At 39.8% G+C, this 144,179-nt stretch overlaps 2 protein-coding genes across 4 annotated transcripts; one reads left to right on the top strand and one right to left on the bottom strand.

The window, feature by feature from the left end:
* Positions 1–77,073: 77,073 nt before the first annotated feature.
* Positions 77,074–104,130, top strand: RASGEF1A (RasGEF domain family member 1A). Of its 3 annotated transcripts, none has more exons than XM_053949074.1 (13): positions 77,074–77,157; positions 79,518–79,697; positions 85,984–86,112; positions 91,543–91,680; positions 94,989–95,210; positions 95,491–95,565; positions 95,807–95,899; positions 97,567–97,669; positions 97,957–98,036; positions 98,678–98,869; positions 99,992–100,115; positions 100,381–100,453; positions 101,472–104,130. In XM_053949074.1, exons 1-13 carry the CDS (start codon positions 77,152–77,154, stop codon positions 101,494–101,496), a joined length of 1,440 nt encoding a protein of 479 aa, XP_053805049.1. In that variant the 5' UTR covers positions 77,074–77,151; the 3' UTR covers positions 101,497–104,130. The 3 variants fall into 3 exon arrangements, with proteins under 3 accessions (XP_053805049.1, XP_053805048.1, XP_053805050.1); XM_053949073.1 differs by lacking the exon at positions 77,074–77,157 and adding an exon at positions 77,455–77,558; XM_053949075.1 differs by lacking the exon at positions 77,074–77,157 and adding an exon at positions 77,622–77,678.
* Positions 104,131–111,520: 7,390 nt separating this feature from the next.
* Positions 111,521–143,795, bottom strand: CSGALNACT2 (chondroitin sulfate N-acetylgalactosaminyltransferase 2). Its single transcript, XM_053949545.1, has 8 exons — positions 143,568–143,795; positions 127,191–128,440; positions 119,916–120,132; positions 119,282–119,383; positions 117,536–117,714; positions 115,840–115,934; positions 114,700–114,781; positions 111,521–113,529 (listed from the first exon to the last, which is right to left on the bottom strand). The coding sequence occupies exons 2-8, from the start codon at positions 127,852–127,854 to the stop codon at positions 113,237–113,239; spliced, it is 1,632 nt and encodes a 543-aa protein (XP_053805520.1). The 5' UTR covers positions 127,855–128,440; positions 143,568–143,795; the 3' UTR covers positions 111,521–113,236.
* Positions 143,796–144,179: the final 384 nt, after the last annotated feature.

Here is a 144,179-nt window from a genome sequence, read left to right as displayed (position 1 = left end):
ATGCAGCAGCCTACAGGCTGAGTCCCCAGCAGTCCTGCTGCAAATCCTGCACAAGGAGCTCATTTAAAGGCAACACGGATCAGGCAGCCCAGTTCAGCCATGTGACCAAGCTACCGACCATGATTAAGGGGCTGTGCCAGTGCTTTTCAGAGGAAAAGAGCAACCACAGGAAGTCAGATACAATCTGGTTGCTTTCGCTCCAGCAACCAGCACTTTCTTGCAATTTCTCTGCTCTGGAATGGATAAATCTAGTGAAAATGAGTGCTGGTGAACTTGGAACACTAAGTCAGGATCTGTGTTACACCCAGTAACTAATGTCACACGGGTACTGCACACATACATGTGCACATCCCATATTTTCACCAAAGGAAATTCTCCACTGTGGAAAATCCATTAAGTGATGACAGTTCAGCACTGAATTTCAGCATGCAGGTAGAAAGGATACCACAGCAGCAGCAAGCTGAAAATGTGGCTCCTGACAGAGACGCACAGGGGAGAAAATGGCAGTGAGAGCAGAATACCAGAATGTCATCACTGTCGTGATGGGGGGACACAGAGGCAGAGGAAACTTCTTGTCTCTTCTGTAACAGGACAAGCTCTGCAAGTTATTCCAAGATGTCCATCACATAAATGTAACACCTTGGAATAGCAAGGTTTACCACAAAAAAATAAAAACATTATTTGGAAGAGACTGCTGGTGGTCATCAAATCCAACCTCCTGGTCAGTTTGGGGCTGTAGATGACAACAGCCACAGCTCTGAGGCTTGCATACTTCCAGGGATGAGAGTCCAGAGCCTCAGCAGCCTCTTCTCGTGCTGAGCCATCCATCCAGGGAAGAAACACATCTCCTGTTAAAGCCTTGCAGGAAGGGGACATGCTGGGGTTGAACCAGACTTACAAAAATGACAGCCCTGGTATCCTATTGCTTGTCTCCAGAGACACTGATTTTCCTTTATTTGATACAATGCTGTTATTATATAATCCTTTATAGCTGGTGAATTAAAAAGGTTGACTTACGAAAAATCTCTCACTTGACAGCAATACTTCTAGAAACTGACACTATTTGTTATGATTGAGGTATTTAAGAATATCCCTGAAATTGGCTTAATTTCCAGTTAGACTGAAGAGAGTTTTATTTTCATCTCTTAGTCACCTTTTCCTACAAATATGTTGAGTCTGAAGATGAATTCTGATGATATAGAACTCAAACATGCATTTCTGTAAGATGAAAATGTATTTGCATTTTGAAACAAGCCAGGCAAAATCAGTTCCTTATAAATCATGTTTTTAGGCACACAAAAGTGAAAGCCTGTGGGTTTAAGTTGTGAAATTCTGCACATTTGGACGTGCATGTCACACAGTAAAATAACCCTGCAGAGCAGCATTTTTGATTTGAAAGCATTCATCCACTGTTCTTAACACCTAGGTGAAAAAGGGAGAGAGAGGAATGATAAAGTTACCACTCAATGGTCAGTGCTTCAAAGACAGCACTTGTTTCATTCCTGAGCATGAGAGAAACAGAATAAAGAAATAAAGTACTACACAGATTTCCCTGCATTGATCTTCATTGATCTTCACCTTCAGACTTGCATTCTTTTTGTCCGTGTGTGACTCCATTCAGCAAGGCATCAACTCAATATTTTCACAGACTCATTCCCTGAGAGCTACAAAATTATTACAGTGCCCTAGAAATCATCCATAAGCAACACAGGGCTCACACAGTCTGTGAGGAATTGCATTCCTATCTTTCAAACCCAAGACTAGCAGACCTCTACAGATACCTTCAAATAAAAGTCCACTCCATGAAGATCTAACCAATCATCCATGTTACACCCTTGTCCACCAAAAAAAAAAAAAAAAAAAAAAAGGAAAACTGTAGCAATTTTTAAAATAATAACAATATTTAGACTCTGTATAAGTTAAATACATGTGGAACCCAGAAAATCCATGGGTTTGGGGCCTACTTTTGGGCTTTTTGGGGGTTGGGAGTTTTTTTCCCCTTAAGAGGAATCATGGCACTATAGGAGAAAAAACTGCAGATTTTCCCAGGAGGTTAGAATCATGAGTACAGAAGATTGTGTGGAAAGATAATTACTTCCCATAGACAAAAGCCCTTGCATGACTTCCCTAAAATGTGGTGTGGTAAGCACTTAACAGCTATTAGATGCACTTCACTTCTACCAGAAACCTAATACCTACAACTGCTCTTCTTAACCACTAATTAGCCTGACAAAAGGCACTGCTGCCCCAGCCTTGCTACTCCATATTCCAGTGATTTGTCACACAAGATGCTAATATCCAACATCTACTTCCCATATTAATGTCTCCACCTGACACCTATAACAACTACATGGAAAATGTCCTCTTTCCCAGGTACAATAGATTTCCTGACAGCATTACTTGCCAACTCCTCTCTTTTCACAGACTTTCCACTGGGGTTATTAAAAATATGTGGCAATACCACCAGGCTCAAATCCATTCCAAGGGATTGGTTTAACAAATCTGAACTGTGTCCAAAGAACAGCAATGAAGTGTGAAGGATCTAGAGGACAAAACTTAAGAGGAGCAGCTAAAGAAAGTACAAAGTTTAGTCTGGAGGAAAGGAGGCTCAGGAGGATCTTCTCGCTCTCTACAACTACCTGAAAGGAGGTGGTGGTGAGGGCGGGGGGTCATTGGTCTCTTCTCCCAAGTAGCCAGCAACAGGACAGCAGTTGCATCAGAAGAGGTTTAGGTTGTATACCAGGAAAAACTTCTCATTGGAAAGATTTCTCAATAATTGGAACAGGCTGCCCAGGGAAGTGGTTGAGCCACCAAGTGTAGCTGTGACCCTCAGGGACACGGTTTAGTGGTGGACTTGGCTGTGCTGGGTTAACGACTGGCCTCCGTGATCCCAAAGGTCTTTTCCAAGCTAAAGGATTCTGTGTCATCAACAACACCACATTCATCCTCAAATCAGGGGACACATTCCAGCTGAGGACATTGCCATCCCAAGCCCACCAGTCTTCAGTCTAGTGAGCTTCCAACACAGGCAGCAGCTTCTACTTCCAGACCTGACTAAATGACTAAAATAAAAGGGCCTGTGGCTGTTGTACACTCATGAGATATAAAGAATACTTGCTAATTTCCTAATCATTTCCCAAATAATTTTCACAAAGAAATTCTTCCTCCCACAACTTCAACATCTCTCAGCATTCACCACCAGTAGCCTGTTCTGGGTTTTGAGCCTCCTCCCTGGAGCAAGCCTGCAGTCAGTTTTCACCCTGTTCTGCAAGAATCCCCACCTCAACTCTGTCATCAGTCTATTCTACTGCCAACAGCATCTTTAGTGTTTTCAAGGTAATCCACACAAGAGAAAAGTAATTTTCCATGCACACTGACTGACATTTAGCTCTCACCACACAGGCAACAAAATCATCAAGGCAAAAACATGTCTGATGTAGAACAGATAAAATAAGAAGAATAAATTGTATGCCAAAATGTTGAGAAAGACAGACATGTTTTATCTTTCGAAGACATCTGCAAAGGAAACCTGGTATCATCTGAATCAAACTGCCTAGATTAGGACATAATAAGGAAATGAACTTATATATAGCACAGTGCTCTCCATGTACCAGAATTGTCCATGTGCTAAACAAGCCTAGAAAGCCTCATTTGCTTTTTTTGCTACCACACAGAGCTAGAAGTCTGAAAGGAATAATAGAAGAAAGCTCTCCTCCAGAGACTGCTTTGCAGATTAATTTGCATTTAGTATTTACCTAATAAAAGAGGTGTGCCAGTTAGTAACATGACCAATGGTTTATCTATAAGAAATAACTTCCAGAATGGAATTGTCTCTTTCAGGACTGTATTGTTTGCTCTGACAGGAAAGACCTTTCCTCAGAAGTACAGAGGCTTGTTTCAATACATCTTGACAACTTTTGTTTGTGTTATTCCAGGAATTTGTTGGCAAATTAATAATTTAAAAAATTACTATTTTACTTAGCGAGAAATAACAAACTATTTTCCCCACATAACACAAACAGCACAGGGGGAAATAGGACGAGTACCCTCTTCCAGAAGGAATTGCAAACCCCTATTAGTAGTGACTGCATCATACAAACAGATTGCCAAATGTGTTTGGGGATTCACCAATCTGCAATGAATCACTTGAGAGCTAGTGAAAGTAGGAGCAAGGGCCACTTTTGCTCGGCAAGTGTGAGACAGCCCCTCTTTCAAAGAGCAAGCAGTGGGTAGGGAAATAGATTATGAGTCCAAGAAAACGATTATGTGCTATAAATCTTAAAAATGAAAGCAAACATCTGTCTTCTTAAATAAGTCTACCTTGAAAAAAGTGAATTAAAACTAACCTAGAGTTTATAAGGCCTTTTAAAACCTACAGAGCAGTAACATTTTAAATCCTACTAATCTGGTATTTTTACTAGTATAAATAGCTTCCACATCCCTGTTCATGCACAGGCATGATTCATTTTACTTCTTGTACTCCCCTTCCTTTTTCCTCTCCCTGCAGGCATCTACTCTATTTCTAAGTGTAAGTGTAAAGGAATGAGAAAAAAGCCTGAGAAAATTTAGAACTAAAATACTAGTTATGCAACAGAAAATGCAAACAAAAGGTGGAAAAATCCCAGGACAAGAATAAAACTGTAGGCTTTGACCTAGGTTAGAATTCAATCCTTCAACAGTATTGCAAAGGCTGAGGACTATAAAAATATAGTACTTTACCTACAGGATTGGCAAATCCACATGTTCTACTCAATTTCTTAAAGCATGAGTTCTGCAAAGCACCTGAACATGTAATTAACATTAAGTGTATGCTTAGGTCTCACTGATTTTAAAGCAGTTTAGACAGTGAGTATTTGTAGAATCAGAGGTGTCAGAGCCTGTCAGCTGCCTGCACTGCTTCAAGTGAGGCACTACATACTTCAGATGGAGATCTGCATTTCAGAGAGAGAGAAAGAGAGAGAGAAAGAGCAAACAATTAACTGGATTTCTGCTAGTGTTACAGCTGAAGAGATTTATTACAGGAAATAGAGAATAAGAGACAAATCATACCCTTGCAAATTTGGTAGGGAAATCACTCCAGTCACAGAACTTAGAGAAAGGGTGAAAAAGAACCAGAATACATGGGGAAAATATTTTTCAAGTCTCTTACACCAGGACAAACTGTACCTGAAATAAACCTCTAGAAGTTGCCAATCTTGCCAAACATTTGCTCCCAGGCATCTCATTAGCTTTCAAGACACACTGTCAGTACCCTTGCTGAGAGCACTATCAGTGGAGGCTGCAATGCCAAGCCAAGGCTCTGGGTTAAGTGGCTGTTAAAGGGAAGGTATTAATAGAGCACTCATTCTGTATATTATCGCTGCCATATCAATTACATCACTTGGATGTCACAAAAAGCAGGCAAGCTGACATATCCTAACCTGAACCAAGTCCAGAATCTGCCCCTACTTTTATCACTTCAGAGACATCATGCTGAATACTGAGCTTCCCCAGCTGTGCCACACATTTGAAACATCTTTGCAGAGAGGATCAATTTACATCCGAAAAGCAAAAATGTGCTGCCTTTAATACTTGGGGTTTCTGCATGGCATTACAGTTGTCAGCATTACTGCAGCACAAAAACCGAGGAAAGGCTTCCTTACTCCTGAAGAAATGCTGCAGAGTTAATCCGTGATGAAATGAAAGCCCCCAGCCAGCCAGGGGAATTGCTGTGTCCTGGAAGAGCCTGAGGAGCAAGGACAATCTCCCCTTGCATAGCCCAGGAAGAAGGGATGGTGATGCAGCAGGGAGGTGCTGCAGGGATTTGGACAGCTCTGGCTTCAGGCACTCAGGAGATGGCGATTTTCCAACAGAGGCCGCTGCAGCCTGTGGCACAGCCCGGAAAATCGGAGGTGGACGGGCAAAACCTGGGGATGTCTGTGTGGGGCTCACCACAGTGTGTTCCCAGGAACAGCAGCTGTGCCACCTGGGTTTTCTGAACCAAGCATACCTCACTAGTCAGGGACTCCAAGAGGAAATTCAAGGTTTCTCAGTCTCTGCAGAGGACTGCCTCAATGCAGCTATTTCCCTGCATGACAACCTTGCACTGTCCTCTGCCATCTATATGGCAATATTGACTAAATATGCCATGTGTGCTACATTTATCCTCTTTTTTTTCTTTTAGATATATTTGCTCCTTAACTTTCCAGGCAATGTGGATTTTTACTGATGTGTAAAGCTCTTATATGTTCATCATCATCCAGAAAGGTAATTTTAAATCCTACTATATTAGTAGTCACTCCCAGGTGAGTAATCATGACTAAACGTGAACATTCAGAAACATTTTTGATGACTGCTGCAAAAAGTAAATCCACACAAATGCAGCTAATATGTTCACAGCCAAATACACATCACTAATAGAAAAACAAGAGACAATTTTGTAAAATGCAGATCAGTGAACAGAATAGCCACATATATTCACTCTTTTTAGTCACATTGAAGCTCATTTTGTCATAGCAAGTGGCCCATCCTTCTCATTTAGTCAAAGCTATAGCTGTGTTTTGTGATCCAATGGTTGTGTAGAGCAGAGTTCTGCTCTTTTCAGCATAACAGAAACTTCTGTGGGGTTGATACCGACTTAACTGAGGTTGTCCCCAGTGGAAATGCAATAAAACTGGATTTTAACTGAAAATGCAGGAAAGGACTTCTACATAAGAGCCTTCATAATCAGTGAAGACATTCCCTAAATACAATGGGTGGAAATCCTTGCTTCCCTTGCTCCCCAGTATCTGAGCACAGATGTGGCTGCTCGGGAGGGCGAGCACAACCGAGGCCCCGTTTCCTCTCCACATGTTCCTTCCTCCAAAGGACAATGACAGGCATATCAGCAAGCCAGGTTATACTGGCAGAGCACGCAGAAAACCCATTCCCTCAAGCAGGGTTGGGAAGAACATCCCAAAAGAGCCTCAGCCCAGCTGCAGCCAGGCTTCCACAGAGCTCGTCTGGGTGTGAGCCAGCACTGCCACAGGGGCTCGGAGAAAAACAGCTACATGGAGGTCTCTTCACATATTTTACAGTAAACAACACTGATTTGAGAGAAAGCCAGTAAGGATATGCTCTTTTCTGGGTTCCCCCCTACTGTTTTCATCGTGCAAAGGAATTATTTTGGTGCAGAATACTGCAGGTTATCTTAGTGCAGTGTTTTGGGGCCTGGGATGAGGGGGGGAAATATATTTTGATTAATATTAACTATCTCACTAAACACTCTAATTTCAAGGAATACGTGAAATGAGATTAAAGTGCGCTCCACACAGAAATTTTCTCTAAGCTTTTTTTGACTTTTTGTTCAACAATTTACACCAAATTAAAACTCCTTTGAATGGTAATGGTGATACTAAACAACAGTGAGACTAAAGTGAACCGAAACAACACAGTCAGCATCCTAAAACTGAATCTTATATGCCCTTACAACAAAACTTCAAAACACAGTCCAAGTGTATTAAAACATTGTTAAATCCATCTTTTGCACTTGAAAATATCACTTGCTAATAACACTTGGAAAATGAGAAATGGACACCGTATTTTGAATCTTATTCATCAGTCAGTATGTGCAAACTCTAAGATATGAACCTGGAATCACCAATGGTGATTGAACATTTTTCCTTAGCCTGATTGCAGAGAATTCATAGGGAGAAACATCCATAACTTTGACAGTCCCACTCTTGCCTTGTAGGACAAAGCTAGAAATGAAATTGGAGAAAAAATGGAATAAACTGGGAAATGAGCAAACCTATTTGTCAAGTTTGTGATACACACACAGAATGTGCAATAAAAATACTTCTACTCTTGCCTCTTTCATGAAAGCATGCATATTTAGATGTTTTTCTAAAGCTTCATTGATGGATCATTAACAGTTTTATTAATGGACAGCTAAATCATGCCCAGAAGGACTTCATTTGCTTGCCTGATCATGGCCTTTTTTTCACCTACTCACAGAAGGGTATATTATACTAGGGCCTGCAATCTCAAAAGAGTGGGGTTGGTCTATGTCAACTATTTCAACTAAAAAAACATTTTAGAGAACAATTGGAGTTGTTTAGAGTTGGATTGAGTAGCAATTTCTAATATAGGCGATGGGGTAGAATCTGAAGAATAGCATAGAGAGGCCAGGATCTGAAGGAGAATGTCTGAAGGCACACCAGCTACCCCCTGCATTCTGTTCTTCTAATTTTTTGTTACTAAAGGACAAACTTTTAAATTCTAAATAAGAGAAACCCTATCTTTCAACAATTTATCAATATATATTGAAAGCTTAGACTGTACTGTTATCTGGGTCATTTTGTTAGAAATATTTTAAAACACCCATTTTTCCCCTGACTGAGGTTAAAAAGACAAGTTTTCAGGAAATGAAGTTACATGCTGACTGTTCTTGGCACCATAACTCTGTCAGTGTTTCCAAGGGGTTAAGTTTGAAAATGAGTGATTATGAAACTAAATGTATGTCTTGCACATGAAAACATTAATTATGATTTCTCAGATGAATACAGAAAAAGCCACACATCTTTTAAAGAACCATATGCTTCTGCTTTTATAATGAAAACAAATTAAAATATCCACAGGAGCTTTTATAGTGATTAAAATCTGCCTACCAACAGAGCTAACTAAGTTAATTAGCACCAAAGAAGCCTCAAGTGATCTGCCGTTTTACTCACAATTCCTTTGTCTTAAATTTAGATGACTAAGGTTACTTTGTACATGGAAAAGATTTATGTAGCATGGTACAAAAGACAAAGAGCAAACTTGGAATGATTTTCAACTAATTTCTTTTCTACCAAATTTCCTGTGCTTGTCTGGAGCACAGAGCTATCAGATAATAGCAGCCATTTTACAATCATCACTTTCCCAAATGCAAATGCCCACGATGTTACCATGTAATCAAAGTCAAAAGGAAAGATCTGATAGAGTTAAATTCCCAATCATAGACAAATTTTAAATGAACACAAAAAAAAGCCCTTTTTGGTACCTTTTGGGCCTCAAACTGTTTGAAGCTCTTAATATAATTTAAAACTATCTTCTGAAATAGTTAGTATTGCAACTTTTCCCCAGAAAACTAGCAAGCTTTACTGAAAATAAACCCCTGACATTTGCTAGGTGCTCTCTGGCAGTGACCAAGAGCATAGGCACAACATCCATTGCACCCAGTCATAATATCACAAACAAGGAAAATAATTTTTATTTTACTACTGCAAATAGGTCTGCAAAAAATACTGAAAACAATTTCCTATGAATACTAGTAGAAATTTTAAATTAATCTCCATTGTATGTATGAGCATCTGTGTTTATTTTCCCTGAATAGTCTATTTACTGGTAGAATTTCTAAATTAATAAAGTTACTGGCAGTACAATTCACATAAACAGAATTCACTTCTTGCAAGCATTCAGACCAAACCAAATTGAGCAAGGAGCTCTTCCAGCAAAGTAACAAAAATAATAAATGCAAAGGAATAAACCTTATTGGAAGTTAGTGAAACACCTCCTGTGTGAAAACAGGATCTAGGACCATGCATCTGGGACAGAACATTTAGCCAGTTTTCCTATCCCAAATATTCATAATTCCTCATTAACGATCTGATTAAATTATTGGATAAATTCTCTGTGAAATACATTTGGGAAAAATATCATCCATCAGTGATAGTTTGAAGACATGAAAAAAAAAAGAGAATAAATTAGTCAAATAATTACTACCACATTACAAATAGAGAATGAATTTAGACAAGTACTTCAAATGACCAGTGGGCACAAATAAAGAACATTAATAACAGTGGTAGAAATGCAGTTTCTGTGCATTCTACAGGTACAGAGAACCAAACACTTTCTTTGCACACAGATCTTGATTTCTTCTTGTAATTCAGGAAAAAAAGTCTTTTCATGTATACCTTCCACCCACCAAAGAAACAGGGGTGAAAGTGCCACTGCAGCCCAGTGCCCTCAGAGCTGTCTGAGAGCTGAAGCAGGTGAGGATGGAGCCATCAACCTGCCAGGCAAGGCAGGAGGTGCTCAAGGTGTCTTACTTAATACCAGGTTCTGCAGGCTGATATTCTCATCTCACACAAGAATCAAAATACTCTGGGAAACTGTCATGTAACATTTCAAAAATTTTTGTCATTTTTCCTGCCTCCAAAATTCATCAACAACCTCCTTCAACACCCTGACACAAACCCCCTTTTGCTTAACAAAATGGTATTTTGCCATCACACCCCAATTGGTAGAACAAGCTGTTTTTTCACTCACATTACTCTAACACCATGAGGGAAGAACATATTTCTAATTTTACCAGTATCATTAAACTCCTTTTGCAGGGTTGCTTTTGCATTTATACAAGATTGCCTTCTCCTTTATTGCAAGTCAAGTGTTCCCTGAGCAGTGTAACACCTCATAGTTCAGATGAAAGATCAAAGATAAGAGCAAGATTCATGATTATAAACCCAGTCAGGAGAATTGCAGTCTCACAATTATGTCATTAAATCTGTGGGGGAATGTGCCAAACTGACTGCTTGACTAACTCCTAGCCATTACTGATGGCACATTTGCTTTCAGCAAGAAAGCCTCAACAGCCCTTTGTGAGAAAGGCTTCGTCTTCACTATCTGTGATCTAAAGCTGGGGAGCCCTAAAACTCTTCCACAATCCTTAGTGTGTTGCAAACTGGGTGAGTCTTGCACTTTTCATGGGCTACTATGAATATTATTTACTGGAAAAATCTGAGCCATATAATTATGGAAGCACAGAGCATGGAAGAAAGGGCAGAGCAAATGCAGAGTCTTCTTTTCCTAAACCAAGCCCGAGATGTTGGCTCTGAGAGAGGCACCTCCCTGTGAGAGTGTGCCAAGTCCTCTAACCCCTGAGAATTAGGGATTTTAGTGTGGTTATCCACAAAAGGAAATGATAATGCATTTGGAAAACCTGACTGTAATGGGAGTTTCCTTCATCTCAGTGAGATTAGGGTAAAGTAAACAGTCTGCTACTGTACTAGAAGTCATTAGTGTGTTTACAACTGACAAAATTCAGGTTGGTGCAATAAGTAAAAAGCTCTATTGATGAATGGTTGTCTCATTTAATTTTTCCCCCCAGCATATAGTTTGTGCAAAGAAATTATTCATTTATTTTAAATTAGACCACCTGATATTTCTTGAGAAAACAGAAAAGTTTTGTGAAGCAGTAACTTTAAGTACCAGCTGCATTTAATTATACTTTTAGTTTTACTTGATTTTGTCAAACCACTGATTTGATTAAGAGTAGGGAGAAACACAGGGATATAGCATTTGCAACCTACTACATTTGATGCTTTCTTGAACAGGTTACAGCAGGGCAGACAAAGCTTTCTCAAGCACAGCAAAACCTTGTAAAGACAAAGTTCTAGCTTATGCATTACTAGTAAATTCAAAAGAAAATATTCATGGGCGTTAATTTGCAGTACCATTCTAGAAAATACTGCTGTACTTTCAGGTCTCAAAATAACCCTTTACAACCACCTGTGAATCACACACATCTAAACTATTGTCCTGTATTGCCTTCAGCCATCAACATGAGCTAACCAGCAAAAACATTCCTATTAGATTCCAAATTAACAGGCATTGATGGAATTTTTCTGCTAATAACTAAGACTTTTGCTGACATTGGGTACAATAGACAAAAGAAAGGGGTCCTTATGCATCCTCTCCCAAAATGAGTGTCACATATATTTTTTTAAATTTTCCTTCATAAATATGCCTCACTTTTCTAATTAAGTAGATCATACCTTTGTGCTGCAATATGTCTGTGCTGCAAAGGTTTAAATCTTAAGCAGACGCAATCCTGTGTACCAAACTCTAAATTTAATAGAAAATATAAAACAAGTTGCAGGTATATTTAGTTAACAGTTGGAGTAAGGTCCATCTGCAAGAATATATAATAATGAGAGGATAGAAAACTAGAGTTGCTAACGAGAGGGTAACATCATTAAAGTTTACTGAAATTAATAATTTTTCTGAACTGTCACTGTAAATTATCAAAAAACACTGTTGTCTACACGTTTCATTTTTGGATGCCACAAACTTTCACTACTTTATTCCTCTGTTCTGGTCCAAATTCAAGAACTGACACCCAATAAAGACCTATAGCTATATATATAATTTTACGATAAATTCCATCCATCCATTCCCAAAGCCAAGAAATTATTTTTTCTTTATTTTGTGTTATTGGGCACTGCATACTCTTTTAGCAGATTTTTCAGTTGCAAATGCTTTTTCAGTAGAAAAAGTGAGGAGTAATTAATCTTGACTAACACTTTGAGTTTCTTTAGTATTCACAAGACATTGGCAAGTAACTTGGTCCTTTACAAGATTGACTTCCCAAGGACTTTTTGCTATAATTTAATTGCCAAAAAACAAAATCAAATGCTGTGTGTCAAGTAGAAGAGCAATCCAAACTGCAATGTCAGGTACCTTCTTTTGGACACATGGAAGAGAGCCATTCCTATCAGAATGAATAATGCAGTGAATTTCTTGTAAAGATCACAGAAATGTAGCGAGGCACAGCTGGAAGGGAAGGGTGAAGAGAGGATCTAAGTTAACTGCTGCTTTGAATTAGTATCCTTGCAGATATCCATCTAATCCATTTTTAAACACTTCCAAGGAAAGTTATTTTGCAGTCTCCTAAGGAGACAGCAATATAGTTTACTTCTTGATCTACAAAACTTGCATTCTTAATTTGTTGCTTAAATCTCCCTTGCTGCAATTAAGCAACTTAGCTTTTGTCCTGCCCGTGGTAAGAATACTTCTCTCCTTATGACAATATTTTTCAGATTTTTGAAACTCTGCTCTTGTCTCTAAATTCAATCAAACAGCTCCTCAAACCTGCATAAATCACATTTTCTAAACATTTCTATACTTCTCTCACCATTCTTGGACTCTTTCTTCTTGTTCTGCATTCCCTCACAGGCAGTGCCCATAGTCAGGCCAGCCTTGCCAACTGCACACCCTGGCAGACCAGAGGGAGATGATTGCTGCCCGTGATTTACACACTGACCTTGCTAATTCCATATTCTTTTCTTCTGCATTGCTGTCTAGCCAGTTGCTCTTTTTTTTTTTTTTTTTTTTTTAATTCTGGTTTTTAGTCATACTGCAGGACTTTGCTGTTGCCTTCCTCGGTGTCATCTTGGCCCGAGGCCACCTCATCAGATACCAAACTCTGGTCTCCACCCTGCCAGCTCCCCTCCCTGAGCTAGGTATCACCTTCAGGGTTTTTCTAACCCCTCTTAAAATGACTGAAATTTATGGGGAGTACAAACTGACGTGTAAACCTGTTAATTCCTTCTGGGAAAACAGATAATATTTTCTTGCCTTTGATGAATTTTCTTGGTAACTATTTTGAAATACTTCACAACCATTTGTTAACTCCCTTCATGCCAAGTTTGTTGATCCTATTGCTCTTCAAACTACAGACCATTATCCTGAATAACATAATAAACCACTTTCTGCCCAGCCACAAGTAATTCCACTTAAAGTATATGAGATGAAGCTCAGGAAGAATCACAGTTAGACAAGAGACAAGTAGAGCTCTGGTTTACTTTTTCTGCTGCACTTGCACTCTGGTTGGTTGGGGTGCCCTCCCCCATCTGCAACAGAAATGGTCACCAACATTCAGCAATACTGTCATAGTTCTTTATATGATCTGGAATTTACTAACTCAGAAGGCTTTCATTGCATAACACCAGTGATTGTTTTATTTATTGCTCTTTTTAATGGGCTACTTGCAATGTGTTGTCTCCCCCACTATCCCCAGTACACGCAGTACCTGATCACTTTTTTAGTAGAAAGAAGAAGCCATTAGATGTTTCAGCCTCAGAAAGCACAATGAGACTGAGCTGAGCTTTCTCAAAGACAGACGTGGAAAAAGGATTTGTGAGATTTTTAACAATTCTTCAGACTTAAGTTGCTTCTACATATTAACCTTAACCATCTAGACCAAGTCTAAAATCTGCAAATCAAATTTAAAAGCAGGTTTTATCTTATTATTTTAATCTGGTTTTTGTTCTTAAAACATTCAATCCCAAATACTCATTATTGTAATAGTCTACATTTTCCCCGAAAGGTTCAATTTTATAGAGAAGATAATAACATCCATTCACAAGCACACCTCAAGCTGAGATTTTTAAAGTTTCCTACTATAGAAAGACATATTTGTATTTAACATTTGTCAAAAAATTCATTTCTTCGGAGAGAGACCCCAAGGAAACCACACACAGTGTTATGCTTTAATTTTAATCTGAAATTATATCAGAGCATAATATTGAACAATTTTGGCAGAGCTGTGTCATGGCTGAGTTATTTATTGCAAACAATCCAGCAAATACAGACCTGTTTCCCTGTCTGCCCTCCATTCACACTGAAGATGTGGTTATATGATAATGGGAGCAGAGGAGGAACATGACCAACATGACAATAAGTTATTTAACTGCTATCTTTGTGGTGCTCTAAGCCTTCCCCAAACAATAAATAATGAACAAGAAAATGTTAGAACATATATAACAGTAACTCAAATATTTAGCTATTTTAAATGCTGAAATCAGAATTAGGGTTCAAGTATCAGCTTTTTCATAAATCCTACTGAAGTGTTGCATTTTATTCAGGTAATTTTATTTCAAATGTGCTTTTTACTAGATCAATCAGATTTTACTTTTGGTTCATAGAAGAGAGCATTGTGAGAGAGTTTGTGCTTTTTTTGCTGTGCTCATATTTTGCTTTAGGATTTTTTCTTACTCATTCCAAAAATTATGAACATACTGAGGATGAAAAGCAAGATACAAACACAGACAATATTATTTTAGAATGTGTCTTTGCACATGCAGTCACTGCCATAAGCACCAATTTGATAGGTATCATTAATGATAAGGAAAAGACACTTCTAGCAAATATTTTGTCCCAGATACCACCCTTTGCAAAAGACTATAGTTTTGTGTAGGCACTTAGCCAGAAACTAATTGGATTGTACTTGTTGTATTCAAAATAAATGCTATAAGCAAGGCAGTCTGTGTCACTCCACTAAACGAGTTGACTGAAATGCAGTAAGGTGGAAGGCATTGGAATTAATTTCTTTGCCCAGCCAGGCTGTAGATCATTGCAGTGAGTGGCAAATGATGGTTTCACTGTGGGGTACAACAGAAGGAGGCAGAAACCCATGTGCTCTGCATATCTCATGGAAGAGACTGCTCCAAATCAGAAATTAGTTCTCTGCAATTCATCTGTTAAATTTGTAGCGAAGAAGAATTTTCCTTGTGGAAAACCAAAAGCAATGAAAGCGGAAGCATAGCTGTGATAGAATATTTGCTCCTGTAAGTATCTTCTTTTGGTAGATACTTCTGGAATTTAGTAACAGAATCAAAATTGCTTCTGGGCAAATGCAGAAAGCAAATTCTAATAAGGGAACTGAATCTACAGCTCTTAAATTTTACACAATCCTAATCACTCATGTGGACAAATAAGGCCTATACCTCACCATTAACAGTCTATTGACTGATAGAAAGGTTCAGTTTTTGTTCAGGGGGTTAATCTCTGTTTAGAAGTGAATGCTTTAGATAGGAAATCAGAAATACAGCTTTGGAAATGGCATTTTGAGTGGCAGAGAAGAAAACAAAACAGCAGAATCAATCATGACTAGTAGCAGGGAAATCTGCACTATCCAGCCTAGGGCTTTCCATCATTAGCGTCTCACACTGGAGGGTGGCACATTTCAAACACAGCATGCATACAGAATTAGAGAGACACCAGAGAAAGAGTCAGAAACTCTTGCATGAGCCTTGGTCTATACCATAAAAGAAAACACACAAATGCACAATAGATAACATAATTTGATAAAACTCAGCATGCTCCAAAATAATTATTTTTTCAGTAATATATTTATGAAACAAAGATAACAGATTCTGAGGAAAAGAATGGAGTGACAATATCAAGCTCTAAAAAGAATGGACTGAAAATGTAGATGGAGTGCACTAGAGTTGAAAATGAACTTCCTTACTTTTCCTCAGTAGCAAAGCACCTAATATGCTCCATTAACTGACACATCTAATGGTGTCACCATGTCACCAAAAACACATCCCAAAGTTATCATCACTTTAGCAGATCTAAGAACTCTAAACCAAGAACTTCAAAGTACTTCCCATGCTGCTTTGGATCTCACTATCATACAAAAACATTGAAGCATGTTTATATCTGGGAATTTGAGTTTGTCTGTCTTCCCACCAACCAGAACCTATTTGGAGAGGTTCTGACCATGACTCATTTCTCAAATGTACATGATGGGTCAGTTTGAGCTAAGAGCTGGGGCATCCTGTTTCTGATTACAAAAATAAAGGGACCAATTTAAGTCCCTCCCCTTTTTTTTTTTTCTTTCTTTAAAGTGATTGCTGTACAAGTGAAAGATGTCTAAATAATGGCTCCATAAGATAAACTTCACCATTAATCACAGGGTGGAAACAGTTCAGCACAAAAGTCAGCAGAGCAGCCTACAGAAGCAGCTGTGGTAGTTCATTTGCTACTGTTCAGCCACTGCATCCGAGCCAGCAGTAATTCCCCAAGCAATTGCTTTCCTTGCTTTGTCTTCTCAGCTGATATTCCAGCACATGCAAGCTGTGGTTGGGTTTGGTTGTTAGTTATTTTGCTTTGTTTCCCAAAGGTGGAAAGGCATTTCAGTAATGCAAATATATTGTAGCCTCAAAATGATAAGCCATTTTATGTAGCTTAATCAGATAACAACCCACGTTATTTGCTTGATTTTGCAGTAAAATCCTTATTGCACACCTATTTTCAGCTCTTGAACTGATTTCAAGGCAGTGTTTCTAGGGTAGTGTGCCAAACCAGCTTGCAATCAGGAATGGATTCATAAACTAAACTTTAACAATGCTCATGTTATTAAAATGGGTTTGTGATGGAAAGAGGAGTTTGCTGAATTATTCACCTTTCATGGATTTCTCTGTAACAAATTAGCATTGAAATTTCAACCTACTTTTTAGCATCCCAACTGACAGAAGCTTGGAGAGCTACTGAAGGAGTCAGAGCTCAGAAAGAAGTCTTGTGATCTGATAACAGAGAGAAAACCTACAACTAAATGGGATGCAAAACAGCAATAATTCTGCTGGAGAAAATATATGAAGCAAAATGTTAAATCACAATCCATAGCAAATTTGTCTAAATGATGAGCAGTTCCAGACCAATAGCCTTAGGCTTCAAAATTCTTTCTGCTCAAAAAAATTGAAAAGAGACAAACAAAAATTGAAAGAAAGAAAAGCTGCAAAAATGGAAAGGAACATATAATTAAAAGCATCTGAGTGTTAATGCCTTTTAATGCCTCCTAAAAACAGAATGTCTAGAAAACTAGATAGATTATATTAATGAAGAATCATGACAGAGGAGCTGAAAAGCAATAGAACTTCTCTGTCTGGACCCAATAGTTACCCTAAACAAAAAATCTGCTTTCCCTGAATTGGAAAGTGTTTGCAAATCTTTGGTCAGATCCCCAGGTGGAAGTATTAATTCCTTAATATTAGAATAGAGAAACACAGAAACCTAAAGTAACTTGCCTGATGCCCAAAGTACAAGACATTGGATGATGTTATTTAGATTTCAAGAAAGACAGCACCATGTCTTTGTTTTAAACTCAAATCACAGGCAGGTGGGATACAGGAGCTGCTTATTTGTGATGTGGGAGCTGTCAAGACCAGTGAGAGAGGCAGTCAGAGCTCACCAGAGAGGGCAGCTCCTAACAGTGCAGAGAGCTGGGACCTCGGGCACACAGGGTCAACAGGGCTTGGAGGGCAGGGCATTCAGAATTGCAACACACCTGCAAAGGGGCTCAGCCTGCAGAAGGACCAGAGGTTTGTAACATTCCCCAAGAACACAGCAGCAATAACAATAATTTAGCTGAACTTCACTGGTCTGTTCAAATGATGCCCTAACAATATTGCCTGTTCATCTGCTTTCCCTCACCATCTAAAAGGCACCTTGCCCACCCGAACATAGAAAGGGGGAGTTTCAGCCAGACTTGCTCTCCTCTACAGACAAAGGGATCCCTGCCAGCATTAGCCCCAGCTCCTCTTTCATACTCTCCCATGCCTCTTACAAATCATGCCACCGTGTCTTGTCTACTCACTTTTCATTTTTACCAAATAACAGCTGCATTTCAAGGATGCTTCACAAATACATTCTTGGCCTGTAAAGCCCTTTGAACAAAATTCCCTGTATAGATGTACAATATGCCAAAATTATTGTCAAGGCAACACAGGTTCAGAGAAACACAGCTGTTGCTAGGAAACACCAGAGCAAAGAGAAATGGGGAGTTGTTTACTGACACACATTTGAAACATTAATTATTGTTATTTGGGGTTTTGAATCTCAAACGATATCTATCTGTTTCTAGTTAATAATTCTCATTTGAATTCTGTTACTGAAAGGATCCACGGGTATCTCAGCATCGCTGAATTACATTCCCCTAAGCTCTAAGAGCTTAAACAGACTAAAAATCTTGGACTTGTGTAGAATCTGTGGAACATTTTTTAGGAGACAGGACTCTACCATGCTTGTCACAGATCACCACCATCCCAGAAAATTGACTAAGCTGCAGGAATTTATTTCCATTTTTCATGGGCTCCAGCAGAATTTTTATCAAGCCATTGGAGACAGATGTTTAAAAACAACACAAAAAAACTTTTCATTTACTTTCAGGCAGGGAAATTATTTGCATAGTTGTTTAAACAAAGCACATAGAGGAAATCAACATTCCTGAAACTTTTGGAAGCAATAAGCAGCACAAAAAATAAGCCATACAGTATTATGTAAGCTAGTCAGGTTAACAAAAAAATGTCAGAGAGAACATTTTCATTCTCTGAATTTATTGCAAAATGGAAAGAATGTCCTCAACATAACTGAGACAAACAGTAAAGGAGATTTTAGTGGCCACAACAGAAAAAAAGAAGAAAGAAATACAAATTTTTATAAGTGCAGTCATTCAGTCATACATTATAGGCAACAACAGGAAAAAGCATGTTAGAAAAACTTTGCTAAGGTTGCCAAGTCAAACAGTAGGAAGGTGGAACATTACAGAAAACAAAACAAAATCCTACAGCCTTTCCATCTAATTTTTTTAGTACACATATACCATGATAATATCTGCATGGGATAATGACTGAGGAAACTCGTTTTTCCAAGAGAGCATTCAACACCTTAAGACATTGCATTTCTTCATTAGTTTCTTTCTCCTAAAAGGTAACAATCCAAAATTTCAGTCATGCTCACAAAGGAGAACTATCCTGCACTTAAATGAATCAATGAACCCAGAGAAAAAAGGGCTACAGTAACTAGAAAGTATTAACAATATACATGTAAAAGAAACGGAAGTTGTAAAAGCTATTAAGTTATTAAAGTAACATTAAAATGGAAGGTCTCAATTTATCAATGCTTGACACTGCAAATATAATAATATGTATAATACAGCCTTCACACTTGGAACAAACAGAAAAAGCCCCAGAAATTTTAACATGTCACACTATACTGAAATCAGTGGCAGCAGCAGTGAACTAGTTTGTTAAAAATTTTGATAACTTGCGGTGTAAAACTCCATAGAAACAAATCAATTTCAACAACCTCACATTCAATACAAAAAAAAAAAAAAAAAAAGAAAATCCACAGGAGGCATTTCAGCAAGAAGAAATTTCTTTCTCCAAAGTTCACTTTTAGACTGCAATTTGTATTGAAGAAAGCAAACACCCAACTGTGAATAAACCTTTTGGGTTTTGATTAAGAACAGAGCATTTTGTCTGACAAAGGCAGCTGTAGCTGCTGTCATTCTTTCTAGGGGATAAAAATATCACTTAGCTGGACTCATAGATGGCCCCGAATAGGTTGGAATAGTGTAAGGCTCATTTGGAGTTTCACAAGCCCAACACACATTTATTTTCCCCATTCCAGAGCCTCGGGGTTTCCTGGGCTCACCGAGCACAGGGTGGGAAGCCCAGGCACCTGTACTTCCACCTGGAAAATCCTCCAGAAATAGAAAGTCAACCTTCTTCTAACCACAATATGGAGGCCTGCTACAAAGTGCACTGACACCACTCTAGGAAACAGCCACTTGAATGTATTATCACCAGAGAGATCCTGTATTTCTGCTACTGAATTTCTTATCAGAAATAGCTGAAATTAAAACAAAACTGTGTACAAATATATCCATAACAATCCTCACAAGCTGAGAAATTGTCCATCAGTAAGTATACAGAGAACCAATTTAAAAAACCCTTCTTGCCAAGTTTTGAGTTTTTGATGTCATCATGAGGAGAATTACATTAAGAGAATTGTCAAGAACACAATTATTATTCCAATCCATGTTCATTTTCAACAGCAAATTAAAATGAAAAAAATACAAATTTTCCATCATCCATTTTTTATAGACTTGATTCTTCTCATTATTTTGTGATTATCTGTGTATAGAAATTGTACACTGAAAATGTTGCTTTTAGTATGACTGGTCAGAAAAGTGCGTACAAATAATAGGATCCTAAATAGCAGTAGAGAGATTAATTATATCTGTTGGGGACAGATAAGCATTCATGAACAGACTTGTAAAGTGCAGATGAGTTCCAAGGAGCATGATCTGTCAGTCTCCCTGGTGGTTTGGGAGACAAGTCTGCTGAATCATCCAAACAACTAGTTTTAAAAAGTAAGTGCTCTTAATCCAGCAGTGCTCTATTGGAGCTCATAGGGTAAAACCAGGATAATTTTAATGCCCCACAAGGGTCTAGAAAGGAAAAATAAAAATAGAGATCTATAAAATTTACTTCTTTCTCTTATAGTCATTACCCAGACAAAAAACTGGCACATCAGCTAAGAACAAATGTGTCCTACTGTGAACCAATTCAGATTTCGACACCAGAGCATAAGCCAAACTTGGGGAAAAAAATGAGTGATTTTGGTCTGCTCTCAAATAGCAAAAGTTCCTGCTCAAGGCAGGAACATGGAGAGGCTTCTAGTCAAGAATGCAGCTGAAAGCCTAGTGTAAAGCTTAGGAAAGAACCTGCATTTTGGAAATCTTACCCAAATAAATGTGCATACTTATTAAAAAATTTGAACACCTGAGAATTTTCATCATTACTTGCCTTCTTAGAAAAAGGATGTAAATCAAGGAGATTTCAGAGTTTAAAATGTGCCAAGGAGGTAACAGCTTTTAGAGATCAACTTTCTCCTTTTCCTCAGAAGTGATTTGTAACAATTCTAGTAGTCTTGATTTGAATCTTAAACTCCATAGGAATATGGTATGTTTTCTTCAGAGACTGAAAATAGGACATTGACATAATTTATGAGAGTATGATGGGCAGTAGGTGGGAAATAAAACACACCAATAGAAAACTAATGATTAAATACAGGAGGAACTGAACTCTTGAGCTATGCATTACAGAACGTTGTACTCCAGAAGTTAAGGTGACATGCTATTCAAAGACCACTTACTGATACCTAACAATATACAAGCAGAAATATTTTTTCCCTTTTGTGTATTTATCTTTGTATCACCCAGCAAAAGCAAATATACCAAGATAGATGGTACAGCAGCTGTCAGTTTAGTGACAACTGCTTCAAAAATATGAATCTTTCAGTGTCCAATATTATCTCCCTAGCAACTTTGTTTCAGCTATAATTTACTGATAGGAGCTATATGGAAGCAATATATTATCATGTCTCCAACAGTGGTGTAGCTTTAAAAATATTTCCTTCCTGAGATCATCTAGAGGATTTCAGCTTCCCCCAAACATTTCACAGCAGGCAGAGCTATAAAATGTGTACTATATATCACCTGCAATTTGATCATCTGATCATTTTTGTCAGCCAGCATCAACTCTACTCCAGTTCTCACTCCTGCAATGCAGCTCCTGTCTGTGCTGCAGCTGCCTGAGGTGGCCAGGATTGATGGAGATCCCCCAGGAATTCATTGCATAATAACTGCCCTACAGGTCAGAGAGCTGATAAACAAGTCAATGAAACCCATGGCTGCTCACAGATCACCTGTGGGTTCCTTACAAGTTCAACATTCATTACAACCTTACCAGAGCTCAGCATTTCTCAAGTCAGATAAAAATATCTTAAGCAAATGTAAAAATGTCAATAGCAAGGCTAGATCAGAAATGCAAACTTCACAGACAGAATATGTGCTTTGTTTTTATGAATATTATGTTTGAGCTCTTAACTGCTACAGTTCTTGAACTGAAATCATCATTGGAATTGTGATGGACCACTTGAGTCAGAATTCTGATTTTGCCAGGAACTGCAGTCATTGCCATGCAGGCTTACAGAAATTGTTTCCAGCCACTCAGCTAATTGTTTGTGCCAAATATGGTTTATATAGATGAACAATAGTGTGCATATTTAAAGAAATATTGCTTATCTTGGCTCTCACAAGGATTCATAGAGTTGCCCACCATTCAGATTATGCATTTGGTACTCTTATATTAGTGCTCTGTTGAAACAGGTAGCAAGCACAGAAAATCTGAGCTGGCTACCTGAAACCAGACTAAAATTCTAGCAAAGCAAAAAAAAAAATAAAACAAGTGCACAGAAGGGAAGACTATATGGTTATCTGAGGTTCCTTTTATCATAAGTATACTACAATCATTCATTCCTTCTGCCATCTGTACTTTTCCTGTGCACAACACCATTATAGGAAATCTAACTGCCAATTTCTGAAAAAATCCAAATACTGAGCCCTACAGTCACATACTGTATTGGGCTAATACTGAATTAAAATCTCAAAATTAGAACAAAATTTCAGAGATTAGCTTCAATGGTTACACTTCCTGCCCTTATATTTCATGGCAGTCACCTTTCCTGGCATGGTTTTCTTCTATCTCACTGCAGCACTAACTTAGGCTACTCGAGGCCAAAGCTTGCTAACTCACAAAGGTAAAAAAATCCCAACAAACAAATGATATCTGCAGAGGGATTTGCTGAAAAGAATATGCAGAAAAAGATGATTTGTTATTTCCATTTTGTAAATGAGCTAATTCTGAGAGCAAGTGGCATTGAAGCATCAGCCTCTTCCAGGTCTGACAAGTCCACAACAAAGAGCATCTACCACACTCTGTTCTGCTAGCAAGTGATTCTCATTCTTTTCCTCATTAAGGCTCTTCAAATAAAATAATCCCTGGCTTCTTAAACTCACAGTGGTCAGAATGAACATAATGTCTGTCACCAATCTTGGCTTTCAGGCTTTATTAGTCACACGTTTAATCTGCTGTCCAAGGCTTCAGCTAGTGACTTTGTTTTATGGGTCAGACATGATATGTAGCTACAAAGAATGATTACTGTAGCTATTTTTCAGGAGGCTCTTTACTTAATATGCAACTAAATTTTCAGTTCAACATCTAAACGAGGTGTATGTTTGCAGGATGAACTAACAGCTCAGGAAGGAGCATTATGCACTACTACACAAATAAATTCATGCTCCAAGTCATCTGTTTACCTATTCAAAATATTGAGGCATTTCAGGTCAATTCAGTATAACCATGCCCTAAAACATTTTGAGAAGACAAACATTTTGAGAAGAAAACCCATCTTGGTAAAATAACCAACTTCTTAGCAAAATCCTAACAAAGATGAAATATAAAATCTTTCTTAAGTAGACCAAGCTAAAGCCCTAAGATGTGCAAACACCACATGCATTTTAAGTTCTGTTTCACTTACACAGTGAGCAATTCCTTGTACATTTAGTATCTTGAGCTGCTACTCAGGGGCAGGAAGGGCAGGAAGTGTTTGCAGAACAGCTGTGGGGGAACAATCAGAGGAAGAAGTGGCGTGCGGGTGTCAACCCTGCGGGACATCCCTATTGTGTCACACCTTCCTTGGGGTCCAAAGGACATGGGAGGAGGCGAGGGAAGGACTCTGAATGCAAGGACAAGTTGTGCATTCCTTCAAAGATCATCATGCCTTACAGACTTGGGCAAATGAGCAGTGGGTCTCCACCCTGGCCTTTGCCTGAGCCCATTCTGAACCTGCATGTAAAAGGTTTCAGATGTGAACAGAGCAGATTTGTCTCCTAGGGAGGGAGGAGGAAATACAGCAAATAGATTGAACCAGCTTGTTTGAGGGCTTGTATTGGCCTAAGCCTTCTGTCAGCTCAGGGCAAAAGTTTCCTGCAGTGTGTACTGCTGTTGCCTCCAAGTCTATTGGAGGCAATTTTCTGTCATGCTCAGAAACAGGCCCTTTTCCATGCAGATGACCAGTACAGATACATGGGACAGTGTGAGCAGTGGAAGTTTTAGACAACAAGAAGCTTTGCTTATCACAATAAGCAGAGAGGGATCAGAACCTGCACAGCACTATCTTAACTACCAAAAAGCAATATTATACAAACAGGTATTTTCATCTGTGGCCTTCAGAATGTTTTATAATATTTTTAGCCATCATGATTCCTAGGTGACAGATGCTTAAACAATCTTAGAGATGTTACCTTTGCAGATAGCTGCCATGCCTTTAGCATTGCTTTCATATGCATTTTGGAGGCACCCATTAAATAGAAATTGGGGTGAGATGCAGTTAAGTAAGCTGTTTGATGACATCCTCACACATTTTACTTTATGGTAGCGATATTCAAGCAAAAAGGCAGCTCTTCACTTATTTTAGCAGCTGATGACTTCTTAGATCCTAAAATTGTTCTTGATGGAAATACAAATGATAGTGCAAAGACAGGAAATGTTTTAGACATAAGTGCAGACAGCCACAGAAATCACTGAAGAGTAAAAATTGATTCCATTTGCTAAGAAAAAGCAAACACTTCGAAAAGATTAGACTGGGTTATTCTATTAGAACGCTGATGAAGTTTGAAGCTCTGCAGTGGCATTCAGATTAGGCCTATGAAGAGCTCATTCTGACAGAAACATGCTGACTAAGAAAAATCCCCTTCTATATTTAAAAATTGTAGCAGATGGTGCTAGCAGTAGGATGCTGCATCAAGTCGCTGTGACTGTGGGCACTGTCATCTATCACTGAAAGTCTCAAAATGCCATCACTCTACTGCAGGTCTCAACCTGAACTCTGCAAAATGCTGCAAGCACTAATATGATTTATTTGGTACCAGTGCTCCCGGGTCAGGCTTCTCTGGAAAAGCTTCAAAACTTATATTCATATGGCTTAGGAGGACTTGGGATGCTTTTAAAATAGTCAGGATATTTGAGATCTGTACCCTGAATTCAAAACAAGGTATTCAAATACCTTAAGCAAGAATGTTGTCCCAGTTCCAGCATAAATCCCAGAGTTTTCGAAAATCTTGTGTATTTGTACACAGCATAACACAGGGATATTCAGGCCAGAAGGGGGGTGAGTTGGAACCTGGCAGAGAGGGGACAGCTCATGCCTGTAAAAGATGGTGACTGAGAAGTGGCATCTTCAGCCTTCCTGGAAGCCACCAGCTCAGGGATCCTTCTCTGAATAGGAGGCTGTCAAAAAAACTCATTCTCAAGCTGAAAAACGTGCTGCCCCCATCTTTCCTCCTCCTCCATGCAGAGGAGGCACAGGGGAGCAGCCGCCCTCTCCTCCCACGGCTCTCCCACTGCTGGAGCAGCACTGCTCCATCCCAGCTGCCTGCATGGCCAGGGGAGCAGCCTCTGCTCTCCTGAAGGTCTCAACATGCTCAGACCCATGGCAAAGCCAAAAATCAACCATCATCAACTACCCCCTCACCAATGGGGGTCACCAATGCCCCTTGGCAGCATGTGCAACCAGCTGAACAGGACGAGGCAGAGAAGTGGAGAAATTCCCTCGCAGCCTTCTGAAAAATCCACAGTATTTTTTATGAGTTATTAAGCACACAGCCCTGCTGAGCGATGATTTTGGAATTATAAAGGTATTCGCTACAGGAATTTTTTATTCTTTTTCTCTCTTGCCATGGCAACCAGGGTATGGAAGTACTTCAGAGGAAGACAGCGCCTCACAGTATACAATGTGTTTGCAGCACTTCTTTATGCTTATAAGTTAAGCATTTTTAAAGCTGCCTTGGAAAAATTGGTTGAACAAAACAAAAGCTACCCAGCACGATATTTTCCTGCCTGCCTTAATAAAAGGATGTGGATATAGTCTGCACTTCACAGAATTGGGAGTCCAGAATTCTAACAAATGGCAAGGGCTGCTAAAGGGGACCTAGTTTATTTCTTTAGAAGGCACATCTAAAAGAACTGACAAAAATACCGGGGGGCAGGGGTGGGGAGCAAAAGCAATTTGTCTTTTAAAGACTGATCTGTAGGGATTTGTGGAAATGCATTAATCTAGATTTTTTTTTCTTTGTCAGTTCTCAAAATTCAGGATCCTGCTTCTGCATATCTTATATGCATGTCAGTAGCTGATGTCTTTTGTCAGTTGTAAAAGACAGCAAAGATATAGAGGGGAAAATTAACATAACTAAAATAATACATGTTTATAGAGGGAAGGAATTGATAGCTGAAGAACTCCTTTATCCCAAGACAGTAGTATTTATCCCAATCACAATGAGGCAGCATATTTTCTCATTCCTAAAATAGTTAGAATTATTACTGTGCCACTAGGAATTTGATATGCCTTTTGGGATCATGACACAATCAGTAGACATGCAATAGTAGTGATGAACTTCAATTAAACAACAATTCTTTAAAAGAGTTGTCAGAAACCAGACTGACTTCCATGTAAAAACAGCACTTCATTAGCAAGAACTGTCTTGCCTTCCTCTTGTTATCCTTTTTGAGGCAACCAGAATTGTTTCCCTAATAGTTATTCAAACACAGATAAATTACTTGCCTTAGGTAATATCCAATGACAGCAATTTCAGCCTGTTAGCTAGAGCAACAAACTTACGTATGTATACTGGATTTTTTAGCCATTTATTCTCATTCAGTAGAGCATAGAAAACAGGAAGAATCAAACATCTTTCCTCACTTTCTGAAGTCCAAAACCCACTGCAGTCAACAAACAAACTGCCAAGTGTCTTCAGCAAACAGGAGAATAACATTGAGTACATCTCTGCTCTCATCCTTCTTTCAGTATTCTTAACATGAAAAAAAAAGGACAGTGAAACAAATAAAACTCTTAAGAACTGTCTGAAAACAGCTTTTAGGCTTTCTAAGCAGTGTGATAGAAATTCAGGGAAAGAATTTTATTCTCAGATATTAGTAAATGGAATTCCCAAAAATAAAAAATAATGAATGCTTCCACTAATGAACACTTCCCAAACACTTGTATTGATTCTGGTATCCATTTACTGAAGAACAACAGCCATCTACTTTTACCCAAATTAAAAATCAGAAGGAAGAAAACAAATATCTCAACTGCACAAATTATTACAGATTTTTTAGCTACCATTAGTTACTTATTATTTAGTTGGTGTGTAATATCCAAAAGTTATTATATTATCCTATTGGAAAACATATACACAATTGAAATCTGGGGGCAGGGGGGAAGTCCCACTCTTTTTCAAAGTATTGAAGATTTCTAGGACACTGACTTTATGAAAAAAACTACAATGTTCCAAACTCAGATTCTACCTGTCTTCACCAAATGAGTTTTGGAAAGTGTTCAAAGGCATCTCGTGATTCTGTTATTGCCCATTGTAGAAGAAATGCACTTTTGCAATCCAGCCCCAATATCTTATTTCAATATTCTAAAAACCATTTATTATTGCCTACTGCTCAAGTAAGCTTATTTACCTTTTCTTTTCTTTTTTTTTTATATATTTTATTAGTAGTCCATAATGCACAATAGGAAGGAGGCTCATTTCTTCTGAAGAACAGTATTTCCATGGCAATACACATCACGCACAGCAACAATGTCTTATCTTTTCCCAACACCTACGACTGCTGGAGCTTAGCTTAATGTTATATAATAAAACAGTACAAAGAATACAATCTCAGTGGAGACTTTAGCGCTTCCCTCATGTATTTTAGATATTCTTGGTTTTAAAAGAGCCTTTAGGTCATAATGTTCCTTAAGCAACTAGAAGCTCTAATTAGAGGCAGGTGCACACAATTTTGGCTCACATTTCCCAAGACAAACTCACCTGGATAGACTCTTAATGAAGTAAGAGAGTGGATGACAACAGCTACAAGACCAGATGTTCGCTCTTGCTTCTTTTGCAAAAAATTCTGATGCAAAAATTTTACTGTTGCAAAACCATTAAAATTACTGGATTTGATTTTTTGCTCTGTTTGAGGCAGCGGGGGGTTGTTTTTTGTTTTGATTTTCAGTGGGGCTTTTTTTTAAATTCACAGTGGTTGCAAATTAAAGGCACATTGTGGGACATACAGTAGCACTATTTGCTGGTACCTTTATAAATGTTATTACGTCAGTATAGATAATGTCAATAAACCCATCTTGAATCTGACATACCAAGCAGACTTGCTGATCTGTCTCCAAAACATGCAACTGTCCAAGTCAATTAAACCTATTGCATCTGAGCATCCAAAGTTAACACTGAAATAATAATTCTGGTCAAACTCCATAGATGCAGATGAGAAGAAGGTATAGATGGTTCACATGTGAATGTTACTCTGAAAAACTGAAGATAAATAGGAATGGAGTATTTACATCATGATTAGTCTCTGTTTTAGTGGGGTGTGCTTAAAATTTTTACCAATGCAAACCTTTCAGCCTTAATACCAGCACAGCAGCCATAGCTGGCAATATTTGTTCTAATTCCCCAGTCCACAAGGGAAAAAAGACCAATTGCTAGGGAAGGGTTGAAGTTTGTTCATTGTGCTGTTGCTGTTAAACCCAGAGCCAGTTTTCACTGTACTAGAAAGACAGCATGACTGACATAAAAATGAAGATATTTTGACATGCAAACTGATTATTTTATTTCTAACCCTCACTGATAATTATCCAACTTTCAATCTGATCCAGCTAAGTGGGAACACAAAAGCCTATTATAAACTCAAGCATATGGCACTGATCAAAGGAATTCAACTTTCTTTTCCAGGCTAAAATTATTGTCTTTAGTAAACCCAAAAACCAACATTGATCTGCTGCTTTCTTCTTCATGTTTCACTTCAGCAAGATAACAGGAACTCAACTGCATTGTCAACAATGGACATTATCTTCAAGAGGAGTGACTTCAGTCCTGCTACTCATTTAATAACAATACCGTTCCTTTAGTAGGAAGAAGGCTGGATGATTGCTTATGTGCAAGCAACAATTAAATCTGAGAAAAAGACTGCTTTTGTAATAATAATCTGGAAAGGCATTATATCATTCCCTGAAAAATGAGTAGTTAATGGATAGAGTGCCTCAAGAAAGGGTTGGCATCGACAAGACTAGAATTTAAATTGGGTAAAGTGAAACTAAAATTCCAATTCACTCTAAATAACATCTCCTACAAAAGAAACATCTGGTACAAAGGAAAATTCAGTGATCTGGCATTGCAGTACTGCATTAAATGTTGATACTGTTGTTGAAATGACCGTGCTGCCTAATACAAGAACATCGTGTGTTGGGACCATTCTCAATGGCACCACACTGAAAAGTGGCTTGGCCTTGCTGCTGAATTGTCATTTCAAGCCTTGCAGTGGCTTTCAGGAACAGTCATGGCTCCAAGTGAAGCCTTGCTGAGAAAATATGGCAACTGTTTAGTGAGTGAGGAATGGGAGGAAAGGATATAGATTCAGTCTAAATCAGGCAGCAATAACCACTTTATGCAATACCATTCTGCACATACTGATCAGCACTAGTGGAGAGATTTCTCAACTTCCTTGCATAAATACATGACTATACATCAAATACTTCATGCTGCTTCCACATCAGTGGTAACTGTAGCTTTTAATATATTCATAGATCTTCAAGTCTTTTGATCTGGAAAATATTCTGACTGCAACACTACATAGTAAGAGCTAGAAACTTTTCTAATCTTTTTCTTCACTCTGGATTTTTCAAGAGCGTAACACACTATTTTCCTGTCCTTTCTTAAAAGAAGCTTCTTTGCAGTGGTGTTTGTCAACAGCCCAACAGCAGTAGCCAGTGAAGAAAGGTTGCAAGTGCATTGTGCATTTACCTCCTCTCATATGTTTGCTTGGTTCCACACAGAATGCAGAGCTAAGAGGAGAAATATAAATTCATTGCAGCACATTGCAGCTCCAAAGAAAGACTCATCTATTATTTCTCCCCAGAAAAATTACCTTTTCAGAGCATCATGCAAGCAAATGAGTCCCTTTACTCCTACACAACTGCATCTGAAATAATTTCCTGCTATTGATCAATAAAAAACTCCAATCCAGGTATCAGAAATTAAAGGAAATAGAAAGGCTAAGCTCACAATCTTAAAACTTACAATGCTTTAGCATAACAGCAACCCAGTCTTCAAGCTGTTCAGAGAGCTGTTTCCATAGCAGATTTTGTGCAGCATTTGGTTTAGTGTTAGAAGCCTCTATGTTAAATTGCTGGAAGAGAAGCACTGCATCACTAAGGAGGGTTATCATGCATTTCTATTTTTTTGTGGACAATGCCAAACAAAATAAACCATTAAACAAACTGCAGCATTGGGGAAGATAAAGACATCACACAGACTGATGGTGCATGCCAAAAACTCTCCTCCCCTGAAAAATGTGAGGAATTTGCATTGATAGCTTCAAGAGTTTGCATATGGTTCAGTGATATTTTTAATTCCATAGTGATCAAAAACTGTTGGGTGGAGGGGAAGAAGAGAGAAGGGAAAAGACAAATAGCAAAATAGAAAAAAACCAAAATAATAAATATTAAGGAGGTAATTTTTTTGATAACTTATGTATGCAAGCACTTTCATGAATCAAAGAAAAAAACAAAATATATACAAATAGTTTGAGTCTTCTATTCGTGTACTGTGGGTCATGGTTCCCAGATTGTTTATTTTTTTCTCATTTAATTAGACTGAGGAATCTGAACAAACTGCTACTGAGCAAAAACCCATATCTTCCTGCGTGAAGAGGGGATAAAATATAAAATCATAATTAAATGAGTATGCTAAAGAGAAGGCTGCAAAAGGATTGTAGCAATAATTGCACATACAAGTAAAGCATTCCAAAGCTAGGGAAGGCCATGATTAGAGAGGTCTATATAATCTTGACTTCACCCTCTGTAGTGTTTTGCTCCAGCCTGAAAGTGACATAAATCACATGATGCTCACTACGTGTCCACAACAGGCAGTGCTCAGTGAACCAGACAGCAACAAAAAATTTGGTTTAATCTCTCTGTTCAGGGCAAACTACCACGGGCTGGCCAAAGACATAATGACAAATCAGATACTAACCAAAAACCGCTTTAGGACAGGTCTGTCTGCCAAAACTTCCCCTCAATGCCAAGTGCTTCACTCAGAGTCTTTACTACACATCTTACAGAGGAGGAACTACTGTCTCCTCTCCGCAGCTCCCGAGTTTCTTAATCAGCATTGAACTTTGGAGTGCAACTTCAAGATCCAACGTAGAAAATCTCTTAAGCCCATTTCCATTAGACCAGTAGCAACCACCTAAAACACCTTCAAAACAAAAAGTATGTTTCTAGTTGGAACTGTCTTGTTCCAAAGCCAGGCAGCTTCATCCCCAACTTTTTAAAGCGCCCTCGGAGAATCAGAGACATTGAAGCAAATCTGAACTTGCATGACGCAAAAAAAGCCTCTGATTCTGTCAAAATCCTCTTCAGACATTTTCTTCAAAGCTGGTCTTTTCTCTTACTGGGCTGGAGTCAAAAGGTTTCTCTTAATTTCCCCATAGGTTTTGACCACCTTTTATTCTCTCCTATTCTGAAAGTTTTGGTGATATTCATCTATTTTCCACACTGCTTTTAATTCCGTGAGAATCAAGGGAAAAAGAGAAGACATTGGGCCATTCAGTAAGCTTCTGAAGGCACTATTTAAAATTCCTTATTTTGCCAAATATTTCAATTAAATGGTTTTGACTTATTTTTTAAATAGAAATAACTTCTCCCTGTGACCAAATGGGAAAAAAAAATTACAAGCATTCCTAGATTAAAGAAACTGAATTTGAACTGCATAAGATGAATATCCTAGCCTTTTTACAAAACTAAATTGTGTGGCCCCAAACATTGAAATAACTGCTGAGAGATTAAGCAGAATGCAACAGCTCACTCAGAAGTTAGGGTCAGTTATAGGGAAGATGCAGGGATTCTTACTCAGAACACCTTTTTTTCAGTGTTTTGTTACAGAAACTTTGGAACGGTTTTTATAAAAAGAAAAAGAACAAGGAATATCTTTATAAAAAAGAGAAAGGTAGCATCCTTGAGAAACACAAAACTCCCTCTTATGACATCTATCCTTGCTTTTCAAGGACAAAAAATGTGCCTTAGCTTCTCTAAGAGATTAAAATAACTACAAAAAAATAACTTGCATATGTAGTCATGTATTTTTAAAAGAAAAAAGGTCATATATTCATGTGAATAGTAGAAAAAATAATTTTAAACAGGTTTTTATCCAAATCTGTATTTCTCAGTGAGAAAATATTTGGGCAGGACTCTTCTAGAAACTTAGTCTGATTCTTTTTCAATTATGAGGTAGGGCTGCTATATTTTTAACCAGATGACTAGTTCAAATAATTATGTTTTAATACTGCATAGTAACCAGGCCATTTAGCTGACATGGCTACTTGAATTGTAGCATTGGCTTCTCTTTGTTTAGTACACATTATAGCAGCTTAATTTGGATGTGTCTGTCTTGAACTCAAGACAACATCAGCAGGCTGTTTTCCTAAACCAGGTTTTCTCAGATCTTGAAGGAACTCCTGCAAATGTAGACTTCTCTCTTAGGGATGACTGGATACATTAAGAGGCATATTTCTCTGGCATGCACTGACTAGAAAGAGAATAAAATCAGATTAGCACAGCAAAAGTACCTGTAATGTGAAGGGGGAAACCAAGCATCTAAATAAGCAGTTAAGACACAAACTGAGAGTCTGAGCCCTCAGACTGGAACGATTCTTTGGAGGTCTCAGTCCAGGCCTACAATGCTTCCATTGCTCTTGAAGGCAGCACCTTTTACATCTCTCCTTGTTACAATCACAGAACTTCTTTAGAAACATTTAGATATTGGAAGCTAAGGGAAGATATGTTTACATAGCTGAAGCTGTGGAAGGATAGGGATTTCTCTGGTGTAAAATGATCTGAGATGTTATTCCTTAGCCATTAGGAAATGCCATTATTCCTTAGGCAGGAAACACTGTTACACTAATCTAAGGCAAATCATGGTTCACTAACGGAGACAGACACTGAAGAGGACAAACCAAAACAGTATAACACAAAAGTCACTGAGGCTGAGATACTTGACCATGTAACTTTTGGGCAACATGGTATTTTTCAAGGAAAAGAAAGCAACAAGATTACACCCATTTTAGGACCAATTTTCATAGTGATTTAAGCAGCAAATTTAATCAAGTGGTTGGCTGCTAATGAACACATTCACCTCGGCAATACCTTATAAACCTCCAAAAATTTTGAAAACCTATTAGCCCTTTTTCCCTGCAATTCCAATGAAACAGAAGATGTGTACATTAGAAATTAAGAAATGAAAGAGAAAATAAAGAAGGACATCTGCTTGTACATTTGCTACTTATAAATCAATTTCCTAAAGAAAGCAAAAGGTCAGACATACTTGAGCAGCAACTAAGATACATACAAGGTACTTTGTTAAACAAACGTGGCTGAGCTTAAATGGATCCACTTTGCAAAGGAGGACAGAACTCGGTTTCAAGGTCAATATAATCCTTGCCTCCTCCACTTAATCCCACGATAAAGATGATGGTTTTGGCAACCTGTGGAACTCCTGGCCTTTCAAACAGAGTTGCAGCAAGCATGGACATACTTTACAGCACTAAGACTTTGCTGTTTTTATACTTGGCCTACAAGCAAGTGCTGTGCACATGGAAAAACGTCATTCCTCAGCCACAACTGGCTCTTCACAGCAACCTGGCTGACCTCGTATTCACTTGTATCTTTGCCTTGAATACCAACAGAGAGAGCTGCATTTGTTTTACCACACAGCTTAAAACTGACCACTTCAGGGTTAGCTCTTAAAAGTGGTTTCTGATGGAAGACTAGCATGGACAACTAGATGCATCTTTAATGTCTGAATTTTCCCAAGGATAATTGGGATGTGGAGAGCACCACAAAAGTAAGGCCACTGGATTAAAGGAGAGAATACTGGGTTTTTTTAATCGTGGAGGAGGAGAACTTGTCAGCCTACACTGCAGCACTGCTGAAAACCACCAGAGTGCTGATATGAATCATAGTTGAGTCAATTATGTAACACTGCAGAAAAAATAAAAGTGATCCTGGTGGGTAATGACAGGAATACTACATGCAAGATTGGAGAGGCAATCAGCCCTTTCCTGTCAATGCATTCAAAGGGGATACTGGGCTCAAGCTGTAGTTCTTCATGGCAGAAAGGACACAGACCACACACAGTGCCCAGGAGAGAGAAGCAGAAATTAAAATCCTATTTTTTCTGGGAAATGTACATAGATGACTTAATTTAAAGAGCTCCAAATTTTATTTTCCAATATGGAAAACATTGCTGAAAAAGGACAACATGAGTTGTTCTGAATGGCCACAGGTATGTTGAGGGTCAGGAAGGGAGGGGAAAAGGAGGCTGCAAAGAAAATATCTCTTTTGCAGTAAGAAGAACTAATATTATTATATTGTTAAAGTGTTGACTTGTTCTTGAATTGATGTAGCCTTGGTCTGACAAAACAATGCTAACTTTGCAAAATACAGAGGTGAATTCACCAGTGGACATTAAAAAGCAGAAAAGGGCTACAGAAGGGGAAGAGGCTCCTTACAGAAAATACACACTAGTTACATGACAATGGTAGACAAATTTCTTAGAAGAGTTCTTTCTTTATATTTGTTAAAAAAAAAAAAAAAAAAAAAAAAAAAAAAAAAAAGAAAAAAAAGAAAAAGAAAAAACCACCAACAACAAAAAAAAAGGCACCAGAAAACATTGCAGGCAAATTTGATGTTCCTTGGTATTGGGTGCTAAACTAATTAATATGTTGAGAAGAAAGAAGCCTTCCTTCCTATTATTCTATTATTAGATGCAATGAGAAAAATAATTTTTGAGAGTAAATTATAGGATCTACAGCACAGCTTTATCTGAGATTATTAGGAAGAGAGTAATGAGGCTCAATTTCTAATGAAACTTTCTGTAAGATAGACACCTTAATGGAGCTTTAAATTGGTTTGTTTTCTTCTGAAATATAATTTAATGTATTTCAGTGATAAGACATTAAAGCTGCAACTATAGTCAATATATATGCCTTTTCATATGATCTAAGCTTTACTCCTTACCTTGAACAAAAATGATCAGCTAAAGATTTTAAACCAAAAGGAAGAAAATTTATTAGCTCAGTCTGGGCTTGAAGGAAAATGTAGGGTGCTTCCAAATTCCCAATAATTTCTTAGTACAGAAATATTGAAAGATGTCAATTAAGTTGTTTTCCAGTAGGTGTGTTTCCTAAGGACTGCCTTATGCTGTGCAGCATTTCAGAGCCACTGCAATCAAATCCCATTATAATTGTTACAGTAATGCATTGCCTGTAAGCCAGACCTTATCACCTTACCAAAGTGCTGGACAGTATTTCAGTGTTCCTTGATGTCTTCCTGTCTAACATCTTTAGGAGCTTGGACAACTGGAGAAGCAGAGCACTTGCTTGTGGCTACTAATGCATGTTGCTTGTTTCACTTTCTAATGAACTGGTTACGCCTCTGATACTTTACAATGTCTCTACAGTGTGAATCTGGAAGTGGTGCCACCCTTCATTTCCTGTGCAGGAACCCTAGGTGGTAAATTAGCTATCACTGTCTCTCATATCTTCCTGAGATGGTTCTTTATCATTCCAATGAATGAATGGATGGCATCCCTTTTATTTTTCTGGAATGGATGGCATCCCTTTTATTATTTTTCTGAAAAACACTTTTGCAATGATTTGATGAAGCTCTGAGATGAGTAAGTGTGCCAGGAATAATGCTACTGTTTGATTTACCTGAGAGTATCTATTATGTGCAGTCTTGTGGAACTTTCAGCAACTCACCACTGATGAGCTGCTCAACATTGTTCTGTGGGTGTTTGAAATAGTTTTCTAATACACTCTGACACTCAAAAGCTATAACAACTGCACATAACACTGTCAGCTCTCTCACCATATCTTTTAGAACATGAAGTTTCAAGCACTGTGTGCTATTGTACATATTATACTCTGCAGTAGCTATTTTAAACAGATCATAGCAGAAAGTTTCTGTGAGCATGCTTTCAAGCTTTAATATAGTTACTTGGAGAAAGAGTATTAGATTTGAGACCTTTTACACCTTTCCATTTTGGTTTTCTTTTCAAAAGAATGAACTACATGAGAAACAACAAGAGAAGCCTGAAATATAGGCACAGGGGTTTTTATGTATATATTTAGCTGCTGTTTATGCTTTTGAGACCTATGATTTCCACACTATCTCTGATTTCCAATTACATCTGTGTGTGCAACTTGCACAGTCCTTGTTATGCTTTATCACTGCCATATGGTTCCGAGTTCAATGAATTAATCTATAAGGTCCCCAGTCAAAGCACTGGTGTTGGGAATAACAGGGAAGATTCAGTTATAGAATTTTAAGAATCTCCCACATCGCATTAATTCACATAACCTTTATTTACCACAGAGTGCCCTGCATGTAGATGTGAAATGCTTTGTGGGGAAAAAGCATTTACAAGTCCACAGCAAATTCGTGTCATTAGAGAGGCATTTATAAGGGGATTTGACTTAATGGAGATGGAGGCCTACAGACACCGCGTTAATGCTTTACAGCAGTAAGCTTGTAGCAAGCTTTTAGCACAACATAATGATTCACCAGGCTAAAATTATACACTGAGCAGTGCTTGGTTGAACCAGCACATTATGTTTTCAGTACATACTCACACAACTTGGCAAAACACAGTTCCTTCAAATTGCAAACATGATTTATAATAATTGGCACTATCTCCCAGTTGTGCTCACACTAAAAGTTCTGGAAGAGAAAAGGGTTAAACTTTCCACACACCATCACTGGCCAACTAGTTTTATGGCTCCCTTCACAGAGCTTAATATTAAAACCCTTGGTACTGTTGTTTATGGGAAATTCATAATGAATAAAAGCAAAGTATAATGTTGTTTTCAGCAAGAGACTTTACAAATAGGTTCTTATCAGCCATGTACAAAATCCTTTTATATGACCTTGTGGAATGCCTTTGCAGAGCACTGAACACCAAAAATTATCATAAGATTTTTGGCAGAGTTTACTCTGCATTAGCTAGAAATTTTCATTAAATGCAGTACATAAAATTATCCAAAGGGTACTATGATATATTAGATGTTCTTACATTTTTCTTTTTCACCTATGGGTTTTTCCAGAGCTGAAAAGAGCAGCTCTTTATTTATATTTCAAGGTGAATTTTAATATGTATGAGGAGCAAGAAAGTGATGGCTACTGTGAAAAAAGCCATGTGTTTATCCAAAATGATAGACATGTCACAGGCGTTCTGAGGACAAGCTTCCCCTAACACATGCTGCCCTCCTGCTGATCTGAACCTTTGGAAGGGTATCCTACTCTACACAGAATTACTCCTTCGCCTCTCTGCTAAGACTATGAGCAAAAGTCTTCTCCTTCCACCTGCAGATGACTGAATCCAGTACTCTTCAGCCCTGGCTGCTCAGACAGAAAAGGTGGATAGAAACGTGTCAGATGACAAACAGTCTGTTTTCCCTGTACCATTTGAAGAATTCAACGATTCTTTCTGTTGCTGTTTGTGGTGGAGAATATTTCCTGTATTCAGTTTCATGTCTGTGAGAAATCTTAGAGAGACTGCTAGCAGCACCACAGTATGGCAGTACCCAAAGGGCAAATAAGATCAGCTTCAAAGGCACTTATCTTTCCTAGCTCTGTAATTTTTATACTCCCTGGCCTGTCCTCCCTGACACCAAAGGGGGGAAAAGCAAGTCCACAAGAAGTGGTGTTTATTTCAGTGCTCAATAGAATATTAGATTGGCTTACTGCTAAATATTTCTACAACTGTTATGATGTTTGTCTCGAGTTATATTTCTGAGTGACTATGGGAATAAGAACATACTTTTGGTAGCTATTGTTTCTCATTCTCTTCTTTGCCTATTATTATGATTATCATTAGTATTTCATATGTAAAACCACTCATGTACAACTAATTAATCCAAGTAGGATTACAGCAATCACTGTGCAGTTTTTAAAAGTATGCAATTTTGTGTGCCTGTATATATATACACACACACAAAAAAAAAAATCAATAACCCTGGAGTCTTAACAAAGCAGTTTAACACCAGCCTATAGCACACAATGCATTGACCCTATCCAATGGTCTGATGAGCCTCTGATAAAGAGCAAAGCTGGGATGAAGACATTCCTTTTGTTTTCTTCTGCAGGTTATGAACAATGAAAAAGTAAAATTGCTGAGTGACCAAAGAAAATCCTACTCTGCACATGTTAAAAACAAATCCGAAATAAACAAAAAACTAAACAAACACACTAAAAACCAAAAGGACACAAAATCCAAGCCCAAACCAAGGAACTCAAAGCCATCTTGATGAGCTAATCAATTTTACCTTTAAAGATCACCATTACTACAGCACTGAAAAAGGTTTACAGCTGATTTAAAAACTGAAAACTCAAATTTCGAATAAACTTTTGTGAAACAGAATATAAAGGCAATTTCCAGCAAGAATAACATTTGAATGAATGGAGGCAAAAGAGATGGCAAGCCTGTCCAAATGAAGAATGCTTATTTTATAAGATGATTTTAAAAATTAAAAAAAAAATAAAAGAGAAGATACATTTAACTACGTAGTTACAGAAAACTTTAATACACAATGAAATACATCTAGGACTGAAGGTATGAAAAGGTATGTTCAGAATTTATTAGGTGTGAGTTAAAGCAATGCTCCAAAAGGTCACAGAATATGAATTTGCACTCTAAAAGTCAAAGCTTGTTTTTAATAGCAAGCAGAGAATTCCTCTCTTTACACACAATATTTTAAGTAGTAGCTCTGCAAGTTCAGCAAGTTTCTGTAGGCTGCCCTACCTTGAGCATTTCTCGAAGGACCTTCCCAGAACTGAGAATAGCACACAGTGATATTTTTACTATTATTTCCAGAGCACCATGAATAATAATGTAAATTTTTCTCTTAACACTGCAAAATAAATTCATAACCTAGTAAGCTTCCATGCAACTCCCTGCTTTCCAGAAATTGGTGTAATGTTATAAAATCTGTGCTCACTAGTCATCACAGATGTTATTACTGGTTCTGTTCATTAGCCTTGCTGATCAACAGAGGTTGTCTGTGATTAAAGCACAGGAGCAGCCCCATTTATTCTAGACTGAGAGCACTTAGATGATCTTTAGCCCATGACATCTCCCAAAAGATCTGACTGATTTTTCCCCTGATATAAACAGAAATCCCCCTTCGAACTTCAAAAGGAGATCAAATCCAGGAAAGTCAAATCCAAACCCAAGAAACAAAAGCTCAGAATAAGTCCCTAACACTTCTGAGTTATATGCTTCACTTTTCTGGTTTGTAGCATGCAGCTCTGGAAACAAGAGGCTTGGTCTCCTTGGCTGACAGAGAATCCTTAAAGATGCAAGTTCTGTATTATAACTTTTACTTCTCTTGATCTGGGTCAAGCTCTTTCATAGCAGGCTTGTGAGATGTCAGGAAGAAAGCTGATAGCAACTGTCTAAAAATCAATTCTTAAACAGAGTTGATGTTAAATGACACAAATTAATTCTTTCTACTAACGTAACCCAAACACTTTGTTTCTAAAGAATATCTTGATGTTTTGAGTAACACTAATGCAGTCAGAGGGTCAGTTATCCTAATCTGTAGTCCTTAAGAAAATCAACACTGCCATTTTTGAGGGTTAAAAAGTGCAGGTGAGCATTACAACAGGGAACACAAGGACCCACCAGCTCCTGAAACAGGATATCATGGATGAGGGTAAAAAGACTCATAGGATTTTACTCTTTTAAATACTGTCAGTTGAATCTGTGATAACAGTCACAAGAGATGTAGCAGATTTCCTGGAAGCACATTCCTGCAACTCCTTGTATGTTTATTGCCAAGCTTGGGAATAATCTCTCCAATGTGAATGAAACAACAGCAAATGTTAAGTGGTTATATGCATTCTTTAGAAATAATGACTGAAGAAAGGAGACAGAACACAGAAATGTGGGCTTTGATGCAAATGGTGCAAATATGGAAAAGGACTAAACCCCTGGATTATGACAATTTGAGCCCTATTTGACTCTACTTTTCATGGATATTTAGGCCTCAGAAACACAAATTGATTAGCATCAGTTTTTGTTGTTAGCCACTTTTGCCAAAGACACATGGACTTTTTGAGCAATGGCTGCTCAGGCAAGCAATTGCAGACATGCTTCTTCCAGGAGCTAGTGAACAGGCTGAAGGGTGTACTTGGAACAGGGCAGCTCAGCATGGGAGTGAGTCAGTAGGCAGGGGCAAAACTAGCACAAGCTGTCCTGGAAACCAACTGTTTCATACCCAGGATTTGTTGTAGGAGTTTGTATGCAAAAGTCACAGCAAATTTAGCATAATAGTATTGTCCATGATGTAAATCTGAAATTTGGTTAGCTGTAAACATTTGATGTTTGTTCAGCTAATTAATCCTCTAATAGCTGCAGTATTCAGAGTATTCATCCTCTAATAGCTGCAGTATTCTCAGCTCATGAGAATAGATATGTAATTAGTTTTCCAATACTGCATTTGTGCCGATTCCATAAGACTCTGTTTTGCAACCAGCAAAAAGCATAAAAGGGGAGATCCTAGATGGCTGGAAAAAGATGAGCAGAGCATTTTCCTTGGTAGAAGCAGGAAGGATTCACTGCATTACATCTGGGGATGGCAACTGCAGTGCTCAGGAGGACACAGGAAGGAAAACTATTTCTTTATAAACTCTTAGAGCCAATACAAGCTTGCTGAGGGCAGATCATGTCAAAGCAGTCTAACTCCCTTCTTAGGCAGGATAAGTGGCCTCACAATGAGGATACAGCAGTAGAAGTGATACATCTTAAGTGTCCTCAAGCCATTTGGTTTGTCACATTCTCAAATGGACTCTGGGACAGTTTCCCCTGCAGGGAAACTGTCTAAGCAGGACCACAATCAGCCAAAGAATCATAATGAGCCACAGTCATCAGTGGCCTGCTCCTGTGTCAGCCAGCTGTCTCCAGTGGGGTTGTATAGTGTCTACACTGCATTCTGCCCAGTCTATTCAGTAGTTTAACACCATCAAAAACTGCATAAATTACACATGAGAATTTTAAGAGTATTTTATTACTAAAGCAGGAGGGGATGTACTTGGGAAGACAGCATTTAAATTCAAACTGGCAACTCCTGGCAAACTAGAATTTAAAAACAACAGGACAAAGTTCAAGGTAGACACATGCAAGGTGAGCCCAGAGAACTGCTAACAAATCCACTCACACAGAGATGAACTCAGCAAGCAGGAGGTGCAGCAGATCACAGTACGAGCCAACAGTGTAACTCAGTGTGATTGCTAAAACAAGATTTTAAGAGATGAAAGGAATTCTGTATGCAAGCAGTAGTGCTAACTAATCCACTCTTTTTAATGCTCTCAGCTGGAATACAGTACCCAGATTTGAGGTTCAAACTATAAAAACTCATGCAGCATCCATAGAACAGCAAGAGAGACAAAAAATACCAGAAAATATCCCACAAAGAGACTGTATTGTGTGCAACACACACAAAAACATCTTTTATTGAAACTTTTCAAGGGCCACTTCAAGTCCATGTTCTATGAATACTGTGTACCTTATCTTGAGTGGATTTCAAGTGATACCTCAGGTCACTTCCAGGTCCCATTTCTATTATGCTTTTTCTGAAATATTTCCAACAAGCCAAACCAAACTCCAGCACTGCTTTCATTGTATAAAATAGATGTAAAAGAAGAAAGGCTTAGACTTGCAAAACTGAATTACATAATCTTTATAATTCAAAAGTAAAAAAATTAAAACCCTACTTACTCTATAACTATTCTAAAATTAAAGTTTGTGACAATCTTGTCAAGAGGAGCATACTAAGTCAAAGAAGTTAAGAACACAACCACTCCTAGTGTCCCTACATGTGCAGGGACTCCTAGTCTCCTAGTGTCCCTACATGTGCAGAGAAATTAAAGATGATGGTGAAGGAATGCTACTTTTAATTCAGATTTAACATCTAGTAATTAGGGAAAAAAACTCCTTTTACACTTGCAGAAAAACATTAAATTAATAATAATACCTGCCTTCCAAATGAACCAAGATGCATAGTATCACATAATTATAATGAAGGACTTAAGAAGATTCAGGAAAAAAAAAACATTTCAAAATATTTTGACACTATGGCACTAACCTCAGCAGAAGGAATTGCATTAGGCTTGTTAAATGCCAGCTAAAACAGGCTTTCCACAGGAGACCATGTGCTTACACTATCTGTAAGAAATTGAAACTTACTTTCATAGTGCTATGATTAACTAGGAATAAACTCTACAATGCAATTTTAAATGAAATCTCTTTTCAGTTCAGTGAAAGCTAGGAGATGCTTGAAGTGACTTTGCTTGTACAAACTATATATTATCTCTACTGTAAAACTGCATGAAAAAGAGTTTTCCCCCATGTATGTACAAAGGAGTGATGAAAGGTCAAAGAGAGCCAATATTGCTATGGGTTTCTTTGGAGGTTTTGTACCAATAAATGAGCTGAGTGGGTCTGGATGCTGTAAGGGCTGGATGGTTTGCCTGGCTTTGCCATTAACTCAGAACAGCATCAGACAAGAATCACTGAACAGAGTGATCACAAGAATAACCATTTCTTTGAAAAACAAAGTTAGTGGCACTCTTTATATTTTCTGAATCTTTCTTTATCTATGAAGAAAAAGTACTATTTTTAAGTACCTTATTTTAAGCAATTCAACATCCCCTAGCCAACAAACTTAGTTGCTCAAAAATAATCAAACTAAGTCCAGTTCTCCCAGGAAAGATGAATTTACTGTTTGTAGCATGTTTAGAGTCCTGAGACAAAAGATGCCTCACAAATGGTAAGCATTGATTTCAGGAGTAAAACATTTACACAAAGCCTTGCTTCAGCACATCAGAGCAAAAGGGAACCCCTGCAAATGAAAGGATGGGTAAAGCCCCAGGTGATATGATCGAAGGGTGGGGTAAAAGTAGCCTAAATCTGTGTGAGCAGGGCCAAGGGTCTCTCAGCCAGCTGGGTGTTGGCAGCTGCCACCTGCAATGTGCACAGCAGAGGTGTTAGAACGAGGTGGCACCTGGCCTGCACCATCTGTCCCTCTGTGGCCTCAGCAGCACAGCAGAGTTCTTCCCGTGCTCTCACACTGGACCTGCATCATCTTGTATGGCACTGAGCCTAATCTTCAGCCAGTGGGGTGATTTTAACAGAATTAAGAATTGGTTCAGCTGAGAATCTCATATATTGTCACTATCTTGAACATCAAAGTAAAAATAAAACATGACTAATGATGACTCTGCAGTTTATTGTTGCAAGTTGACATTTAGATACGCTTTAGGCCTGATACACTCCAGGAACTACAGCAGTAGCCAGAACTACATTATACACTTGGTACACCAGCTCATGCATTAATAAATCAGTTGGACAATACATTTTTGGTGGCCAGGTCATTGAGACCATCAAAATCAGCTGATTAGGTTTAATTTCAGCTAAACTGTTTTTTTTGAAGCAGTGTGAGCAAATCCGACTGCAAATATTCTGAGATTCTGTAAAGAACACACACACTTCTGTCATAAACCAGCACATGGACTGATGAAAATAAATGCCTAAAATAACATAAGGGGAGAGAAATGGTTTTTCTCACCTTTACTGCTGATCAGTTCAGCATGTATTTACTCATGCCACACTTATGCACTCTTGAAGCACAGATGAGTGTATGACAGAGTGGATATTACGCTCTGCTAAGCAAGCTCAATGACACCTATCAGGGTGCCTGGTCACCTCTGAACTTCACCATGTCTGTCAGATTGAGGCTGATTCTCCTGAGATCAACTATAAAACAGAAGGATGGAAGAGCAGGAAGGGCATATCTGCATGGAGGCACCACACAGGGCTGCAGAGAGCACATCAGCTCCCCACCATGCCCTAGCAAGCCTTTTCCTTGTGTTGCTGCTCTTGGAAAAACCATTCCTGGGTACCCATGTGCTCGTCATGCTTGACTTGCACCTCCCATGTAAGGAGGGAAAGAGGGGAAAAATGCCCAAAAAGAAAAAAGGGGCAAAAAATCCACCCCAAAACCAAATTAAAAACCAATCCAACCTAGCAACCAAAAACCCCCAAGGAGATATCACCTTGCATAGTGAGAAAAGCTAAATGCAAAGAACTACTAGTAGGTGCTGGTGACAGATGCATAAATTGCTAAAACAGAGGAGAAACTTGGAAACACAGGTCTTAATAATGTTCAGCATGCAGTAATGATTTGCTTTTATTTTTTTCTTGTGTCTCTTTGTGATGATGACTGTCTCATTTCTGGAATTACCAAAACTGTCTTCCTTGGTCATGTTTTTTTCATCACAGCAAGGGTGCTAATGAGTTTTTCTAAGAAACATAAATATACACTGGTAGTTTTTCAAACTGTAAACTGGAACGAAGCATTTCTTTTATGAGGAAATCTCAGCACCAAATCAATCTATCCTGTCTCACTGGTTATGAGAAAAGGAGGTTAGAGAGATGCAGAGTTACCTGAAGGAAAGGTTACTGTTGGTTTTTTGTTTTTTCTTTAGATAACTTTTCTAAATTATTTCATTCAATTTGTCAAAAAGTCCCTGAGATGTTTATAGCAGTTTGTGACAGTATCCATTACACTGTAGACCAGACAGGAAAAAAAACCTTTCATTAAACTAATTTAAAAGAGAGCCATTGATTAAAACAAAAGAAAGTGTAGGAATTGGTAACTTTTCAAAACCTTGAATGAGCAACACATTATCAATGAGGCCACAGCATGTGACACAGTTCTCATAAGCTGCAGGCTATGATCAGCACAGCATTAGTTTCTAGTACTTATCCCACTCTTTTATCCAGTCTGATCTGGGGTGTAAGATGGTGGAACACAGAATTTCTGATTCTCTCTAGTTTTTTGCTTTGTGTGATATTTTGCTACCAAAATGATAGAGCACAGCCTAATATACTCATAGTTTAAACAAATAAATAGATAAAAGCACCACAATGCAGTGTGGGAGACTAAAACAACCCAAAGAAGGAGACAGCAAAGAACAAACCATAAGAGGCAGGGAATGCTTTTACCTGAATTACATGACAAAGAAATGCCAAAGTATACGCATATACAATATGCTCAAAAATTTCTCAATTAAGGAAGGATATCCCAAAAAAATCAACCCTTTAGTATTTTGGTGCTACATGCCTTGCTTTTTCTCATGCCATCTTATCCTGATGAATGAGACTTGTGCTCTCTCCTGTACATGGCACACAGCCACAAGGTAAGAATCCACTGCCTGAGCTGAGGTTTTCTTTAGAGTGTGCAGAATGGCAATCAAGTTGTGGCACCTTTTTTTCCCCAGTCTCATTTGTCACAGCAACCTTTATTTTTTCTTCCAATTCAATCTTCCACAGAGTAGCCCTTTGTATCTACAGGAAAACAATGTGTCACTGAGACAACAATATTGTGATTCTGGCTAGAAGCAGAGTTCACTGTCTGCTGGCCTTCAGCCCAGATCCTGAAGCACCCACTCCTATTTTGTAGCCTACCTTACCATAGCAGCAATATTTTATTAGCAGAGGATTTCAAACTCCTAATGTATGTCCTGCTTTTTATGGCTTCATAATGTGTGCAAAATTCAAGTTTTTCTTTACTTCCTTTTCACTTCAAACAAATGAAACACATCCTGGCTGCAACACCAGCACCTCTTCTTCCCAGAAGTATTCTGGCACCCTCTTTGATATTGTCTTTTTTCTTGGAATAAGGCCTGCTTCTCAAACCTGTTCACATTCTTCCACACTATCACTTTCAAACACCTTTAATAACAATTTTCATATAGCAACTGTATAAACCATTTTGAAATCAAAGAGTTTTGAGTTTTCTGTAAAGAACAAAAATGCTGAAGATCTATGTGGGAAATTTCTGGTGCTTTCCAACCTGGTTTTTTTTTTTTTTTTTCTTTAGTTGCTGGGTATTTCCTTTCAGAATTAGGGACAGTTGCTTTTTCCACAGCTTCTGCTTTGGTCACATGAGGTGGCAGCCTGAGGCATCATGCTCTTAGGAGGATCCTCATTCTATTCTGGGACACCAGAAAAGACAAGGCTGTGGCCACAGAGAACAGCTGAAAGCACCAGCTCATACACTGAGCTTTCACTGAACAGTGAAGCTATAGAGTCACCTGAATATAAATAAAGCAGAACACAGCCCCCAAAACATGATAAAACTACTGACTCTTCCCTATGATATGCAGCTTTTCAGTTTTTATTAAGAGACAAATAATTGTTCAACATGAATGCAAATACCAAGTGAATCACCACATAATTTAAGAAGAAATTAATGTTCCTTTGTGATATGACCACACATATTTGTGTTTAAGAAAAAGATGATTAATGTGGATATAGGACCCAGGAATGAAGACAGGACGAGAAAAACTCAGCTTAAAACTTGCAAACGTTGAGCCCAGGCCAAGTAATCTGCTTAACCAAGGAAAACCCCAGCAAATAGCCTGCTTCCTGAAAAGTGTACAACAGTTGTACAGTCAGAAGTTCCCCTTCTGACTTGCAAATTGAAACACTTTTCAACAAAAAGCAACAAAAAAAAGGAGCACTTAGTGCAAGTAATTTGAGTTTCTTATTCGGCATCACCAAGAGTTCTACATAACAAAACAGTAAGGCATTGGGTAGCCCTGACAAATAGTTGTATTTTCCAGTTTTTAATACTGAAATAAGAGTGCTCATGGTTGGAGGTGATTGGTCATGGATGGAAATGATTAAGAAATAGACAAATATATTTTCCATCTTCCACTTCCATGCTGCAGAAAAATAAGAAGAATCAAAGCCAGTACGGCCATTTATCGAACTAGGAACAAGGGAGATAAAATACATCTCACAAAGGAAGCTGCAGCAGAACCAGCAAATGAACTTGGTCCCAGATTGTGTCTTCAGACACTCCCAAGAGTAATAGATTTTAATCAGATTTATAGTAATGTAACACAGCTAAACTGTCAAGAATTCACACATGCCATACTGTTCCATAATTATTATGGGTAGGCAAAACATTGCATTTCTTAATAAAGGACCAACTCTGTGCTGTGATCTGTTACACCTGAAGAACATGGGATTGTAGTCTTTGCAGCGCTGCCAACGTGGGCAAAAATCAGGTGACCAAAACCTTTACTGCCACTCTGCAAGGTTTCCACAAATGGCCATGCTTGGCTCTTGCCTGAAGAGTCCTGGCAGAGATAGGATCATGTGGTCTGAGGTCTTTATTTATGCATCTTTATTTTACATGTAGTACTTCTGAGAAGCATTAAAAAGTAAAATGTAATAGAGACATTTAATACAATCTAGTTCAGTATGACAACAACAAATTGCAAAAAAAACTATGGAAATCACTTAATCCACAGTGCCTGCTTAACAATAAAAGAGGTCACAGGGAAACCACTGTGGAGGAAAACATTTTATTTTTCTCTGTGTCTCTCCATGCTTTTAAAATTTTGAGTACATAATTGCACAGGTGCCACAGGGAGGAGCAAGTGTTTGAAGTCCAAGAACAGCTTTTTGCATGAAACAAGCTATAGATAAAGCCTGAGGTTAAAACACAGCATCCCAGGGTCGCTTTCCAAAGCACCATCCAAAAAAGCACCATCCATCTTTCACATGCCCATAAATTAACCACAGAAGCAAGTTTTGCCCAGCATGTTTTGTCCATTTTTAAAGGGTCTAAATGCTGCAATTAGCTCTAAAACCCAAGTCCCACTCTGTGGTGTAAAGCCCTGGGCTAATGCTCTGCACCACTTCCATAACTCAGCGAGTGCCTCTGACAGTGTCGACCTGCACCGCACGCGGGCAGGACTCGAAGCAGCACAGCCAGGGGCACCTGCAGCACAGGGCAGGTGTGCTCTTACACTCCTGTGAGCAATTACCAATGTTCACTTCCTCTGCTAGACATTAACCTGTGCTCATAGTGCCGGGGATAGCCAAAGGGAAATTTATCTCCATTTTAAAGGAAAAAAATAAGATTGTATCAGTCATAATCTACATGTTTCCCAGACACATTTCCACATTTGTCGTATTTTCAAAATTTAACTGACAAACATAATCAAATCTGGTTTCCATTCTAATGTCATTGTCAGAAAAAAAAAAGCCTTTTTTTTTTTTAATAGGAAGGATGATTTCAAGCAGTTCCTCTTTCTTACCAGCACTCTCTTAAACAAGTTGCATTGAGCAATCAAAGATAATCTTCAGAAAGCCACAAATCAGACATCACAAAATTATATTCTGGGTTTTTTTCTAGAGTATTTCCTCTTTCCTACTTAAAATAAAACTGAAAGGGAAGAGAGTTTTATTCACCCAAGAACTATTTCCTCAAAATTTTCACTACTTGCTAAATAATTTTAAATTAAAAAATTTAAAATTCCCTTGTATTCAAAAAACATGACTACTCTTTTTCACTTTTGTTTTAACTATTCCAAGTGTATATTAAAAATAAATGTTTCAACATGAAATAATGCTTAATTCCCACAACCCTTGCAAATCCCCTTCTAGAGTAATAGTATTAATAACCACCTTTCCAAGGCCAGATTACTGCCCATCTTGTATCAGACCATGCCACTTGGTACTTACTTTCTAGTGACGAGCACCTGCTCCCTTTTGGTAAAAATTAACTAAAATCCTGTAAGAGTTCCCTGTTCTAGGTCAGAATCAATGGCACTGACAAGTGATAGTAACAAACCAATGCCAAGCAAGAGGAGACACCAAGATATCTTTTAGCACTATAATGAAGTGCAAGTCAAAACACAGCCACTATTCAGATAAAAAAAAAATTAAATCCATATTCATGTGCTGCAGCAGCCTTGCCAAAGCTTCGAGATAATGCACAGCAAAACTAAACTGCAGTAGTGACATTCAGAAATTGACTCCATTGCTAAACATTTGAAGCCAACCTTTCCTTATCAAAATGGAGGCAAAACAAGTGAGACCTTCCAAAGTCAGAGACTTCCAAAGGCAAAAGAAGTCCATGTGTGTTTTTATAAAATTAGAAGTATGAATTACAATCTAACCACATAAGACCCATCTTTTGCTCTTACAGCTTTCGAGGGAAGTATAGTGCTCTAATTCAAAGCCTGCAGCACAGAAGGGTTTTTTCATTAGGAAAAAACAAAACCACTTGAGCTCACCAATAAACAGCTCTTAAATAGTGGAAAAAATAAATTTGGGGCATCATTAGTATTATCATAATATCTCAACAAGGAATATGCAGAAGAGACCTAAGTGTTATATCCCCTAATACCAAGTTTTGCAAAAATGTCCTCAAATTCTGTGTTTTCTATGGGATTTTATTAGCTTTTTTTCTCTTCCCCTCCACATCATTGTATACAAGTAACTGGGTGAATGATGAAAAGACCCCATGAGAACTTTTTTACTCCCACAGTAGTTTCCCACTTTGCCAAAAATAAACATACCATTATGTTTTTACACTTGCTGTAGGTTCCCCTACGCAACGTTCCGAGAGGGGTGGGGTTTCCACTCTGCAGACACTCTGCAGTATCAGTGCTAGCAGGAAGCTGCTCTCTTTACAAAAAAGGGGAAGCTGCCAGTCTGCAGTGTTTTGGAGTCACAGCCTACTTTAACCCTATATGGGCACACCCACCTCCCTCCAAAGCCAAGCGTGATACAGCAAGAAGCTGAACGAGGACAGAGAGTAAGGATTGATTGCATCCACACCTGTGCCTAACACAACTGAAAGTACATCCTGCTAGTGTTGGAAGGCAAGACAAACTTTGCCTTAGAATGCTTTTGGCATTTAAAGCACATTTAAAGCACATGCACTACTTTACTGGAAAAAACCAGTCTTGATGTAGAAGCTACATAAATGTAGTGGCCTCCTGGTAACCATTTTTATTAAAAGCCACAACTAATCACAACTCCTGCTGCTTTAGGTTCTGATGGCATCTGCAGCAGAGCTTGGAAGGCTTGCCAGAAGGTTTCCTAAAATTTATAGAGAAGCCATGTCCATCCTCATAACTGTTGGAGAGGCTCTCCTGAATCTGGAACACATCTACGGTTTAAAAAGTACCACAAACAAACACAAACCCAGAAAAACCCCAACATTTTCACTTCAGTTCCTGTAGGAAGGGGAGCGGCATTTCTTCAATGATATTATCAAAATGTAAAAATCTTGATGTACATGAAAGTAACAGAAAAATGTACATCCAACTCAAAAATGCACTTTTGATATTTCTTCCTTACTTCCTATCTTTTCTTCTGTTTTGATGATGAAAATCTAATAGATTTTTCAAAGTAAAATAAAAGTTTGCTTTGAAAACTTCTATTTTGAATTAAAATTAACTTAGAATTTAACTTATTTTGAATTAAAATTAACTTAGAGTTCAACTAAGAACACAAGGGCCCTAAAATTTATTTAAAAGTTGGTTTAAGCTAAGAGTTTGATCAAGTACTAATTGAAAACAAAATTCATTGATAATATTGAAACACTGGATAATTCAGGCTTGAAGGTACAAGTATATGAAGATCAGTCCTTAATTCCTTATGGCCATAAAGCCATAATCATGATCATAACTGACACCTACCCTACTTGGTGTAAATATTTATACATTCAGCCACATGCTATGCTTTTGGGCAAGTAAGTATCGTATCTTAGTCTAATTTTCAAGGGAAGTGAGTTTTGTGTGCTTATTCTGCTTGTCTGTCAAGTTCCCTCTATACTTAATTCCAGCAAGTAATTAAGATTTGTAGAAGTTATAGGTCTTAGTACTAAAGAAATATCTGCTCAGAGAACAGCTCAGGTTAGTGCCACGGCTGAAGTCAAAGAGCTTCATCTGTAACAGCCCCAGGTGGCTGGTGCCAGCCAGGATGCTCACAGCTCCAGTTTACTTTCATATTCAGAAAAAAAGAAAACAAAAGCCATGAAATGTTAAACTGCACCCAAATTAGCAGTATTAATCACAATATAAAGTTCAGCTTAGTAATGCAGCAACAGTGAATTTCCTGTAGAAAGAAAAGAAAAAAAGGAAAAAGATGCAGATCCTATTAAAAATCTACAAGATGGTTTTCAAGTTGTTCTGTGGTGAATAATCTCTGTGTTTACAGTTACTACAGTGTGTCTTTGAACAGCTCAAACCTGCATTCTCTTCAATCCATTCTACCTTAGGTGTCAACAGAGTAGCTGCCACTTTCTCCATATTCTTTATTTTTATGTCACATTTAAACATGTATAGTTAAGGATGTATCCATCATCCTGATGAGATATGATTGTGCTGTCATTTTTCTTTATGCTGTGATAGTACTTTTCAAGAAGGAAAAAAAGATTTCTTCTTCTTCTATGATCGTAACTGCACTAAGGAATAAAATTCTCAATTCCAAGCTTTTGTGAAACAGTTTAATGACTAGTCAATTTAGCAATATAAATATTGGTATTTTGCTAGAAATAACTTCTTAATGACAATTTAAAAATTTCTGTCACTATTAAAAAAATGTGACTTAAAAATTGCTGGTGGATTTTAGTTGGGGTGGTTTAACCCTTCCAACTCTTCCTATATTGCCTTTCTCTTGGCACCTAGTATCTAAAATTCTGCCTTTTTCCCTTTTTTGTATACCATAATTTGTCCTATTTCCTTCTTGTGCTACTCCTCTCTCTGAAAATATGTATGTCAAATTTTATTCTGATGCTACAATGCATTTTCAGTGCAAATTAGCAGTGTGTTCTAATAGTAATCCATTGCACACCTCATTTTAAGGGGAAGGAGGCAAGACACATGACAAAAATCATAGAGTGAAATAGCTGGAAGTCCACCCACTGGGAAAGGCTGGATGGCAGAACCACTGTGCAAAGCTGCTGTAAAGAAATGCAAAGTAAGTATTATTTTACTTTATATGAGTGTTACATAAAAGATTTTTTTTTTTAATTTGAAAGCACCAGTGTAGGATAATTTATAGTTAGAGATTTATATTGTTCAGAAATTACATTGGGCAGTCTTTAGACTTGAATAAAATTTAGTTCAGAGAGCAGAAGAATGCCTCTTGGAACTATCTGAAGCCAAACAGTGCACTAGGAAATGTGGGCAAGCACACTGCACTGACAGTTCATTGTAAAATTCCATATTGTTGATATTTGCTGTCAAAACACACTCCCCTGTCCTCCCATCCTTCCTTTCTGTCACTTCACACAAATCTCTGATTGTGGGACTCATTCTGCGCTCCTCAGCCATCCACTTCTCAGATCTCATCTAAACACACACCTCACTTGGTAAAGTCAAACCATTTTTATCCATCACTAGCATCCATTGCAGAAACCTCATCCTCTGCAAGCCTAAATTAAGTGTATTCTACTAACCTCTTCCAAAAAATCTTACTAGCGTATAATCACAACCCTTTCTTCTTACCTTCCCATTCTAAACCGTTCCTTCACATTTCCCGTTCAGAAATGTCAGTTCCATTTCCATAAAGTTATGTCATTGTCTTTTGCTATCACCTCTGCTTTCTTCCTCTTTCTTCACCAACTGTTCTATTTCCCCAGTCTACTTATTTCTACATCTTTATTAGAATTTCTCTTCCTTTACAAAGAATAAAACCCACTTCACCACTAACATGAAGTCATCAGTAACTACCAAAATAAATTACCTACAGAATATTACTTTCACTATTTACTGATTTGTCTCTGTTTGGAAGAGGCAAATCACTAAATAGTGAAATATCTACACTCTAGACATATATGGAATGGGGAGAATCTCACATTTCTTATTATTACTGATTCAGGTCTCCAAATAGAATACATCTACAATTCTTCCTCTATGATTTAAGTGAGTTTCTGAAGAATTTCTAGTATGCATTGGACGTTACTATGCAAAAATCAAGTACAAAGAATGGTCAAACAAAAATTGATTTAGGAAAAAAAATAAAGCCAACAAGTTTAATTCTAGAGTGTTAGTTCCCAGCTGTCAGATTTCCATTAGAATACATTGCAGATTTCTTACATTTCATACAATACCAGTTTCTAGGTAGATTTGTAGCAATTTTATAATAAAAAGAAAACCAAAACAAAACTGCTAAAAAACCCAAACCGACAGAAACCCCCAGGAAACAACAGATTAAGTCATACCACACCACAACAGGATTTTAAAAGTAATTTTAGCAGCAATGATACAAGAAATCAGCCAGTTAGTAATGCCCAAAATCTGCTTCCTTTCCTTCACAACATCTGCACGCTGCTCTTAACTAGCATGGCAATTCCTATAACCCCAAAGGCAGAGCAAGCCGCGGAGCAGCCCTGGTTTCACGGGGGCTCAAGGAGGGCACGGATGGAAGTTCCCAGTCAGTGCCCAGCACATGACACTACGCAATGGAGGGCTGAGACTCAGAATTTCCTCTCGTGCAGCACCTTCCGCTGCACTTTCGTTTTCTCTGGCTATAATGGTAACGGGGAGCAGGGAGCCCTCACTCCGCGCACGCCTCGCCGCAGCGCGGCCGGGGCAGCGGCACGGCGGCTCCCGGCTCCGGCAGGAGCAGCGGCACCGAGCGGGGGCAGGCTCCGGGCTGGGACAGGACATGCTCCTGGAGAGCCAGGTAAGTCTGCACAGCGCCATGGGCTCCTCTCTCTGCTCCTCATTCTGCTGGAGCCACGTACAGCTCCAGGAAAACTACAGTGCCAGTAACTCTGCGCTGGGTATGGCAGAGCTCAACCCACAGGCGGCACAGCCGTGCGTCAAAGTGTGATTGAATGTTAAAGTTTAAAATTGTGATGCAGGTTATAAATTCACTGATATTCTGTGCATTAGGTCATGAATAGATCTCTTGTAAGGAATTGCTACCACCCAGAAGGAAGATTACGTGGTGGTAGCTTTATGCAATGGTGGTGCTGAGAAATGGAAAAAGAGGTTAATATTTCATGTTACTGTGGTACATGAACTTTCTTGTTCTCTGAAGGGGAGTAAGGGAAGAGGCAATAACATAGACTTGAATGAATATTCAACATCTCACCAAGTGAGATGGTTTCAGTATTGTTTAGGCAGGTTTAAAGTGATGCACACTGCATCATAAGTACAGAATCAAAGTTCCCTTGCAGGGATGTTTGAATTTGTCTTTTGGAGTCAACCCATCCCAAACTCAAGTGATGCCTTCCAGAACATCAGTAATCAAGTTTCACATTTGCAGCAAAGAATGGGTACTTTTTCCCAAAGATTTCTCTTAGTCCCTCTTTTTCCAAGTTAAGCAGCAGCAATGAAATTTCAAGAGTAACAGGACATTTGCATTGCAGCATGGACCTTCTGTTACCTTATGCAACAGAATAAAAGGTATTTTCCCTAAGATCAAAAAAAATAGGTCTTGTTTTCAAAAAATTGCAAAGGGATGTTTTCATTTTAACTTCTGCTACATCAAAAATACTCTCATGGTACTTTACAGGGAAGTAAAGGTTTCTGCTGCAACAAATAAGATTCAGTTCTGGGCTAAGTTTCTCTGGTGCATTTAAGCTTTAAGTGGATTGGTAGGGACCTGATGTACATAAATCGTGCAATCCCTTGAGAAACGATTCTCAAATTAACTAATAAGATATTGCACTGCATACAGCTTATTAGAAAGAAACATTGAGCAGCAACAGCACACAGCTGCTGTGCCTGGGATTTAAAAGCTGGATTTAGCTGTCATGTCCATAATTCTTAGTGCATTGGTTATGCAAAGGAGTAGGTGAGAGGAGGGTTTAGTTTCATATTAAGGAAAGTAAAAAGGCTCTACAGAATGTAATTGCAGGATTAGTAAAAAGTATAAGGCAGCTTTGCCCCACTATTTACATATCAAGGCAGTTTACGGAAATCCTCATATAGAAAACTTTAATAATTGAAAATGAGATTGAGAAACAACTTGGTCTTATATTAAAGGATAAAACATATGTTTTCATATTGAAAAATCATATGTGTAGGGAAGAATTTGGTGATTTTTCACAGGAAACTTTAAAGGTTAGTTCCCCAATGAGACGAAATAATATTCAAGAACTTTTGTCCAACACTGATAGTTACTTTGGTAATATCTCTGCATGTTTCCAGTTATTCAAGAGATCTACATGTCATAGGATTTCTATGCATGAGAACATTTTGACAATAATTGCCATTCATCTTGAGGGGGAAAGTTAAAGGTAAAGAGAGAGATGAAGCAAGTATGCCTTGAGAATAACTTTTTAGAAAGCATCACAGTATGGGGCCAACACTTAAGAACAGAGAAACTATAAAGTCAACAGATGAGGCAACTAGCTGGGCAGAGAAAGAGGAATCATAAGAATTAAGGGTACGAACTTGTCAGTTTTGGTAATATGTACAATCCTGATCACAGAAAATGAAGTTATCACAAAAACAATTTTTAGCAAAGCTGCTGTTCCAAAACTTGAAGGACACTAAAATTTGAGATGGCACACCAGAATGCATCAGTGAAGTCCACCAAGGTAGCACAGAACTTACAGTAAAGAATTGCCAAGGGAGGAAATCCCAGGAAAAAAGTAATCATTGACTTCAGCCTCATGCAAAAGTCACACACAGGGGGATAAATGATCTTATTGTATGTGACTGCAAAAAGGGGCAATTAATTCTAAAATAACCATTATAGAGAACTGCAGTGAAAGTGCTTTGCTTGGAATACATATACAGACAGTGACCACTGCTTTCTAATTTGTGAAACCAGCTTCAGAACATTCCCATTGAAACAGAACAAGTTACTGCTTTGTAACGCAAATTACACATTAGAGGAACTGAAAATATAATGAATGCCTGAATGGTTCATTTGAAAATGAAGGTGATTAAAATAGCTATTTAATGCTTTAACTTGTAAGGACCTCTAGTTTCAACTTTTAGCTGCAATTGTCATGGACTTAGATTACCCTTTGTCACACAGCCATCCTTGTACCAGCCCTTGCACAACTTCTGTCCTGTCCTAAGGAGACACAGATCAGCCTTGCTGTCACATCCCATTAGGAGCAAAGCTGATAAAACCTCCTGGGATTCCAAGGTGACATCCTTTCTTTCATTACGTTTGTCACAATATTGATTAGATTAGGTCTGAAGCCCATCTTTGGTCTGCTGCTGACCCATCACATCTCCTGGGAAATTCTGCAGAGTAGGAAACAAAATTGAAAACGACTGGAACAATAGAGATGTTCAAGATGGTTACAGCTCATGGGACTCGCCCAGATGTGACAAGTGCTGATTTTTACTAACTACGCATCCTAATACATTAATCCCAAACTTGACAACTACATATTACATTATCTCCTTCACAGTAGTCAGCCTTCAGGAGCTTAATGGCATAAAAATAACCCACCAAATATTTTCATTTTTTTTCACTGGAGTAAATAACAACATGGTCAAAGTGCTGCCTAGTTCATTTTCCCTATCAAAATTTTAGAGTAAATAAAGAGCAGGTTGGTTTGCTGCACAGACAGCAATTGTACCAATTGTCTCCCATGCCATGTTTAGTTTTAGATGTTCCACTCATGCAGGACAGCTGAAGATTCAGTTCAGGGAACAGCACAGCTGAGCCATATGGCACCCATGTAATTGTAGCAGTTAATAGCTAAAGACCCCTACACCTGTTCTTATGTTTTCAACAGGCTTTACTTACTGACATTAAATGTTTCTAATATAATACATGCTCTATGTTGATATAGGTTTTGTATGTGACAGATTTGATAGTTCCAAAGGAAAAAAGGACTACTCTGAACTGCCAAATGTATTTTTAGATTTAGACAGAATGAAAATTGGAGATTTCTACTTTTTTTTCCTAACCTTTTTTCAGTACTAGGTCAGTTTTTCCTCTTTCACATGTGGGCTGCTTTACAAATACCATCAGTAGGCACAGCTGAACTACAAGGAGCCTGAGCAATAAGTTCAGTAAATGTCACTCCTTGTACCTACACCTTTACCTCCCACATGTAACACCCACTGCCTCTGACAGCACCGAACCTCTGGTTTGAATTTGCCTTTCTTCTAAATGTTCCCTCCTTCTCCTTATCTTCACACAGCTTTGTGAAACAGGACAGCTCAGCAATTGGTATCCCATAAGTAAATTAAACATTCCTATTTGCAGTAGGGAAGCTGGAGCACATCTGTCTCACTCAGTAACACCATGGCAGAAAATGACACGCAGTGGTAACCTGGAAACCTCAGGATCTCACAAATGAAGAGCTTCCAAATTTGATTGTTTTATGCTTTGAAGGATAAAGCAAAATGAAGTAGAACAAGAACTGTGTACTTCATTCCAGGTCAGCATGCCAGGACACTGCATCTAGAGGCTTGTTTTATTTCCATGGGAGTAGAAGAAACATATCAAGAGGAAAAAAAAAAAAAAAGACATCTAAGACTTTCTTCTATATAAAATGTTATTTCTTAAACATACACAAGAAAATACATATTCCAGGTTGCTGCTTTGATCCTTTTCACAACTGCTAAGATTCCTTTAAGTCCTAGAAATCTTCTCACTCTGTTCTTAAACTAGTCATTCTTTTTTTCACTCAGAAAAAAATGGAGCAGAGTTTCTCTTTATATAATCCCAGCTATTTTTATAATGGAAATTTTTTGTATATTAGTGAAAGGTTTGACAAGCAATTAACATTCCATTGAAAAATACTTTAAAAACTAAGAATGTGCGGAGAAAGAACAATACTCGACTATTGATTTATTTTAAATAAACTTGCTTTAGGTACACTCTAGGATATTTAAATTGAATGAGATTTGTGTATCTATACCCATAAATATTACTCCAAGCCCCAGTAAATTCACAGAATATATCTTCATGCTCTGCAAAATCTTACTTGTAGGTTATTACTGTGCAGACTTCGATTAAGATGTAATAACAGCTTTTACATCGAAAAAACTATGGTTTGCACCTTGAGGATGTAAAAAAAGCAATATTCTGAGGATTTTCCAGAAATAGTGGATCAATTTTTTTATGCTTTAAGGGCTGAAAATTGTGGGAGGAGGTTTCAGACAGAACTAGAAGTTTTTTCCTTTGGAAGGGTACAGTTCATCGCCCAAATAAAAATGTTCAGAAGATCCCTTGCTGCATTATCAAACAATATCCTCTAATTATGTTACACTTATGCCCTTGCTTAAACCATTAACCAAGTGGTACAACAGCTGTACTCTTCACACGTTATAAAATAATGAAACCCTGAGCACAAACCAAAAGGAAAAAGTAAGCATTCCTCAGCACCATAATATAGAATTAAAATAAAAATAAATTAAACATATTTTTGTTGCACACACATATTTTTGTTTACAAAACCCCACAGCCATTTATTCTTGCTGACAATATATATGACACAAATGTAAGAAGACATTTGCATTGAAACCTTTCATTCATATTAACATGGGAAGAACCTTTTCTTCCTCAAAGAAAGTAACATGCAGTACATGTGTGTGGGGAAAACAACTTTTCAGAAGTTTTAAATAGCTTTAGTGGCAAATGGACCTTGTCCCACTTCTGTGTTCCTACTTCTTCCCCCTCTTTTCTGCATTCCCTCCTTACATGCACTACTTTCCCAGCGCATCCACCCGTCCTGCTGCTGCCCCAGCAGGTACATGTGCCCTGCCTTGATCCCTCCTCCATCTTAATCCAATATGTGGCCCAGCTGCCTTTGGCAGCAGTAATTACATTCCTCTCCTGTCCTATCAATTGCTGGCCTCTTCATTACCACTACTGGCTTTGAATAGCAGGAAGAGAATTTTATTTCCATTGCCCACTTCCCTTCCCTCCAAATAATCTTCTGGTCTAACCACGAGATGCGCTGGAGTCCTGCACACAAGCCTAAGCCAGTCTCCAGCTCTGCCACCTGGTACTTTGCAACCCAGAAAGAAGAAACTTTAGCTGAAGGCTGAGAGTTCTTGTTCTGTGTCGATCACAGACTGACAGAAACGGACTTGACGCTGCTGGTTTTGTTTGATGGTTTCTAATGTGTCTTCCCACTGGAGGAAGAGAAAGCCAAGACATCCTAAAGCTGGCTCTCAGCTGTATGAGTTTGATACTTGGCAAACTTCAGAAGCAAGAAGGTGAAGACGCAAAATTTTTGTCAGCCATTTGGACTGTGCACAGCTGGCTTGTGTCAGGGTGCTTTCCTCTCCCTGGTGATTGTTTTAGCCAGAGTCTAAGGTATAAATGTGTCTCCTACCCACACTGCCTGTCATCTGCAGAGAAAGAGCTCCCAAGCCAAGTTTGAAAAGTATTACAGAGCGTGTCAAAAGAAGTGTACAGGAACTCACTTCTTTGAAACTGCTGACATTTTAGAGGATGAAAGAAGCTTCAAATCTCCAGGGCTCCAGCCTTACAGGCATTGAGAAAAAATAAATAAATTAAAAAGAAAAGAAACAGGTGGAGAGAAACTGCCTATCTCTAAACTTATAAGTTAATATATTTAAATCTCTTGAGGAAGGAAATAGTTTGGGAAACTGACAGTGAAAAACAGAAGAGTGAAAATAAGTCTGATTTCTCAGATATGTTTTAATTTTATTTGTTAATGAGAAGCTGGTTTTAAAGCAAATATAATCTGCAAAAGCAATACAATTTATCCACCAAAAGGCAAGAAGTTAGGAAAATACCATCTAGAAATAGTCTGGCCAAAATTTAATTTGTTTTCAGGGACTTTACATGTTTGTCATCAGCAATAGACATCCCATTACTGCTTTTGCCACCAACCAATAACAAAAATGCATGTTGCTCTTTTTTTTTTTTTTTTTTTTTTTTTCAAGTAATAGCCTTCCTTACAAGACAGAGAAACTGAATCCTAGAACTGGAACTGTAAATCTAGTAATCCATGCAACCCTTTTAGCCAAACTGGATGTTTGAAAGTAAACTAGAATAGCCCTACCACACTGAGGGTAGCTTTATTTCACCTGCTGGTGTCTGCAAACACAGAGCTGGACAGCATCTATTACTGGCTTTGATAAACACTTTAAATGAAAAGAATAATGCTGCATTATTCTTCTTGGAGTAGATGGGCGAGCTAGGACAGCAAAGCTGCAGGAAACACACTTAGCTGGGGTGAGGTATTACCAGACCCAAGTTACCTCTGCAGTGTGCCCAGGTCTATGGGCAGGGACTGGGGACAAATTAAAGCAATTGCCAGGTTTCTCTGCCTTGTGCCATGAGGCATCCATACATATTTTAGGATTAAAACCAGGCAGCAGTACTAAATGCTTTCAAATTATAACCAGAATCTAGTTTAGACACATTATTTTATATTATCTTCTGACCTTGCTTTTGCCACAGGAAAAAGAGCTCTGAAAACCACATTTGCATAGTTAAATGAGAAAAGGAACTGCTATCCCCTTGTATTTTTCATTTCTGAAGGTCTTAAGGGAGGAGTGAGAACACACAGTAAATAAATAGCTCAACAGACTGTAAACAACTAAAGCTTCACCTCTTGCAAAACTGTGATTAATGTTCCAGAAATTATACTAAAGTGCAATAACTTTCCCTGTAGACTGGTGATACCCAGGAGAAAACGTTCTCTGCCTGGAATGACACCATGAAATTTGCTTTGTGTATTCTAAAGAAAGAAATAACAACCTGTTAATTTAGATAGATTTCTTAACAAAAGCAGCATCTTCCTGTTTTGATCACAAATTAAACAATAAAAATGAAGTCAGGCTGTCTGACTGCATGAAAGAAAGGGAGAATCTGCATTAAATAGTCCTCTCTTGTAATTAATAATAAAAATTGACAGGCATTACATCTGCTCTGCACCTTCCAGTATTGTGACTCTGAACTGTACTGTAAGAGCTGTACACACTGCTCCTTTCTTTAAGGGTTGTTTGTGCTAATGAAAACTTATTAACTGAGTAAAGAAGAATTTAGGGCATCAGTCACCACTGGATTAAGACAATATCTCAGAAACTTCAGGGGTTGTGGAGTTTGCCCTTACTCTCTGGTAGTTTCTCACCACTCAGACCAATAATCAGGTATGTGATGACTGACATTAATTTTTAGAGAACAAACTCAGCAGACTTGTTAAAGGATAGAAGAAAATCCATAATTTAAGATTATATGCAGCATGCCCACACGCACAGATGTAATCAGCGCTGCAGGCAGAGGTGCCCTTACCCAGCTCTCCCCCTGGCAGGGTGAGGCTGGCTCTTCCCAAATGCTGCCTTCCCCACTCTGCTCCCATGACAGCAAGCTCAAATTTCACCACAAGTTTAGCAACTCTGTTCTGCACCATAGTCACTGATTAATGCCATGACCCTTGACTCCTTAACCTCAGCAGTAACAAAACAGAAGGCTCTGCGCTTACAGCCCCAAATTTTAAATTGGTTTAAGGATGGTCCTTCCTGTGGGGCAAGAGTGGGACTTGCAGAGATGTTTTGTGTGAATAAACAAAGATCATTTTTACCCCTCTTAGCCTTTTCTGAAATTTAGTAGCAATAGAAAAGTAAACAGGTAACTGTTCTGGCACAGCCTTAAATAATTCAAAGGATCACGCTCTTTGCCTACCTGAAAAATTCAGAGCAGGCCCTGTAACAGTAAAGAAGTTTTTAATCAATTCTAAAATCATAAGAATACAGAAGATGGATGACACTAAAACTTAATTTATTTTCTATTTGGCAGAATTTAATAGAGCCTGAATGTTCCTCGCAGAAAACTGAAATAGGAACAGGTTTTAAATAAACTTCTTCTGGGCACATCTGCAGGGAACAGGCACATCAAGCAGTCCTTGAAATTTCTCATGCCATTTGCTTGTTGTTACTGCAATGCACAAATTTTAATCACTGCAAGGAGCTTCAGCTGTGCCTAGGAGTTTTGTTCTTCCTAGTGATCCCAACTGGAAAAATCCTGAAAAAAGCAAGTCATGGCACCACGGGGAATCAAACAATCCCCGTGCTTCCAGAGGGGTGAGGCCAAGCAATGTTGCAAAGTGGAAGTCAAATGTTCAGATGGCCCTTGGCAAGGAAGAAACTAGAGAAAGGTGCGGGCCAGCCAGGCTGTCCTTCCTGCCCACACGTCACCAAGTGCATGACCCAGGGCAGCTGCTTCCACCTCTGCCTTCCCCAGGCTCCCCACAGGCAGCACCAAGAGCTCAGGGGCTGCAGCCAGGACCCCCCTTCTGTGGCTTTGGCACAGTGGGGCCCCAAGGCACTCCTGAAGCACAGGGACACACAGCAATCCCTCGGGACAGATCTGCTGGGAGAGCCAGCCCAGAGCCTCAGTGGAATACTGCCTCTGGCCACATTTCAAAGCAGTACTGGTACCAAGCAATGACAGAGGAGAAGTCTTATACTTTAAAACTTTGATTTCTTAATTTTGCAAAGGGCAGAGAGCAGCAGGTAGGACTGTGAGGTGGCAGAGCCATCTGGGCAGCACTGGGCCGTGGGGCTGGGTCACAGGGGCACTCAGAGGGCACAGCCCGAGCACGGCACATGCCAGCAGGCAGCAGCACTCTTCTCTGCCTTGAGATGATGGCAAGGAGAGAAAAGCCTGCTGGTGTAAAACCAAGCCTGGAGAGCAGAAGCAAACTCTGCCCCTCTCTGTAGGCTGCTCAGGAGCCTGCAGCAGGCACTGCCAGCCAGCAGCTGGAAGAGCAGGCACGGGCAGGAGCACAGCCACGGAGCCTCAAGGACATTCACCGCTGGCACCAGGAACAACTGCTGGCTGCTCGTGTGCCAGTGGCTGAGTCACAGCAAGCTGACACTGTTTGGCACATTTCACAGCCACTTGCTGCAGTGATGGCCTTTGGATGCATCAGCAGCTTAACTCACTGCTACAGCACTGCTGCTACCCTTGACACTGTGTTCTAACCCAATTATTGTCAATTTTCAATTAAGATACTTGAGGCATGAAAAAATGCCCAATAACCAAATGGAAGGGGAGCAGAAGGAAACAGTTGTTTTGCCCATAATCTTAGAGCTACATCTCTAATTATAATCAAAAATTATTCTTTTACATGATTTTCAGGCAAAGAAAGCTACTGCCAGCATTTCATACCCTGGTTCCAAGCACTCACAATATCTGTTTAAATTAGCAAGCAATCAGCACCCACAGAAATTAACATCCCATAGATAACATTCCAGTTGTACATTCTCTCCTCGTTCTTTTCTGCCATGGAAATCTTTATCGCACAGGGCTTGTTTTGACAAGATAGCTCTTTTTCATTCAAGAATTCTATGTACTTTTCGCTCAGATTTTCGGACTCAGTCAGTCACTATATTCTCAAGCTGTGTGTGGCATCAACATAAAATAACAAACAGCACTCAACAAGCAAAACTATTTTCTCTGTCTTAGTAGAAAAAGTCATACTGCATGGTTCCACCAAGGAGATTAACAGAAAAATGTTCACTACCAGTTACACATTAAAAGAAAATTACAACTCTCGAAGTGGAATGGATCTAAAGACCAAAAGAAGTCTGAATGTGGCTACTCTGTCTGAAGTTTGAGCATAACTGTTTCCAAATAAGAATAGAACTGAAACTACCTCATGTCAAAGGCACTATCAAAACCTAAACCAATGCTCAGCAACACTGCATCTATCAAACACCCATTTCTTATCACCTCCCATTCCTAGATAAAATGTATCTTCCCCCACATCTGTAACAACTAATTTATATTTACCTATGTGATCATAGCAGGGGTGCTAACAACACGTTTTTCCCCAGACCAAAGTATTAAGACCATCCACAGAATAGCAACTGGATACTTGCTCTGTGCCTCTCCCAGAAACCATGTACAGAATACCACTGCTTTATTCTCCTTTATTCCCTCGTTGACAGTAACTATTCCTTTCACATTGTAAAGAGCATAGATACAGACACAGCAAAAAAAAAAAAAAATTAAATAATGACAAAGGATGCCTCTCTATTTCTGAAAACATGTGAAATGAAATGACATAGTTCCTGATGTGGTACATATTAATATTTATGATATAGAATTAGTTTAAAAATGAGCTACTAAATAAGGTAATAAAACATTCCCAAACCAAGCAGGTACCATGCTAGGTTTATGAGGTTTTCACCAAACCTGAGGTAATTTTCAGGAGGTAAGGATGATTTTAGCATCTTAGGTGGTAATGTAGTTTGGACCAAAAGAAAGGACAGCAGCTGTTTCAGTTGAGCTCTGCATTTAAATTTCCAGGGTTTGTTGTAACCCCTATAAACTCAAGGCAAAACTCAGCTGGTGTGAAATGAAACAAGATGTTTGAGTGAAAAAACTGCCAGTGGAAGCCACTGAGCCTGAGAATCAAAACCAGGGTTTGGTCCTGCACTGCACAGATGTCTGGCAAGCCTGATGCAAATGTCGTGTTTTCTTGCACATAATTCTAAGCCCAACAATTTTTTTTTTTCATTGAAACCAAGGGTTTAGGGTCCAGGGAAAGAAATTCATTTGAAATGTCATCTCCTAATGAGCAAAGAAAGATCACGGACCCAGCAAGAGCAGGGAAATTACCTTTGCATATTTAGTTTTCGAGAGATGGAGAAGAGAATGAGAGAAATGCAACTGTGGTCACAGTGGGGAAGTTTATGCGAAACGCAAGTTGTGTGGCTCAGGCAGCTTGAGGCAGTGCTGGAAGATTTCAGAAGGTGAACAGATTCCTTTCTCATTAATGAAGGGGCCCTGACTCCAGATCCGCTGAACTCGCTCTGAGTGCAAGGCTATTCAGCTCTGTCCTTTGATTGAAAGCATGAGTCTGTTACTTATGAGCTCTCAGAAGCTTTCCTTTTAATAGGAAGTGGGGGAAGGGGCAAGAAGATGGCTGGAGGAGGGGAAGGAAAAGATGGGTAGCAAAAAACACTGGTAGCTGAAAATGGGACTTCAAGGAATTTGCAGGACAGGCCTTTGGGGAAAGGTTAAAAGCTTACAAGGTGAGTGATGCCTTTCCGGGGCTGATTTTTCTCTCATTATTCACCAACATGTTAAGAAGTAAACTGCATCTTCAATCCACCCTCTTATTTTCTCATAATCTTACCAAATTATTTCTTCTGGTAGATATCAGCTGTATTTTAATAATACTAAAAAAACACCCCTAAATAAACCTAATCCTGACCATCTTCCCTGCTGTAACAGGGAACATGCAGCCTTCTGTTCCAAATTGTAGACGAGCTCTCATCAGACTTTGTGTGGGCTTGAAATGTTCTTTTAGTCCTTTGCGGCTGAAAACTGAGCACAAATTATCACTAAAAGGATATGAAAAATTATGCTGGGACATTTGCCATAGCTGTACAGGAATGCTCCTCAAAGCAATCAGAAAAGTGAGCAGATTACTTAGCTCAGCTTTGAGGACTGTATTGACAGCTAGCTGTTTCTGAAAAATGTTATTTTTTCATGTGGAAAAAAAGACAAAAACTCACTGATCAAATTGTATTTCGCTAGTTTTTATCTGTTGCCAGTGAAGAGATATCAACCACTTCTGGTCTGTAAAATCTTTGCTTATCTTCTAAACTATACAGAGATCTTGGCAGGAAACTGAATGGGTAACTGGAAATAAATCTAAGTACTTCCTATGTGTATCAACCTGCAGCTTCAGTGCTGTAATATTTGGAGTGCTAAGCTCAATTCAGTGGAGCTCCTAGGTGTGTAGACTATTAGTAGTCACTTTTACAGAGATAGTATATCCAGAGTTTAAAACAAAAAAATTAGCAAAATCTTTAAATTTTTCCTCTTGGTGAGGTAATTTTTATCTGCATTTAAAACACAAAATATATGCAGAATCAGACTTTCAACCAAGTGTATCAATACAATATAGAGGAAGGAAAAATAAAGAAAAAAAATAATAATAAAAATATAATTTTGCTCAGTAATGAAAATAGGGATTTGTGATCACAAGCAGTGCCAAAGGAAAATGAGGGATTAAGTAACACTAAACATCAACCTTTACTTGGGGTCACTTAGATGAGTTCTGTTGCCTCTAACAAGTTTGGTACTAATACTCAGATCTGCTGCATTGGACATGGTAACCTATGGCACCCTTTCCCTAAGATTACAAATTTCTTATCATTTATTTTTGAAAGAAGAAAGTGGAATATCCCAATATCACTAACCAAACAATATTTCCTCACTCTTTAAAGCACACACATACATATACCACCAGAACAATGCTAACTTCTGAATTGATGCTCTTTGATGTGTGAACATATGAGACAATTGGAGACATTCCAATTATCTCCAGTTCAAAGTTAGGCCAAAATTAGAAGCACTTATGAATAATGGATTAGGTTTTAGTAGGGATGGCAATGCTGCACAGAATAAAGATGAGAGTTTAGCTTAGCTGTGAATATGTGAACCAGGTAAGCCACACTGCTTCCTTAAACAGACACGTTGGAATTGCACATCCTCAGAAGTTCAATTAACAAAACACGTATCAAAGCAGGGTTTTGTGACAGATTATAAACTGTTTTCAAATGCAATTCTGATGTTTTCAGGATAAAATTAGAAACCAAAGTACCTTATGAAATTGGGGTTTTTTTTTGAGGTTTTTCTTAAGAACTAACCATGCCAAAACCTTGTTATTTACCATAGCACCCTAGGAGTCAATACCCAGGCAAAACACATATCTTGAAAGTTTCATCAGCCAACACAGAGATAAACACCAGCTCAGATCAAAGGGTGCCTAAGCAGGCTACTTCCATTCCCTGGGAATTTTTCCTGACAATCTAGCATTTTAATTAAAGAATAATAATCTTCCAAGTAGTACTGCTTCTACAGTTGGATAAGCTATTTTTGCTTGGATGTCTATGCTACATTACAGAAAAAGATATGGGATGAGCATTCCACTGTTGCCTTATATTGCTGTAATTCTACTTTATTTTATGGTTTCTGTGAAGATTTGAGCTCAGATGATCATCATGGTAGTGCAGATTGTAGGAATGGGAAGATTATGTGGCCACTTCTTTGGCTTTTGCATTCTTATCAGAGACCTGTTTTCCTCGACTGACTCTGCTGTCTCCAGAGTCGTGTGTGAGTGTGGGCAGTGCCAAGTTAGGCAGTGGTTGGCACTCAGGCTCAGTGCCTTGTTATTCACAGTTTTGACAAGGGTAGCAGACAACAGGCCAGAAATGATATTTTATGGTTTGTGCCCTGGTTTCTGTATGGTAATTTACAGATGCCCTTGTTGAAATCCTGTGTTGCCTTCCTTCACCAACCTCAGTTTAAGTCTGCCAGTATTTTACAAACCATAAAAATGAAGTGATTACATAAAACAATGTTCTCTAGCTTTTTAGTAGCAGTAAACGAGCTTTAGCAACAACAACAAAAAAATTATTTTGCTCAATAGACTCACTGGGAACTGCAAAACATAAAGCAGCCATTTCACCAAATTCATAGAACATTCATTACAAAAGTTAATTAATTTAATAGCTAATATGAATTATTATGTATCGTGCAATGCTAGGGCCATTCAAGACTTTCATTTACTTTAGAAAATAGCTACCAATAAAAAGCACTAGCATATTCAATGCTTTTCATCTTTTGCTTTAAAATTACAATTCCATTCCTAGAAGCAACTGCTCCACTTGAATAAACCCTTCTTTACTTCAATAGACGTGGGTGTAAGTGGGGGTTTTAACTTCACCTACCAAGGACATGCAGCAACACAGGTGTTTAAAATGCCAACACTTGAGTGCCTCTCCAGTCTCAAATTTCTCCAGCATCACTGAATTTTTATACCAACGAAACAGCAGATCCAATAAGGAACATGGTAGTAGTTACAAAGTGATACATGCCCTTTTCTGGACTGCACAAAGTATAATATGACAAGAAATTCTTAGTCTTCTTATCAAAGGGATTTGATGCAGGTTGGTGGGTAATCATGGGAGAATTTTGTATATAATGTTTTATATTATGGTCCTAATTATTCTTAGAACAACATAAAATGAAGAATATAATATCTCAGGAAGAAAATGGTTGTGATATGTAAATCTTTAAAAAATTCATGCTGTAAAGAGACAATAGTGCATTTTAGATCTCCCTAATTGAAATTGGGCTAGATTTTATTAAAGAATTTGCAAAGATAACTGTTTAAATAACTTAATGCATTTGCAACACTTCATGTGAATCAAGCTGTATTTTTACTTTGGTATTATTAGGTCTGAACCAACTCCCAGTGGGATATCTTTTAAGTTTAGGATTTCTAGCTTGTCTTTGCTATGCATATATTCTGTGGGAGCCGCAAGTGAGAAAAGAGGAAATTATAAAATACTCACAAGGAACTAGTCTCCTACACAAGAAAAGCAATGTGACTTTCAGTGAGCATTCCCAAATTAACAATCAGTACTGCAACACTGTTAAGCCATTATGCTTAAGCAGCTTCATTTGGGGGCAAGGCACTTTGAAGCTTTTTTCATGTATACAGATTTTAAAGAAGTGTAAGAGTACTACCTGGCCAAAAATCTCATATAATTAGGAAAGTTAAAGGCATTATGAATAGACTGGCCAGGAAATCTGCCAAGACATGGAAAGCTTTTACTTTTAAACCTCCAGCTCAAATATCAGTCAAACAGTAGGTAACTATCGGGATACACAGAGGCACCAGGGAGGGACAGGATGGCAGGGAAATTAAATAAATGTTTTAAATTGTTTTCATTCTTACTATAGAAAACAATTGAAATATTTTACATATTACATATTTTAGTTTTTATGCAATGTGTGTGTATATGGGCTTTACATAACATTTTACAGTTTGTATATAGAGTGCTGCCTGTTTGTTTCAAGATTTTACAGAGAGAAAAATAAATAACAGAGTTGACTATATTTTCCTGGGCAAGTGGAGACCACACTCCTGAACACCACTTAGTGCTTTATTACATTTACTGCAGCCATGTCTTAGGGACAGCTATTCATTCCACAAACCCAGCAGCACACATCTCTGCAGCTTCTCTCCTCAGCTATATTGACAATCTGCATCTGTTTCTACCTTGTCTAGCTCCAGAGAAAAAAAGGTAGTTAGGAAAGTAGGAAATGCAGGGAAAATAGCATCAAACACTACAGCACTTTCCACTTTCTACAGAGATCACAGACTTCTGAGATCTAGTCTAAAAAAATCTTTTATTAATGTGACCATGGATTTTAGGGAGCTTTGGTATCCCTGCACAAATGAAAATAGGAAGTCAAAACCAAACAAACAAACCCCCAAAACAAACATCTCAAAAAAGAGGAATCCACCCACAGACAACCTTACCAAAAGTCTTTAAACCTGAACTAAACCAGGCTGTGCCCACGGTATGCACAGCTTTTGCAGACCTGAGAAAAGAGCCTAATGGGGAACACAAGTGAGCAACAGAAGGAACAAGCTTCCCCTGGGGAAATAGGATCAGTTTTAAGTTTCCCACATGCTCATGCCTAGGGAATCCCCTTTGAAGTTGCTGGCTGACATAACATCTGTTTCATGCCACAGCAGCAGCTGTAGGGTTGAAATCCAGACTCATCAAAACATACGTGGCTCTTGAATTCGCTGTATTTGTTTTATACCAGCTGATTCTTCCTCTGGTAAGAAGGCAGAAGAATATCAATTGTAAAATTTAAGTAAAATAATAAAACTACCTCCCTTAAGTGATTTTTAATTCTGGCACAATGAACTTGAAAAAGGCAGAGAAAATGGTGAAAAATCCAATATCCTCATGACAAAAATATAAGTGCTGCCCCTACCCCTACAAAAATATACAACTAGAAATTATTGAAACTTGTTATCCCATGATTTAGCCAACTTTCAGGTGGTGTGTCAGCCCTAAATGACAAAGCAAACAGGATCAATGAGCACATTGTTTTTTCATCATCAGCTATTTGAATTGTGGCTTGACCGGTACAGACCACAGGGAAAATAAAAGCTCCAGGAAGACAGTAAATCTTTTATCTGTAGTACACTTACTTTTATGTCCTTATAAAGGTACTTTTCATAAAGGTTTGGGCCAAAGTAGCTCAGTCATGTGAATTCTTTGACTGATTCATGTCAGGATGCTTTAGCAAAACAGAAGATTAAGTAATTGTTCACTTAATATCACTAGCACACAGATAATTGAATGTTTTTATTTTTTTACTTTCAACATTTGCATATCTACAGCAGGGAGTTTGTTCACCTGCAGAACAGTCCTCAGCTTAACCCAGTGCAAATTTGACCACATAGAGCCATTCTACTTTAGAGCTGCACATTCAATAATTTGTGCTTGAATAGCCTGAGACTGTGTCCTAGGATATGTAAAAAAGGATAAACATACATATATATGAAACAATAACCTCTGTTCTGTACTACCCAGCACCAATTCAATAGAGTTTGTGATGTGATAGTGTCAGTCCTTCCCAAACTATGCTAAAAGTCACTGTAGGTGATAGAAAACTGCTTACAGATTAAACTAAGTAAGCTTGGGAGCTCATCTATTTGTTCACTAGCTCTTGTTAGTCATCAAAATGATGCCTTAGAAATAAATTTTGAATACTTAATGTGATGGAAGTCTCTTGCTAAAATTATACCATATTTTATATGGTATATAAAATATATACCACATTTTCCTCAAGATATTGTCACTACTACCACACCTTGATTCTATTCCAAATAAAGTCATTAGAATTAAACCAAAAGCAGTTTAGAGTCCTGCAAAATGAGTAGACTTCAGACTACCATAAAGCTCCCCCAAAAAGTGCTGATGAACTTCTTGGAAGTGTCAGCAAAAGGAGTCCAAGCGATAGGTGTTCATGGGAACGGAATTACTTGCAGTAATTCAGATAAGACAAGACAACATCACATGTTTAATAGAAATGTTTTTAAACTAGAAAAGCTGCAGGTGAGTTACTGCAAATGAGCTCATCAGCCCAGAATTTCTCTCCATCAGCTCAAAAATAAAATCTGTCAAACCAAAGAGAATGAAAACTGGAGGGAAAAAAATGGATCCCATAACTGATTGTAATGAATCTTCCAAAATACCTGTGGGAATGCTAACAATGTCACTGTCATAGTTTCTGCTAAAGCAAACAGAAGGTTGACTAATCAAACTGGCAATTTTGATCTGTTAATTGTGATGCCCTGAAGCTTATAACACTAAAAATAAACTTATTTTTTGTTGAGCTAGTTAAAAAGAAATAGCAACCCACGTGCACTTACAAAAATACCATATCAAGAAGATTGACATCAGCAGACATGCAGATTTTTCTCCCCCTGGGCACCAAATTGCTGATGTATGTACATGCATCCTCCTTGGCATAATTGATTTTCCCTTTCTGCTCAGTGGCACAGTCTTGGAATTTCTGGTGTCACAGCAAACATTAATATGCAAGTAAAGGACACACTAGCTAGGGTAAGTCCAGAACTCCATCTTGAACCCAAACTTGAGCCCAATTTAAAATAGAATATCAGTTGTTTTTAAATACTCAATTTTAAAAGGCCTGAGATAAAATTAATATGAAGAGTGCATATTACATTAACATGCCTCTGTTATTCCTTGCTGGAGTCAAAATCAGACTGAATCACAAACATAAAAAGCAGTTAAATAGGGGTTTTTGTGCCTTTTCTGCCCTTTCTTAAAAAAAAGTGAGACGGCTCCCTCGGCTCCTGAAAACACACAGATTGCCATTTATGTATGACAAGTTCTAGCAGCTCCTTTAAGCAGACCAGGCCCACATCTTTCTCTGAGATCTTTTCCTTTAGTTCACTCTCTGACTAAATCTCCTCTGCCTTTAAATGAGCCGAGGTCCTCAGACTCCTGTAAGGGATCTCTTGTTACAACCTTGATGCAAAGCAGAAGTATCAACCCTCTATATTTGTATTTTATTTAATCAAAGCTGATTGATCCAGTTGTTTCCCAACTGAATGTACCTTAAATCTCAATCAGAAGGCAAGATAATTCCTAAAAACTACAGATTTCTGTGACTAGAGTATCTATGAAGACCAGGAATCAAAGAGATTACTAGTGAAATTCTTTTGGCAGCAGTGCCAAAATAGCCATTAAAATCTCAGTCATTAATTAACAGCCACATACCAGTATCACAGGCAACTCATGTCAGGTTATGTTAAATCTATTCTTTTGGCAGAGACACAAAAATACTTGGGGATTGGCACCATGTCTGTTCTAAATCCTGGGGAAAACCTTTCCTTTCAGTCCAAGGGGGAGCCACAGGACCGAGCATCAGCAAAAAATGTTCCACACTGGCCAGCAAACAATTATTCTCAGTGGTGTCACAGAGCTGCCCTTATGCCAGTGAAAAGGCACTTTGCTCCACAGATACAGAACAGAATTTTCACAAGCAGTTTCCCTGTTCAGATAGAACTAAAAACAGACATAGCAACAAACCACATCTTATGTTGCTCCAATATTTTCATCTTGGTTTGCTCTTAAAATTGCTGCATACCTAAGGGGTAGAACTGGTCAGGACCTCATCAGCAAAACATTTTCAAAATGGAAAATGCCATTTTTAAACTACAATACCCATAGGCTCAGACAAAACTATTATGTGGAAAGATTCCTCATGCCCCAGGTCAGAGAGAGGGAGACAAAATTATGGTCAATAATAACCACAGACTGCTGGCTAGCATGCTGCACCTTGCTTCAAGCTTATAAAGCTTTGCTCAGTTCAGAACCACAATTTGAAACTCTTTCCTCCCACTCCCATCTGCTGCCAAGTTATTAATGTGCCATCAAGTTATTCTGCAGCATGTATCTCTGAAATTTAGAAGTCATCAAATTCATCTAAAAGCGGTTTGAGAACAGCTTCTAAATCTTAAAATTTGTGTACAACAAGGAAACCTTCAACGCTTGTGCAGCTCTATGAACCAGACCAGAACCCAAATGTTCCTTGAAGACAGCCTCCTGAGGCTTTGAAGCTCTAACTACATTCTTCTCCTTAAATTATTAAGTCTTACAAATGATGCATACGAACACGTGTCCATGCAAAAGACCTATCTAAGGCCATTGCTGTGGAGTTTAATAGCATTTCCTGGACAAATTCTTTATCTCAAGTCCAGATAAAAGGGCTCAGTCTGAAACCAAGGCCATCAATCCATAAAACCCATTAATGTAATGCACATTTTTAATACAGCTTTTTTTTTTTTAATTCCAAATGACAGTATCTGGCGGTTTATGCCTTAAAGCCTTCCACAAAGGCAAGAAGCAGAACACTCTGCTGTAACCTGTAAAGGTGGTGGGCATACAGCAGGGTTTCTGTACTGCTCTGTGGGTATAATGCACCAGTGGAAGAGGATGTAACATGCACACACAGTCACCCTCTATACCCTGGCCACTTGCAAGAGCTCTGGGGAGCTCTGGAAAACAGTTCAGACTGCTCCTCCTCCATGAAACAAGGCTAAGCATAAACCCAGCAGCGCTCCAAAGACCTAAGCAATGTGCTGTATTCAACCTACAGTGTATGCATAAAAGGGTGGGAATGGACAGATGAAGACTCGACCCTGTGCTGGTATTTAATCAACACTATGAACAATGCCATACACAATTAGGTTCATTTTCAATGCCAATTTCTGTGGCTTTGTCCCTCTTTGTTTCCTGCAATGAAGGTGCTGGGGCTTTAAAGCATGTTGACATACTCTGTTAAACGAAACCAAATGTTTATAATTAACAGACTTGTGTGGAAGGTGACCAAGTGAGTGACTCGAGTAGCTTGACAAAGCTCTAAGGACAGCATTTCTAGGAGAGTCCTTTTATAATCGATTTTATAGCCTCAGATCAGCATTAATGACATTTGTAATTACTGACTTTTCTTAAATACAATTACATTTTAAAGATACACACAGGCACATTTGAATAAGTTATTTCCAAAATGTTATTATCTAAGACGAGGAGAAAAAATTCAAATTTCTTCTTCCCTGGCTCTCTTTATAATCTTCACTCTCAAATTGATCTTTCCTTCATTTTCATCCATTTTTCTTTGCTGAAATTCCTTGTTTTAACCAAGCTATTGACCAGTAATTTTCCACTGAAGACGAGATGTAACAGTAGTGGGAAACTGTATTCCAACACAATAAAGCAAAAGTTTACTGCCCCAATATAAAAATATACGAAGTAAGTGCAACAGTGTGAAAATACCTTATCAGCATCTCACAGATAAATACTGAGGGTGCAGTGGGATTAAAAAAAAATTGTCAGTCAAGTGTCCACAGCAAAAGCAGGAATAGAACCCAAATACTCAAGTGTCGATCCAGGTAGTTAATCACAAGATAATGGAACGTGTTAGGGTGATGTTAGCCAGTGTGAGAGAGGCTGAAGCAGCCTTGAAGGTTGAGACAGTCACGGCGTGGCTGCTGCTGACTCATGCTGCAGCAAGATGCTGCTCTGACCAGCTCAAGTAACCACAGCGGTGTCGCCTCAAAAGCAAGCTACAGAACGAGTGCCGGCTCTGCTGATTAAACTTGCTCTGGGGCCCACCCACCAGTAACATGAGGCAATGCCTGATGGAAACATCTTCAGAATGCAAGCAATTTGCTGAGGAACAGAACTTACATCACTACAAAAACAATTAGACTTCAGAGTTCCTGTATCAACAGATTTCAACACTCAGAATATAGATAGCTAAAGGTCATCATCCGCACTTTACAGAAGGGGAAATGCAATGAAATAAAATGATAACATGATTCATCTGCTACATGCTGTACAAGCTGAATTTAGGCCTTCAGCTCTTCTGATTTGTAAAAACTACCTTTCCAACAACACTGCACAACACAGTGTCCCCAAAACCAAGCATCAAGTATCATAGGAAAGGAAAAGATATTTTACTGAACTTTTATCCTAACACACCTTCCAACATTTGTATACACACACCTAGGTATGTATACAAACATGAAATATACATGCATATGCTCCTTTAGATATATATACAAAAAAGCCTAAACAGACTCTGCTGGACTACTGAATGGAGAAATATGGAAAAACCACAGAATAGATACATGTGTCAGAGAAGAGAGAGCATGCCTAGCTAGCATAGTTTTCCTTCATTCCATTGGTATGTTTCTTCATTCCTACATTTCTTAGTTCCAGTGACAAGACAGATCTAATTTCTGATGTCACTAAAACAAATAAAACCCCAAACAAACAAAAAGATCAGGGGTTGTTTTTACAACAGATTGAATCTGTGACTAGAGCTCAATTAACTAGGTATGTTTTGCTAAGATTAATGGACATATTCTTCTAAAAGTCTCAGCAAATGTTTGAGTAAGGCTGGAAAACAGATTAGCACAGAAACAGAGTGAAATCCAATACCTGTTTTTCATGCATACTTATTTGCAGGCTTGCTGGTGTTGTTCTTAGCCATAAACACTAGATGAGGTATTGAAGGACATTCATAGCATTCAGAAAGAAATATTGCCATGTTATACAGTGATAGCCTACAAATTCTTACCTTCTGCTTTTAATAATTTTTATAAAGAACTTCAGGATGTTTGAACAAGACTTAACAGAACTTGTCCCTCACCCTCCTGTGGGTTACCATTAGATTTACCTGACCATTACACAGTAAGGTCCTAACGTGGCAGTGCAGCAGGTCAGACACCACTCACTGGATTCCAGCTTGGGACTGCTGCCTGGAACTTGCTCCGTGTCCAAGGCAGGCAGAGGGCTTTAACAGGTATCAGATGCACTACAGCACCTGCACACTCTAAAGGTTGTGGAGTACAGCTAAGAGACAGGATTGAGACTAACAGCAAAACAAACTTGGCTGGAGGGGGGAAAAAATGTTACTTTTCTGGTAGCTGTTTAAAAGAACCTCATTTAAAAAAAACTCATTTTAAATAAGGGAAATAATCACTATAGCAGAACTGTTAGAATTTGGAAACGAAAAAGGAATTTAGTAAGCAAGCAGTAAAGATGATGAGTAGCTACATATCCTTCTAAAATTAACGTGTGTTTAGGATGGATGACTGTTCTTGTCCTCACATTGTGAGCAATCATGAATCTATTCCTTACACTCCTGAGTACATGCATGTGCCCAAATTCATTTGCCGTGCCCACCTACCTAGAGTGGCATACCTACTTCCAAAAAGGCTTTTCCTACATTAATCACCATGGAAACTAGAGAAGCCTTCTGCTACATATTCAAACACAGCAATTAAATAAATAATTTTATATAGCAAAAATAAATCTAATTAATGACTGGAGAAAACGTAGCAAGCACTGACCCATCCCAATTCAAGTAAAACAAAGAACAGGACGAGAAGGATTTTCTAGTGTGGGAAAAGGCTGAAAAGGTGGCAGCCCTCAACTACTCCTGGTGAGGGACTCTGTACTCTGTGGAGCACCTCGGAGCCTTTCCATGGGAGTTCAGGTTCTAGACAGGACCCGTGCCCGTGTGTGACACAACCGGGGCTGGTCCCGCGTCAGCCCTGCGGCTTGGGACAAGCCCAGGGCTATCAGATGACTGGCTCAGGCAACTAGAAGAAACGAGTCCAACCGAGCGAGGAATAAAAACAATTATCAGCGGGGAGGGCTGGGCGGCCGCGGTTCCGGAGCAGCGCGTCCCGCGGCCCTGCCGGCGGACGGGCCGCCCGCGGGAGCGCTCCCCGCGCACCGCACCCGCGGCGGGAGTGCGGAAAGACGCTGGCGGCCAGAGAAAACGTGTATCTGGGGGGAAAAACACAGAAAAGGGAAAAAAAAACAAACCAACAAACCAAACAACAGCGGGGGGGGGGGAGAGGGAACCAACCCTCCCACCCAAAACCAGGCAGAAAGATCAAATGTTCAGAGAAGGAAAGGTGCCCCGGCCCCCCCCCCTCGGAGCCCCGGCCGTGCGCCCGCCCCGCGCGGCCCCGTTTGAACGGGCCCCGCGGCCGCGCAGCCAACGGGGCGCCGCGGCGGCCGTGACGTCAGGCGCGGCGGGAGCGGCGGCGCGGGCGGCCGGAGCTGTCAGAGCCGCGGGGCCCGGTGCCCGCGCCGCCGGGGGAGCGCGGCGCCAGGAAGATGAGGGTAAGCGCCGCGCCGGGGCCGGGGGCAGCCCGCCCGCCACCTGCGGGCTCCGGCGGGACGGAGCGCCGGGGTGCCGCCGAGCGGGAACCCCTGTAAGCGCGGAAGGCGCGCGTGGGTTCGGCGCGGAGCTGCCCCTGCGGCGGAGCCGGCGGTCCCGCCGCGCGGAGGACGCCAGCGAGCGGCTCCCGGGGCGGGCGGCAGGTGCCGCCGGGGCCGTGCCGCAGCGCTCCCCGCCCGAGGAGCGGCGCGGGCAGCGCGGCGAGCGGCGCAGGATCGCGGGGTGGCGGCGGCCGAGCGCGCCCGGCCGTGCCCGCTGCCCTCCCCGCGGGGACGAGCGGCCGAGCGCGCCCCGCGGCTGGCCCCGGAGCGGCGTGCCACCGCGGATGCGGCAGCCAGCCCCGGTAGGACAGCCAGGGCGGCGGGGAGCGGTACAGGCTGCGCCCCAGAGGGGTCTTTAAAAACCAAACCGGTGCAATAATGAACGCCTTAAAGGAGTTTAAAGGCTTGATGGCAAAAGCGGGGTACGTTTCCCGCTGAAGCACCGTTTCGGTGGGGATTTGTTTGATGGTTAGCTTCGCTTAAAAGCCCTGTGCAACTTCAAGTTGTTAGCAAGAAGCGCTCATCATAGCCAGACCATCCTGAGAAGTAGCTTGGGGCTGTATTGCTATGGACCTTAAAAGGGAAAAAAAGCAAATTACTGGCGAGTTACATAGTACAGATAGCAAAGCCGTTAGCTTCAGCCGTTCCTCGGTGTTATGTACTGCAGAGCTCGGGCCTAACAGATAAATCTGTAACGTACTGAGTAACCTCAATGCACTTTTGTGCAGAACTGTCATTTTTCATTTCTTTTGATATGACATTAGATCCTACATTTTCTATTTTATTGGACTCTGTGTCCTGAACTTCTGAAACTGAACGCCATTCCTCATCGTGGTCTCCCTGGTTGCTGTTAAACAGCTACTATATTTATCTTACAGGGAATTACACTTCCCTTATGTCTCTTATCACGTATGTACGCAGTGGTCTTTTGGTAAAAGTCACGAAACAGTTCTACTTATCAGCTTCACACAAGTAAATCTGTCACTTTGATAAACAAGTTCTGTTAATACTGGTATTTTTTCCTCAGAATGCACCTAGCATTTATCAGTGCCTAAGAGGAGAAAAATGTTCTATATTCCAGTTGTAAACATGAATGATTGATTTTGGAGAGTTTGAGAGGAAAAAATATGCCTTGCATTAAAAAATTGCTCAGGAGAAGACGGTAAGTGCAAGAGATGAGCACAGTTAGAAACAGCTGTCAGGTTAAAGGTGCCGATAATGGCCTAATCCTTTTCATTTACATAAGTGCTTTTCATCTATGTCAATATCTTGTCTCTTTCAGAGACAGTGAGACAGCAGCTCAAGAGTTAATGCTGCCTTCTTTGCACTTGATCTCCTAAATAGTCTTGACTATTTCAGCAGCCAGGGGGAACTGTTTTGATGCTGAATAGCATTTTCAACCTTTACATACAGTAGCAGGATGTTTTGTTTAGCCTTCTGCATAGATTTAAGCTGTAGCCAATTTAAAACAAACAAGAAACCCCCTACAGTTTACTCAAAGGCTGCACTACAGTGATACAACAGTGGCCAAGGGAAGGAAGGTGCAAACCCTAAACCTTCATGTGGTTTTTGTGTTGCAACAACAGGTTTGTATCCTAAGCAAAGATCTCCAAAGAGACTGTTTAAATTAGACTTGTATATAACAGTATATGTCAGTTCCACCCAGTTCCTGGTTTCATGTACATGTTAAAAAAAAAAAAACAAAACGAGAAAGTTTGACCAGACAGGATATCCCCCGCTGTTTCCAGTGATATCTACATGCAGAAGATGCACTTGCGCTGAGACCTGGATTACATCTAGCTACAGAAGTGGTGAAGGATTTATCATCACAAGTGAAGTATTTTGGCCAAAGATCTGACTTCAAAATGAGCAAAAATGGGAACATTAAGGCTTAGTATTTGTTTGTCTGCTCAATAAGGCACCACTTCAGTATCTTGGAAATTCAGAAAGCGTTCTGTATTTTCATCTCTGTCTAGTTTTATGCATAAAAAACTGGGGAGAAGGAAGAAATCGAGTGCAGTGAGGAAAATTCTTACAGCTTGTGCATCTACAGCCTTAGAGACATAGTTTAAAGTGCATTTCAAATGCCAAAGCAGCTTGCAGATGTGTGACTGTTTGGATTCAGGACTCAGCTTGAACGCTGAGGCTGCCTTCAGTCAAATATGTAATTGTGTTTAATGTATGACTCTGTAAAACCCACACATAAGACATCCTGGAAGAAAGCTTAACCCTCTCTCTCCCTTTCTTTGCTGCTTCTGCAGGAAACTATGCCCCAGACGCCAATATTTTCCAGCATGCTTGGTTCCAGTTGTAGTGGGCAAGTGCAGCCAGACATGGGAGAGAGATGTGTGGACCCTGTTTATCAGGATGGGAACCTTGTTTCTGGATCACTGGAGGCCTTGATAGAGCGCCTGGTGCCCACCATGGACTATTACCCAGATGTAAGTAGCCACTGAAAGGGTTTAACTCCCATATACTGCATTAGTGTCTGGATTGGTGCTCTCTCATGAAATTCTACCTCTGTCTGATTCAAGATTGAGATGTAGGCTAAAGATGCATTTATTTTACTGGCAATATTCATTCACTAAAGATGTTGCTCAATAGGGATATTCTCTGTTTCTAGATGAGAGCACTTGTTAGAAAAATAAAGCCATCTTGAACTCAAATGGGTGCCTTAAGAACCAATTAAAAGCAGCATTAGCCACAGAATTTTCATACTTCTAAGCTGCTTTAGCTCTAATGCAGCCAAGATTAACTACTAACCAGGTCCTACCTAGAGAAGCAGACCTGAAAACAGCTCTAGTATTTTCCCCCTTAATTCTCTATGCATATTCTAGTTAGGCCATCAGAAAAAAAAAATCACAACCCAAAATAGATTTTAATTAAAATACTCCCTTTCTAAAGACATTTTAATGGGCCAGTGCTGTAATAATGTATGTTCTCAAGCCTGAAAATGATTTTGCAACTGGCTGAACATCCTCAGTGCAGTCCTCAAAGTGAATACTACCTATATATAACTCTAGGGTATGCAGTAAGAATTTGAACCTAGAATATTAAGATACCACTTTATCACCTAAAATTATTCTTTGTGCCCATTAATGAAAGATACTATTGAAATAAGTGGCCAAAGATCAGAGAGTCTATATAACTTATATTCTATTTGAGCTCTGAAAAAGCAGCAGCTATTACAGAAGTATCCCAGCACTTTGAAAAACTAACAAGGGAGCAGGAAACTGCAGTCACTATTAACTTGTATGTCAAACTTAATGTTTAATGTAGTGGGTCATGATATATCTTGTATGTTTCTCAGTCTAATTTGTGTAGAACCTTTTATTGTGGTCTCATTTAAATCACAATAAAGTCCCTCCAAGGTCCCACAAATAACACGACACATGCTCACAATCATCATCCACAAAAAGGGACTCTCCATGTGAGAGTTCAGTGGGAATGTGCAGAATTGCCATCAATCATCAGTACAGGATTAAAAAAGCAAAACAAGCATGGTTTACTATTCCAGTTCAAAAGTAATCCTAAACCTTATATTTAAATATGGCTAACATACAATTGTGCTTCCAGTACAAAATCCTTTCTAAGACTCAGAGGGATAACCATTGTTAGACATTAAATCTCCATTCCACTCCCCCAAATACATATTGTAGAACAGATGCACAGAAGAAACTAGTGGGTAGAGCTGGTGTGGTATAACAGTGGAATGAATAGCTTTAGGCTAATCCAAGGAGTCATTCCTTGTCTTTCCTGGGATACAGGAATCTTGTTACTTGGATTTTGGGAATGTAGCGAAGTTTTTTAAGTAGCTGCTAATGCAAATCTCTTATTGTAACTTGCAACATAAAATGTTGCAAATGTTACACAGCTACTCTGAAAATACTGGTAAAGTGAGTGTTACTTAAGGGGTCTACAATTTACTCTGGAATACTGCTAGTTTCCATGGTGCTACCCCTTCCTATCCCATGCAGGAGTGCATTACAAACCAAGCAGCCATGGACCCCAGCCTGCAAGGTGCAGTTTAAATAGACAGCAAGCTCACAGCTGAACATCCAACAGAAGCAGTCAAGGGTAACTCCAGGGAAAGCGAGATGGACAACAGCATTAAATCAAATTTATCTCCTCTACAGCACAACACATACCTTTAGTTAAACCAGTTCATCCACTTTAGCTGAAAGGATTAATTAAAAAATAAGTAGATATATAAGCTCTGAACAACATAAGGAAGAAGCTGTATATGAGTTATCTTCAAACCCAAGTTTTCTATTTCCCTTCAGTTACATGTTTATGTTTCATTTCATGCTCATTTGTGGTTTTAGGGGAGTTGCCACAGAGGGTTAGTGGTAGCCATTTAAGTTGATATCCTGTCAGAAGAGTAGCCAGTCCTGTACGTTCAAGAGAGAAGTATCAAAACCTCTTAGTCTTAACTCTCTGGCTCCTCTTCCAAAGAAAGGCAGCAAGGTATCACCAAGAGAAGCTAGTGGCAGTGTTAGAGCAGAGGTTACCTTAGTTGCAGAGTGACACAATTGTAAGTTGCAGTACTCATCCAAGTTTTCTGATCACTACATTTGAGCACAATGCTCAGAAGGCATTGCTGCCTGTGTGCCCATTGATCACAGTAACCTTCTGGACAGAGAAGAAGGGAGTGGGGGAGAGAGCAAACACACAGTATCTTTCTGTGCTGGTTACAGAGGCAGAACAAAAATGTGTTTGCCATGTTGGCAGAGCACGAGGCAGGCAAGGGAGGACAGGAAAGATAAGTGCCTGCATTAGTGTGCTGCTCCTTTGAGCCTTGTTTGTGTGTGGGGACTTGCTCTGCACATAGGGAAATGTATGCTCATGAGACAGAGGAGTTCAGGAGGTTAGGAATGGAATGTACCAGTCTGCAACCCTTGTGCCCAAGCAGGAAAATATTTGAAGAAAATATTTCACAAACACAAAGTTCCAGAATGAGCAGTGAGTGCACACAGAGAAATTTTATTTTTTTTTCCCCTCCTCGAGAAGTCATCAGTGCATTCTTGGGTCAGAGAGTAACAATTCCTTCTTTAGTCTTGTGCACTCACGCTCTTCTTTTTTTTAATATAATTCAGCTCATCTCCTAGCAACAACTTTAGGCACTAAAGGAATCTGGCTTCTTATTCTCTTGCCAAGCACAAGCCCCTTTTGTGTCTACTTACATTCTCCCAACTGCAGAAAGGATTTTTTTTGCCTCTCCTCCCAAATACCTGTCACTTTTAGGATAAATGGAGCTTAACTTTCACTCTTATAGCTTATGGAAGCATTTTTTAATCATTCTTTATCTAACTAGCTAGCTTCAGAGCTAAATTTCCTTCTCCAAACCATCCTCTTCATGGCTAGAGGACTGCCTGAGAAACTGTAGGTTTTTACACTGTTCTAACATTCAGCCTATGTACAGTAGTGCAGATGCAGCAAAACACATAAATCCTTGATCTAGGTAAGGCATATGGCATTAATATGAAATCTTTACTATCCAAAACAAGTGTGTTCTAGCCCCTGAGACCTACCACTAAGCTGAAATGCATGGCTTAATGTTCAGTCTGAAATTTCTTTATTGGATAAGGAGTTGCTACTAGCAGAGAGGCAAGGAAATGGGGGAGGGTCAGTACTGCTGTCATTTTTAATTTGTGTCTTAATTGTAGTCCTTGTCTGTGTCAGTAATAAAAGTATCAAAAAAAATCTCAATTTGATACCAGTAAACCAGCATATCTTGATTGACCACAATGGAACAATTTTGTTTTTCCAAAGTAATGAACCTAGTTCCAGTTAAATGACTTAAAAAAGTGGAGTAAAAATAGAGCAGATGGATTCCAGAAGGAATGATAACTTGTTTCTAAAACCTAAAGTTGTCTGAAAAAGAATTGCATGGGTTCAGTACAGCTATTACGGATTACAGAGACACATCAGCAAGCCTAAAATGGGAAGTACACACTGTCATGGCCTGCATCTTCCTGCATTTTGCCAGTTCAAAACTTTTATGAACATCCTATAAAACATTATCAAAGAAACCAAATAAAAGCAGAGGTCACACTTTTCTTGCTGTGTGACAGCAGGGAAATGATGCTGTGAGTGGCCCTTTCTCAGAGCCACTCTGGATAAACACTGTGCCACGTCACACGTTTCCACCAAGGACACCAACTCTAGAATTACTGTGAGAAGCAAAATTACATCTTTGCTTAAAAGAATGTGTTCTAGCTTATCAGAGCAAAGGTCACTGCCAGGGCAGTGTGGCTGAAGTTGTGGTTCCCTGCTCCTGACATGCACAGACATCTTTCAGTCAGGCCCTCTCAACTCCCAAAGCAAGAATGTGGGGAAGGGATCAAAATGTCACGTCCTTTTTTTTCTTCCTCCCCACCCATCTCATCTCTCAAAAACAAAGTACAGTAAAAAGTGAGGGCTGCTTCAAGTCTTCAGTGCAAAAAAAATTTCACACAACCCAGTGACAGCTGACTCACCCAACAGCTAAATTCCTGTTCCACATAGTCCAGACACACAGTTTTAAGTTCAGGGACAACAGTGATAGCAATGAACACATGAGATAGGCAGAAAGTGTAACAGAGGATAACTAGGCATAGTTAAAGACACAAACACACACCCCAAATCTCACAACCCAACGCAGCTCTTTCTGTTGCTTTCATTCTGGGTAGGGAACATGTCAGTTTAGGAACCATTCGCGTACACACAGGAATAGAAGATCTGATATGTTGTCCCATAACACAACCAAGTGAACCAGGTTAGCTTTTCAGCCTAATTTTAGTGCCCATTACACATCACGTGCACTACCACAGGTTTTTATAAAATTGATCTTCAAGTTTTTGTCACTATAAATGTAAAAATACACTCTGAAGTTCTGGAGAGACAGGAAATATCAAACAGAAGCTTGATTTCTTAGATTTTCAGACATACACTTGTGGGGGATGTTTGCAACCGTGCCATTAAGGAGGGAGGCCTGGCTGTCAGTGTCCTGTCACTGCCCTGCCACCCGCTCAGGGTCACCCAGAGCTCGATTGTGAGATGGCCCCACAGGGCATCTTCTGTAGGCATCAGTGGAAGCACTCGGGAACCTGACCCAAACTGTCCATCCAGTTAGCCCTTCACCTCCTCTCTTCCTCCATAAAACAACAAACAAGGCAAAGACTGTAACTGAACTGTGGTTTTAATTGTACAGAATTAATGCTGTTCCTAATGGAATACATGAACCCCAGACCTAAGAAGATCTTCAAATCAGAATGAGCATTTTAAATGCCTCTGCTGTATCACACTCCATTCTGTACTTTCATTGGCTTCCCTCAGGAAGCTCAGGACAAAGTTGTATGTTTAGATATATGTTTATCTATTATAGTTTTCACTCACTCCCAGAACACTGTGACTTTTGGTTAGTGTTATTTATTTTGTTTTTAAAAAATTCCTTTTTCCCTGATATTTGGGGATTAGTGCTAAATTTGTATTATAGGGCACGCTGAGTGCTAGAGAAGTGAAAACATTTTGCATTAATATCACATTTTACTCTGATTAAAGAGAGAAACCACATAACCTCTTTGAGGTCGTAAAGATATAATTCTTGTTTAATTATAAGCTTGTTTTAGTGACTGCAAGCAGCAGAATTTGGTAGCAGATAGTAGAGATACCATATTTTAGACAGCTGGTTGTAAGATCTTAAACGTCTTAATTTACTTGCCCAGCCAAAGTGGTACAAGCTCACATTGACTATTTAAATGCACTTGGCTGTGTCCTGCAAAGTCACATTACTAAAACATGGTAAAAGTTACAGTGCACATTTCAAACATAACAAAGCTTAATTGAAATAAAATATCAAGGAGATCCCCTATAATTTCCCAACTCCATATTTTACCAGAAAGCCTAAGGGAAAAATGGTAGTACTTATGAGATGCTACTGTCATTAGTCAGGTAGTTACAGTCCAATGCAGAAGCCCACCTTCAAAGACTGGACCAAGACTAGGACAAAAAAAAAAAAAAAATCACCCTCACTTCAATTAAATGCTCCAGAATATGGTACAATGGATATATGTCCAGAGCACCATACAGTGCCTCACAGCTTTCTAATTACAAATTGAGAGGCCATTTCTAATGAGCCATCATCATTGTTGGTATTTATTCGCAGTGCTCATATTCAAAAGACTCTGAAACAAGCCTCAAATAAATAAGCTTAAAACTAAATTATTGTCCTGTGCCCCCAAACTAAGTGAAAACTTTTGTCAGTGATTGTGGGGAGAAAGGAGTGAAAAATCCCCATAGGGAGAAAGGAGTGAAAAATCCCCATACATGAAGAAATTACAGCTGTGGTTTGGAATATACATGAATCAGTTTTCTGCAGCTCAGTGAGAAACAATCACTCTTAAAGAAATAAAGCAGCGTTAAATAGTGGTGCTTAAGAGTCATAACACCCTTCATTAGATGTATTTCATTTGTGGCTTTGGTAGGTGATGACTAATTAGGCACACTGAGTCTGGCATTTTAAAAGGAAATAATTTGATAATTGGAAAACCCCACAGTTAACAGCCTCGAAGCCTATAGCATTTCAACAGAGCTAGAAAGGACCAGCATTCTCTGGAGACAGGAAAAATTATAGAAATTTTAAATGAAGGAAAGTTACATTCATACAGATTCGTTTTTCCAAGGAAGACACATTAATTTTGCGAAAGCTTTTCAACTTGTTTTTCTTTCTTTTTTCTCCTTCCACAGAGAACTTACATCTTCACTTTCCTGCTGAGCTCACGAGTCTTCATTCACCCACACGAGCTCCTGGCTAAAGTGGGGCAGATCTGCATTAAACAGAAGCAGCAGCTGGAAGTGGGGACTGAGGCAGAAAAGGTAAATGGACCATTATGTCCCTCAGTTACTTGTGGTGCTGTCATTTCTTTTCCCCTCTCTCCTTCTCACTGTAAAGCTAAATAGACTGATAAAGAAAAATATGAAATTGTAATAGGCATTTGTTGCTGGATGCACTTGTATTTGGGTCTTTTTCTTTGAAGTATCTTTACTTCATTTGCTGGCCACATTTGCTGGAGGTTTTGTCCTGCCTTACCAGTCAGCTGCAGGTCAGTGGAGCAGTGACTAGAACAGTGTGTGTGTGCCATGAAAGCTGCCCAGCAGCTGGTTTGCACTTTTGAGCTTTCACCAAGTAAGGAAAATCATATTCAAGAAAATCCCTTTCTCCACTCAGGCTCACCATCCTATTTGAGTTAACAATAACCTCTGCTGCAGGTTATTGTTGGGGTGTTTTAACTTAGTATAACAGTAAATCAGAGAGTTACCTCTCACAAAAATTAAGAGATGCATTTATTTAAAATGGTAGCCTGTACTGACAGGTTTTATTGCAATCACTTCAACCAAACTTACATCCATTTAAGTGTCAGCATTTGTAAAGTGTGTATTGAAAGACTCGTTCAATTATTTGAAATTGAAGTTCCAGAAAAGTCCAAGCTGGGCAACACATAAGAGTGACAGAAACAGGATGGTACCAACAAGTAAAGACCTAAATTGTTCAAATCCTGGGCATGTTTTGGAACCTTTCTTCTCTGATGAGACATTACATGCTCACATTCCTAATCTTCAGCACGTTAGTAGTCCCATTTTGTTTTCTCCTTGGTGTATCAGCACTCTGAGTGAGGAGCACAGAAGGCAACTCTGGTTTGTCAATAAAGAGTTATTAACAGCAATGCTGACCTAAGGGCTTTTTCTCCCATACTGCTCCTGATGTGTACCCTCTTATAAACACCACAAAATTGCTCCACAGGACAAACTAACCATGGTGCAGAATGACTTTTGTAGGTCAGTCCCCTGATCTACTCTCCAAATATCTGCATAGCTCATCCTGAAGGTGCTGGGGAAACCAAGGGTCAGGGATGTAAGGTGCCAGAACCACTGCATCCAGTTGTGTACTCAGAGGTGATAATTGTCCCTAGCACCACTGCCAAACTTAATTTGTGACTGAGCAAACTCTGCTCTGTAAGTTGTAATGGTTCCTCAGCAACATGTAACTCAACAACAGAGATGGGAACCTCTAAAAGGTGCCAGGACCATCTGAAATATGTAATGAGTCAATCTGAGCTGTAGACTTATGTAGGGAAAGACTGCAGTGAGTGAAAAGTGTCCAAATACATCTGTGAAATACTTGGATTTTAAATGAATGAGAGATGCAAGATGAAACTTTTGTGAATAACAATGCACTTCAGAGATTTTCAAATGAAAGCCATCTCTGGGGGCTAAATCAGCTGACTGTTTAGAGATGCAATGCTAATTGTAAAGTACTATTTAGTGTGGCTTCTCAGCAGACTTCCTGATAGAAATGAAATAGCATTACATCCTAATGTCAAACAGAGCAGCTCATATTGCAAACACCCCCACTCTTACACCTTCTGCTGGCACCTTGGACATGGGCCTACAGGAAAACCAGCAAACAGCAGGGTGACAATAAGTCACTTCTGGGAGGTGGCTTTAGTTTACATGCTTTTCTGGTTGCTCATTCTGTTATGCCCTTCCTACCTCCTTAATATAAGCTGCAAATTTCTCCTGCCTTCTAAACACAAACTGCTTGCAAAACACTACATGAACTTCTGACATTCCTCTCAAATCACTGCTTTATTGCCCTCTACTGCAAGCACCTGTATGTTTTACAGAATAGTTTGGCCACAAGCACTTGCAAACATTTGTTTTTCTACATGGCAACAAATAAAACCTCATTTCACATACAGCATACAAACTCTTCACTCAGATACTCTCAAGTATTCACAGTCATAATCCATTAAGGTATCATCAGCTACCAGCACCTTCTAATTAAGTGGCTGCAAAGCAGGAAATAGCTGACAAAAGTTAAAGCATCTCATCGAGTTTGCTTATGCAAATCTCTTAAGATAAACTGGGCAACTTGGTGCCTGGATAGCATGTGAGCTGAAAAAGTGGCAGGAAACCAGGTTTTGAGGTTACACACCACAATACTTATCATTCAGTTAGTTTTGACATTACTGACTAGCCAAAGAGTTTTACAGAAATACAACCCAGAAAAAGTGGATTGCAAAGAAAAACACTCTGGGGTGTCTTGGAGTCTGCTTAGAGTCCTTTTAACTATTCATACAAAGCAAGAATTTCACAGTTTAAGATATCAATTATGACATACAAGTCAGTAGTTAAGATTTACAATAAAGGAAAAAATTTAACTCTCCATAACTGCATTAGAGATTGGAAAGTCTCAAACAAGATTATCAGGGAAAAATCACTTGTATAGTATTATTGAATGGGAAAAAAAAAACCCTGTTGTTACACCTGTGTTACATTTTTTTCTGCAGCTTGAGTATTTTATATGTCTCAAGTTAAAGAAGTAAGAAATAAAAAAGAGAACATAGAAGCTATTTTCTACTAAATTCATTTTGCCTCTCTTGAAATATATAAGTCCCTTAAAAATTACTATTTCCTCTGGTTTTTTTTTGCCAGTAAGTCCTCCTTTTTAAAACCAAAAAAATGAAAAAACATCATAACCAGGTCATTGCCATTAAATCTTTCCTATTGCCCTCCTTTCTAATTGGGAGTTGTTTTTCAGTCCTGTCTTGTCTCGTGCAGAACAGGGTCAATCCAGAGAACACTTAAATTAATAGAGTTATTTCTCTTCTCAAAGAAATATTTGTGGGAGAAGTATTCCCATGGACTCCAGAGAACTCTGTCAGGCCTCACAAGGGGAGGCTCATGTCTGGAGCAGGACTGGAGGAAAGTAGGTTGGTAGGTTTACTGCACCCATGACAGAAAGGAAACTGTGCTGCTACCCACAGATCTGAGAGGCTCCATCTGCGTTACCACGTGCACCAAGCCTGTCACGCTGCTCTGGCCTCCATCAGAGTGCACATGGAACAGAAATACCCTGTTCTGCTGCACTGAGGACTTTTAGCAGTGTAGAAAGTGTACACCTTATTTTCATGAGTGTTAAAAAGCATCTGAAGCAAAACATTAAGCTTTTTTAAACCTGAAGACTGACTGATACAGTTTGTAGTTTGTCTTGCAACATGCCTGGCTTGCCATATGAAGAAGGCAAACCATAACAGCTCAAAAATAGATACAAGAGAAGGGAAGTCAGTGTTCATAAATCACTGTGTTTTAAGCTGTACATGGAGTATAATTTGGGGTAATTGGGCTGAGTACTACAAGCACAAAGCTTCATTTTTCTCCTTCAAACCTTTTCCTTCTATATCAGTGCCTAAAAACAACTGATGAAATACAGCCTGGTGTTATGCTGCACCTACTTCAAATCATGACAGCTAATGCTACGTCTTCAGTGGGCTCCTGGTCTTTAAGGAGCAACCTTACACACACCAGCATTAAAAAAGCATCAGCTATGACTGATTTAGTCTCTTCAGCTGCTGGGGTCAGTCTAGATAACCCATAAATTCTTTATGAACTGAGTGTTCATATGGAGATGCTTGCTATGGACTAAGGTGAGATTTTTAAACCTTTCTGCCCTCACCACTCCTTTTTCTGTTTCAAAAATTAAAAAGAAAGGATAGTCAAGATGATTAATACTAAAAAACAGTTCTGTAGCAGCTTTTGGTAAACAAAAGTGGAGTTGGCACATACCTGATCACTTTAATTGAATGGAAGTGCACTCCCTGCCTAATAAATCGTCCTTCACCACCTACAGATTATTCTTTTAATAATGTCAGGCTCCATGCATTTCCTGGCAAATAAGTATAAATTGTCTTTTCCCCAGAGCAGATGACAGTGGGAGTTTGGAGGACAGGCAGCTATAATCTGGAGCTCTGTCCCACACTCTTGAGCAATAGCTTGAAGCTCCACACAAGGGGCACTGACAGACACTGCTTTGCAGGAATGCCCACTGCTGGCAAAAAGAATGGGGGTGTTTTGTATTTGCCCTCCCTATGCAGCTATTCTGTGTTTATCTCATTAGCAGCATCAATTAAATGCTGTCAATAAAAACAAGTGGGAAATGCATGCTAGCAGATAGCAGTTTGCAGGTTTTAAAAAAACCAAAGCAACCCAAGGAACTTCCCTCTAGACTTACAAGGAGGCACTGGCTAATTGTCAGATTGAGGAGTCAAGGGTGCATGGTTTAACTTCAAAGTTCTTATCAATGATTATTAATATAATTGACTATACAATGGTGAGACATTAAAGAAAAAAAGCAAAACAAAACCAGCTGAATTTCGTTGACCTGTGGTTTTGATTAGATAAACTGGGACATACCATGATGAGATGCTGTTTTGGCAGGAGCTGCTACCATTTGGAAACACTCTCTCTTTGACTTTCACCAGTTTCCTGTGGTGACACTGCCATGCTGAGTGCCCTCCTGTCCCCAAAGGGCTGTGCTGGGCCTGGGGAGAGGCAGCTGCTGCCTTCAGGGACCTCTGCACTTACACAGCTGGGGAGGGAACACAAACAAAGCTTCCTCTTTTTCCTCAGTGCATCACAAGCTGGGTAGGAGGATAAATAGAACCTAAATTAAGGTTTGATTCTTCTTGTTCATTACAAGTGTTCTTAGCACTCATACTCCCAATTTTACAAGACTGCTCCCTTGCATGTACTGATGCTGCTGTCAATTGATGCAATGGAGAGGGGAGTAATTGGCACCCAATTCAGGTCTAACTGATGAAAAACCTTAGAAGATTCACAGGTAACCAAAAAAAAAAAAGAAAAATACTGTCTCTGCCCTTTCTGTGGTTGATAGCTTTTTGAACAAAAGCCAATAACTTTTATTGTCAAAGTCTGTTTTGATTTAGACATCATGGAGAGAACACACACATCTTTCCTGTCATTCATTTATTTAATACACAGCTCAGTCTGGATGGTCTGATAAATGCTATAGAACAGAAATGGCTTTGTGACTGTTTCTCATGGAACACGGTTGGTAGAGTACTGTGGTTTGTACACATTTGAATTCAAACACTGCAGTACTGCTGCCTCAGATGGCATGAATCAGCTTAAACCCCATGGACTTCAGTTAAATAAGTCACTTGAACTGTTCTATCATCTTCCTGGTTTTATACAACTCACCTTGAAAATGTCTTCACAGTGTTTGGTAAGAGACATCGCCAAGCTATCATGAAAGGAGGCTAAATGATACTATTTAGGAATCTAGTGCACAGTTAAATATATATATATTTTTTTTTGTCCCCACCACCTACTATTAATGCAAAGTATTTTCAAGGGTGTCTCTAGATTTCTGTGAACCTTTATCAGCCTATTAATCTGCAGTCAAACAGGTCAACAGTCAGTAATCAACTCATTGTTTCTTTCTAGGCAAAACTAAAATCCTTCGCTGCCAAAATCATTCAGCTCCTGAAGGAATGGACTGAAACTTTCCCCTATGATTTCCAAGATGAAAAATCCATGAAAGAGCTGAAGGAGATTGCTCACAGGATCACACAATGTGATGAGGTAGGGGTGGGAAGGAAAAGAAAGTTAAGTGCTAAAGCAGTATTTGTCAACTGTTACGTGAACTGTGCCATGTTCTCTACAATCCTGCAGGCAGTACTTCCTAAATGAACTACAGCAGCAGTTGCTAAGTTGTCAGGGTAACCACAGGACACGGGCTGCCTGATGGACTTAATGGTCCATTAGCAGGAACTGTCTACGTCTAATCACCACAAGTAAGAAGAAGAGAGAAAATAGTCATGGCAATATGAAAAATGACTGCAGTGCAGAAGGAGAAAGAACAGTAACTAGAATGGCTCAAGAGGATTTAATATTGAATTGCATACCATCCTTTGTACATTGTCACTACTCTGCATGTCTAAGCTCTGCAAGACACACCAGCTATTTGTATCACATGTACTTTTGGCCAAGGTGAAGGTGTTTATTATTTAGCAGCTCGTTCCCAGCTTCTAACAATAAAAAGCAGCTGGTTTATTGCAGTGTTTCAGGTGACAGGCACAGTATTTCCACAAAGCAAGTTATCTTTGAGCTCTGCTAGCTAATCCATCACCAGTCTTAACAGCTCTGAGTTTCTAGCTTGTGAAGAAAGCTAGGTCTTGAAAAAACCTTCTGAAGCAAACAGATAAAGTGAATTGGAATAAAACAAGAGGTGTTAATTTTTTAGAGGGGAGCAAGGGGGATGGGGGAAGTTGGGGTTTTTTTGTTAGTTCTGGCTCTTTCCTAACATTCACAAAGCCTACACTTTTTGTTCATGGAGAAATTCACTGTTAACAGCAATAGACAGAAGGAAGAGTAAAATCAAGAATGACAAGAGAATTGGTCGCAAAGTGTTTGTACAAATGTGAAGTCTTACTTGTGTAGAAGTAGAAGCTTCTTATTTTTTTAAAACCCACAACTTCAAGATATTTTTGAGAACAATTAGGTGGAACCAGGAAGACAGTTGTATTACGTGCTTTTGTTGATTCAAGTAGAGAGAGAATGAAGAACAACAGGCTTGACAGCACAGCATGAATCAGGGATAGGACAGCAGAGTGAGGTGAAGGAAGCACGTCAGTTTTGTTGCATCAGCAAAGATGTTTACGTGGGTGCTAGATGAGAATGTCAGTGCCTCAGGAGGAGGGGAAGAGGAAACAGGACTATAACCTTCTCTTTGCAGACAAGGGCCAAGGGGTGGATGCTGGCAGAGATAGCATTGTGAAAGGGAACTTGGCAGAGGTTTATTTAGTGTCTCTATTTTAGTATTTAATTTGTCTGTTACTTTGAACTAGAAAAAAGTTGGACCCTTTCTTTCTCCGTCTTCCTTCCCACTCTTATGTATGAATAATGGTCATTTGAGAAAAATCCATCTTCATGGAATGGCTCTGTGCAGTGGTGTCTGAGGCATCTGATGGCATCCATTAATTACAGCACCACCTCATTTACCCCCTTAACAAGGCCACCAATCAGGGTTCATCAATGGAGAACTATGCTTCATCTGACCCCTAGGAAATACTAATTTGACACTGACAAAAAGCAGCTCTCACTCTTTGATAGCACATTGAATTATGCTTCAGCATGGAATTATGGTAAAGGTTGGGGGTTTACTTTGTATTTCAAAGCTTTTCCAATCCCCTCAGGACACTATTCTTCATACATAAAGGTAGAAAGTCAACTGAGAACTCACACAAAGCAGTCAGGTGTTGTCCTGGTGATAGCAGCATGCCAAACAGCTAAAGCTACAGCCAGGATTGTACCCCAAAGTTAGTAAAAATGAACTCAAACAAGTGCAAATCATTGCACAGTCACTGACTTATCTTCCAAAGTTATAGGGAAAATTAGAATAAAACTGGTAATGAAAGGAAACTGCTAAAACTCTTAAGGACATTTGTCTAAGCATTAGGATGCTAATAAATTCGTAATAGCTTAAGGAAGCCATAGCTTTTCACATCTGAGTTTCTTTCCTCACTTTTACATAATATCTGCAATACTCTCACATATCTTCAAGAGTCATTTTCTGGAATCCTATCAACAAGTCTGCTTCCTCCCAGACACGTGGGCAAGTCAGGCACAGTGGCTGAAGGCAAACCATTCACAGTGGAAAGCTCAGCATAAGAGGAGAATTCTGCTTTGTTTTAGTCCCCTCCACTAGGCTCCCTTGGCGTTTCTGAGCACTTGTAGCACAGTATCAGAAATTACTCCAGACAGCTGCTGTTCAGCAGTAATCCAGCCTCAAGATGAGCTACACTGCCTTCAGCTTTTCATTTAATTTCACTTGGGAGTCAGATTATTGCCTTGTAAAGCACCAATCTGACACCATTATTGCTTAATTATAACATGCAGTATACAAGTATTTGGTAGTCATCTCTCACATCTGCTGCATAATTTCTGTCATCACTGCACAGTAGTGGCTCCTTTGAATGGTCACAGATTCATTGCAGTTCTGTCTAGTGTGGACTGGCAGAAGTGAACCTTGTGGTTAACTTCAAGAAAAGTAATTTGCATGAAAGCAAGAGAATGATTCTGTGAGGAAAAGGGCTGTCTGGTTGAATTAATTTTCCTAGCAGCAGAAGAAACCTGTGCCACATGAAACAGTAGCAGACAGGATGGAGGAGTAGGAAAGCAATCAAGTTAGCTCTTTGGGGGTGATCTTAGAAATATCTATAGGACACAATGGCAGAAAAAAAAATCACCTTAGTTGTCAAAACACTGAGCAGATGGATTGTGTTCCTGTGGCTTTACCTTTCAATGAATCCTCACAAATCTTACATTTAAAATCTGCACATGATAAACAGGAAAGGCATTTTAGTTATCCAAGAACATGATGTATATTGTGCTTTATATAAATATTTGGATGCCGTAGCTGTTCAAAGCTAAGTTAAGATATTTTAGGGGTATATTCCTGGACATTATGTGAATTCCCTGGATTATGCTTGGGCTAGACAGACTGGATTCATCAGTGGGTCTGATTAGAATGAGAACTTTTGGCACTTGGTGCACAGAGGTTCCAGGAAGCCTTGTGCAAGCAACTCCAGCACCTTTCACATGCCCACTCCAGCTGCTGACACAGATGCCTTTGAAATGGGGCACTACCCAAAGGAGCAGACCAGCCAGCCAAGCAAAGCAGAGCTGGGAAGGCAGGCAGGCAGAACAGTGTCATTATGGAGTTGTGTGGGTATTTAGGACAAGGTCATTTGTCACAGAATGATCAGCTCAGAAAAGATGAAAGAAAATGGATAATAGGCATTTATTTTTCCCAGGCAGAAATTCTCTGGTGATCCATGTCTGCAATAGCTAAAGGTTTTCAGCAGTTGTTGTTTCTCCCTTCTGCTTAGGAAAATGGAACAGTGAAAAAGATCATTAGCCAGATGACACAGAATCTCCTGATGGCCCTCTCTGCACGGAGCCAATACCAGGAAATCAGAGAGAAATTTCGTCAGCCTGTCACTGACAAGGGCACCATCCTCAAAACCAAGCCTCAGTCAACTCAAAAGGACATCCTGAGTGTGTGCTGTGACCCTCTGATCCTGGCACAGCAGCTGACCTACATCGAACTGGTGAGACTGATTGGGGTGGAGTCTTCTGTTTTCTATTTACTAAATATTAATATACTCATCAATATGAATTTGGCTATGGCTTCACTGAGAGCCTCCAGTGTTTTAATAAAGAAATACCACGTCGAGTAATGAACAAGACCAGTTAGGTACACTGATAAAAGCGCCTCGCACATCTACGCTCTAGGAAGATGAAGTTACCAAAATGTTCTCCTAACTTTGATTTTTTTTACAGAACTCTGTTTGTCTGTACAATGACAATCTCTCCTCTCTCCAAACACAGGAAAGGGTGAGCAACATTTATCCAGAGGATCTGATGCAGATTGTCAGCCACATGGACTCCCTGGATAATCACAAGGTACAAAAAGGTGTACAGAGACAAAAAGAAACATAGATGAACCAGAGTAAAGAATAATACTCAATAATTTGATTATAGCCTGTGCAAGAAAGACTGACATTTCCTAAGCTGCTTTAAGTTCATGCCTTAAAACGTGTGTAAAAAGATTTTCTCAAGATATGAAAAGGAAGTTTATCCTTTGATAAACTTTGACATCATTATGATACAGGAGAGGTTTAACACATGACCTGTTCTCTTACAGTGCCGAAGTGACGTGACCAAAACCTATAATTTGGAGGCCTATGACAATTGGTTCAATTGTCTCAGCATGCTGGTGGCTACAGAGATTTGTCGGGTAGGTGCGCATAGAAAACAAGATAGCAAAGGATCCTGGCCCTAAGGACAAGGGGCAAGCAGTGGTCTGAATGAGATTTAAACATTAGCAGTGCAATTAAAGATAATAGCATTATTCAAGCATTAAATTATTTGCATGCTCATATGATTAAGAGTTCAAGGCTATGTTTGACTTTGCATACATTCCTTAATTTTGTGCAGCTGCATTAGTCACGCAGTGAAATGGAACTTGTGTGCACTGAGTTGGGAGCTCTTTCAGATTTATCTTTTTTTAAAATACAGCAAAAGATTCTTAAAAATACTCCTCTTTAAATGCAGATTTACCAATAAACAGCTGTCATTGCAATGCATTTAGATAACATTAGCACTGTGATATATTAATTTTTTAATTTATATTCATTAATTTTATTTATACAATATTAATTGTAGAAAAATCAAGAATAAGCTTTCTTTAAAGTCTGGAAAGAAAGTGGACTACTGGAAAGTTAAAAAAAAATAAAAAAGGAAGAATAACTAGAGGTTAAGGTAACTTCTGTCATGTAATAGGCAAATAAATGAAAAGTGTACTGCCCCACTGCCCCAGAAACCTTTTTTTTTTTTTTTTTTTTGGTATGTGTGTTCTCTTTTTAGCTTATTATTCTTTTTAGATTTCTATTAATTCTAGCTCCAGCAAATTGGATTTTTTTCCCCTATTCCTGCTTGGTCAGTAGCCCTTCCATGGAAATTCCAATGCCTGCTGCATTTTCATGAAGTCCAATGTACTGATCCTCATCTCTTAAGATTTCCTGCTCTCAGAAATGTATTGCAGAGGCACACCAAGACACTTCCAGAGCTGGCTGGTAGGGCTCATACATTTAGGAAACCATCAAAGAAAGGTTTTTGCACACTGAGGGCTAAGCCAGGCCTTTGACTACTGAACCATTTTCTTTTGATATGACAGAAACTAAAGTACTTAGGTCAGAGAGCCTGCAGTCACTGCTTAGGGGCCATTTCTATGTAAGCCAGAGAGAACTTTTAGGTTTAAACAGGGAAAATATTTCCATGAATGAATGCAATCCAGGCAATAATTAATTTTGCTTTGCAGTTTATAAAAGAATTTGCAGATGAGATGGTCAGCATCAGTTGCTTGATCCTGTGCACATTTTCGTGGGTGGGAATTTGTATTTGCTCATCATCACTGCCTGCTCTCAACAGGTCGCCTAGGAGTACATGAAGCAGAACCAGAAAAGCAGGATGTGGCAGTTGCTTTCTCTCACATTTAGGTTCCATGCCCCTGATCTTAAGTCTGTCCAAAGCTTTTCCCCCTTCTTGAGAGTTTTAAACATTTTGCAAATATTCTGATAGCAGCGTCATGTTATCTTCCTTTTCCAGTAACAGGAAATTGCTGAAAGTGTCCAGCTTGTTTATGCAGAATTGCCCAAGATGTGGACTGTTTTTGTATAAACAAAGATGTGCACTCCCCCAGAACTATACAAGTAACTGGTAGTCATCCCAAATATTTCTGCTGTTTTATTAAAAATTAATCTTAACAAAAAATCCTGAGGCCTATATTAAAATTTAGTTGGACAAAGTCTTGAAATGTCTATTCACTGATCCTGCTACAGTGCCTTTGGCTAGACATCCTATCCAAGATTCAGACTAACCCTTCCTTGTTGGGTTTTTCTCCAGATTGTAAAGAAAAAGCAGCGTACAAGAATGGTGGAATTTTTCATTGATGTGGCAAGAGAATGCTTCAACATCGGAAACTTCAACTCAATGATGGCTATTATCTGTGAGTATCCTTAACACAGATGGCAAAAGGCACTCTGTTTTAAACCTGACTGGCAGGACTATGCTCACACTTGCCCTGAATTGGCTGACCACATTGGCATGCACACTTCCCCAGGGACAGTGTCTGCCAGTGACAGATTCATGTGTGGGTGGGTGAGCTTTAGCTGCAGCTTCTGCTTGTCAGGCTCAGACACCTTGCAGAATGTGTGGTGTTGATACATGAGCCCAGTTATATTAGCCCTGTATTTTTTCAACTCAGTTGTTTGTCTCCTCTCTCCCTGCATTCAGCTGGCATGAACTTGAGCCCTGTGGCACGGTTAAAGAAAACCTGGTCCAAGGTCAAAACAGCCAAATTTGATGTTTTAGAGGTATGTATAAAATTTTGACTTTATATAGGAACCCACCAAATAGTTTCACCAAATAGTTTCATCCAAACCTCTGCTAATTACTGTGTCAGAGAGCAGGCACCTCTGTCAGTGGTCACCAGCACATAAACATTATGGGAGTGTTTCCTCCATTTCAAACTCTCTACTTGTCTGCAATGAAAAGTGGATGCCAGCTCTCTTTAGATTATTTCTTCCTAGCATTATTTTTGCCAGTTTAACTTCAAGATAGTTTCCACTCCAGTGAATGCTGTCCTGAAAACCAATTAGAGGACTCCACCTAGTGGAGACCTGTATGGAAACAAAATTTAATTGAAACCGTCACCAGAAACAGAGGTGACAGTGAAGGAGAATTTTGGTTTTTTCCCCCCAGAGAGTAATTTATGGTTTCCTTTCAGTCTGCTTTGTTCATGGAATAGATGCAAAGCCAGTACAGAACCCTCATTTCAAGCAAGGTAGAAGTTAGAAAAACCTGCACCTGATCAGTATGAAGATACCCTACCTTGAAAATTTAAAAAGGGACAACATGAAGTTACAAAGAATAAACTCTGACGGTTAGAGGAAAGCTTTTAATTTTTAGAAACACGTATTACTTGTCTGCCTTTTCCCCCACTCTGTAAAAACAGCACCACATGGACCCATCCAGCAACTTCTGCAATTACCGCACCGCCCTGCAAGGAGCGGCGCAGCGCTCGCAGACCGCCAACAGCAACCGCGAGAAGATCGTCATCCCGGTGTTCAACCTCTTCATCAAAGACATCTACTTCCTGCACAAGATCCACACCAACCGCCTGCCCAACGGGCAGATCAACTTCAAGGTAAGGCCTCTGCTGCTGCCCAAACTGCACTGCCACTTAAACCTGCTGCACTGCAAGCATTTGGCTTCTAGCTCATTACATTACCCATGCCCTCAGCGCCCACGTGATCCAGAGCAAGAGGTGTCATATCCAGGGGAGTTGATTTGAATCAAGTTCTGGGAAAGCCAGCAGTTGCTTTTCTGTGGCAGCAAGCCATCATATCTGATCAAATTTAATAGGTCACTTCAGCCTGAGTCATCAGCCTTAGCTGATTTCACCTCATCAGTTTTGCTGGCTGTAATGGTATTTATCAAGTCTGCAAGGGAGGTTCTACAGCTTCTGGGTTCTCTCTCCCCAGTCAATAAACATGCATGTCCAAGCAACCACAGTCTGTCAAAAGTACTTCTTGACAAAAAAATTCTGCCATCATTAAGGCTGTGTAAGTGGAGAACACAGAAGATAGAGAGCAAACCCTAAGTAATTACAGATTTCTTAAAATCCTAGGAAGGAAAGGATATGTAAATGTTTCTATGTGTTACTGTGATTTCCCAAATTTAACAAGTGCTTTATGAAAAGATCAGATATGTCATATTTCATTTAAATTCAAGTTTGGAAATGTAAAAAGTAAAGCAAATAAAATATTTACTGTCCAGTTCCAGTCACAGGAATTTAGACACTCAACACAGAAAATAGGCACTATTATATAGGAAGGAAAGGTTGATGATGAAAAAAATTGAAGGCAAAAGATCAGATGGTGGGCTGAGATACACTGTTCTGGACTTGAGGCTGGCAGCATATGAGGAACTGGCAGCAAGAGGGGGAAATGAAAGGAGCTATAAGAAGAAAGGATAACAAGGAACCACAGAATATACAGAACTGGAAGGGACTCACAAGGATGACCAAGCCCAACTCCCAGCCCTGCACAGCACCACCCCAAGAGTCACACCAGGTGCCTGAGAGCATTGTCCAAATGCTTCTTGAATTCTGTCAGACTGGTGCTGTGACCAACTCCATGTAAGTCTGAGTAAGGCACAATAAGAAAAGCAGCATAAAGAATAAGACTGAGGGGCTCTGAAATAGAAATTAATATTTCAAAGAAAACAAATACTACTTTAATAATACTCTTTTAATTACTTCATGCAGAAGTTCTGGGAAATTTCAAGACAGATTCATGATTTCCTGACATGGAAGCAGGTTGAGTGTCCTTTTGAAAAAGACAAGAAAATCCAGACTTATCTACTCACAGCACCTATTTATAGTGAAGAAGGTAAAATCCTTTGCTGAACATTATAGTGAGTCTTTCTACGTGTTAAAACAGAAAATATGCAGATGAAAAATATATACATGCAAAACCACATTTTATTAGTAATTTTCTAAGTGTTATCACTTTCCTATTGGCTTTTGATGAAAATAAATTTCAACAAAAAAGACTGCCAAGTTACATCTGCTATATTGTAACCCTTAGATTTTTTTCCTGGGGTAAAGAACTCATGTATCTGATTGTTACTACTTTTTTTTTTTTTTTTAACCAGCTCTGTTCATTGCATCCTTTGAAAGTGAAGGTCCAGAAAACCACATGGAAAAAGACAGCTGGAAAACACTCAGGTATGAAACTTCCCCAAAACATGAGTCTTTCTGCAGATACGCAGGGGCTTCATCAGCTTCTTCTGTCCTATTTGCATACCCAGCTTAAAACCATAATACAGTTCTTTTTCCTTCAAAATTTAAATCTGAAAAAATTTCAGTGGGACTTGGATTTTGATACAGCTTTTACAGCCAGATCTGTTGAGGCTGCAAGATCACTGCTGGGGCTGTGAAAGAGAATATCCTTTGTTTAGGCTATCAAATACAGTAAAATAGTCTGCATTTGTAGTAGTGTTCAGACATTATTTTCTCAGGGGAACAAACCTATAGAGATACTAAGAAAGTGCTCTCATCACAGCTATGCTCTTACAAATCATATAAAAGGATGAAAATTTCTAGGAATACAGTAATTGTCAGCCTACCCTAAGGGATAAAGTCTCAAAGACTCCTCCTCCTTCTGAGAATGGGAAGCACCACTCCTGTGTACATGATGAGACCAATTAATTAGAATTTTTCCAATACTGAGGCCAAGGCAGAGAGGTTTGTCAGTCATGGTAGACGTGAAGATCTAACACATCTGTACCAGCCAGGGGATGAGCACAGCCTGCATGCCCCGAGCTCTGACAGGGCACATTAGGACTACATTGTCCTAGACAAGACCCAGTTTCCCACTGATCCCAATGTTTCCTAGGATGTCCATGTGAGCTTTTCACTTACAGCCCCTGTGCAAGGCACCTTGCATTAAATCCAGCACTGCTCAGCCTGCAGTAGTTCAGATGACAGACTAAGAACATATGTTACATGCCTGAGCTGATCCTAAGGGCCTGAGGTAACGTTATGCAAGTTACATTTTCATCTCATTCAACGTCAGCATCTTTATTGAAGTGCACAGATTTATTCCAGTTTCAAGCAGTTGAAAATCTGTCCCTTGAAGAGAGGCTGTCAGCTAATGATGCCAGATAAATCTATTGCCAAAAATGAAAAACTTTTTGTTATGATAGAAAAGATAATTTTATTTTTTCATTGTTTTGTCTTTCAGGACAACTCTGCTTAATAGAGCCTGAGAAATTTGGATCAGATTTGCAGACTTTGAAGCACATCTAATGGACATGTTTTTACAACCTGAATGAAAGACTTGGACTGAGCTAAGAAAGACCTCACTGGATGAGGTCTGTTTTGTACATACAGTAACTTTTATGAAATAAAATGTGGTAAATATTTCACATGTCAACCTTAAGGCACTTACTGAAGGGTTATGGTTTTTTATTTTAAATATAAGGGCAGGGCCCTGTTCTCAGAGATGAAATGTATCATGGGAGATGGTATCTTATTCTATCAGCGTCCAAATTTTTATTTTTTATTACTTCCACCAAAACAAATACAAATTAAGACACACTTCCTAACTGAAGACAGTGTTCAGGTTAAATACCCCATTGGACCAGTATCCTACAGAGCACTCAGTATATCTCCCTAGCTTTGAAATGAATGGTCTCCTTCAAATCAGCAGAATTGTTCACAGAGTTGTTCACAAGTGTTTGTTCCTCTTCTCCATCAGCAAATAGTGCCTTACAAGGTACTGAGCTTGTGTAGTTGTACCTTCTGACTGGGCTGGAAGTAAGGGAAATAAAAATATGGATGTCTCGAAACCAGCTACAATGTACTTTTTAAATAAAGTGGAGAATTATGGCACATGAAGTAGAGTATACCTGCCTGTAACACTGATGGTGCAGCAAACCTATTTTTGTTATGTGATTTCAAGAGATGAGAGGGGGTAACTGCTGGGGTCTGTGCGTTTGTGTGTGAGTCTGTGTGTGTGCACATGTGGTGATGCACACATGCCTAAGTTTTAATACTTCTGGGAACTATCCTTTACATTCTGGCTGTCAGAATAGTTTGTCTTTTCCTTTTGAAAATCAGGGGATTTTTTTTTTTTTTTTGTTATGTTTGAAGAGAAGAATGTCTAACCAAGATTATAATCTCTGCAAAACAGGCCTAATATGCTTTTTTAAAAAGAATCTTTGAAAAACACAAAAAACAGCTTGGGCCAGGGAAAGGGAAGTAAACTGAGATGTCCAATTTGAAGTTAAGGCTAAAGTTTCCAAAAACCTTAAGAGGAGTTCATCGCTGTGAATTGGTCGTTTAACTCCATTGGTTCTTTGGAAAAGTCCAGTCTGCACTTACAGACAATTAAAACAAAGACCCACTTTGAATGTAAGTTTTTCTAGTCTTTTGCAAGCCATGATTAACTGTCTGGGACAGCACCCACTGAAATCTAAGGGCAAACACTCTTAAGAAATTAGTCAAACCTTTGAACAGGTCAGTACCAAAATTAGAGGTGATCTGCAAACCCACTGATGCTTGCCGTTTCTAATTTCTCCTTTTAGTATTGTTTACACCTAATTTGACTATCTGAGTATCTGAAGAGCTTCTGTTAAGTTCAAGGTATTCATTTCCAGGGAGAAAAAAAATATAGTTACGACTTTTGTCAACTGATCTCTGAGTTAAGAAAGAAAAACAAACAGGCTCAGATTAAAAACTATTTTGTCTAATGAACAAATTATTACCCACAAATACCTACTTTTCTTTTCCAGTAATTTTTCCTCTGAAGGCTTGAGGGCTGAATATAAAATAATAACTTGAGCCAGATAATTAGACTGGTTTGTTTTTTCTTATTTGTTCATTAAAAAAAAAAAAAAAAAAACCAACAAAAACAGTCCCTCTAAAGCTGACAGTGGTTACAGCTTCCCTAAGCTGCAGAGGACCTCTGCAAGGATTTCTTTAAAAATGACCAGCTCTAGGTGGTGTTTATCTGACTCTGCCTTCTGTTGAAGAAGGGGCAAGACTTGCTGGACTGAGGGTCTGGTTTATTCCAGTCCAGCAGACTCTCCTTGCCTGAGTGCCTACAGCCAAGAGCAGTGCCACTGTTTGATGCAGCATCTGCAAGCACTTAGCAGAAATTTGCTTTATCGGCCCTGGAGCATGGTGAAAAATTAAAATGCTTTCCCTCTTCCACTTCCCCCTTGACAAATACTTAAAATTAGAGGAGTAAGTTGATGTAAGGAAGGGAGACAAATCAACATTTTGCTATTCCTATAGCACTGGCATCAAAGAGAAACAAAAGCAAGTTACACCATGAGGAAGGAAGAAGTAGAATACTAACTGTTAACAAGAACAGCCCGGGAAAGGGGAAGAGATAATTCTTATGACCTGCTGCTATTTTTCCTGTGCTGAAGTACTGGCCTTCAGCCCTGGATTCCAGTAAGAATATTTATACTGTATTATTACAGTGTTTTGCACTTTCAAAGATGTTCTAGCTAGTAACATTGTCAGACACTATATGAGGGATTGTATATCAGCTTTGTTTATGTAATTGAAGTTTAAAAGGGATGCTTAAAATTTAAGAAAAAAATATATATTTGAAATTCAATTTTAGAACACTTTCTGTAAATGTATGAAAGAGCTTTCACATGAATGTGCACTTCGCCGGTCAATCAGTCCAAGCATATACTTGAAATCCATGCAGTATCTACATTGGTTCCCTTTTATTTTTCCTCCCTACGTTTGATACATTCCTTAAATACTGTGTTTTGCTATTCTGAGCTGAAATGCTAAATATAAAGCTGTACCATAAAGCAGGATATTCTGTGTTTGACTGGATGTGCTTGCATTAATAAAAAAAGAAATTGCTTCAACCATGATTAACTTTTTCCATAGTTATTTTTCACTTGCAAATGTATCAAACCACAACCCAGAAGCTGAATGAGGTGTGGAAGGCAGTATGGTCACAGTGAACCAACTGGTTACCTTCTGACTTGAAAAACTATAGTATGAAATATTTAAATTTCTTTCAACGAAGGCAAAAACAACACTAAGCCAACAATATGCTGCCACTTCTCGTGTTCTTCCTGCAGCAGTATTTTATGGATTTGATAGGGTCTGTGCTACAGAATATTTTTGTTCTTTCAACTGAAATCTTTAACAGTTCCACTGTGTAAAAACCTATTGTGTCATAAGAGCTGAATTTCATTTTTCCCCTATATTTATCGTTTGAACAGCAGAGCACAGCAACATTTGCTGGCTGCAGCAGGCTGCAGGGTTTCCTGTGGCAAGGTTCTGTTGGCATTTCAACACCCCAGCACCTCTGCTTGCAGCCACCGCCCTTTCTCGTGCCCTGCTGTACAGAAGCAAAGCCACCTCTGCAAGGTCACACAGAGAACAGACAAGCACAGAGCTGTGAGCAAAATCCAGTTTTCTGCCCCAGTGCAACTCCTCTCTCAGGGATATAAGCCTTGGAGTAAGAAAACCAAATTACATCTTGGAAATGCAGGAGCTCTGGAAGTCCCCGTAAGCATTTCTGATCTGTTGGAAACTCTCTAGGGAAATGGTTTTGGTGACCAGACACCCACTCCATACTTGCAGAGCTGCACAGTGCTGTGCTCAGTCACCACAGCTCATTAGAAAAGCATTTAGAGGATCGAGCAGATAAGAGTCTTCCTGATGGCCAGTTCACACTCATAATTAATATGAATATTGCATCCTTGAAAACTCACTTCCAATTAGGTCCCATCCAGTAATTAGGATAAATTAGCTATTTACACAGGCATAAGAGTAAACAATAAAATTGCTTTCCAGGCCCTTCACTGCCATTAGAGCACAACACAGTGTGACAGCAGTAGCTCAATGCCAGTAAGGTATCCTTAGTTACGTTAGCAGCAATTTGATTTATCAAGTTAATAATTCCCAAGAAACAACTTTCTTTTAGCAAATGACTCGCAGGGCAAAATTCAGCTGAGCAGTTAGCTGCCAACTGATATTAATACATCTTTTGGGGAGAAATCAGTAATTCTTCTGAGGATGTGCTGACAGATCTTCTCTCTTCAGCCTTCAATGTATGTAATTTTATCAGGGCAGCCCCAGTTTCCCAGATAGCCAGAACAGCCTACAAGCAGTGTGTAGAAGCACAGTTTGACCTTGCTCTCTGCAGCAATTGAATAGGGCTGTGTGGACAGCAAGATACAAAAATAATTTTTAAAAATCAAATTGCAGAAAGAATTCATCTGCAGCTGCTAATGCATGTTATCAAGGAAGCTTCCAGACTAGTAAGCATGCAAATATTAGCAATAGCTTCTTTCATGCTTGTCCCTGGCAAGGCAGGGATAACTGGGAATGTTTTGAGGTTCCAGCACATTCCTACAGGCTCTGACAGAGGTTCCAGGTTCCCTGACAGTGCACAGGTTTGCTGTCCTTCACTGCTTTCCAAGCTGGAGCTTGGGCTTTGGAAGAGAGAGAAACCACATTTGGGGGTGTAGTTCTGCAGTAACGTGGAGGTACAACAAAAATTATAACCATCTAACATGGAAACAATAAATAACTGAAGCATTTCTAGTGTTTCCAATGTTATAAGCAATTTTTGTCATCAATGTTTTTATGGCTTCCTAACAGCACATTCAGCTTCTGCACAGAAAACAGATGCAGTTGATTGCTGTGAGGTAACTTAGGGATATTGGTTTATTTCTGTAAAGAAACATCAGAAGCAATCAAGTTCTATGTCAAGCAGGGAGTGCTGGACATTCTGAGGCATATTCTGCCCTCTCCTTCAGACATGTGATGCAGAAGATATTCAAACCACCAGGAAATGCAACAGCCAATAAATACAGTTTCTGATCTATAAGGGTGCATACTTCACAGTATTGGTTACTCAGGCTCCTGACAGCCACTAATAAAAAGCTCTGAAATAGAGAAGTCCTGTCAGAAACAGTGTTTGGCAAAAACAGCGCACAGTTACTTGAAACTATTAGAGGCACCTACCAGGAAACCAAACCTCCCAAACAAACCAAAACTAAAAACACACACACACAAACAAAAAAGCCAGGTCTGTGGCCACACAGAGGAGTCCTGTTTGCAAACCTACTTCAGCACTAGGCCTGGAGACCATTTTACAGGATTGAAAGGAAGCTGAAAGTGAACACAAACCAAAGCACCGGCTTCAAACATCCTCACCTAACCCAGGACAGAAAAGAAGAAACTTGAAATTTAGTGGAAATTTGCTTCTAATATGTCTAATCTTATCTAGCTGCTTCGGATTAAGCAGCAATCTTGAAAGCAATATAATTCTGTTTGGGGGCGGGCAGAAGTCAAATGATTTCCAACAGAATCTCATTACAGAGAAATTACTTAACATTTTTTTAATCCCTGTCACATGAGCACACTATGGCTTCTTCTGATTCTGTGGCATATTAAATATAGCATCCTGCTATCCATCAGTGTCAACATTGTACGTTTCCTTTAAAATATATACACAACATTGTTTACATTCAATTCAAAGAAGATACTGCTAACAACACTCCACCTCCACAAATATCTATTAAATCAAAGAACAAACTACAGCACATCCTCAGTAACAGCAACAGAGCACTGAGGAATTCAGCAAACACAATTGTTTGCTCCATCCACAAGTGATGGAGTTGACTGGAGTCTTGGATGTTTATGGCAATACCAGAACTTACTTAATGAAACAGTGAATTTTTCTTGTCTGGGGACATAATAGCTCACCGTTGATGACCTGATCTCAGTTTGGAAAAAAATCAAACCACTTCTAAAACATTTCAAAAACATAAAATCCAAGCAAGCAATGAATAATTTGACAGATGCAAACAAATAAATGCTTTTTCTATACACCTCTTCCTTCACTTTACGACTTAGAAATTTTGAGTATCCAAGTATTCCAAAAAGAATTTCACAATAATGCAGCAGACAAGAAAATCACTTTGACAAGATTTTTAAGAGCACACAAACACCCCCCCCCCCCCCCCCCCCCCCGCAACATCTGTTCCATGGATGCATTTACAGGTCAAAACACCATCCCAGCTGCTCCCAGGAAAAGCTGAGACTCACAACCTGAGAGTAGCCAAAGCTGTCTCAGAGCTGCTCTCCAGAGCCTTCCTGATCAACAAGCAATCTCAAAGGGTTTTATTTTTGCTTCAGACTATCCCTTTAACACAATCATTTTCCCCGTGGATTGTAATGAAGTCAGCAAGAAGCCACTTAAGCTTGCATAATGCTGCAGGAAATCTGCAAAGAGCTGAGGCTCTCACAGGGCCAAAGCCATGCTGTGCCTGTTAGCTCGTGTTTCTACAGCTCTGTTCAGCTTCACCTCCTGTCTCCTCCACATCCATCACACTGGGAGAATTTCATTTCCCCCCCTCTCCTCACAGGAGAAGCTTCCCTGTTGTCTCACAGCTGCGACTTTGCTGCCGGGGCACACTTGCCACTGCCTTCAGCAGGACCAGCTCAGACAGCACATCCATGAAAGCTGTTCCGTAGCCTCTGCCTTAAATTCCACTTCATTCCACAGGTACAGCCTTTTGTAAAAACAGCACTTCTGCTCAAAGTCTGAGAATTCACTGGTGCTGGCAAAGAGCACATGTTCCCACCGTGGATATGCAAATGGCAAAACAATCAACAAAGAAACCCCAAAACAAACAACCTCCACAAATGAATGAGTTAATGTTCTCTTTCACCTGCAAGTCAAGTACAAATGCAAAGTGTTCTACCTATGAAAGAAAATTCTAAAGCCCTTTGCTAAGTTAACTTACACCAGCAAAGAGTTTTTACACCATTTATAGAGAAAGCTGAGAGGACATAGGTTAAAACACTTCAGTGATATGCTACATACAAGCCCTGTAGCTACAAGGCAACCTTGAAGCTGTTAAGAACTGAAAATGCTCCAGAAAAACTCACCACATAACAAACACATTTAGAGCAGCTCAAATAAACCAGTTAAATGACCACAAACTTCAAGTTCAGGGGAACTTCTTTACCTTACCCTGGAAGAGACTAAGCTAACCAAGACAAAGCTGTGTTTCATTAAAATTTTATGCAAACACTTAGACTGAAATACAAAAGAGATTTATTGAACATTCTACCTGCAGGTCAGAAGTACTTTTGCTGCACAGCACTTCCATGGAGATCCCAGCTACCACCCCTGCTCTTTAGGCCAATCTCTACAGGAGCAAATAAGGTCTCCTAACAAAAAGATAAAAGCTGCTCCCTCTCTAGTGCAAACTCAAAAATAACAATAAAACACTCACCTTACTCAAACCCAGGAGAGAGACAGATTTCTTGGAAAAGAAGGAGAACCCTTCTCTGCCAGCTTCAGGTCCCAGGTGAGGGGAGGCAGTCCTTGCCCAGGGCTCATTAACCCAAATGCCACGGTCATTGCCAGCACCTGGGGCAGGGGCAGCCCCCCAGGGGCCCAGCAGCTCTCTGCTGCTGGCTCAGGGGGCACCACTGCTCTGCCACCTGCCTAAAGCAGGGCTGGCCCATCTCCAGCTGGTACCAGCTCCCCAGGCAATCATGATGCTGGAACTCCCATCAGCTGGAGCCTGGGCCATGGGAAGCCCAGGGCACTGGGGCTCTGTGGGTGCTTGCATGGCTCCCACGTGTGTCTCTACACAGCCCAAATGCACTGCTCAGCACCAGGCTTTCAGAAAAATTGTGCTATACCACAAAGGCAGGGCTCTGCAGAGCCAGTGCAATCACAGAAATGTAAAAAAACAATTTTATCAAAGTTTCCTTTCCTGTGAAGCTTTTCCAGTCAGAACAGGTGGAGTCCTTTAGTTTGCAATCAGGCCTAACAAGGAAAAGGTGAGCATCGTTGGGGCATGAACTGAACATTGCTTAAGCTCATTATCCTCATTTTCCTTCACAGCTGAGTAAAATTTGAATGATTTATCTCCTTAAGATGTATTTGGAAGTCACACTCAGCAAGAACACCTCAGGCAAATGAAAGCTACACTCACCTTTGATACACAGAAAGCTTTTATCTTTACACTGATGCATCAATAAGTTACTAATTTATGCTGAACACCATTTTAAAGGTTATTTGAAGCTTTATTACTTTCATTCATGGATCTGACAAGGCAAAAATTTTGTTCTAGTTTATATTTTGGCATGAATTAAAACCATTTAAATGTCTACATTCAGATACAAGTGGTTAGGGCTCACCTACACTTCTCTTTCCCTCCTGATGCCATTCTCTTCTTGAACACAGTTTACAAATAAGTTTTGATTTTCATAGGTGTGTGCATCTCAAGAGTCCAAAGGCTTTTATGGAACTAAAAAAACCCCAGTATTTTCTTCTGTATGCAGGAGACCCAGAACTATTTCCCTAAGTTTTTTTTCCAGTTTTCCATCTGTATTTCTTGATTCTCTAAACCAGTATCTACTAGTCTTATTGAATAACATATTTTTAAACAATTTCAAAAGCACAACCCACATTTGTTCCTGCAAGGGTCTAAAGTAAAAGTCCACCCTGAGCTAATCTCATCTTGACTTCCTTTAATTAAGAACACTTCTCTCTAGGGAAGACTACAGCTTACAAATTCCTTGGAAAAGGTTACAATTTATGTGAATAGCATGCAACAGAATCAAAAATTACTTCATGATTCAGTGGAGCATGTTCCTATTTAAATAAGTGTTACTATATTTACTACTCTAGCACTAAAACACAGTGACTCCTCCAGGAAATCACTTAGACCACAGCTCAAAAACAGCGTGTTATGTAAACAGCATCTGTCAAAACAGGGGGACGAGGCCCAGCACTCGGCCATGTAACCCAAGCACCGACCTGGGCACACAGATTGTGACTGAAGCCTGATACTGTCACTCTTCTTTGCAGTGCCCCAGCAGCACCCCAAGCTAAATAAACCACCCCCCCCCCACACTCCCAGTGTGGGGCTTATTCTTCCTCTGCAGGCAGAGCACACCTTGGGAAAGCCAAGAGCAGGTCTTGCTCCCAAGCAAGAGATTTTTGTATTTGAAGCACAACTAACTTGCTCCCTTTCTTGGATGAAGTTAGGAAACACATGCAAGGAAGAGTTACCCATCTTCCTGGGAAAGAGCATTCCCGCCCTGGGTCACAGCTCACAGCAGCAACCGGGACACAGCGACACTGCTGCCCACAAGCACGTGCTGGTAGCCCAGTGTGGCTGTGCCCAAAGGCAGTCAGAAGCTGAACACACTCAGGTAACTGACATCACTGTGTTTTTAACACAGGCATATCCCACTATTTCTGTTCTGGTTCCATTACAGAGCAAAAGCAATGGTGTGCATTCAAACACTGGCTGCACAGAGCTGCTGAGCTGGTGTGTGCCACAGCAACATCTCACACACGTGGGTATTGCAGGGAGCTGAACTAAGACAAGGGAAACCCCGGGTCTGCAAGGGCTCCTTTAAGTTCAGAAATCCTCAAATCATCAGCCAGTTGGAATACTTGTGTATATTGCCCAACACACATATTAAATATTTCCAAGTGTTCTGACTTCCTTTTAACTCCAATGCATTTGCTTCCACCTTTTGGGACACTGAATGGAAAAAAGTTTCCTAAGTGGTTCCTGGTGACTACATTCACCTCCAGACCTCCCTCATCACCTTCCAGCATCGACACCATGCTTTGGTTTTCATCACCCAGATGGAGACAGCTGACACCGATCTCCCTCACTGCTGCTGATAAGCTCAACCACGCACTGGAAAACAGCAGAACCTGAGACACCTGGGTATCAGCACTCTGCCATGTTTCCAAAACATGAGAACTGGGACAACTGGATCCTCCTGAGGCAGTGTCTGAGTGCTGAGAGCTGAGGTGCAGCAATGCTGGGCCTATGCCCTACCTCTGTGTCTATTCCAGGGCATGTCAAGCAGTGGTGGTGTCAGTGAGAGGCATTTTTGGATGCTTATTCTTGTGCAACCAAGACAGCAGCAGCTGTCCTGAAGTTTTAAAGGCTGGAGTCTCAGGAGAGTGCCCCACTTGTATCTTCACCCCAAATCATAATACCAGTGTATTTCATCTTGTCCTCACCAGTACCTTACAATTTTTGTTAGCAACAACCAAGATATCCAAGTGAGGTAAATCTGGTGTAAAGTTTAAGTTGTTCGAGGAACAAACTCTCATATCTGGTCTGAGTAGATACCTGAGATGTAAAATTGAGCTGGTTGAATTTCTCACTGCAAATATTATTTTAATCCAGTGTGTTATGCTCTGTACAATATTATTGTAAAAATGTATTTCAGAGAAACAGCTTAAAACAATTTCTAAAATGCAGAAATTCCATTTATTATATTGAGAATATCAATTGCAAGAAGTCCTGCAATGCATTCTCTTCACTCTAAGTACAATACAGTACACTGTTCTCCACAATAAGTTACATAAAGGCAAATTTTATATACATATAAAAAAGGATCAGTGCCCAGAACTATTTGCACAGCATATCTGCTATTCAGAAATCAATCATTTAAATCTTTAGTTGCCTTCAGAATTCTTGAGCAAAACAAATCCATAAACAGATCTTAATTACCTGGTTTGAGAAAGGTTTTCAACTAATATCTAAATTCAGCAGAAACCATGCAAATGGTTTAACCACTGAATTAACATTCTCTGCATTCATTCTATAAACAAATGTATTAAAAAATGAGGCATGCCATATGGTATCATATAAGACAACATGGAGAAAAATGACCTGCCTGCATTTGAACTGTTTATGCATCCCAAAACACCCAAAAGGTAAGTACCAAAGTAGTAGTGCCATTGTACAAGGCACTCATGAGACCACAGCATAATTCTGCTTAAAACATGCTCAAAAATCCCAATAAGCAAAAAAAAAAAAAACCCAAAAGAAAAACCCAGAGGAAAAAAAATCAAAATGAAAACCCTAGAACATCTGCAAACTGAAAAAGTGAAGAAATAAGGCTGCTAGGATGACCAGTGTAATGAAGAGCATTGTATAAAGAAAGACTGTAATAGCACTTGCTTTTTCAGTCACTGAATCAACTAGGAGTATATGACATTACAAAAACATGTCAGGAAAATGCCCAAAGAAAAAGAATGCACAAGGAAAACACTGGCACAATAGCAAACAGGCCTCTAATAAATTTGTATGGGAATGAAAAGGTGGTTCCTCAACTTAAAGGATGAGATACATTGGCAGGGACTTGGAATAAGAAGGAGTGGGGCCAAAAATATTTAAGCAAACAAGTTTAATAGCACAGCTCAGTTTCTAGAAGGGATATGGCATCTGCTGTGGGAAAAGAGCAGGCACAGAAACACCCAGCTGCAATGTTCCCAACTTGTCTGATCTATCACTGAAATAAGAAGGTGGCATTTCCTTTGCAGTGTGAACTTCTATTATATGCTCTAAAATTCCACTTAAAAGGATTTTCATTCCCACCTCCCCAAATGATTCTCTATTCAACCATGTCAATGTCTGTTAATACAGCAATGTGGCACCAAGCCCTTGCTGTGGAATCGGCACCCTCCACAGCTGCTGTACTGGTCAGCATGTCCATATACCTTTCATGGTGAGATTATTTTCCCACACTTTTCTCTTGTTTCTACAATGGAGTCGAAGTATAAAGTCACAGTGCAGTGAGCCATACAGACTGAAAATACTCAAGACATGAAAGATTGTTTCATTTAATTCTCAAAAGAATGCCAATATAAGAACAGAAATGTACCACATGGAAAAGTGTTGAACTGTACATTCCACAGATTTTTCCAGTTGATACTGAAGACACTTTCCTTGAACTACATATGCTGTCCAATTTAGCTGAGGTGCTTGAACTCACAAGATATGTAGGTAAGAGCCTATCAATCAAAGGATTATTCGGAAAACAAACATGAAAACCAAAAAACCCTCTAAACTCTTCTTCAGTGAAAAAGAGAGGCACTGCATTTGTAAGCTGAATTAAGGCTGTAAAATGATGCTGGTTCACTGTGAATTGAAGTCACCAAGCGGCCCGGGGAGCCCCTCACCCCACGGCCTCGCTGTTAGTCCTGTAGGCCTGCTTCCGCAGGTGCGCCTCGATCTCGTCGCGGAACACCAGCATGCCCAGGTGCGAGTGCGACGCCTCGTTCATGGCTTTGGACTGGATGCACATGCGGTACTGCTCCGGGGTCAGCTCGTCCGCGCAGTGCTTCTCGTGCCACAGGTGGAACAGCCCAGGCACCGGCGTCCTGATCACCATCAGGTCACCGTGCAAGTACTTCCTGTAGAGGTGAACGTCCTCGCCGCCCCAGCCTTTCACTTCCAAGTCAAAACCCCCTACGAAAACAGCGTCAGAAATCGTCATCTGGGCACACAGGCGAAAAGAGCAACACTTTATACCTAATGTGTTACCAGATCTGGCATGACATTCCAGAAATTCTGTAGCAATTAACTAAGTTTCCCATGCCATGGCATGCCAATTTTGAGGGACAGCAGCTTCAAGGATACCACATCATTTGTGGTGGAAACTGCCCGGGACACAGATCTGCTGACTTCAAAAAGTCTCTTAGAGCAGTGTCTCCAAATTGCATTATGCATGACATCCCAAGTGACAGCTGCAGAAAACTGTAGGCAAAACTCACTCGCTATGCTTTTACATTATTTTTAGGAAGCATAATGGATTTCAGCAGCTGGAAAATGAAGCACCCTATGAGAAATCCTCTCTAACAATGCCAGCAATTACTCCACAGGTCACAATTCAAAAGGCTGGATTAAAGAAAGGAACATGGTTCACCATTTTAAGTTCTCTTGTTTTTCTAGGAAGGACCCACAGTGAAGAGCAACCCAGGCTCTTGTACAATTTCAAAACTCCAGAATTACGAAGTCCTCATTTAGCACTGCCATACAGAAGGCAATACGACTGCTATTAGCAATCAGCCGGCATTCAAGCCACCAGACAGCACGCAGGGCTGTGTCGTTACATCTTCTGGCAGATTTACATCTTCTGGCAGACTATGCTCACCACCATCTTCCACATTTAAGCACACCAAGCTGTTCTCAGTTTTAAGAACATGCCACAAGGGGGGGGCAAAGCACATTGCTAAAGACTCCAACAACTGTATTCAACTTCTCTAGGTTATTTAAAAGAAAGGATTTGAATGCTTCTTGTCTATGTGAATGGCTTATTTGAGTGACATGTTTCTTAAACTTGATTCATTTGCTTCAGACAGACATGAAGTACCAAAAAAAAAAAAAAAAAGCAGTATTTTAAAAATTCTAGAATGAAATGTTTCTACTAAAACTACTGTGTCTTTTCATACACTCAACAGATGGGACATCAAAATCCAGAAAAGCTAATTTATCTCATTGGTCAAACTTGTCAGGCAAGTCTGACTGCTGGGCTTGGGGAAATAATGCAAGAAATAAATGTATTACTTTCCTGTAATTAGGTAAGACCAGAGAATCACTTTTTAAACACACTATTTTTTTTCTTTAGTCTCATCTTACCAACAGTCAGAAAGTCTGTCCGATATTGACAAGTCATCCCAAAGCCAAAATCCCTCCAGAAACCAGAATCCTTCTTGTGTACCTGCAATTTTAAACCAGTATTAATTTTGAAATGTACAGTACAACCAAGGAGGTACATTGCACTTGGTTTTGCAGAAAGCTAAGCTCTTCCAATCATTTGTTCAGTGCAGGATAGAGCATAATAACACTTCTGGTATTTCTGTGTCATGCACTCATGTGGGGCTTCCCAATGACCTGCTGCTCAATTCATCCTCTGCCTTCCAATTCCACTCACCCTCACTGCAGTTTCTACAGCAGTTTCTGCTGCACCACCTCTATTTTCTAGGTATCTGCCCAGGCCAAGCAGTAAATTAGTCCATGGCTAAATCATCTGTTCCCAACGCTCCATTTCCTACGGCCATATTTGTCTCTTGATCTGATATGACATGAAAAGTAAGCTTTGTGATTGAAGTTAAAAACCATAATACTGTTAAGTTTAAAACAGTGAACAGAAGAGCTGTCAAGCAGAGGCTCACTCCTCTCTCAGCTGTGATTGTCTAAGACTATATGCAAAACCTTCCCTCTGGCTTTCAGTAGGATCCTTGCAAACAACATAGGGAATGAGAGCTATTGTGTTTTTCTTTTAATACAGCTCTTCTTCATACTCCTCTCTTCTTTCCTCCTCTAAACCTGTCCATCCTAGAAGTCTCAGCTGCAAAACCCAATTTCACCCATGCAGTCTCTCAGAAGAGAGTCAGACTGGACATAGAATTCAGAGGTTTTTGCCTTTCACCAATGCTTTGTTTGCTGGAACATAAGATGAAAGTTGCTGCCATGCAATTCCACCATCCTCCTAAAATACGGGCTTGTCAAGCCAGAATAAGCAGCAGATCAGAACTACCAACTTCATTTGGTTAATTGCAATTACTTCTTTTAAACGAGGTGGAAGTTTATCTAAGAATGAGTTTTGTACTGTTTGACAAGATTTTTTCCATGTCCTTTGCCCATAATGGAGAAAACTGTTTATATGTGCAGTGCCAAAAGGTCGTAAGATATCCCAAACAGACTATTAAGTTACACTTAATTTTGTTTTAATACAAAGCTCACCTAATTCTATCCAGAATAAATCAGGCTGCTTACCAATTGCTGCTCCACAGGAGGTGGTATATCTTGATTGGCATAGACAATAGCAGGATTGTAAAGGCTGAATACCACAGGATAGAAAACTTTCTTCCCTGGAAGTCAAAAGATAATTATTACTCACTGTGGGCATGCTTTCTGAAGGTAAAAAGAAACCAGAAACACTCTTTTAATGTAAAATATTACTTATTAGGCATCAAGTGGAAACAAATAAAAACAAGTTCTAGCAGCTAAGATTTCCCACCTAGGAAGCCCATAACATCAAGTAGGGCACAACCCTTAGGATTAAAAAAAATACACATGTATGCCTATTATACATATTACACTTGATTTACATTTATAAATAGTTATACATACTTATATAAAATGTTAGATATCTCAGTATCATTCTAGGTGACTGAAAAATTCCTGCAATAATGATATGCAGTAAAACTAAAAAATAATCAAATCCAAGTAACATCTTGTATTGTTGAGTTTTATGAATTTATCTCTATCCATAAACATGTAAAAGCAGGTACTTCCAGGATATCCTGCAAGGGCATCAAGCATCATGAGAATCCTGATTATGATGAAAACACCGGTTCTGTGTCTCTTAGAGAAGCCAGGTAAATATTTTTCCACTAATGTCTTGCATCACCAATGCTGCAAAGGTACTGACAACAGTCCACAAGAATATTCACTATTCTGACTTGGGAATGAATTCTGAAGGAGTGAGCAGCATTTTCAGATCTCATTTGAAACAAAGGTGACAAACTGCCAGTATGAATTTCAAGCAGTCTCTGCAGTCTCTTGAATTCTCTTTCTTGTTAAAGCTCACAAAATACTTCTCTCCAAAATTTTTCTGGTTATTTATACAACTTGTTCCATGAAGTACAGAGACAGACAAAAATGAAAGAAAAAGCAAGAAACCGAACCCAAATATCTGGCTTCTGAAGAATTTTCTCACCTGCTTGTTAGGTGAAGAAAAAACATCTGTTGATTCCAAATTGACATTTGGAGAAAATGGTTTCTGACCGCAACAAATTTGAAACAAGAGTAAGCATTAAAAAAAGAACCCAAACAGTTTGACAGGAGGAGGTCTTCAGTAGCATGCTTGTTAACTCAAGAAAGCTTTACCCTTCTTGGCAAAAGCTTGTAGAACAAGCAAGTGTCATACAAACTTAAGAAAAACAATCAATATTTCAGAGCTTGGGATAGAACAGTGGAACATGAGCTCAGTCTCCATAAGGAGCACGCTGTAGCTCTACTGAGAGCCATTCCTTTGTGACATGTCTTGGCCATACACGTGTGAGAAGAGATAAACCAAACTTGCTAGAGATTTCAGCATAACAAAATCATCTTCCACTGTAGAGCATTACACTGAGTTTTGTTATATAGATTTACATGAAGTCCAATTGTTAAAGCAATTAAATTGTCCAGCTTTCTTGCAGACAACTAAATCTGAAGAAAACATGAGAATTGTACGTTGTACAAAAAGACAATGTGTTCTTAAAACAAGCTACACTAAGGCAGAGAAATCTCAGTCTAATTATTATTGCCTTTTGTGCAGAGTGTGATTCATTTTCCAGGCTGTGTGGTACTGAATAAGCTCCACCATTCTAGTTGAGTTTTCCTTGTTTTCTATATGCTCAGCACAGGTCAGTTGAAGTCAAGCAGGGTGACAAGGCTCCGTTCCAGCAACAGTAAAGGAACATACCGGGCTCAGCGTTTAAGCGACAGCTGTTGAGGAATTCAGCTGTGAAATAAACATCAACATCACAGAAGAACATCAGGACCTCGCCCTTTTCCCAGGCTCTGGCACCCATGTCAAGTCCTCGGCCTCGGTTGAATTCCTCATTCAGAGAGACAAGCGTGTAATTGTGGAAGTCAGTTTCTCTACAAGAAAAACAGAGCCAAACCCAAAATAAATCTGTGGGGAGGGGCATTTATAGTTTTTTTTTTAGCATTGTACAGGAATTTCATTCCAGAAATTTAAAAAGAAAAACAGTTATATGATCAGAATGAAAAAAAAAGATGATGTTACACTTAGTTGTCTATTTTATACCTTGTAAAATGATAGAAATCAGTCTTATTTTATAACTTCACTTCATGCTTAATCGTTCAGACAGATTAAAATGCCTTTTGTAAACAGACATGAATTAAAATGCTCTCATGAATTACAATGGTGTCTAAAATTTGTCCCCACAAACCAAGAAGTCCTGACCAACAGAAACATCTGTCTTTACCAGTTCAGAGAAGAGGGCAAACAGGAAGCCAGAGTCCTGGCATCACCAGAATCATGGGGCAAAGGCCGTCTGTGTGGCGGTGCCACCATAACCCAGGCACCTTGCTTCTCCTCGCTGGTTACCACTAGCACACGTGCCTGTACTCACAGCAGAAGAGGGAAGGAGCAGCCAAAAGCGACTGAAAACACACTCAGAGAACATCTTCAAGCACAGTTAAGTATCTACTTCAGAGACACTTCAGAGGACAATGCTTGAAGAGAACAACACTAGCACCACTAAAAAGATAAAGAAGCAGGTAAATGCCCAGTGAGCCTGCAGCACTGACTCAGTGCTCTGAGGGACATCTCACAGGGAGCAGGGCAGGCAACAGAGGCCTCAAAAATGGAGGGGTACAGCACACAGCAGGTGCTAGGGAGACTGTAGCAAAAAATGCAGAAATTCTGTCCTCCCTTCCTACAAGATACCCTTACATGTCAGGCCAGCTCTCCATCACACACTTCAAGCTGGTGACAAAGTAGCCTGTGTGTATCCTATGTCATGGAGAGGAGCCTGGCCAGCACAGTGAGATAGGGGTCACAGGAGAGCTCAAGGAAAACAGGCTCCCAGCTCAGGGATGAGTGCTAGGGCTCAGGTGGTATAGCTCAGGTGGCTATAGGGTAAAGGATGCTGACACCTGTCCCATCTCTCTGGAACAAAAAACATAAATGACACATTCGTGAATTTTACATCCATACTGATGTAATGCTGAGACAGCCATGATGAACTGTGCTTAAAGTTATTTTACAGCTGAGAGTAAGTACAGGCCTACTTTGACTACTACAGTTCTCTTCCTTATCATTAAATAAAATTGCTTCTTCAGTGAGGTAACTATTAAAATGTACATCCAGGTTCCAAAGAACTTAAACTCTAATCAATCTGTTAGCATGACTGAATATCCACTGCAAAACTCACCCCTGTTGTTTTTTGGACTGTCAGATAGAAACCTCAAAGTCTTTTCTGGCTATAACTTGATTTTTAGTAGTTTTCAGGAAACTTTTGCAACCTAAGCTGTAAAATAGCAACTATAAATAGTGTACAGTAAATAAATAATAAATTTCCTAGTAACCTGTAATGGAGTAAAAACTTCATTTGGTTGATTTCTTCATTCTTTTTTAAAAGCTGTTTAAAATGCCAATCAATATTGGTTTTACTGACTGATGTTGGATTGATATACTTACCTAGCTACAGATTCTAGGATGCTTTTTACTTCTGACAGACCATCTTGTCCAAAGTACACCACTGTGAGGTGAACACGCTTATCCTGATGAATACACACATCCCTACAACCACAAAGATAAGCTGATATTAGTAATTATTTGCAACACAACAAAAAACTTCAGGTACTTGAAAGCTATTGCATTAAAAAGAATTAGCAGATTGAAGTATTCTGGTTAGTCATCAAATGGCTTCAAAGAAAACAACAAAAGATGCTTTCCCCTCTTTTTTCCCCATCTTGCCCATTTACATCAGAAGGTTCCAATAGTGTGTGTCCCATTCCAATACCTTATTTTATAAACAGGCACTCTACAACTGATGTAAATACAAAAATTATGTTCAAGATCATCTGTGTCCAGGTTCACAATGACCCTGACATTTGGTAATTTAGCTGCAATTCAAGAATCTCTTAAGCCCTTTTAGAAGGAATGTTTTCTCCATACAGTAGGTTCAATTACAAACATCCCAAGGCAGTCGCACACAATGTTGGAATCATTAGCTCTGTTGCAACTCAACCAAAACAGGAATTCATTTTGAAAAGAAAACAAAATACTGAAAATCAGGAACATAGCTCACTATATAATCTCATGCACCTACCTAAAGTTTTGCATAAATTGTGCAAATGCCTCAGTTCTTCCAGCAAGAGGAACAATAACGTTAATGATCGATCTAGAAATATCGACTGTTTCACTCTTCACTTTCATGAGGGGTCCAAAAGGTCGGAACAAGGTGACATGCCTGTACTCCATGCCATCCATCTTCTTATAAAACAGCTCATACTGTGTCCCCTTATCTCTTTCTGTACGATAGTAACCTGAAGAATAAGTCACACAAGTAATATGTAAAGTCAAAGATCCCAGCAGTTTTATTTCCTTAGAACTAAAGAAGTGAGGGCAAAGCTTCTGGGTTTCTCCTAAAACTATATGAAACTTCCACAAGCTGTTATTGATCTCTGTCACCCTTCTACCACTTTAGGTCAGACCTGAGAAACAATCCCAAAAGAACTCCAGCTTCCCTTGCTTCTTAGAGACAACAGGTCTCATGGTCCTATGCCAATTTCTCAGTTGGAGTTGGGTCTTCCCAACAAAAAGGGAATTCAGCTATTTGCTAAGGGAAAGAATGGCTGAAATCTAATATTGCCTGCTCTTAAGCCCTTCAGTGAGAATCTAGCCCTGAGCTAGCCCACAGTAAAATCTGAGATCATCTGGCCAGTAATCACCACAAGAAAAGCACAATTTGTTCTGTGAGCAGAACAAATGCAGTAACTTGCTTGACAAAGTCTGCAAAATCTGACATGTGGCATCTAAACAAAACAACTGCGTGATAATGCTGGAATGCTTTGAAATTGTTTTCATTGCTGACCAGTAGTTAATGCTTTCTATCTGATAAATACGTGGAATTTTGCTACACCCATAGTCTTCTAAGAACGTAGGCAGAAGTTTTCTATGTGGCTGTCACACTTTAGGACAAAAGTCCTAGTCACTCCAGAAACAGGACTATCTGTTGAGAGATATCTTACCCCTAATGGGTAGAAAAAAATCTGCCCCTTTCAGAACATGGTCCTTTAACTTAAGGACCATCTAAGAAGGAAGTTAAACCAACAGACTCTAATTTTACATCACATAAGAAAGGACTGAGGCTCATCTGTGGTTTTGACCCCATTAAGCTCTGTGTTGCTAATTCCATATCTATGCTAACCTGAGAGTAAGAAATGATGACAGAAAAAATCCTCCAACAAAAATGCCTTATGTTCATCCCATTTCTGCTTTCCTCTTACCAGCAAGGAAAAGATGTATTATCCAGAAGAACCAAAAGCTATACCATGAACTGGCATTATATTCCAGTTAAGTGGCCACCCAGACCATAGAGAAAGTTACAAAGAGCTGCATATTCCCAAGTGTGATGCACACCCCTGCCCTAACACGATGCACTTCCTTTCACCTGGCTGCCCTGAACTGCCCCTTCTCCAAGCCAGTCTCCTCAGCAGCTGAAATCCCTCCCAGGCCTCCCACCCAGAAAGCAGACAGAAAGCAGCTGGTGGCAGGCCACAGAGCAGACAAGCCATACTGGTGACACAAAAGGTCCTCTTTTCTACCCAGCATTGATATTGTCCTTTTGGTTGTCTTTTTTTGCAACTGAAATCAGCACCAGACAAAGTATGCAAAGGAAGCAGCTCTAAGCCCTAGAGCAACTTGGGTTCAGCTGTCACAGGAACCAGAACGAAGGGATGATAGAGCTTTGTGTCTCCCCCTATGCACAGGAAAGTATTCTCCATGTTCCCTTCCCTTTCAATACAAGAAGCAAAGGAATGTGCACACAACCTTGACCTAACTTTTTTCTATACCCCAGATTCCATTTACAAAGAAAGAATCTTTTCCCTAAATCTGCCTCTGTGTTCCTCTGCTCCAGCCTCCATCCCCCAGTTTCGTTCACTGACGTTCCCTCCTTCTGCCCAGCAGTCTCTCTTTTACAGCAAGCTCCTTGCACCCCTCCCATGCTCAGCTCTGTAATCCATCCTGTCTTGTGGACAAGCACATGCATTGGCAGACCCAATGGGAGATGTGGATGACCACCACAGAGGGGCTGTGGGATACACGGTGCAGCAGAACAAGCTGGTTCATCATACTGGAACTCAGTGATGACTGAACCTCTCAACTGAGAGGCTTTTACCCTTTGAACAAAGTTCTGCAATGCTCTCCTTGAAAAGACAAATTCACATTTATGCTTTTGTCAGCACAGAGGTGCATAAGTATGCACCACATTTTAATGCTTATTTTCAAATCATTATTAATTAGGAGCACTGAAAATGGTGTTTCAAACAATGAAAGCCCACAATGATGACTGCCAGAAGCAGCACAAGATTTTAAATCCCTCTCAACCCTTTTCCATTCCAACCCTTTGTGCTGCACAGTCCAGCACTGTAGCTTGAAAACAGCATCTTGGTTAATGGAGTATCTGATGCACCACAGTGCTAGTACAATAGACAGAAAATACTTTGTAGCAGGACTCCTGGGGAAATTAACATTCAGTATTATGTATTTTATTGTCTGCTATCCAGTAGTTGTTTACAGATAAAAATACTATTTACAACATAAGTGAAGTTTTAAAAAAGCATACCAGCTGCCAATAGCTTATCTTAAATCAAATTATAAGCTTAGATGTCAGTCTGCAACAGAAGGCTGAGGTACAGAGTAAAAGTTTCTAGACTAATTTTAAAAAGTTAAACTAAAGCAAAACCCACTGCAGCAACTTCATAAAGACTTTAATATGAAAATTCAAATCCAAATAGTGCCTAGCCAACATTCAATTGCTGAAATACAAGATTCCAAACTTTTGAATCTCATCATGCTACTAGCGCCACATTTCTTTTAAATAGTATGTACTCCTAGAGTTACTCTCCTTGCTATGAGCTAGCTTCTGCTGCTAATCTACTAATTTGAATACTTTTATGGGACTAAAGTTTCTATGCACAGAAGCCAGATTTGAGAACAGCCAGAAAAGGAACCCATATCTGGTTTACTTCTTAGCGTATTCAAGTTTTTAACACTTGGAACTGACTCATTTAATAAAACCTGTTATCTCACCTTCCAACTAGCATACACTGGCTGCCATCCAAAAGAGAACTCCACAAGCAAAGAAGTAAAAAGCAGCAGAAATAATTTAACAGCTGCTATTTCGGGTCCATGAAGCTTTACTCCCTTTGCAGAAGTTCTGCTTCTCACCAAACAAATGAAACATAGGAATCCTGCAGATCAGTTACTATCAAAGCCAAAAAGCTGTTTTTCTATTGCCTTGAATATTACTTGCTTTACAACTACCAGGAAGTGTTTGGTCTATGGATTGAAGATGCAGGATCTGGTTTTCTTGTGTGTATTAGAGTTCTCCACTGAAGTTCCAAGGACAGTGGCCAGTTGCTGGCCTTAAGAGCACACATGGCCGGGGCTGCTGGCATGACAAACAGCCCGTACTGTTCTATGGATGGCAAGCATTTGGAAGCTTGCAGCATGGGAATAAAGGATTTTTACATTCCAAGGATGGGGTGGGGAGTCTTCCTTTTTCCATGACTTTCTAGACTTTGCCCAGTTCCAATTGGAAGCGTAGAAGCAAGAGAAATGCACCCAAACAGCACTGCTAGACATTCAATAACAAGACTTTTATTAGCCATTAGCTAATCGCTAATTAGCTTCTGAAATGTTTGTGCAATGGAAGAGCTTGTAATCTCTTGATTAAAAAAGCCAATTACACGAATAAATGTAAACTCAAATAAGCCAGTTACACTGATGGTGAAGTGTGTCCATGAAGGCTCCTCAATCACCATTCAAGACTCAATGTCACACACTTCTGGAGAAAGGGAACAGACAGAAGTAATACTATTATCTCCTCTGAATTACTCTCCATTTTTCAATATTATCAAATACTGACCTCAAATCTATTTTTAATGGAGGACTATCTTAGAACATGCAGTTCAGCAATTAGGTCCATTGCTCATAATCCTAAATCCATTCACTTGTGAAAAATATGTAGAGTTGCATCTTTTATCCTCTCTAGAGATACTCTTCATCCATGAGGAATAAGATATTCTTGTTTCTCATACACTTAGATCTAATGTAAACACTAAGAAAAAAAAAAATACTTCAAAGGGCTTCTCAAACAGTAACTGCACAGTAAGACTTTTTTTCAGGTCAGATTTTTGTTCTGTTAATATTAGAATTCTGGAAATTTCATTATGGGTTGCTACAAAGGAAAACAGGTACAGCCAACAGAGCTGAGAAATTCGCTGGTTTTCTCTTCATAAGCAGAGCAAGTCAACTGAGCTTTGTGAAAAATTATTTGAAGTTTTCAGGAAGTATATTTGTAGTTGTAATATACACTTAGAAATCTTTTTTTTTTTTTTTTTTACTTAGTGTTATTGTTCAAAGCCTGCACATAACCATTACGTGGCTGTGAAAGATCTGCCTGATCAGAATTCCAAAGCAGATTTGGATCATCACTTTGTCTTGCAACACTAAAAAAATAACATGACTTCAGGAAATACTTGTCCAGAGTGCTCCCTGTTGTGGGTACAGCTTCCTTGCACCACTGGTAGAAGACAGAACATCTTCATGCAGAGCCCACAGAGGCTGAGCATGCAGCAAGGCAGCTGCATGAGGATACAGAGCAAAAATGTAGAGTGGCAACAAAAAAGTTGGCATCTATCAGCATGCATATGGAACTTTTTTGGCCTGCCCAGTATTAGATTCAGTCGTAGATTCAGACTACCACGAGTATTATCGGCTAATTAAGTGTATTTTTTCAGAAAAGTTTATTTAGGAAATTCCTGTTTTTGAAATAGAAAGCAGATCAATTTTAAATTCAAGTTATTAGTATTAGTTGTCTCAAATTACTCCAATATAGATAAATCCTAAAATACAGTAAGAAAAAAAACTTCTTGATTTATTTTCAAACGAAGACAATGATACTTAACTGACTGAGCATCAGAGGCAACATAAATGCTGAGAAAGAACTTCACACATATTCAGCAGACATTAAAAGACACCATTAATTGACACTGTCTATAAGAAATGATATTCTAAACTTACTTCAACAGTCACCAAATTCTCTAAGGAGAGAGTACCTGAAAGTACATATCACAAAAAAATTACATGGTTCAAAGTTTAGTCTACTATTTCACAAGTCTAGGAAAAGAGCAAATATAATTCCCAGAACAAATACTGACCTATATAAAAATAGTCTGTTGAGGTAACAGGCTAGAAGACTTCAGACTAAAAATTTCTTATAGCATAGTTTTGTGGGTAAGTTTTTGTATATAGATCTGCAGTAGTTTTGAGAAAAAAAGTCCTGCAAGTCAGGAGATAAAATCAGCTTATCTATACTGAGCATAAAATGTGATGGTTATTTATTAACTAATGCAGTGCCATGCTTTCTCTTTTGTCCCAGAAGTGAAAAAAAAAAAAATAATCCACATACCAAGTTTCTCAGCCTCCCGTTTCAAATTGCACAATACTCTAGTTTTAGTCACAAACCACTTATTACAAAATAATTACCAATCGAAGAGGATGTAGAACTCAAATTACTTGCTTCAACTGAAGCCAGCTTAAAAAAATCTGTTTCTCTAAATGAGCAACACTAATCCAGCAACAATTTTGACGTTCTCTTAGGACAGTCATAGGACCTGTTCTGACTTCAGCTGATACACCAAGTCTGCTATGCAATTTGATCCTACACGTTTAGGACAGCTTAAGGGAGTAGTATTTTATAAACAGAATGGCATCAGCTTTCCAACTGGACTTCCATCAAAAGGAGATGCACAGGTGGTGGAGGCAGAGTGCTAAAGCCTGTCTACAGGGCTGCAGGGCAAGGGACCTGTGTGTACCTACCAACACTGGCTGGGTCTGCTTATCTATGACTTCTGGAAAAACAGGGCTGAGGAAAGCTATGTGAACATTCAGAAGATGCCTTTTTTGCTGGCTGAATTTGCCAGTAGTATTTGCGCATAAAAAACCCACAGAATACCCACATAACCCACAACTTCTGTCTGAAGATACTACTAGATGTAGATAACGCTACAGCTGGTTGCTAACACACCCATATGCAGCATGAAAGACTTGTCTTTCCCTATAGTTCCCGTAACCCTGAGTTTGAAATTACTGTCTTTACAGCAAAAGGAAATTAGTTTTATTTCCAAAAACAAATACTGGTGTGAACAGAGGCAGAGGTATGAAGAGGTATGAATCCTAACGTCCTAAACTACTTGCTTTCTTGAATGTCTATCATTAAAGGCAGTACAGTAAAAAATCAACAGCTATTTCTGTCATGATAAAATAAAAATCCATGTGAGTACAAGCAATATCTAAAACAGCAATGAAAAAGCAGCTGAATACTTAATGTAGACATAAAGCCCAAGAATGATAACCCCTGGAAAAAATAATAGGGTTTTAAATGAGAACTGTACTAAGAGCTAAACACAGGCTGTGTTGCATTGACCCAGTTGAGTGGATTCCATGGCCTGTACCACCTTCTGGAATGAAGAAGCGTACTTGCATCAAACTTTAAACATAGTAGCTGTTAAAAGCAGAGACTTTTTGCACTACAGACCAATTACATCATCTGAGACTGAAAGGCCATTATTTCAAGGCCAGTGGTACCTTTCTCCCACATGTTTGCTTAATAATACAGACATCAGTACTTACTTCAGAATCCCTTCTACAGTAATGGTCTTATAACATGGTCCACCTTTTGGTCTTTAATGGCAGCATGAACTGTATTTATTTCTGTAAGTATGAAGAAAAGGTACTAGGGCAATTTTTGATAATGACCATGAAAGGTCTATTCAGGACACCAAGTTCTTCAGCTGACAGGCTCAGAACATAGCCTACCTCTCCCTCCAGTATGACTGTACCAACTCTAAGAGAGTCAACTGCCTGACTATTAACTAAAAGTGGCATAGAGATGAGTGAAGAAAAACCATGTAGCTTCAGACTGGATTGCTTAATTAGTTGGAACAAGAGAGATGAATCAATTTCTCCTTCCCATTGCCATCAGTTTCACTGAAAGTCTTTCAATTATTTAGTACCAAAAGCATCTGTATCACACTGATTTTGGCTGCAATCAATTATGAATGCATCTATATTTTAAGCAGACACAGCTTCCCCCATATACCTCTTGTGGTGAGTCCTTCTGACATGCATTTGTTACTCCACAAAAAACACAAGATAATGAAGCAGTAATATCCTCATCATCAGAAATAAAGGCTCCTATCATGCAATTACTCTTCAAGACTCTATTCAAATAGGTAAAACACCTAAAAGTACAAACCCCATTAAATGCCTGTTATGACATTCTGCTAAAGAGCTGAGAAGCATGTAAACATACCTTCTATGAAATCATTTTCACTATACAGCTGCCTGTCTCCTACTCCATCATCTTCATCTTGCCCATCTTCTTCATCTGGATTATTGATAACTTCTAGGCCAGCCTCGATAACTTCCACCAGTTCATCTCGCTTATCCTTTCTAACGGGTTTCTCTTCTGGATGCCGAGTGAGCCCCATCTCCAACTGGAACACTTTCATGGATGTAAAGCTTTCAAAAGGAATGACTCCATATTCACTAGGCAGTTTGGCCCCCACGCTCACCTCAGCTTTGTCAATCTGGGAATGAAGAAACTCTAGGAGATCATTGGATGTTTGTTCTTTGGTGCCCTGGTAGTTCATACCATTGACCTTCGGGGTTTTTTTTTCCTGCAGGGACTTCAATTTGTCACTCATTTCCTGAAGCTCTTGCTTTAGCTGGGCAATCTGACGTTTCAGACTGGTAGCTCGGTTTTGATAATGCTCTTCTTGCTCCTGCAAGAGAGCTTGATAGTATTCTTTACCCATGCTTTCACCTACGACACCAGGCAGAGATCCATTGCCATCTGTTTGTGGAGCACACTCCAGCAAATACATGAGCAAAACCAAACTGAATAGTAAAGCAAGGCCCACCAATAGCCAACGAGTCCTGGCTTGAATTACTAAGCCTCTTCTGGGCATTCTCATATTATTTCTGTTTCCAATCCTAAAAGATGACTTATATGTTCTTGCTTTCCAGGGGACATCACCCCAGATTTCAAATCTTAGAGAGAAAACACAACCGTAATAGCTACTACAAGTTCTGGTAACACAGTAGATGAGCAGTTTTCAAGCTTTGCTTTAATCAGGTGTCATTACAGAGATGTAAATCTGAAGTTCCTGTGTCATCCATAACCATCAACTGTAAGTCTGGCTGACGCCATACAATTTGTTCAGGATTTCCTATCCCAAACAGAAAAAAACTGCAAAAGCAGAGGAAGATGGAAGACACCAGCAAGGAATCATATTTCCATTTCCTAATTCAGCCCTAGTTGAAGGGGCCTAGCTTATTTGAAGTTTTGTGAAGGAAATCTGCAAAAGTAATTTTGTAAGCTCTGAACAGACAGCAATTTTTCCCCCCACTATGTGTGAGAGCAATCTACAGTTTAGTAATAGTAATTTTCATTGGCTAGTCTTGCTTTTCCTCTAGCACTTGAGTATTTTATTCCACTTCCCCTCCTTTCCTTGGAATCTCAAATCCTTGGAATTTGAGTCAGCAAACCGAAGACAGAACCTAAAATTAAATGAAAGGTGCATATTAGAACTACAAAGCAGACAGTCATTTGAGAAACACATGAACAAAGTTTAACACATGCACGCAAAAGACTGCTGGTGGAAGGAGTGATCAAGGGAGAAAGAAAAAGCATTTCTTTCCTTTGCATTACCCACCAGCAACTCCCTCTGACACAGCGCCTGGAAAATACTAATATGGACAGTCCAATGAAATGCATTTGTCACACAGCTAGCCAAAGCAGTAACGGTTCTTCTAGTCTCACCATGGTTTATTTCACAATTGTTTTAACTCACCCATTCCTTCCTGGGTTTTTTGTTTTACTCTGTGGGAGGGGAAAAAAGGTAACAACAAACCCCATGCCTTTCCTACTCCTCTAAACTAAAAAAAAAAAAATTAAAAAAAATCCATTTACTATTTTGAAACAGCAGAAGCTTGCAATTTCATTTGCTTTTACTTTAAGTAAATACCTTTCAGGGTATAACTGTTCACTCATGAATAAAGTATTATAGATTTAAATATCAAAGTTTACAGAAACTGCATTTCAGATCAAGTCTAATTCAAAAGAAATTAAAATTCAAACGTCAATCCCTGACTGATGAAAGGGATCCTGAGATTAGCCATCTGCTAATATTTCCATCTTCTGGTATGGTTAGGCTAGCATGAAGAGGCAGTGACCATTTGCATGGGTCACACTCTTACTTGACTGACCAAACCAGCCTAGAGGGAAAGACCAGAGAAACAGCCCACAGTTATGCAAGAGGGGGATACCAAAAGTCCTACTCAGCACTGAGAGTCAGCTAAGTGTTTTATGGCCTCTTTAATGACAGCATAAAATGCTAAGAATTAAGCTCAATGCATGTTAGTCTACTTTCAACATTAATAAAATACTTTCATTTAAAATTTGCTTGTATAAAATAAGTGAAGCTCATTAAAATTTATCCAGGGATCTATTAGCTCTACATCCATTTTGACTGCGTTATGCAAGTATGGTTTGGGGGAAGTTCTGAGACTCCCAGTTTAGTTCCACTATCCTTAGGAGACTAAAAAAAAGGCTCACTCCCTTACTGCTTCTACATGGGCTAGACAGACACTGCCAGCTGCCACCCAGCCCATCTTGTGCTGACCCTGCAAGTCAGTCAGGGTGCCACAGTGCTCCCCGTGTGTTTACAGCAAACACCTGGCACTGTGTCTCCCCAGTTGTGTCTTTGTGACACTCCTCCCTTCCCACTCAGCTTCCAGCAGCAGGATACTGCTCCAGTGCAAATCAGGTACCCCTGAACAGTGGTGGTAGCACATTCAGCATCTTCACTTGCATAAAGCTCCAAATGCAAGGCCTGAAAGACTAAGTGACTTATTCATACCACCAGCAGCAATGCCTGCCACAGCCACACAAAGTTTGCAGGCGTATCATCCACACCAAGTTTGGCAAGAGCTGCATACCTTAGAGTTGTCCAGCTGAAGTCTATAGGAGTGCTCATAGCAGTTTTTAGTATTTCTAGTGGTAAAGTCCCTGTTAATAAATAATTTACACAGATTTTGTAGAAATTCTTAATACAGCAGATTAAAGGCAATTACTCATCTGAAACTGAAGCTTCTGGAACTCATGGAAAGCTACTGGAGACTTTGGTACAAAATAAGTAACAGTTTTATCAACTGAATACTAGATAACATCCTTTCAAGTTCAGACAAGCCATAATTTAGTCACTCCTCACTGCATAAACACAGTATTATATAAATGCAAGTTGAATGCCTATAAAGAGGGATCAACTCCAGATGTATCCTCAGACTACTGACCAGTGATGAATCAAGGGAGACAGAAGAAAAATTCTACAGGATAAAACCAGTTCAGAGAAATCATCCCAATATCATCCCAAGCTTTCTTTAGTACAAAGATGATCATATGACAGTTTTTTACATTTCTTACTGAATTCTTGTTCTGTTAGACTGCAAGAGGTGAAGCCACAATTAATAGCATAAAGAACCGTAAGTTTCTTTAAACCTCAGTAAAGCTACTCCATGCAGAAGCTTACACATCTTCAATCAGTAAAGGCATGTTGAAAAATGATCAAACTATCTAACTTGCAAAAAATATCAGTAAATCAAGCCCCAACTATTCTAATTGTTGTTAACTGACAGATCGATACCCCTGAAGATGGAGCATTAGTTCTAGTAGGCTTTTGTAGTCAATTCTTCCTGCACCAATAAACTGCCCTGTGCTCAACTTTGATGAGTCAGTAAGTTTCTTCAGGTCTCATTCATGTCTTAGAAGGGAGAACAGATCTCCTGATGTGGTGTCAAGAGGATACAAAGTACCAGGAGATTAAGATCCCCTCAGAGAATAGCAGGGGGCACTGAGAGCACCTCTTACTCTTCCTACCTTTCCTCACTGCGGCCAAACAGACACATCACTATGGTAAGCATGGATCAGGGAAGTCACCACACCCCGAGGGGACTCGCTGCTGGACATCTGCAGATTCCTGGCCTTTCCCACCTGCCCTTCACCTGTCCACAGCACAGGGCTGTAAGGGGAGCACTGTTGTCCGAGGGGTGCTCAGAGAAGAGATACAATAACCCACTCCTGAAGCAATGAGAACTACACTCATAGTTACACACGAGCTCACTCGTACTTTTCTAGATTCTGGCTCTAATTATTCCTTCATTAGCTGAAACGCTTTATCTATGGGCTAGTGACAATCTCATTAACAAGACAGCCCTTTACAGAGACAGGCATTGCCTATTTATGTTTGACCATTTTTTCATCATAAAGAACAGGCATTTTTCCCACTAGAGCTTCACTGTGGCCTTTAAAGGCCAGGAATGTTTGTGCAACCACTTATGTCGAACATTAAAATTTTAAATTGCACATGGAGAGCTGAATGGGTAAGTTAGTTTGCTAAAGCAGTGGGAACTGAGCCAATTGACATCTTTTTTTTTTCCTTCAGTACTACTTCTGCTGAGGGAATCATCATAAAAGAGTAAGACACATTTCATCTTGAATACTTCACAGAGTGAAAGCAGTAACAACCTCCCTTCCTTTTTTTTTCCATTGGAAAAGGAGAGCTTATGAGCACTCTATTTCACTATTTTCTCTTTTCAGAGAAATGGGGGGGGGGGAAAGCACCCTGATTTTTTATATTTACAACCAAAATTTGATATGAATTTGGTCTGGCACAGTCCTACTTTAGGAATTCCAGTAACTAGGCTGTAGAACATGATTACAAGAGAAAGCAGGCTGTGAAACCCCAGAACAAGCAAAAACACATGGGATCCCAAAAATCACAATAGGGAAACTAATTGGGTTACATGGAACATTCTGAAGTGTATAAAAAGGGACAGTAAGATTACCTGATAATTAGTAATCACACAGAACTTCCTGGAATTTCAGTGCTTAAAGATGAAGTTCCAAAACTTTAAATTGCACCTGATATTGCATGCTGGTATTTAACCGCCTATCAGTTCTTCAGAATTAGTCTATTTGCAGTAATCTGTATGATCTCCAAAGAATGAGACATCTGAGGCTTATACAAGTCTTATTATAAAGATCTCCAGGTTTTCCAGAGGCACTTGGTTGCTAATTCTTTCTGCATTTCCAGGGCCTTCTGTATATTCAACAATGGAAATGTTTTTGTTCCTTACAAACAATTTCATTGATTCTCTAAGCACAAGGGAATAGACCAGCATGCTAACTGAAAATGCTTTACATTTTTAAAAATTATATTAGCATTCTGTTTTTGTTCCTTGTTGCAAAGGATGAGTGCATCTTTCTGAAGTGGGGAAATATTCACACTTAAGGCAGTGACCTAATTCAGTATGCACTTGGCTTCATGCCAGACTGTGGGGACTTTCCTTGTGTGAGCATGTTTTACTTTAGACATGCCCTTTTCATTCAGCATGCCCTGGATGGACACTGTTTAGCTGCTCATGAAATTCCAGCTGAGCGTTATTTTATTGTTCATAATTTCACCCAGATGCCACAGATATTCACCGTCTCAAGCCTCCACCACACACATATTTCTCTTCTTGGCAAGTGATACAATGAAAACATAAGGTCCAATCTCATCCCTTGCATATTCTCTTCCTATTCTGAAGAACAGTGCCACTGAGAACAGAATAGTTTGGAATGTTAAAGGAACACTGGGCACACCTTTATCTTCTCACTCGCTGAAACCAAACACAAAGTAAGTTGGGAATCTGCTGTTGCAGACAATCTCTGCATAAACCCCGGAGTGAAAAACCTCAAACCGTACCTTAAGTACACATCACTTCAGCTCTGCTTAGACAGTCTGAGGTATAGCCTCAGAAAAGACAAAAGAAATTGTCCAGGGTTTTATTACACAGTTCTAGTTGAGCCAGTACCTAAGTCAGACTTGTCAGCTATAAGGAAGAGAGAAAAAAAAAAAAATCACAATAATTAACTGCTGAAGTTCTCATGTTCCATGGAAAACTATTCAAGAACCTCACCCTCTTTACTGACAAAAAAAAAAAAAAAAACCTCATCTTTTTATTATAATTCTGCCATCTGATATGCTTTCAGCTATGGCTCTGCCTCCCAAGCACACACACCTATGCACTGCTGGATGGGAGAGAAGTTAGAAGGCACTACCAATTTATGGGGAGACAACCCGCATTCAACAAAACCAATATGAAAGAGAAAATAATCACAAAGTATTTTAGACCTTACCAGTTTCACACTGAATTCTGAAAAACCTGAAAGTTTTGCTTGTACACATTGCAACAGGGTAAATCAATCACATCAAGAACATGCAGCAACTTATTTTCAACTTTTTTAAAGTTTAGGGTATGACACACTGCTCCAATTCATCCCAACGCCCCCCTTTAGTTGGTCAGCACTGAACTTCAGCTTTGCTGCTCACCTTACCTGGTTGACACCAAAAGGAATTTTTCAAGCTACCTCTTGATTTTCATCAATTTCCTTTCCTCTGCCAAAGCCAGTGTCCCATGGAGGAAACAGGAACAATGATGACTGTACACTCATCACTGAGCATCTCATCTCATTTTTAATGAAAGACATGGGGAAGAAAATGAACAGTGGTGAACTGTCCACATTATGAACAGCCTGTAATGAATTTTAAAGTGCCCAAGCATATCTGCAATAGGTAATGTCAGATATTTCTTTAATTACTAAATGGGGAAAAAAAAAAAATCATGCCTTTGGCATGAGGACCATTCTAGAACTCACAGTACACCAGGAATAAGTAGTTGAGGTATGGGAACCATAGGAAAAAGTTACTTCAGTGAAGGGTGCAACTATCACAGGATTTATTACTCAAAAAATAATATTCTCCATGCAAAAGGTTTCTCTTACAAAAAGCAACATTGTTGTTTTGCCAGCAGGAATGCTGTGCTCCAAAATAAAATTAAGACCAAACCTCCACAAATTTCCATTGCCACGTTAGAGACTGCAGTATACAGGGAAGATATATCGGGTTTCTTATCTCCCTTGTTTCATGTGATAGATCAACTCACTCTCAACACCAGGGAGAGATAAATCAATAAAAAACCCTGCCTTTTCCAAGGACCAGATCCTGCTTATTAATTACATCTTTTCAGCATATGCAACTGAAGCAACACACTTTGTACTAACTTTTAAAACACAGAAACATAGAAAAGAGTAGGGTTTCATTTTAATATCGGTGTTCAATCATCTTAGAAATCAAGAACATCAAGCAAGTCACGCTCTCTACAGCTTGCCCAAACTCTCTCCTGCAATTTCTGCCTCAGTTTCAAGTTCCCAGTAATGTGTTTTTAACAACAGCAACACAGGCCTTGGGGGCTGCAGGAAGGACCCATCCTGCTCATGCAGCACACACCCCTTCCCTGCCCCATATACATGGCCAAAAAATAAATCAGCTTGCCAAGATGACAGAATAGGAAATACTGTGGAGTTTATTGCCTCTGTTCTCAGAAAAAGCAAGCAGAAGGTGATATCCAACAACCTAGAAATGGTGGTGTTTTTGCCATGACAATGCCTGGAAAAAGCAGTCATGCTGTCATGCTTGAAGGAAATATTAACTGGACTATAGCGGTTTAAATGCAATTCTTTCATAATTACTGTGAAATAACAAGGAAAAAGAGCAGCCTTTTGCTGAAGCAGTTTTATCTCCTATAAGTGAGAGAAACAAGCAAGTTATTGCTTGTCCTGGCACTGGTTGTTCCTAAACAAAACTAAGTCCATTACACAGTTAAGTGGACAAATGAAAGAACAGTATTATTCACATTATTTACTTTATAATTAATCCAAAGTAAGCAATGAGCTTATGAATAGAAGCCCTGCTTTGGCTCCAGTGATTCCAAAGCAAGTCCAGTTGTCTGGAAAATGCTGAATTAAAACTGAAACCCAACCAGCTACACCTTAACCACACTGGTCAGTATTACTCCATTTCAGGAAACAAAAGTCATCTCTCAGACACTTTATTGTTTTTATGAAGAGAGACATCTGCTTGGCAAGAAAAACTAGGTAAAATGTCCTAGGTAGGACCAACTGAAGGATTTTCATTTGCTTGCTTGTTTTAAAACTATTATCAAACAGTTATCATGAAAAGCTCTTCTACCTTCAGCTTTCACAAGACAGTAGCTTTTCTGTATGACACAGCTTTTCCTATCGCTTACATTATTTAGTTTGGGGGTTTCTGCACTGCTGTTGGTGCTATTCCTCTTTTTAAATTTGGCAAGAAAACCACAAACTCTGAGTTTGGTGAAGCATGTCTTCTTCCTCTTATTGTCAGGGAATTAACAGAACAGCAGTTTTATATGACTACACTTATTGCACCTATTTTGCTGGTTGCTAGAGTTCAACCTAGAAACAAGAACAGAAGCACAAGAGCTATCTTAGCACAGTTATCAGGGATGATCTTTCTCCTGGTACTCCCAGCATCTTGAAAGTAATGTTGTTTTTCACATTAGCATTAGGCAAGAATTTGTCCTACTTTTACAACAGGCTTTGTTAAACCCTTATTAAGGACACAGTCCCCATAAGGGGCTGCATAAATTATAACACAGCAGCATTTGAGTTCCTGGGCACAAATGAGCAGCCATACCCAGCAGTCTGTCCACTGAAAGGTGGCAGAGTCTCCCAACAGCCTGTGTAACACTGCACACCCAATGAAGGGAAGAAGTCTGTGGAAGACAGCTTCAGCAAAACTAAATCCCACTTTTAACAGCCACTGCAGCTAATCTTCGAGGATAAACAGTAGTCTCTGTTAGGCCACATGCTGGGAGATGTTTATACTTTTTCTGTAGGACAGAGTGACAGCTGCAGCAAGAGGCAGAAATTAAACTTAAGATGCCCAGCGGTCTTCAAAAAGGTAATGCTGTAGGTAGAGCTTTTTAGCACAGAAAACAGCCTGCTTCAGAAGGATAGAAAACCAGTTACACTTAGAAACTCAGCATCATCTTGAATCAAAGTGAATGAGGAAAAGTGAAATATTCTTTAGGCACCCTAAGTGTCTAAACAAATGAAAAGGCCCCAGCTAAATATTTCCCCCACACAAGATGAGCCTGCTCCCTCAAATGCAACAGTGCAGTAAAAGGTAACTGGTGATCCCAGCTCACATGCACAGCATTTGCACAGCACACCTACATTTTCACTGATGCCATGTTCTATTTATTAAAACCAACCACTGAGAATGACTTCAGTCTTCCATTGTGGCATAGTGGCTGGCAAAACCAAAGAGATGAGAATAACATGTTTTTCCTGCAATTGCTTCACCTGAGTTCCACATCTAACTACATTCCCAGAATCAAGTTGTCTTAATAATGTGGAGGAGTTAAAGTTTTTCCTTTTTTTGAATTTTTTTCTATGATAAGAGTGACACTGTTTTCAAGGATGTAATATTCCAGACTATGATGCAGCTGTAGCAGTTGAAGTGGAAACAGAAATAAGTTAAATTCTCAAGTGTATCCAACTTTTTAAAAAATACTTTCAAACATCTATTAATATCCATCTTAAAAGCAGAAATGTTTACAGGAAATTGATTTAAATTTAATAAAAAAGTTTTGTGGGACAACTATGCACCACAGGAATATTCTCACCAAAATTATGATTTATTGCCAAATTTTTTGAGGGCCACCTGTACCAGGGAATATTTGTACATAAGTCTCCTCCTCAGTGCATGTTTGAAGACTCCTGAAGTGACCACTGGAAGACATTTCTGTGCATTTTGTCCAAGTGGTAGTTTGGCCTGAGAGTTTTAAAATAAGGAAAACCAGCTTAAAATATTACTTGATCCAGAAATCCTGAGAAAATGCTGCTTTGAAAATCAAACACCCTCAATTTTTTCTTAAATAAAACTGAATCAGCTAGCTTAAATTCACATGTGGTTTTCAAAACTATGCTCACTTTGCTATTCCTGCATCCTCAATCAAAGATGGAAGGAGGAACACAAACTACAAATGTTTTTAGAAAGGCTAAACAGGTTCTGCTTCCAGCACAACAAATCAGCCACGAATATGTCACCAGCCATGAAAGCTGGATGCCAAACAATTGAGAAACATCTGGTGCATTCCAGAAGCACAGCTAATGTCATCTGTAATTTTTCAGTTTAACATTATAACTAAGCATGAAATTACTCTTAAAGGACTAGCAATACCAAGCTTCACCGGAAGCAGAAAAGCCAGCAGCTTGTCAGAACTATCTATCTTGATATTTTTCTTGTATTGAAAAAGTTGCCAATATGAACAACTAGAAACATCAAATACTGAACAATTTGCATTATGCTGCTTCACCTCTCTTGCTTTCTTTTCAAGTCCCTGAAGTCAGTCTTTGGACCACTTGAACTGCCTTTCCTCCCCTTTTCTTCAGGAAGAGATCATTGTGGTTTGAAGGGGAGAGAAGCAAAGAGTTTTTGCAGGTTCCTTGCACTCTTTTGTTGTGCTCCTAATTCATTACTTTTTTTTTCCTATTTTTGCTTGTTTTGCTTCACAGCAGGGACACCACAAGTTGTTACCACAGACACTTGTCACAAGTGCCATATTTAACACATAGTTCTACTGGCAACAACTTCTACTACACTGTTTGAACACTGGTTTAGAGTTGTTTTTTTTTTTATTCCCTTCTTGTCTCCTCACACAGTTGATTTAAATCTCTATCATTCCCACCTGTCCACCTAATAGAAGCTTAGGACCTTAAACTAAGGAGGAATTCTGAAGAGTTAAATGCAAAAGAATTCAAAAACACTGGATTCTGTCCAAAATCTAACTTAAAAAATTCAATATAAAGAAACATGCATAGCAGCATTTCATAGCAGAATCTAATACAGTATTTTGGATGTTAACACCCAGTCCTTTGCCAAACACTGGGGGCACTGGGGCAAAGTTTGCCCTGCAGAGGCATCTTACTGGAGCAATGGTTTGACTGTGCTGGGAAGAAACCTGCCAGCCTCTGTCCAGCCAGCACTGATTGCAAACAATACTCATCCTCCTACTTCACAAATTGTATGTCTCTTCTTCAGAAGACTTCTGCGTGTATCAGGAACTCACAGAACACATGAAAGATGGACTATACTACCATCACTCAGCAGTCTTAATTTTCACTCTACCAGAGCACAAGATACGCAAGGCATCTGCTGCCCCTGGGGCAGCGAGCAACATCAACAGTGCTGTCAAGTGCCACCCTTTTTGACACCACTGCTTGGGGAAACCTTTAAGAGACAGCAGAAGTGCTACCACAAGTCATCTGAAAGCTGTCACCCAAAACACCCTTACAGGACAGATTTTATTTCACAGAAACTTACGACTTAGCCTCAGAACTGTGGGTTTACTCTGAACAGTGTTCAAGACTAGCACTTGGTGTTTTCACAGTGTGCTTCTAAGCACAAGCTCATTTACATCATTTCCTCTGCTTTAATTCAGCAGTGCTCCCAACAAGCTTCAATTGCTTCCTGTGCATCACTGCTCAACACCTGCCCCTGCAGCAGCAACACAAACTCCACCCAGAACTCTCCAAGTATTATTTCTGCAGTTTCTACGGAGAAGACGCAAACACCACACACCAGCACTGGGGGAGCAGAAAATCTGCCTGGTTACCGATCTGGCTGCAACTGACTATCACACACAACATACTACAAGCAAAACACCTACAACAGAATTAGCTCAGAACCTCTGTACAGCAGCACCTCAGCCATCAGCTTTAAATTTTCATGTCTTCCTGCAATTACACACCTGAAAGTCAGAACTGTCCTTTCACGTCTCTGGCAACTGGCATCGGAAAAACTATTAGGGTCCTTTTCTTTACACAATGAACTGGGACTAGTCAATACAAAACTGCTGTAGGTTCGTATACAAGTTTTTGGAGAACTCAGGTGTCCTATAATTTTGGTCTTCTATGAAAACATTAATCTATTATCCTGACAAAATCACAATTAATAGTGCAGATATACTGACCTCATTTTGTGGTTGATGTTCATTTGTGAGAGTTAAATACAAGAAGCACATGTCTATATAAAAGAACTTAATCTGTTCAGCAATTTTACTTGGAAATACAATAACTGCAAGTATGGTATTTCTAAGCTACTTTTAATTCCTACCTGTTCTGCATTGTATTATTTTAACTCTGAACACATGAGAACCAGCCCGGAGCTACATTCAGCAAAAGGAGACAATTGCTGCCGGTGACAGCCATTAAAAGTACGTAGGTAGGACCCATCTCCAGAGGATATGTTAGCCATGAGAGAATTTTACTTCTGCTCTACAACTCACACATTGATTTCCTTGAACAATGAAATTCCCTCCAGTATGCCAGAGAAGAGTAAGATTACTTTCCCTAGTTTTTGGGAGAACAAGTACCGAAAGTGTCTGCCCACCAAACCGTCCCCCACCATCAGCCCAGCCATGCCTACGCTGCTGAGACAGCTACAGCACTTCCATTCTGCACTTTTTCTTTAGTTGCCAAGTGTGTACTTGTACTCAGACTCCCACAGGTAAATGTTCTTACCCCTCCACCTATTGAAGCAATGCATTGATGGACATTTTAGGTTATTTCTGGCCGTGGTAGAGGAGCTGATGGGAAGCCTCACTTTTGACAGCAGGATGCGTATGGCGGCTGTTGGGTGCCGATCTGTGCTTTCCGGACAGCTGCCCTAAGTGACATCCCTACTGGAGAGCCCAGTACCAAAAGAGAAGGATCCTCTGCCAGGAGCTGCTTCACGAGTGAAACACTACCATTTAGTACAGGGGAGGACAAAAGGTAGGAACAAAAGCCAGACAGACCTGCCCTTCACCACCCACTCACTCCACCAGTGAAAGAATTAAAGGGGGGAAAAGGCTGAAGTAAAACAGAGGCAGCTCTGCCCCTGCTGTCGTCCACCAACACAGCTGCCAACACTCTCCTCAAATGTACCTCCCTAAGGAGACACGGGCACCCTCCACTGCAGGCTGAGCAGGGAGATGGGCTCCAGACCAAAACCTTCCCAGGAGCACAGGAAGGGCTACAGGAAGCTATCAGACCCAAGAGCACTGTGCTGGAAAGCACCTAAACTGCAGGCAGCCACAAATCAGTAAACAGGCCAATCCCTACAGTCACTTTTTATTACAGCTGGAGATGATTGTCAGGAAATAGATTTTAAAAGTACATACAAGATTTCCCCACAAGATAGTTTCCTCACATCATCTGATTTGGATTCTCTGAACTTCACTCTGAAACACCAACTCTGTTGATGCTCTTTCCAGAGCTCACATTTGTACTTACAGCTTGAAATAACATGCCACTTTTATCAATTTGCTTTTAGAGGATTTGGTGTGTGAATGGAAAGAGCCTTTAAAACAAGTAAGATAAAGCAGAGATTGTTTCAAGATATTATTCCACCACACCCCATTCAGAAATAATTGTGGAGCAAGTGGCCCCTGCCAGCCTTACCATAACCCAGAGCTGCAGCATAGACAGCCCAGTGCCAGCAGAGAGAGTGTAAGCTTCTCGCAAGTATTTTAGTGTGCCATGTTTCCACATGCAACACCTTCAAGGATTAGGGAAAAAAAGCCATCTTCCTTTTTCCTTTAATGTCCCATATAGTCACTGCAATGATTATCTGGTTACTCTCTTTGAAACAAAATTTCTCAGCTAGCAGTGACCATCAAAATCACCAATTTAGACTATACACACCACAATGTATTAGATACCCAAGAAATACGAAGTTGAATAACTTGCCTGTCTACATTTTTAAGTATGCACAAAATACCTGCAGCCTTACAATAAATTTTTTTAAAAGGCCTGGATAAAAGCAGAAGCCAGCTGCACCCAAAATGGGCCTCTAAACGAGGGTCTAAAACAGTACCCTATTCAACTACTTTTGCACCAAAAGGCACTCATGACTGGAAGGCTGTAACTTGCAGAATTTTTCCTGCCCTTGAAACCAGAATTTTAAAGAGCTTAATAAAAAAGAAAGTAAAGATATTAAAGTAATTGCACACTTTCAGATTTTTTTTCATGAACTATAACATTAATGGATGTGCTGGGCTTTTCTAATCATCATTCAGAATGAAGCTGTTCTGGCAGACAGTAAGAAGTGCCCTTCCACAAAAATTTCTTCTTACAAGCTGTGGTTCCAACTCAGAAATAAAACTATACTCCCATTCCCTTCAAAAAGCATTATATTTCTTTTATAAACACCTTGTGAGTTCTGGTCTTATTTCCCCATTTCCAGCACTAAGCTTAAAAGAACATAATTAGATACATAGATAAAGCACAGTTATTTGTGGTTTGGTCTTTTTTTAAAAAACAATATGCTCCTGAAAATATTTTCTTCCCAATGTGTCCTTTGAGAATGATTTTTTTTTTTTAAGTCTTGTACTCTTGAAACCCCTGCCTATTTTCTACATTATTTTTTCCAGAAGCAAAATTACTATGGCCTTTTTCCATACTTTTATTCTGAATGGCTGATCTCTTAGAGGGCAGATGAGCTAACAAAAAGCCAAGGATATTATCAGTTCCAGCACTTATCCAAAGCCTGACTTTCATCCCACCTCTGTGATCCTGTTTCCGCATTATTTAAGGAGAAAATACTGCAAGTCATGAAGCTTGCTTCATAATGACAAGCTGCTTCAGAGACAAGAAAAATATTGTGCAATTTGTTTTCTGCAGTGAAAAAAACTGACCTCATATTTCTCATACCCGCCCTCCTGGGAGTTTAGTTTTATCTCTTTTAAAAGTTCAGGTGATTCTGATGGATTCTTTTTATAAAGAGGTCCACAGAATGCTTCTGGCAAGCATGAAGTAGCAGATTGTGATGCAGGGGATTAAATTCTTGTGCCAAATATGCTTGTGGGTTTTCTTGGTAAGAGACCACAGCTACTTACTATTTAACCATGCCCTCAGATGATGTTTCTCACTGACTTGGAAAGACCCATATCCTGGGGTTGGAACATAAAAGCAAAGAATTTACATTCAAGAGTAATTTGGTGCAACTTCTACCACAATATAGCAGCTGTACCAACAGGTTTGGGGGTTTCTTTCTCTCCTTTATTCTTTCCTTCCTTCCTTAAGCCTGAGAAAGACGCTGAAACAAAGTCATGGGATCAAGAAGGAAAAGAGCTATTCAAGATCAACTAATCTTAATCACACTGAAGTTCTCACATGTTCTCTCCAGGAACAGACAAGCTAAAGAATGTCTGTTTGGGCCATACAGTCATGTACTTCAACAACCACTGCTCCTCCTCCCATGCTGAGCTGCTGATGGTTTAGGACACTGGTTCTGTAGCAATGCTCAGTGCAGGTCTCCTGATATTTTTGATAAGGACTCACTGGTAGAGTCTCCCATGAAAGCCTCAGGGTGTAATTGAGCCTCGTAGCTAACACCTCTCCACAAAACACATCTACCTCCACTGACAGCTACTGGGAATATTTCCAATCTGCTGTCTTTGGTGGTCCTTGGGGACCCTCTATCTAGCTAATAAATAAAGGGAAGCCAGAAGTTTCCTTCAAACACACTAAAACAAGATAGGAACTTGCAGCTAGTGCATGCTGGAAAAGAAGAAAATGTCCTACAAAGCCTAGTGTTACAGCCTGTACGGAAAAGAAAAAAGGGGGAAAAAAGGTATTTCTACTGTATGACCTTAAACTGTAAAATACTGACTCAGTGCTGAAACAACCTCTCTTTTCTGCAGTTCTTCTGAGTTACCGGTGAGAAGACAATAAAGTTAGTCCTGATCCATCATCTACAAGTTTAGCAGAAGAGATCAGCGACTCAATTTCCACCTGACAGAGGGACTTGAAGAGAAAAAAGCAAAAACGAACAACAAAACCACATAATAAACACTGACTACACTTCACTGAAAATATGGACTACCAAGTTTAAATTTCTACATACTTAGATTTAAAAAAGGTCTTGCAAATTGCAACATCCCCTGTTTCTGCTTTAGCATTTCTGAATTAATTGACTAGTGACAATTACACAATCTTTTTATGCTCAATACCAAACTCTCACAGTTTGTGAGAGCACAGAATTTACCGAGCAAGAACACGTCTGACAAAACCGGAGATGTAAAGCATAGTTTAAACAATGTCCAACATTCCACTGAGGATAATTACGCACCCTCATCATCATTTCACCTATTTTGGGGGGGGTGGTGGAAGGAACGGGGGTTTCTCGCGGCCCCAGCAAGCCCAAAGGCCCCTCCGCAGCCCGGCACAGCCCGGCCGGGCGCTGCCACCGTGCCCGCTCCAGCGCTGCGCTGTCGCGGGGGGGCCGCCTGCTGCATCCCGCTGCCTGCGGCTGCACGAACGCGCTCCCAGCACGCCTACGGCCAGCTAACACAATGGAAACGCAGCCGTGAGGGACAGATTCATTTTATTATTGAGACTGCGCTACGGTACAACCGAGTGGCCCGGTGTGCCAGGCCGCCGCTCCAGGGCGGTCGGGGCAGCCCCCGGCGGTCCCGGCTGCGCGGACCCACGGCCGCCGGGTGCGGGCCGGGACATGGAGCCAGGACATGGGGCCGGGCCCGCCGCGGTGCCGCTGCCCGCGGCCGGGAGCGCTCCGGGGCGCTGCAAGGCACCTTCTGCCGGCAGCGGCGAAGGGCGGCGGGCCGGCCGGGAGCGGCGGGCAGGTGAGGGGCGCGGGGCCGGAGAGGTGCGGGGCAGCGGGAGGGCGGAGGGGCGCGGTGCCGCCGTACTCACCGCGCGGGCCGGCGCGGAGCCCGCCTGCACTTCCTGCGTGCTCGGAAATGAGCGGGCGGGACCCTCCGCCGCGACGCTTAAAGGGGACGGGCCGGCCGCCCCCGACCGCCCCCGGGGCGGGACCGGGTCCCCCGCTCAGTCCCGCGGGGGAAGCGGGGCCGCCGCCGCTGCACGGCAGCAGGGAGGGGCCCCGGACCTCACTCCCTCCTTCCCTCCCTCCGCCCTGCGGCGCCTTCGCTCCCCGCTCCCCTGAGGCGGGGCCGCAGCGCGCTCCGATGCGCCCCGGGAGCGGCGAGAAGCCCTTGTCTGAGGGCGAGAGCTGCGAGCGTATCACTGCACCCTCCGCAGCCGTGCCGGCCGTGCCCGCCGGGCGGGCCCCTCAGCGCCGCGGCCTCACCGAGCGCGCCCTGTACCGGAGGCTCCCGGCCCCGCGGCTCCCGCAGCGGCCGCGGCCCCTGCGCTGCCCTCCAGCGCTGCCCACCCGGACAGTGACCCTGCCCCGCCCTGGGAACGGCCGCGGCGCTGCCCGGGCACCGCTGCTCTGCCAGCCCTGCAGCTCCGCGGCTCGCAGAGGTCCAGCAGCGGCACAGTGATGTTGATTCGTCACGTGTT

The sequence above is a fragment of the Vidua chalybeata genome, chromosome 8, assembly GCF_026979565.1.
Source record: "Vidua chalybeata isolate OUT-0048 chromosome 8, bVidCha1 merged haplotype, whole genome shotgun sequence".
Taxonomy (NCBI): Eukaryota; Metazoa; Chordata; class Aves; order Passeriformes; family Viduidae; genus Vidua; species Vidua chalybeata.
The sequence above is the reverse complement of the archived record's forward strand: the minus strand, read 5'-3'. Positions and strand labels throughout refer to the sequence as shown.

Excerpts from the sequence above, each read along its gene's own strand:
- RASGEF1A (XM_053949073.1), top strand. Across the intron at positions 97,670-97,956 it reads CTCAATGATGGCTATTATCT|CTGGCATGAACTTGAGCCCT; the intron begins GTGAGTATCCTT and ends CCCTGCATTCAG. Across the intron at positions 98,037-98,677 it reads CCAAATTTGATGTTTTAGAG|CACCACATGGACCCATCCAG; the intron begins GTATGTATAAAA and ends CTGTAAAAACAG.
- CSGALNACT2 (XM_053949545.1), bottom strand. The coding sequence starts at position 127,854 with ATGAGAATGCCCAGAAGAGGCTTAGTAATTCAAGCCAGGACTCGTTGG. Across the intron at positions 120,133-127,190 it reads TGAAAATGATTTCATAGAAG|GTTACTATCGTACAGAAAGA; the intron begins GTATGTTTACAT and ends CTTATTCTTCAG. Across the intron at positions 115,935-117,535 it reads TCGCTTAAACGCTGAGCCCG|GGAAGAAAGTTTTCTATCCT; the intron begins GTATGTTCCTTT and ends TTTGACTTCCAG.